The 136,790-nt window shown below is 39.4% G+C and overlaps 7 protein-coding genes across 17 annotated transcripts in view; 5 read left to right on the top strand and 2 right to left on the bottom strand.

Annotated features, from left to right (window-relative positions):
- nat10 (N-acetyltransferase 10) overlaps nt 1–5,277 on the top strand; it is a 17,478-nt gene extending 12,201 nt beyond the window's left edge. For both annotated transcript variants that reach the window (XM_027008826.3, XM_027008825.3), the window contains 16 exons: nt 1–86; nt 214–310; nt 390–506; nt 919–1,020; nt 1,110–1,184; nt 1,374–1,490; nt 1,682–1,815; nt 1,929–1,977; nt 2,119–2,215; nt 2,638–2,748; nt 2,829–3,001; nt 3,096–3,215; nt 3,904–4,002; nt 4,175–4,248; nt 4,611–4,691; nt 4,808–5,277. The exon at nt 1–86 is cut by the window's left edge and continues 65 nt beyond it. In XM_027008826.3, the coding sequence (XP_026864627.2) occupies nt 1–86; nt 214–310; nt 390–506; nt 919–1,020; nt 1,110–1,184; nt 1,374–1,490; nt 1,682–1,815; nt 1,929–1,977; nt 2,119–2,215; nt 2,638–2,748; nt 2,829–3,001; nt 3,096–3,215; nt 3,904–4,002; nt 4,175–4,248; nt 4,611–4,691; nt 4,808–4,913 (1,638 nt within the window). In that variant the 3' untranslated portion in view covers nt 4,914–5,277. The remainder of the gene's footprint in view (nt 87–213; nt 311–389; nt 507–918; nt 1,021–1,109; nt 1,185–1,373; nt 1,491–1,681; nt 1,816–1,928; nt 1,978–2,118; nt 2,216–2,637; nt 2,749–2,828; nt 3,002–3,095; nt 3,216–3,903; nt 4,003–4,174; nt 4,249–4,610; nt 4,692–4,807) is intronic.
- Nucleotides 5,278–5,401: 124 nt separating this feature from the next.
- si:dkey-10o6.2 (uncharacterized) lies at nt 5,402–10,863 on the top strand. The gene is made up of 7 exons (XM_035525626.2): nt 5,402–8,504; nt 8,667–8,791; nt 8,907–8,973; nt 9,058–9,211; nt 9,371–9,516; nt 10,066–10,176; nt 10,309–10,863. Exons 1-7 carry the CDS (start codon nt 8,349–8,351, stop codon nt 10,486–10,488), a joined length of 939 nt encoding a protein of 312 aa, XP_035381519.1. The 5' UTR covers nt 5,402–8,348; the 3' UTR covers nt 10,489–10,863.
- A 12,272-nt stretch (nt 10,864–23,135) lies between these two features.
- On the top strand, nt 23,136–26,208 carry LOC145658498 (uncharacterized). 5 transcript variants are annotated; one of them, XM_081715520.1, is made up of 4 exons: nt 23,136–23,337; nt 24,160–24,314; nt 24,472–24,617; nt 25,381–26,208. In XM_081715520.1, coding segments are annotated over exons 1-4 (471 nt in total). In that variant the 5' UTR covers nt 23,136–23,335; the 3' UTR covers nt 25,549–26,208. The 5 variants fall into 5 exon arrangements, 2 of the variants coding, with proteins under 2 accessions (XP_081571646.1, XP_081571647.1); XM_081715521.1 differs by having other exon boundaries at nt 23,138–23,254; XR_014124063.1 differs by lacking the exon at nt 24,160–24,314 and having other exon boundaries at nt 23,136–23,319.
- Nucleotides 26,209–26,578: 370 nt separating this feature from the next.
- On the bottom strand, nt 26,579–32,997 carry nucb2b (nucleobindin 2b). Of its 3 annotated transcripts, XM_081715517.1 has the most exons (14): nt 32,843–32,993; nt 32,341–32,372; nt 31,955–32,089; nt 31,397–31,504; nt 31,164–31,296; nt 30,273–30,376; nt 29,076–29,261; nt 28,637–28,727; nt 28,478–28,536; nt 28,288–28,380; nt 28,104–28,193; nt 27,629–27,799; nt 27,359–27,419; nt 26,579–27,166 (listed from the first exon to the last, which is right to left on the bottom strand). In XM_081715517.1, the coding sequence occupies exons 3-14, from the start codon at nt 32,087–32,089 to the stop codon at nt 27,060–27,062; spliced, it is 1,338 nt and encodes a 445-aa protein (XP_081571643.1). In that variant the 5' UTR covers nt 32,341–32,372; nt 32,843–32,993; the 3' UTR covers nt 26,579–27,059. The 3 variants fall into 3 exon arrangements, with proteins under 3 accessions (XP_081571643.1, XP_026864631.2, XP_081571644.1); XM_027008830.3 differs by lacking the exon at nt 32,341–32,372 and having other exon boundaries at nt 32,843–32,996; XM_081715518.1 differs by lacking the exons at nt 29,076–29,261; nt 32,341–32,372 and having other exon boundaries at nt 32,843–32,997.
- A 5,305-nt stretch (nt 32,998–38,302) lies between these two features.
- LOC113576627 (LHFPL tetraspan subfamily member 3 protein-like) lies at nt 38,303–58,557 on the bottom strand. 2 transcript variants are annotated; one of them, XM_027008832.2, is made up of 4 exons: nt 57,263–58,557; nt 42,476–42,712; nt 39,648–39,675; nt 38,303–39,488 (listed from the first exon to the last, which is right to left on the bottom strand). In XM_027008832.2, exons 1-3 carry the CDS (start codon nt 57,687–57,689, stop codon nt 39,659–39,661), a joined length of 681 nt encoding a protein of 226 aa, XP_026864633.1. In that variant the 5' UTR covers nt 57,690–58,557; the 3' UTR covers nt 38,303–39,488; nt 39,648–39,658. The 2 variants fall into 2 exon arrangements, with proteins under 2 accessions (XP_026864633.1, XP_081571645.1); XM_081715519.1 differs by lacking the exon at nt 39,648–39,675.
- Nucleotides 46,886–52,406, top strand: LOC145658499 (uncharacterized). Its single transcript, XM_081715522.1, has 4 exons — nt 46,886–48,671; nt 48,762–48,897; nt 49,175–49,222; nt 50,728–52,406. The coding sequence occupies exons 1-4, from the start codon at nt 48,625–48,627 to the stop codon at nt 50,848–50,850; spliced, it is 354 nt and encodes a 117-aa protein (XP_081571648.1). The 5' UTR covers nt 46,886–48,624; the 3' UTR covers nt 50,851–52,406.
- Nucleotides 58,558–101,679: 43,122 nt separating the features above from the next.
- The window catches only part of reln (reelin), a 95,764-nt gene continuing 60,653 nt past the window's right edge, over nt 101,680–136,790 (top strand). For all 3 annotated transcript variants that reach the window (XM_027008786.3, XM_081715516.1, XM_081715515.1), the window contains exons 1-2: nt 101,680–102,160; nt 121,419–121,526. In XM_027008786.3, the coding sequence (XP_026864587.2) occupies nt 101,917–102,160; nt 121,419–121,526 (352 nt within the window). In that variant the 5' untranslated portion in view covers nt 101,680–101,916. The remainder of the gene's footprint in view (nt 102,161–121,418; nt 121,527–136,790) is intronic.

Genomic DNA, 136,790 nt, shown 5'->3' with positions numbered 1-136,790 from the left:
AAGTGGCTCAATGAGATCCTGTGTCTGGACTGCCTGAGCGTGCCACGCATCATCTCGGGTTGCCCTCTGCCTGAAACCTGCGACCTGTATCCTGCAGACGCTTGCCGCACAAAGGCAGTGGCAGAGAGCCACATAGCTCATCTCTGTAGCAGCGCATGGTGGTCCTTTTTGTAGTGTAATTTAATTACATCTTTCCTTAGCCCCTCATTACAGGTACTATGTGAACAGAGACACTTTATTTTGCTACCACAAAGCTTCAGAGACCTTCCTTCAGCGCCTTATGTCCCTCTGTGTCGCTTCTCACTATAAGGTGAGTATACTCTGGAGTCTTTTTATGATTCCACCATGTTGTTAGGAAATGTCTGCTGACTGGTCATTTGTCTCTTTAGAACTCCCCCAATGACCTGCAGATGCTCTCTGATGCTCCAGCCTACCACCTCTTCTGTCTGCTGCCCCCTGTTCCTCCCACACACAACTCTCTGCCTGAGGTCTTAGCAGTTGTGCAGGTATAGCATTTGTAACTTTGCTTTGAGGGCAAATTAATTACTTCAGCTTCAATTCTCAATATGATCTCTTTGAACAAAACTGTCAATGTTACTTTAAAAATATTTTAATGTTTTTAAGTAATAAGTAATTTTTCCTGTGATACTAATTTGCATTATGAAAGACATTATACTGACACACAGTGGACTGGATGTTTCAGAGATTCTGTACTTAATCTATTTAAACATGCTCTATGGAGCATAAACTGATTTGTTTAAAGCAATCTGATTCTCATAAATATGGTTTGCTACTTTTTGATGGTTAAAATGACTTATTGCTCCTTTGAAGTTTTCTATAAATCAGGAATCTTGCTATTGTTAAAATCAAAAAGTGAACTTCATAGTGAAGTTATTTCACCTTGGCCTTCCCTTAAAGATGTGTCTGGAGGGGGAGATTTCCCGTCAGTCAATCCTTAATAGCTTGTCCAGAGGTAAAAAAGCCTCTGGAGACCTCATTCCCTGGACAGTGTCAGAGCAGGTAGAAAACCTCATATTCTACACTGAACATATATTCAAAGCATCATATTGTTTTGGGGGCAGTTTTTGCAGTTTTGTTTCTATTTTTAGTTTCAAGATTCAGAGTTTGGTGGTCTCTCAGGGGGAAGGGTGGTCCGGATAGCAGTGAACCCAGACTATCAGGGGGTAAGCCATGCCATCTTGATCTGCTTCTGCCATCTTGCTTTTTTTTAGTCAGTGCTGAATCGATATTAAGTAAAACCTTAACTAACCTTCTTTGATGTACTGCATAATTATTTTATTTGTCTACTTTCCTGGTAGTCAGTTGTTGGATGTGTGTTTGTGGATTAAGATTGAGGATTCTGTCTTTCTTAGATGGGTTATGGGACTCGTGCACTGCAGCTTTTGCAGCGTTACTATGAGGGACAGTTTCCTCTATTGGACGAGAGGCAGCAGGCAAACACCGGGGCAATTAACTCGGTCAGCAGCGAGGTAATTACTGCATGCACAGCCTCCTTTTACTATGCTAATGAGGACTTGGACCCCAGTGATACAGCAACAGATTAACCCTATTCTTAAACACTTAGGGGAGGAAAAAATGTGTTTTTTCAAAAAGACATTAGGGTTGTTTTGCACATTACTACACAAGGTCAGTTGTTTTTATATTAATTTTGCGAATGTAGGCCGTCAGTCTCTTGGAAGAGGTCGTGTCTCCCCGGACAGACCTGCCACCCCTCTTGTTGAAGCTGAATGAGAGGGCAGCCGAGAGGTTGGACTACCTGGGAGTGTCATATGGTCTCACACCACAATTGCTCAAGTTAGTACAAACCACTGCAAACACATGCACACTTGTGCCATAATGGTTGTGCAGCGCTGCCTTTCCCAAATGCTCCAGTAACCTTTCCTTTTTGTCCCTTCTCACCATAACAGGTTCTGGAAGAAGGCAGGCTTTGTTCCAGTTTATTTAAGACAAACTCCAGTAAGGATAAAGAACATTTATTTTGTTTACAAATTTTGCCTTACTCAGCATCTTCCAGGAAAGTGAAGTGTTAAAAGAATGCAGTGCACTCTCTGTGATGGTGCTCATGAGATTAATGTGAACTTGTGTTGTTACTGTCAGAATGACCTGACAGGGGAGCACTCCTGCATCATGCTAAAAGAGCTAAACACAGAGGACTCAGCTGGGCCAGGCCAATGGCTACCTGCCTTCTGGAAGGGTGAGTCTCCTCATAAATGTAACTACAAAGATGCTTTGTTCAACCAGTCTAATACAATTGTGTCGTATACAGCATTATCTTCTGCTTTCTTTTAAAATCTTCCTCCATAAATTTACTTTCTCTTACCCTTCTTTTATAAAATTATGTTGTTAGACTTGTCCAAAAGCAGATCCCGGTATAAATAAGTGCACCCAAATAGAAATGGGAGAAGTTCTAATAATGTATGGACAATTACAAGGCCATTTAGCATTATACAAAAGACTGTGCTAGGTAATCACAACTTATTTTTATCTGCATTGCATGTTTAAATGTATTTCCAGAGAACATTTGTGTGTTGTAGTCTAAGACTGGACTTTGTGTCCAGAAAAGACGCAGATTTTAAAAAAGTAAACAGCTGTGAGTGTTCCAATTCTTTTCTGCAGATTTTCGACGGAGGTTCCTCTCTCTGCTTTCCTACCAGTTCAGCAGCTTTAGCCCAACATTGGCCTTGAACATACTGCAGAACAGGAGTGTCGGAGATGACAGTCCTGCATGTATGGAACAATATACCTCACTTCAGTCATTTCAAGGTGCTTTGGCTCATGAGGATAACTCTGATTCATTCTCACCTCAGTGCTCTCCAGTGCAGCGTTAGCTGCCCAATTCATCCCATATGACCTGAAACGTTTGGAGATGTACTCTAGGAACATGGTTGATTACCACCTCATTATGGACATGGTCCCTGCTGTGGCCCGGATGTTCTTCCTCAAACAGCTGGGCGACATCTCACTTTCTGCTGCTCAGTCTGTGAGTGTGTGCCTGTGTGCCTGGTTTTGCAAAGTCAATGTCTAGTCTGCTTCTGGGCAGGTTTATGTGATTTGGCATGTCACTCCTGTTTTAGGCTTTGCTTTTGGGACTTGGGCTGCAGCACAAGTCTGTAGATGACCTGGAAAAGGAAATCGAGCTGCCCAGCTCCCAGCTCATGGGCCTGTTCAACCGGCTCATCCGCAAGGTGGTACAGGTGAGACAAAAACCTATCAACACAACAGGAGAATGGGATCCGATCAAGGGCCATAGCTTTCTGAATGTAAAGAAATTGCGTGTCCTCCAAAGAGTACAATGGTATGGAGCAAAACTGTAACAGACATGTTGACATTTTATTTTCAGCATAGCAGCTATGCTATACTAATACTATACTAATATTTTTTTATCTAACAGTAGTTTTTTTTTGTGTGTGTGTGTGTATGTATGTGTGTATCTTTATCTTTATTCATTTCTTTGTCATGTTTGCAGCATTCTGTGAATAGCTGCTGCAACACTAATTTCCCCTTGGGATAAATAAGCTTGGCTAGCTAGTCAAACTGTGGTTGCCAAAGAATAAGAAATGCTTTTACTTCAGGCTAGGGGAGGTGTATTTTGCCAGTGCTGTCCTCATAATTCCCTACAAGAACAGTTTTGTAAAAATGTGTATACTTTGGCAGATCTACTCCTGGCAAAGGCTTAAACAAAGAGACTGTAAGCATGAGACACAAGACTGATTTCTGAGTACACTTAGTTTTCCAGATATGGTGGATCTTATTCAGATAATTGGTGGTTTTTAAACTTTGTTGTGCTTTTGGAGGCTTGAGGTTGATTTAGTGAATTTTTATAGCTTGGTGTCCCACATTTTACAGGTGTAGTTTGGTTCTTTACTGTCCACTTCTCTGCAGTTCTTCAACAGTCTCCAGGAGAAGGCAATTGAGGCAGAGATGGCTGACATTAAAGACATTACCATGGAACCAACTGCTCGGTCACTGCGGGAAGATCTGGTATGGAGTTGTTATGGAGCTTCAGCAACAACTGTGACATTTTGGAAAAGAAATGACATCTACTTCTCTAGTGCTGAATTCACAAATCTGAAATAGTTATTGCTTTCAAGTCTGAATAACTGAGTTGGTACCAATATTATTTAGTTTATGAATTTTCTTTCTTTAACTTCAGAATGAGGCAGCCAGAGAATTCAGAGAGAAACACAAAGAGGACATGGAGAAGATTAAGGACATGGATCTTTCCCAGTATGTGCTGACATCAATAGATACATACTGTATTTAACTTATCATTACTAACCACCAGTGCAAATATAATGTATGCATCTTATGAGTTCATCACCTTCAGTAACCTGGGCCTTCTCAAAATTGCCATAGCTGAGCTCTGTTCAGTTTTTCAGGTCAAACAGCAGAGAGGAGAACAACATAAGCATGTTTAGAATTTATTTTAGGCTACCAGAGCTTTTCCCCAATATCATCGTCTGGTTATGCAACTGCCAGGTTGTACTGTAGTAGTGGTGCTAGTATGATCTAATGCCTCTCGCAGATCTGTGAGAACAGTACTGTGTCAACTACTGATTTGGTTTTGTAATAACGATTATTCTATACAGGTACATGATCCGAGGAGATGATGAGGAATGGGACCAAGTGCTGAAGAAAGCAGGTCACACGGCTATTGTGAGCATAAAGAGGTAAGAGAGAGAAAGAGGTAATATACATGCTTTGACACTCAGTTGTCATGAGAAGGCCATTGGTGATTGTATGTGTCATAAGACTGTTTACATAATTTTTGTATTGCACTTTTTAGTGACAAGAAAAGAAAATTGGAGGGTGTAAACAAGAGCGAGCAATGGCAAGGCAAAAAGCAGAAGAAAAATAAGGAGAAAAAGGCCAAATTTGGAAAGAAAGCATAAGTACTGAGAAATTCCTGATTTTTCTACCTGATTTACTTTTAATAATGGACACAAAATGGCTTTGAACTGAAGAATTTTTTATTGTACCATTCATATTAATGAAAATATTTAAACATGTTAAGCCACCTTTAGTCTAGCTATGTAGCTAGTAAGGATAAAATGGTAAGGTGATTTGTGGATGTATTGAGATTGCAGAGAATGAAGGTTGGCTTAAGAGTCCTAGAAATGGAACACCTTTTTTATGTTTTCAGCAGATTTGCTGAACATTGACTTTGTAAATCATTTTGACAATGTACAATATACCATACACTCTGCAGAGAGTGAATAAACCTTTTTTAAGGGCCTTAAATGTGGTGTCCATGTGGAGCTGTTTCTCAAGACCTTTTTCATGTTCTCAGTAAAATCAGTATTTTGGATAAATATCTGATTATTCAGTGTGTAATGGGTAGTAGTGCATGATCTGCAGTTGCATTATGGGTAAATAATGTACACCTGCAAGCAAGAGTGTAGTTCATATTTTTCAGTCACTATCACTATGAACTGCCAATTTCCATGACAACATTGTTTTCTTTAACATTTTAAAGTTACCTTGATGTCTCAGAACTTGGTGCTCTAACAAAAACTAATATTTCACATGGCAGTCAAACAAGCCAAACTCTAGTTTTGGAAATTATTTCACATTTGAGATCCACCTATGGGAGGGACTGTTCTGTTGTTCTTCTACTAATGAAATAGAAAATCCCATAACTGGGATGGCCATGTATGTGGAAACACCCACAGCTGCTGCTCCTCATTAAGCTCAAATGAGGAGGATCACTCTTGGTGAGGAAAAAACCCAAGGGGCAGAGAGGTAAAATCCACAGTCCATGGATGGCAATAGCCTACCATTCCTAGAAAGAGCAGAGAGGTTGGAGGTGCAGCGCTCTCATTCCCTGGACTTAATGGAAGCCTGAGGTCTCAAATGCAAAACTCCACATTAAGCCAGGTACAGCTTGGAGGGAACCAAGACCCCCAATGAACCCATGCATCATGCTCAACACCAGAGCTGCTGACCTGAGATTGAAGACTACCAAGTGAAGTACCTGAAAGGCTTCTGGAAGATGTGAATGCAGCGCTACAGACAATCACTACTGAGAAATCAGAACACTATCAGAAATGCAGAAAGGTATGAATATACCTCAGAAGTATAACAAGCTCTCCATACATCTGGCCTCGGAGACTGCCAAACAGAAAATAACATCTCTGGCTGCCTACCAGAAGAGGTACAAGGGAGAAGTAGAAGCCATGAGAATAAACAGAATAACAGCACAGAGAACAGACCTGCCAAGAAAGGAAGAAAGACGCATCACAAAACAACAATGCCCAGTGGTTTTTAAGCCTGAGAGCATCCAGTTACCAATAAAGTGTCCCAAGAAAAGGACTCAAGTATGAAGAGCTAACAGATGGAATCCACCCTGAATGGTAAACTGAAGGCCATACAGCCCTGATTCTGATGGACCCCCAGAAAGGGACAGTTCCCTCTAACTACCGGCCAATAACCTGTCTCTACACAACCTGGAAGGTCCTGTCAGGCATCATTGTGACTAACGTGAGTAGGCACATGGCTCAATACATGTGCAGGGCCCAGAAAGGCATGGAGAGTTTAATCCCAAATCCAGTACTCTGAGACTGTACACTAAGTATAAGGAGGGGGGCCGAGGACCAGTGAGCGTCACAGCCACTATCCATAATGAAACAACCAAGATCCATGAGTACACCAGGAAGATGAGCCCCAACTGATAAAGTGCTTGGTGATTACCTCAGACAGCAGAAACCATCAGTAGCAGGAACTATCATGAGAGGACAAACCCCTGCACAGTATATACCACCAGCAAAGTGGCTGTAATGGAAAAAGGAAAGGGTTGGATTAAAAGACAGCACAGAGGCACTAATAATGGTGACACAGGACCAAACTCGGAATACGAGATCATTAGAGGCTGAGATCTACAACACCAGGCAGGACCCCATATGCAGGCTGTGCAAAGACGCCCAAAAACAGTGGGCTGCAAGATGCCAGCAGGCAGAGTGTACATGAAATGCCATAATCGAGTGACTGGCATAGTATACATAACCATCTGTGCAGAGTAGGGGCTGGAAGTTCTGAGGTTAAAGTTATATACACCAAAGGTGGTGGAGAATGACCTAAAATCCAGATACAGAAAGACAAAATGGTAATGGATAACCAATCAGACATGATGTAATAGGTATACAGCAAAAGAGGGACATAGCGATAGCAATCCCAAGTGATGCTACACAGGTCCCTCGAGCTCCCAGGCCTCTGGTAGAAAACCTGATCTTGAAGGAAAAAGGTCACCTGGAAGAGGGCAAGTGGGGAATTTTCTTTCAGTTAAATCAAGACAAAAACAGAACTTATAACAGAGAGGAGCATCGCAAAATTAATGCACATCTTGAATGTAGGTAACTAAAAACCAAACACTTAGAAATCTCTGAATTCTGTATACACTCAGACCTCTCAGAACTTTACTAGCCACATCAAATCAATCAGTAGGATCATTGGAATAGTACAACCAAATAACCATCAACATCAGCCCCTACCCCATTATCATTATCATTACCACCATTGGCAGCAGTGGCAACATCTTCAGCTGACGATTTGTGGGGGCTTATAGACATCCATGTCAAAGAGACACACAAGGCCCACAAGTTTACAGCAGATGCTACTATGGAAATGAGATATAACATAGGCAGATATAAAGATCCACTAGAATACTGGTGGGAAAAATCAGCGGTTTATCCACATCTGTATACACTTGTAAAAAAAAAATGCATCTGTGCTAGCCAGTAACATCAGTTCCCTGTGAGCACATTTTTTTTCTAAGACTGTGGAGGTCATTAGAAATAGAAAAATCTCATCAGCCCCAGCACCTCAGAACAAGTAATTTTCTTAAAAATCATGAACAATAAAGTTGGAATTATTTGACTTTCTATGTCCTGAGCCCAACTTTTAAGTTGACCCTTACAATCGCGAGCCACCCAAATTATTTTATTCACTTATATTTTTAATAATGAGTAAGATGGAAAACCCCCAAAAGATGTACAGTACCTAGAACTAGGTAGAATGACCAGTAGGTGTTGAGAGAGAAGGGTTTCGAACAGTTTTTCAACAAAATTGATTAAAATACTTCGTATTTCACGAGGCTTCATTTCGCCCAGCATTACAAAGACGTGTCCTTGGGAGCTTTCCTACTTATTCGCACTGAAAGTGAATCTAAGATTCTGCCAATTCGGAATTGAGCAACCATTTTTCTCTCGTTGTGTAACTGACAGCATTTTTTCGGTCAATAGGAGTAACCTTTTAGTACGCCCACATCTCCGATCCGCAGTCATCCCAGCGACGTTTTCATAGTGGGACTGGGTTGGCCAAACTAATTCAGAATGGATTTTATACCTGTTATTGACTTTGATGTCTACAGACTTGGTGTAGATGATGTAACTGATGACAATCTGCAAACGTTAGGTGAAGAACTGAAAAGGGCTTTCTGCGAAGTGGGGTTTGTTTATCTAAAGAACACCGGAATTGACCAGATGGAGGTCTGCTTCTGTTAACGCGTACTTTGACCAGCTTTCGAACGTATTCCTCAGTAGAAAATGTGTCAAAATTAATGTTTTTATTATTAATTGTAATTTAAGTGATTGCAGTTTCTTACACTTTTGCTTCTGATCATGTTAGTACAAACGATATGCCTTTCATAGGTGAATCAGGTCATGGACATTTCTAAAAAGTTCTTCCTGCTCCCCGAAGAAAAGAAAAGCTCATTTAAACGGGGCGGTTACGTTAACAGTGTACATCATGGTTGGGTCTCAATGGAGACAGAAAGGTATTTGTTTAACGAACACCTGCTCAAAACTGTAGTTTGTTTGGAATCATAAGTTCTCATGTACATTGTTGTATATTTAATACAACCACTCTGCATTTATTTGTCTTTTCAACAGTTTGAATCCTCGCCGTCCAGGTGACTTGAAGGAGGCCTTTAACGTTACATCTTTGCGCACGGATATTGTAATCACCTCCCATTTTCAACAGTACTGCAAGGACTGCCTACTTTATCACATTTAAATAAAAAAACATTTTTGTTTAAACTAGGAATGGCCCTCAGACGGTGTTGATGGTTTTCGTGACATCCAAGTGTCTTTCTTCTTGCGCTGTAAGGAGCTCTCTCTCCGGGTGCTCAGGGTGATGGCACTCAGTCTTGGCCTGGAGTCCAGTGTGTTTCTTAAAGCACACAAATGCATTGGAAGTAAGCTGAGGGACACAATTGTGTATGCAGTTATTTATCTATTGATGTATTTAATTCTTGCTTATTTTATTGATTTAATTTCTGATTATATTTCTCTCAACCTCTCTCACATGCACAGTTTGAAAACAAGTTGCTAAAAATGTTTCTGTTGATGTTAAGGTGACACAAATGGCACTACACTGCGTTCCCTCCATTATCCTCCAGTGAAGAGTGAGCATGTCAAGGTAGGACAGATCCGATGTGGAGAGCACTCTGACTATGGAACCATCACTCTGGTCTTCCAAAGCCATGAAGGTGGCTTACAGGTGAGACACAGGAGAGTGACGGAACTAATCCTCAGTAGTAATGCAGGACAAATGAGTTACTGCATTATACAGCCTCTTCTATAATAGGGTCGTGGATATTAAAAATGTATCTTGGACTTGCAGCATATCAGTTTTTCAGCATGGTGGAGAGTAATACATTTTCTTATGTTAACGGAGCAATAAGTCATTTTTCACCACCAAAAAGTAGCAAATAATATTTGTGAAAGTGTTTATTATTAAATATTTGATAAAATCAGCTCTCATGAGTTAGTCAAATTGCTTCGTAGTCTTCAAATTAACTAGTTTACACTCCCCCAACATGGAGGTGGCTATGTTTAAAATGGATTTGGTACAGAATTTCTGATACAGCCAGGGCACAAGGTGTCAGTATAATGGCTATTATATAATGTGAAGAAGCATCATTGGAAAAATTACTTATTGCTCCTTTTAACTGGTGACATTTTAACAAATGGAATGCTGATTTACAGCTTGGTCTACACTTATATGACGTCCAGAGTAAAATATATTTTCATCATTGCGTCCCTTTAGGTCCTGAGTCGTAAAGGGGAATATTTCTCAGTCCCAAGCATTCCAGGAACATTTCTGGTCAACATTGCGGACTTGATGCAGAGATGGACCAGTGATGTGTTTGTGTCTACTGTAAAGATCCCAATTTCTCCAAAGCATGATATTACAATTTTTTTTTCCAAGAGGCTAATGTAAATTTAAATTAACATTAAAGCAAATTGTACATGACATTTAATTAATTTTTTGCCATGTAATTTCTCTCAGGTCCATAGGGTTTTGCTGCCCCCTTTAGGTGACTCAAGCACACGTCAGTCATTGGCTTTCTTTGTGCAGCCAGAAGACGACGCCATCATCACTTGTTGTGATGGTTCAGACAAGTACCCTGCACTGAGGACAGAAGATTACCTCCTAGCAAGATTCAAGGACACATATGGAATAAAATAGATCTGTTATGACTTATAGCTCATCCAGAAGTTTATAAATGCTGGAAATATTTTTCATATATTTTGTAACAACTAGTAGGCCCATTTTAACAAATAGACCCATATATATCCATAGGCATGTACTAGAAATCAGGATGATTCAAGAGGTTTGTACATTTTGCATTTGAATCACATTCATAAATTGAGCTTATGATTAGTGTTTTGATTAAGTGCTATTCCATTCCTTTGCTCACTCAGTCCTTAGTGTAAAAAAGTGTAAACTGTATTCTCTTGTAGTTCACAAGAATTGCTGAACATATATTGGAATAATGTATGGATGGCAGCATTTACGATTTAAATGATCTCTGTTGACAAATAAAAGCTTGGGTTACTATGACTTTGCTCAGGCTTTGAAATGGAGATTTTATGGAAAAATGGAAGCTGAAAGTTCAGTGAGATACTCAGGAACATTTCCAAAGCGACAGGCAGATAGTATCTCCATACATGAGGTCAATGGTCAAAGCCCAATCTGTACCTTCAAACCTCAAGTATGGCTTGGCTTGAAACATCATGCTTCAATTCTCATGGAAGCATCAAGACTATAATCTGTCCCAGCTCCCAGATGGTAGAACGAATTTCCTCTGGCTCTCCGGACAACAGAATCCCTTGCAGTCTTCAAACCCAGATGGAAGACCCATCTATTTGTGGAATAATTAAATGACCATTGATCCTGTAACTAGGATGGGTGACAAACCCTAGTACTTATTGTAGGGAATTGTTTGTTATTGCACTTATTTACATTTACGGCATTTAGCAGACGCTCTTATCCAGAGTGACTTACAAAAGTACTTTGTCATTTACTCATAGAATATATCCAAATACAGTATAGTAGGTTAGAATTAAACATACCAATGAACTAGAAAACTAGAATACAGTGCTGAATGCTGATACCTAGAAGTGCAAAATACACAAGGTCTATCTTAAACAATGATAAGTGCTATAAACAGTAAGTGCTAGAGTTTGTTAAAAAGCATAAATAATGCCCTACAATAAGTACTAAATTAGTCAGTCAATAAGGGAGCAATAAAGGAACTTATGGTTGTCGGAAATAGAGCTAATATGTGTTTTGCACTTCTAGGCATCGGCATTATCCCTATATTTCAACAGAATTCTAGTTAAATGGCATCTTGAACTCTAACTTACTGAATTCTAAAAAGCAGTGTTTCTTAGTTTAGCATGGTAACTTGAGCCTTAAGTCAAGCTGTCTAATAGGAAAAGAGCTGAGATCTATTCCTATTGTACAGTCTTAAACTTTGTGCTTAAATTATCTGGCTAAGTGAGATATCTTGCTTTTTGAAATACACCCCTGGTGAAGTTTATTCTAATTTTTCTTTGTGTTCGATTCTTTCAATAGGTAAGCCATCAGATGACAAGTTCTGATTACATACAATCAAAGCTTCCTCACAGACTTGACTCATCCAGAAAAAAATGAACAGATATCAAAGGTCCCTCAGCAAAGCATCTGCAGCCCATTCTATGGAGAGAGCAGTGGAGAACTTGGAATTGGATGCACAAGCACAAGATATGAACAACTGTGTTTTGGGACTGATCTCTCTATGAAGGATATTGCAGAGTTGCACAAAGAGAACACCAGTTTAAGAGAGCGATTGTAGAGCCCGGAGACAAAAATGCTCATACTCTCTGATTCAAATAAGATGCTGGAAACATCAGTTGATCTAACGAATGATCAGACACTCAGTTTTTACACTGGCCTCCGCTCATCAAAGGTATTCTTCACCCTGCTAATATACCTCATCACTGCTTGGATGCCATGCACAGTCTCACCTTCACCAGCTTTACAGTTACAATGGTATTGATAAAATTGTGCCTTGGTCTGACTAACCGGGATCTTGGAGACAGGTTTCACTGCAGTTGTGGAAGAGTATCTGAAATATTTCATTTCATATTAGCTAAATGTATTGATCCAGCACCTCAAGTGTTTAATTCACTGGACTTCAAAGGAAGACGTTAAAAGAAATCTAACTGACCTTATTCAGAAAGACACCTCAGTTCAGTCAATTGCATCATAGCCTGCAATAAGATTTTGACAGACCAACATCACTTAGTGCAAGAGCATTAACTTACTCCAACTACAAGATTATTCAACACAAGGGTTAAAACTGTATTAAGTGTCTTGTATTTATTAAATGACATGCAGTTATGTAATGAAACATTTTGTACTTAATACAAAGTAAGTAAAAGTAAGTAAGTAAATTTATCTTAAGGTCAGATTTGCACCAGCATGAGATTTTATCCATTAGCATTTTTTCCTTCAGCTTGTGCATGCAAATGTCTGAGAATGTGTCATCAGTGAAAGTAATCAAGTTTAGGTCTGATCTGAGCCCAGTACTCTAAAGAGAAGTCTATTCTCTGAATGGTACAGGTGGTAGTTTTCCATATTACAAAGTAATATGTTTTAGGTCTCTACATTGTCATTTGCCCTTGTATTTGTGTGTATTATGTGTGGTTCCTTTTAAGTTAATAATTTTGCTCTAGAGAAAAATGTGCATGTTTGGTAGCTTCACTTATGTCATTTGTGCATATTGTGCAGGGCATTTTATCTCAAGTACAGCTGGTGTACAGCACTTGCATTGCACTAATCCATCTGTGCTAGCCCCTAAATGAGGATATCTTGGATTAACCACAAACACAGTTTCCTCTACCTTAAGACTCTGATGCTGGCTTTCCTGGTTTGATATGAATGCCTCTCTAGCTAAATTTTTCTTCCCCATCCCAGACTAAAGCAGCTGTATTTTTGCTGGATGTATACCCCATGATTTTGTTGTCACACTAGCTTTAGCTGTTGCATTTTATCATTTAATCAAAGTGACTGCGAGTGCCTCTGTTCAAACCGCAAGTTACAGTGTGATTGGCATGTGTAACATCCCTGCTGATTAATGGATTGGCTCTCAACTGAGGGTCTGTGTCCTTTATTCTTTGGTTCACACAAACACAACATAAGAACTAAAAATAAATAAATAAATAAATAAAAAGAGAAAAAGTTAACAATCGACAAGCATAATTTCCTCAATTCACCCACCCCATACAACCATATTCAAAAAGATATAATCTTAATAATTTAAATATCCATTTAAATCTTCCCGTCACTTAACATTGACATATGCTTAGTCCATTAACAGTTCCTAAATATTAACATTAATAATTAAATTTCTAATAATTTAAGATCATTACTTCATTGCTTTACCAACAGGCTGAGATTACGTTTACACCACACAATTGTTTAATAACCTTTTATAAGCAATGACTGTTCTGTGCTACAACCACTATGACAGATTAAGTAAAATAGTGTACCCTGTTCACCTTCAGCAGAGTGCTAGTACTTCGTCTATTTTTCACAACCCCTTTGGTCCAGTTAACTGTGTTTGCTCAGTTTACTGTTCTTGTCCCACAATGGCTCCCAATTTAAGAAGCCACCTAGGTCACATCATGCTCACCGGTCTAGCCATTGGCATGTCAAAAAGACCCTTTAAACTAAAGGGTAACAAAGTAATCATAGGTCATATAACTCTACAAATAACTGTACCTTTAGTACAAATCATATCCACTGAATCATAAGGGTTATAACTGTAAACAACGATGATTTCATATCAGTAATTAAGTACCCATAATTGTATAAAAGGAAAAACAAAGGAATACATCCTCATACAACAAAGGGAAAAAAATTAAAAGAAACAAAAAGGAAGAAGTGGAGGATTAAATTATGCCCCACTAACAAAATTAATTTCTGAATTAATTAAACCACTTAAAGCTTATTATGATGCTCCCCTTCCACGACTGAACCTTGAATCACCAAGAGCTAGCTTGACTCTCCTAACAAGTCCATCCTGGTCAGAATTAGCCTCAACAGCTCTTGCCAACCTCCATTCATTCCTTGTTACTTAATTTTCTTTCTGATTCACCAATTTGCAAATTTCTTTTTGGAGCATGGCATCACTGTCTGACTGCAATATTGGTTAGATATTTCTTCCTCCAATGACTTCAGAACTGTTTGGCAAGATACTGCACTCTTCACCATCTCTTTCAAGCTTATATGTCCTTACTAACAAACTTGCCCAGAGGGGGTAAGGTTGAAGAAAATGTAATTGTAAGCAAATTATTTGGAGTAATAGGTGTTAAGCTGCCGGTATCACTGAGATGGTGCACAGTAAGGGGGCAGCTGTTAATTATATTCATAACCTCATAAAGGAACATTTACAGGGAAGTGTCTAATCTAAGACAAGGAAAGATAAGTCCTTATCTGTCATTCCAATTCTCCTCCAACATGACTTGAATAAGGTGCATTCATGCTGAAATCGCATTGTTTAGTTGCATGAAATGCAGACGGTTGTTCTTAAAAGAGTTCTGCCATTTTCTGTTGTTTCACCAGTCTTCTGAATCTTCTACATCTAATATACTGCTGAATGTTAGAAGCTACTACTGCATAGATGCCTGAGATCTAGAACCCATTTGAACAAATTTAATTCGTCATCCCTTTACCCTGATGCTGATCCTTTTTATGATAATGAGCAATTATCAGGTTGGTAACATTATGGCTCTTGGGAAGTGTTCTGGGATGCTTGATAAAATTAGGTAGGAATGAATGACACAAATTTGGCTAAATGCCAACATAAACAAAACCCACACTACAAAATAACCACCACAACTAGCTACACTTCACAGGACCAAAATAAAATACAATCCTACACTAACTCTCTGACAATAGACAATAACCCCAAACAAACAGGCACCACTCCCTACGATCAGTAACACACACATTTTATTTTATATATATATATATATATATATATATATATATATATATATATATATATATATATATATATATATATATATATATGACACACACACAGGAAAATAATGATTTGATCCCCTGCTGATTTTACAAAAACATGAACAGTCTATAATTTACATAATAGGTTTATTTTAACAGAGATCAGAATTTAACAGAATCAGTCTCTTCCAATCAAACCTCTCAAACACCATGGGCAAGACCAAGGAGCTGTCAAAGGACATCAGGGAAAAGACTGTAGACCTGTACAAGGCTGGAATGTGCTACAAGAACATCACCAACAAACTTGGTGAAAAAGAGACGACTAATGGTGCCATAATTCTAAAATGGAAGAAATACAAAATAACAGTCAATCGCCTTTGCTCTGGAAAGGTGAGGTGTCAGCCCAGAATTACACGGGAAGAGCTTGTTAATGATCTCAAGGCAGCTAGGAGCACAGTCACCAAGAAAACCATTAGTAACACACTTTGCCGTAATGGATTAAGATCCCGCAGTGCCCGCAAAGTCCATCTGCTCAAGAAAACTCATGTACAGGCCTGTCTAAAGTTTGCCAATGAACATCTGAATGATTCAGAGAAGGCTTGGGAGAATGTGATGTGGTCAGATAAGACCAAAATTGAGCTCTTTCAACTTGACTCACTGTGTTTGGAGGCAGAGAAATGCTGGATATGAACCCAAGAACTCTATCCCCACTGTCAAACATGGAGGTGGAAACATTCTGCTTTGGAAACATTCTGTTTCTCTGCTAAGGGTACAGGAAGACTTCACTGCATTGAGGGACTGATGAACGGGGCCATGTACCATAGAATCTTGAATAATAACCTCCTGGCCTCAGCCAGAACACTGAAGATGGGTTGTGGATGAGTCTTCCAGCGTGACAATGACCCAAAACATATGACCAAGGTAACAAAGGAGTGGCTTAAGAAGAAGCACATTAAGATCCTATAGTGGCCTGACCAGTCTCCAGACCTTAATCCCATAGGAAATCTGTGGAGGGATCTGAAACTTCTAGTTGCCAAGTGACAGCCTCGAAACCTTCAGGATTTGGTGTGTCTAAAGAGGAGTGGGCCAAAATCCCCCCCCCCGACATACACAAACCCGGTGACCAACTACAAGAAACGTCTGACCTGTGTGATTGCTAACAAATACTAAGTCACATTTTGCTTGAGGATCAAATACTTATTTCAATTAATCAAATACAAATTCATTTATAACCTTTATTTAATGTTTTTATTTTTGGATTTCTTTCTTGCTATCCTGTCTCTCTCTATTAAAATAAACCTACCTGAAAATTATAGACTGTTCATGTCTTTGCAAGGGGGTAAACTTACAAAATCAGCTGGGGATCAAATAATTAATTTTCCCCACTGTGTGTATACACAGCAGGTGAAATAAGTACTGAATGCGTCACCAATTTTCTAAGTAAATATATTTCTAAAGGTGCTATTGACATGAAATTCTTACCAGATGTCCATAACAACTCATCCAATCCACACATGCAAAGAAAGCAAACCTTAGATGTTCATAAATTGTGTGTAATAATGAAAAATGACACAGAGGAAAAAATATTGAACACATGAAGAAAGAAAGGTGCAAAAAGCCATGGAAAGTCATGACACAATCTGAAATCTATCGTTAATTAGAAAGCAATCCTGCCACTTAGTGCAAATTACCATCAGCTGCACTCAACCTCCATGTTCTGTATGCATGCTGAAAAAAAGCATGTTTAAGTGCGTTTAAAGTCAGCAACATTTAGACAAGCCTGTGAAATACTTGGGGAATATAGTCTGGTCAGATGAGACCAAAATTGAACTCTTTGGATGCCATAATGCACACCATGTTTGGAGGTCAAAAGGTACTGCATATTACCCCAAAAACACCATACCAACAGTGTAGTTTGGAGATGGGAACATCATGGTGTGGGGCTGTTTTTCAGCATATGGCACTGGTGTGCTTCATATAATTGAAGGATGAACGGACAAATGTACTGAGACATTCTTGATAAAAATCTGCTGCCATCTACCAGGATGATGAAGATGAAATGAGAGTGGACATTTCAGCAAGACCATGATCCCAAACACACAGCCATGGAAACTCACAACTGGTTCCAGAGAAAGAAAATAAAGCTGCTAGAATGGCCCAGCCAATCACCTGACTTGAATCCAATTGAAAATCTATGGAAGAAAATAAAGCTGCTAGAATGGCCCAGCCAATCACCTGACTTGAATCCAATTGAAAATCTATGGAAGGAACTAAAGCTCAGAGTTCATAGAAGGAGCCCACAGAACCTTCAGGATTTGAAGAGTGTTTTTGAGGAAGAATGGAACAAAATCACACCTGAGCAATGCATGCAACTAGTTTCTCCATACAGGAGGCGTCTTGAAGCTGCCATCACCAACAGGCTTTTAGACAAAGTATTAAATACATTTCAGTAAGCGTGTTCAATACTTTTTCCCTGTGTCATTTCTCATTATTACACATAATTTATGGACTTCTATGGTTTGATTTCTTTGCATGTGTGGATTGGATGGGTTGTTAGCAACATCTGGTGAGAATTTCATGTCAATAGCACCTTTACAAATATATTTACTTAGAAAATTGGTGACGTGTTCAATATTTATTTCACCCCCCCTGTGTGTGTGTTATTTTTATATATATAAAATATATTACACACACACACACACACAAGAACATTTACTCTATTACAGGGATCACAATTATGACAGAACACAGGGAATGCTCACATACAGATCCACACATACACAAAGACAAGCTGACTAGGGATATCACAAGACAAGGTAAGCACAGCCAAGATTACAAATTCACAAATCATACACTGTTAAGCCAATTCTAGTATGAGCTTGGGCAAGCTGCCATCCTCTCCCAGCAGGGTCCTTATATAGGCCACAGCAATAACTCAAGGTAGGGTGGAGTCAGCAACAAGGTACACAGATGGTCCAAAATCCCGAACTGGACCAGAAGCGCACTGCAGCAGTCCAGGAGTGTAACACTACACATTGCTTAGAGTACACCTTTCCAATTCATGAGAAAGAAGCTACAAGTCCTAATGGGTCATATAAGGAGGCCACCATGGAGAGGATATCACAATCAGGCTAATTCTTAAGTTGGATACTAAAGTTAAGACAATAAGACTTCAAGTGCAATGACTGCCATTCCTAGAGCTTTCTCTGCTGGAGCATCATCTAAAGCCAAATTGTAATCCTGTACCTTAGTTGCCTGTTCTGATTGGGGAATGCTTTCCAAAGCAATTTGGCATTTAGATGTAAATTTGTGTAACTGGAGACCTCCCAATTCACATTTTTTCTTTGCCTCATGCACAAGTTGAATGGCTTCTTCTGGCCTGTCCACACTGGTGATTCCATCATCTATGTAAAAAATCGCTCATGAGTTTTGACCCAAGACATATCTCCGTATATTCCTTGGCCAAATGCCTCAATCTATAACTGGCACATCTAGGAAATGATACAGCCCCAAACAGATGTACCTTCATACAATACTCCTGGGTTTCAGTAATAAAATCTCCCTCCTTCCACCAAAGGAATTGGAGATCTCTATCTTTTTAGGATAATTATAGCCTATCAAAAGGCCAACTTCACATTACAACAAGGGAGGAATCTTTGTCACTATTGCATGAAGTGGCTCTGCTGTTTTGCTGTTTCACAAGTAGGGATGTGTTCATGGTTTATAGGGATACAATTTTTGCTATAAGAATAAGAAAGAGCAATGTTAACTGTTGAACTATAACCTCATACTCTAAGGCCTGTAACTCTTTAACTATCCACAGTCATGCTTCTTCCAATCATTGTAATCAATTTTAGTTTATCCACAGTGTCTACACCCATGCTCAACTGTATATATGGAGTAAAACCTTTTATACATAGGATTTATAATTTGTAATTTGCAGTTCACATAGCCTTGAAATGTTTTTTTTTTTTTTTTTACAATATAATGTTCATTTGGTAGCACAAAGGTTTCATATGCAATGGACCATGGCATTCAATAGTCAGCTTTTACTGGTTCATGTTGTTGAGCATGCTTTAGCGCTATTGGCATTGCTTTTACTGTATTTTCTTTTCTTATTTTCGATATAGTTTCAGTCCCATTCATTCAGTGCATGAATGCATGGGTCAATAAAGAACAGAAGATTGGAGGCTACGTTCTGACGCTCATTCATTTGTTTGAAGGAAGTTTGGCTTACTGTTGAACTGTTTATGCTTATACACACAAGGAGACCAGTATACAAAGCATTAACAAGCCTTTCAACTGTAGGGTTACCTTTTGAGGACAACCATATATGAACAACCATGGATGTAATGGTACACAGCTTGTCCCCAGTTATACTGAGTGACACCACAGATGTAGATTCACATTAAAACAAGGCAAGAATCTTTGTCACTATTGTATGCAGTGGCTCTGCTGTTTTGCTGTTTCACAGGCAGGGATGTGTTCGTGGTTTACAGGGATACAATTTTTTTCTATAAGAACAAGGAAGATATGTTCTGACTCTCATGCATTTGTTTGAAGGGAGTTTGGCTTACTGTTGAATTGTTTATGCTTAGAGACTTCAGACTGCCCTCCAAGGTGCTGCAGAACTTCTACACCTGCACTACTGAGAGCATCCTCATGGGAAACATCACAGTCTGGTTAGAGAACAGCACCAAGCAGGACAGACAAGCTCTCCAGAGGGTGGTACGTTCAGCAGAGCGCATCACATATAGAACTTCCTGACCTATTACAAGCAGTGCCAGACCAAGGCTAGGATGATTGTGAAGGACCCCACCCATCCCAACAATAGGCTCTTCTCTCTGTTGAGGTCAGGGAAGTGCTTTCACTCCCTGAAGACTAACACAGAGAGACTGAAGAAGAGCTTGTTCTCACAGGATATTCGGGCTCTTTATCAGGGCAACTGATGGAACTGATGGGACTCTTGGGACTACTCTGTGAATGATGTTCACGATAACATCATAAAAAACTGTAAAAACGTACATTGTATATATTCATATTAATACATTCCCTTATCATTCATTATTTATCTGGACATATTTATTCATTAATCCACATCTGCTTCCCTGATCTGTATATTTTATGTATCTCTCCTTGGCTATGGGCAGAGCAGTCACCAAAACCATTTCACTGCCAGTTCTACTGTGTATGACTATGTATGTGACAAATAAACTTTGAACTTTGCTTATACACACAAGGAGACCAATATACAAGGAATAAACAAGCCTTTCAATTGTAGGGTTACTTTTTCAGGACAACCATACATGAACAACCATGGATGTAATGGTCACAACTTGAACACCACAGATGCTGCTTCATCACCTTGAACATCATATTTCTCCTTTACATCATCATCATGAAGGATAGTAGGTTGCTTCCTTATACAGATATCACAGAGGAGAAGAAGATGACGATCTCTCGTTTCATGTCCTGACTTCAAAGCAAATTCCCTTCCATTTAACATAGTTACGTCGAAACTCTAAGGGGCTTGCCTTAAATTCGGGGCATAAGTTGAGCTGATGATTAATGCTGACAAACCATATGTTTGCCTTGTGTCTTCTCTGGATGTCCCACTTTTTCTTCCACCCAAGGCAACATGTTTAAAACCTTAACTTCACTCCTAATTCCTTACTTAAAGCCCTTTTATTTACCAGATGCTGAATCTGATTATCTCAGAATATGAAGAGAGGTTATAGAGATACAAGCAATGTCTGCTTCAAAGGCTACAAAAGCTGCAAAATCCTTAAAACTGATTAACTCTTGTCTTAAGTTCAGGGCCTCTGTAACCTGATGATTCCAATGAGTAATAGCTCAGTCAGGGATTTTTGGACATGTTTCTGATTTTCCAAGCCCTTCACATGCAATGTAGCATTTAGACATGAATTCAGAAAATCTGAAAACTCTTAATCCAAATGCATCCTTATCTTGGATTTTAGGCCATTGGGCTTATCTCTCCCCAAAGGCCCTCTGTATAACAAAGGGATGGCCATATCTTTGATTTAAATGATTCCAAGCATCCAGATACGCATCAATTTAATTTCCATAAAGGTTGCCATTAAGGAGTTACATACATGCTTGACAACTAACTTACTACTTCAGATAATACAGCTTGTCTACTGAGGAAATGCCCTCACAGTCAATTAATGACAAATAAGGCTTTCCACTCAACAAATTACCATTTAGATTAGCATAATATATGAAGGGTTCTGAGACTGGCAACTTGTTAAGAGTCATGTTATCATGCAATGCTTGGGCAAGAGAAGGTATGTCCGTTTGAATGGGTGAGTCTCCATATTGATCAGAATCAAAATCATCAATGTCTGGGATGTGTTCAGTACCAGTACCAGCCTCACATGCATCTATCTGTCTCCTTGTCTCAGATGAAGGGGTATTAGATTTTATTAATTCTCCATACATGCTTGTAATTTCCTCTCTCTTTTTTCAAGTGCACCAACCCAACTCCCAAGATGAGTTTCATAAATATTAGACTCTAACTCCTCTCTTGCTTTCTGGATTAAAACTTTTCATTGCTCGAAAAAAGTATGTTCCAAAACATACTTCCATATTAAAAAAAAATAAATTAAAAAAATACAACCTTAATCATTTAATATCCTTTTAAATCTTTAGTCCAATAACAGTTCCTAAATATTGATGATGATAAATAAATTTTGAATTATTTAAAATCATTACATGTTCCTGGCTTTACCAAAAGCTGAGATTAAGTTTACACCAAACAATAGTTTAATAAACTGTTATAAACAATGACAGTTCTGTGCTACAACCACCATGACAGATTAAGTAAAATAATTTTCCTTGTTCACTTTCAGGAGACTGCTAGTACCTCATTTGTTTGCCACAACCCCTTTGGTCTGGTTAACTGTGTTTGGTGAGTTGATTATTCTTTCCCACAATGGCTCCCACCATAGGAATGTCAAATTAAAAGACCCCTTAAACCAAAATGTAACAAAATAATCATAGATCATATAACTCTACAAATAATTGTACCTTTAGCACAATTATTTACAGTATGTTCTATGTTCTGGGTTTTTGAAGTTCGGAATACTTCGGTGATGAAGGAATGCGTTGCATTAATTTATCAAGCTCCTGTTCAAGCTGTTTTGGAGAGTGCTGTATTTTTCATCAAACAGGTGAGTAAGGGGCTTTGGTATTTCTCTGATCTTCGTTTGTGTTGTGACATCTTAAGCTAACTTTCTTTGCTCATCTGTAGTGGTATCAGACCATATTGTGAGTGTCCTTCACATCAAAAACCTTCAGCTTCAGACACCAGAGTATTCTGTGCTCCCAGCCAGTCTGGTTGAACTTTTCTATTCATTTTCTGATGTAGTATCAGTATCACTGTTGTGCCTCATTGTTGTATAGAGTGCACACTCTGGAATGTCATCCTGTGGTGAAAAGATGTGAAGAAAACGAGTTTCAGACGATTCCACACTACCACTACATATTTAACTCCTCTTAATGTAAATTTATCTCACATTCAAATACTTAAAAATCTTATTTGGTGATACTGCTGTCACACAGAAGGAATGCTATTAAGGTTTATTGTTCAGAACTACTCTGAGTCTGACTGGCTTAAAGAAGTCAGTGACTAAGACTGTTTCGGATCAATCAGCAAAAATGATGCAGATTCCTCGGTTTTATATTTTATCTAATAAAATGTCCGCTGAGTAGCTCCTCCTCCTTAACTAAAAACCACGCGGAGTATGTTTGAGACACTGTTTGGTTTGCTCCACCTTCACAATAAACAATACTAATGCCCTCTGCTATAGGAACAAATATTTCCAGCATATTTGCATGCGTCCAAACTGCAGTACGCTTTCACTGCCTCTCAGGTGTAAACACACTCCGTTTCAACAAGATAGTGATACATATTTGGGTATGTCAGACAAACGTTTTAAATCAGCGAAAAATGCCTTCTTACATCCGTCTCAAAAGGATCTGGTAAAGATACTTAATAATGTATGACTAATTTCTGTCTATATCGTGTTTGCTCAGCGTTCGGGAGTCTCGGAAAATATGCGCGCTCATAATTTTGAAAGCTGGATAGTTTTAAATGGCGCTACCCAAACGTTAAAGGAAGCTTTGTTATTGTTTACCTCGTTTAAACGGCCTTGGTGCGGTTGAGAGTCATCACAGCGACGTTTTTATAATGAGACTATGTTGTCAACTAATTCATAATGGATTTAATACCTGTTATTGACTTTGATGTCTACAGACTCGGTGTAGATGATGTAGCTAACTGATGACAATCTGCAAAAGTTAGGTGAAGAATGGGGGGGGGGAGCTTTCTTCGAAGTGGGGTTTGTTTACCTAAAGAATAGCTTTGGTATGTTTTCCCCAGTAGAAAATGTAATTGCAATTTCTTTCACGTTTGCGTCTAAGCATTCTAGCATAAACTGTATGCCTTTCATAGGTGAATGAAGTCATTGACATTTCTAAGAAGCTATTCCTGCTCCCCGAACAAAAGAAAGCTCATTTAAACGGGGCGGTTACGCTAACAGCATAAATCATGGTTGGTTTCTCAACAGAGACAGAAAGGTTTGGTTATCGATCAGTTGCTAAAAACTGTAGTTTAGAGTCGTATGTTCGCAAGTACACTGTCGCATATTTGTCAGTCACCTTAGCATTTAATTCTCTTTTCAACAGTGAATCCTCTCCGTCCAGGTGACTTGAAGGAGGCCTTTAACGTTACATCTAGGCGCACGGATATTGTAATCACCTCCCATTTTCAACAGCCTACTTTATCCACATTTAAATAAAAAACATTTTTGTTTAAACTAGGAATGGCCCTCAGACGGTGTTGATGGTTTTTCGTGGCATCCAAATGTCTTTCTTCCTGCGCCGTAAGGAGCTAACTCTTAGGGTGCTCAGGGTGATGGCACTCAGTCTTGGCCTGGAGTCCAGTGTGTTTCTTAAAGCACACAAATGCATCGGAAGTGAGCTGAGGGACACAATTGTGTATGCAGTTATTTCTTTGATTGAGTTAGTTCTTATTTATTTTATTTATTGATTGATTTCTGATACATTTATTTTTCTTTCTCTAAAGTACAGTTTGAAAACAAGGTGCTAAAAAGTGTTTCTGTTGATGTTAAGGTGACACAAATGGCACTACACTGCGTTCCCTCCATTATCCTCCAGTGAAGAGTGAGCATGTCAAGGTAGGACAGATCCGATGTGGAGAGCACTCTGACTATGGAACCATCACTCTGGTCTTCCAAAGCCATGAAGATGGCTTACAGGTGAGACACAGGAGAGTGACAGAACTAATCCTCAGTAGTAATGCAGGACAAATGAGTTACTGCATTATACAGCCTCTTCTATAATAGGGTCGTGGATATTAAAAATGTATCTTGGACTTGCAGCATATCAGTTTTTCAGCATGGTGGAGAGTAATACATTTTCTTATGTTAACGGAGCAATAAGTCATTTTTCACCACCAAAAAGTAGTAAACAATATTTGTGAAAGTGTTTATTATTAAATATTTGATAAAATCAGCTCTCATGAGTTAGTCAAATTGCTTCGTAGTCTTCAAATGAACTAGTTTACGTTCCCCCAACATGGAGGTGGCCATGTTTAAAATGGATTTGGTACAGAATTTCTGATGCAGCCAGGGCACAAGGTGTCAGTATAATGGCTATTATATAATGTGAAGAAGCATCATTGGAAAAATTACTTATTGCTCCTTTTAACTGGTGACATTTTAACAAATGGAATGCTGATTTACAGCTTGGTCTACACTTATATAACGTCCAGAGTAAAATATATTTTCATCATTGCGTCCCTTTAGGTCCTAAGTCGTAAAGGGGAATATGTCTCAGTCCCAAGCATTCCAGGAGCAGTTCTGATCAACACTGCCGACTTGATGCAGAGATTAGATTCTCTAATGCACGATATTACAAAAGCAAAAAATGACTAATCTTAATTTAAATGAACATAAAGCAAATGATACAAGTTATATTTAACCTTTATTTTTTGCCACCGACTTACTCTCCGGTCCATAGGGTTTTGCTGCCCCCTTTGGTGATTCAAGCACACGCCTGTCATTGGCTTTCTTTGTGCCGCTGGATGACGAGGCCATCATCACTTGTGATGGAGCAGACAAGTACCCTGCAGCGAGGTCAGAAGATTACCTCCTGGAAAGATTCAAGGACATGTATGGCAGAAATTAGATCTGTTGGATGAATTTGGGCTGCAGTTGGATTTACTCAGAACTTACTGAATGCCCTTTTGTGATGCTGAAAATATTTTAATTGTTGTTAGTTAGGTGAAAATGTAGTTAGGTGAATCAAAACAAATAGTTGGCCCTGTAATAATTTATTGATTAATGTAGAACACAGCAGCATAAAAAAATTGCAACAGTTTTCAAAAGAAACTTTCATAAGTTTCATACACTGCTTGGCATTGAATCCATAGTGCCAATGGATAACAAATAGGCCCTTTTTAAAAATTATTATTCTTGAAGAATAAGAGTGGGGGTTATTAGAATTCCCTACAAAGAGGAGAAATAAATTTTCTGCACAAATCTGTCCTTTGAACACAATTTATTTCAACAAATATAAGATGCTCTGCAAGCAAACCAGTTAGAATTTTCCATTGACAAACAGGTTTTATGATGGAACACATTTCTGCATAAGAATTCCTTTTTTATGTTCTGCTGTAATCTTCCATTAAAAATGATCTTCTATTACTGTTTTATCTTTATATGGTCTACTAATACTACTTGGTCTCTGGATATGCTGTTTTGTTTCAATATGCAAATCTTTAAATAGTTCTGTCTTTTTACCTGTATACTCTGATGTGTGAAGAAAATAAACTGCACATGCTTCTCAGCATGACTGACTGTCACTTGTTCTGAGATGCGTGCCCCAGGGCCCTGAGGAAGAACAATCAGACCCAGGCGAGGTTTATGGTGGGATCAAGGGGAAGGTAGGTCAAGGAAAAATGGGAATTTTCCTAAAATATAACCATAGTGATGTACTACCAAAACATGATAATCCCAGAGGTGTGGAATCATTTTGCATTTGAATTACATTCATAAATTGAGGTTATAATCAGTGCTTTGATTTAGTGCTACTCCATTCCGTTGTTTACTCAGTCGGCGTTTAACCTAAGTTATGTAAAAATAAAGAAAATGTATACTCTTGTAGTTCACAAGAAGTGTTGAACATATGGGTAGATATATGGAATGATGTATGGATGGACAGCAGCATTTATAATTTAAATTATCTCTGTTGGCAATAAAAAAAAAATTGGGTTACTGTGAGTTCACTCAGGCTTTGAAATGTATATTTTAAGGAAAAATGGAAGCTGAAAGTTCAGCAAGATACTCAGGGCACATTTTCAAAGGAGCAGACAGATAATATGCGCACTCTGCCCTGTTTACTATGCTGAATACGAATAGAACGTCCCGATCTTGGGTGAAAGAAACAGGACAAATAGTCTTGCTATACACCTACCTTTCGTTGAGATATCATAACTGCTAATATTCTCTTAATTTGTGGAATGTTTTCAAATGCATTTTAAAGTCTGAATAGTTTATAACAACAGTGGTTTTAAATCATGTCCAAGAATTATTTTACATAAATAATCACCCTCTTGTGTTGGACTGAATATTTCAAAGCAATTACAGAGTCAAACAACACAGCACACGAACATTACAGAATGAAACTGAAGCAAGGTGTTAAGAGTGTGTGGGAAGGTCTTGTTTGTAAGCAGGAGGCAGGGGCTGGTTGTTTCCTGGTAGTTCTCCCACAGCTTCTTCTAGATGTGCTGCAGGAACTGAGCTTCCTGTGGCAAAACAGCAAAAAATATGCAGTAAATTGTCCTTGAAAACTCACAAATTGCCACTTCCATGACCTACTTAATTTGATAAATAAAGAAACTGACATGTAGGTCTGCTACAGTTTGAAAAGCAATTTTATGGCCATGTCCAAGAATCAGTTGTATACACATTTATTGAGCACCCACAGGCGCACTTACCTTTGGCCTCAGGTGAAAGTTCTATTCTCTGGGTTTTCAAGCGTTCCATGTGTTCCACTGCCTAAATAGAAGTTGTTAAGGGTTGTGGTTAATGAAGGTTCCTTCTACTTTAGTAAAACACTATATAGGAAGTGAATTAAATGCACACTATATACTAAATTAAGTACTCATTTGTGCTTTTTTTCCCCCCATCTGAGCTGCAGTATAAGCCCTCATAGTGTGTTCTTGAACTTGTCTTTTGATTACTCTGTTCTGTTTCGTCAGTCCTACCTGTTGCAGCTCTAGTTTCTGAGCATTGAGCTGCTGTTGTTGCCTCTCCAGATCTTCTCTCTGTTTCTGAAGGTCAGCAGTCTTCTGAATCAGGTTATTCTCTTCACGTGTTAGATGCTCCTCAAATTGTCTCATCTCCTCCTCAGTGTAGATAGGATTCTGCTCCAGAGTCTGGAGAAAAAAGATACAAAAATTGAATATAAACCACAGAGGAGCCATTTACTAAAAAAAAAAGAGAAACACTATGGTTGAACTTATTTAAAAATGAAAGTTATCATTTGCCTGAGGTGTTGACTAAGTGGATGAACAAAAGGTAACTGCTTAAGCCAAGGCTATCGTGATTGTTCTTTTAGTCACTACTGAAACAATATGAAAAATGATGTGCCTGAACTGATTATACTTTAACCACAATAGCTTTGATATTTAAGGTGGGTGGGGGGCGGCGGCGGAGGTGGGGGTGATGTGGAAGACTTACATCCCATGCATCTGGCTCTAGAAACTCTTTCCTCTTTGTGGCAATTATGAATTCATCTAATGAAACCAGCCTATCCTTGTTGGTGTCCACCTGAAGAGTAATAAAGAATACCATCACTTTAGTCTTATACACAAAACAACATTCATAAATAGCTAGCCCCACTGCTTTTGTTCTAAAAGTTCACCTCATTCATGACATGTTCTCTCATGCGTAGTCTTTCTTCCTCCATCTCTACCATGTCATCTTCTTCTTGTGTGGGGTCATAGATCTTCTCTAGCTGAAAACAGTGGGGGCAACCTTTGATTTACACCCTCTATTTTGTCATGTCATTCTCAAATTCCAATTTTTATAATAGAAAGGCTTTAAATGTGAACCTCTTTGGTGAATAGTGCCTCTAGCTCCTGTTCATCAAAATAGCCATCTCCATTAGTGTCTGTGAAAACAAACAAATTGCAGTGGTCATACAAGTTTGCTTATTTAGCAAAAAAAGAGGAGTAACAGCATCTGTAAACAGAACATTTCTCTGAACGTACCATGGAGGTTGAAGAAAGTTTTTGGGTCAAAATCGTCAGGGTCCAAACCATCTGCCTCCTCCCAGACCTCTTTTAATTGGTCTTGACTACCCTACAAATGCACATGATCATAATTTTCATGCTCTGAAATTCATTGAAGCTGAAGTTAATACACGCCATTTTGTGAACAAAACATCTTCCACAGACAACATAAAATACCCTACACTATGACGTTAATAAAAGGGCAGATTTTTTTGTTTGTTTTATTAGGCATGTCCCACTGAAGTCTTTTTAAAAGAGAGACTTACACAAGTCCTGAAAACACATACATGTGCAATAAATTTAACACATAATTTGATACTGGATATTAAATGCTGACACTGGATTTAGGTATAGAGACTATATTGTCTATACTGTCTATAGTCTATATTGTGGTTCCCTGAGAATGTTCTAGACCTACAGGGTGATTTATTTTGGGATGCTCTGCATGCTTCCTCCTCATCTGTTCATAGTGTTCTTCCTCTTTCTTACGCGCATCCTCATCCAGCGTCTTCAGCCGCTCTCGTCGATCATGTTCCTTCATCATCTCATACCTCTTAAACTCATCATGCCGCTCCTTATCGTAATTCTCCAGGTCATGAGTGGCCTTTGGTTACCCAGAGAGATTAAACAGGGTTATGTGTAGTGCTGGCACATGGACTTTAAGCACTACCTGAACTGCATCAACGTATCAGAGATACAAGAAATGAAAAATTAAACCTTGGTTTATCCTTAATGTCTTCATGCTCTTATTTGAACAAATGTGCCTTCACGGAAAAATATTTTACATTTAGCTGACAGTTTTATCCAAAGTAACTTACAATCATGGCTGAGAACAACTTTGAGCAATTGAGGGTTAAGGGCCTTGCTCAGGAGCCCCATAGTGGCAACTTGGTAGTGGTGGGGCTTGAACTGGTAACCTTCCAATTACAAGTTGAATACCTTAACCACTGAGCTACCACTTACGTATAAAGTTGGATATCAATGCTACATGCTTTATATAATGCATGCTATAAATATGTAATGATATTGAGTATTTTGGTTATTGACACTGTTGTTGGTCTCAGCTGATTAGGAATTGTCTGTCTACTGTGTTTCCATTTACTACCATCTGAACTGTCATACTTACCTACCCCCTTAACAACAAGATTAAACAAGTTTCCCTGACTAGGCAGGCAAATGCAGCTTTATCAAATAAAATTTAATCCAGTCACTGGATCTAGAACTGCTGTTAGACAGTTTGTCTAACTAGTCTTAATCATGCGAAATGTATCTTGTAAACAAGTGTCTGGTATATTATTTTGTATGATATGGTCCTGAATAAAACTTGATTTCTCAGAAGCATATCTGTTTTGAAACCACAGCAATAAACAGGAAGGGGACAGAGACAGAGGGTGCAGAACGAGTAGGACTGTTGCACCAGATCATTTCCCCCCAAATACTTAGTTATACCTCTTTACAAGGTTAAGCAAAGATATGCTTGCACAACAGGCTGCATTTCTCAAATCAAGTAGTGAGCTTAGGCATGTAACCTTTAATTATATTTTTATACTTTTAACTACTGTGGTTGAAAAACTATTATAATTTTATACTTCCAACTATTACAGTTCAAACCTACCGATTTAATGAGACGATCCAAATCATCCACCTCAAATGTATGTGGGTTCATGTGGTTCAGATGCTCAAACTGTTTCAGCAGGGCTTGATGGTCTATTTTTAAACCTAGATATGTATGAAGGAATGGCGGTGTTATTGATCCAATTGGTTATCTGGACAAGGCACAGCAGAATACATATAGGACAATATACTCTTACAGCTGATATTTGCAGACATTGTCTGTGTATTCATAGAGTTGCTGTGCATAGAGTTGCTGTGAAGGTTGATGAAACCAATGACAAACATTACAAAATCATAAAGGAAATTTCACATTAGCACTAGGGTTAGTGTTAACTGTAACTTTGATCTATTGCCTCAGTTCAAGCTAGCAAGCAATTTTAGGTGTAGTCACTTTCCAGTAGCCCCATTACACTTTGCAACTTCTCACTAGACTTAAAAAGAAACCCAGAGTTTATTCAATTCATTTATAAAGGAATCTGTAAATAGTTGGAATGCATCATAGCAATTGCAAGTACTTAAACATGTTATATTTTTGTTATATATTTTTTATTCAACCTGTTTTGAATTAACAAAGAACTATATACTATACTATACTAAAAAAAACTATACTAAATGTATAGTTGATCAGGGATCTGGGAGTTTGGATGCTTAAATGAGCACCACACAATAATGTGTTTAAAACCAGGCTGGAGATGCAGAGGTATGGTTTCTTAATAGTAATGTTAGTTTCTCAGTGCGAAAGCTAACAGGTATGTTGTTATGTATGAGTAAAACAATGGGAAAATGTCTTTAATGTGGGTTGAAAAATAGCAGACCTATCCTTGTGAATGCACAGTATGAACTTGGAAGCAAAAAAGGTTTATTCTGACTTGTAGTGATTTCATTTGGATACCTCTTCCTCCTTCGATGTCTTGCTTTGCTTTTATCAATGTGCGCAGTCGGTTCACCTCCTGTCTCTTCAACTCGTCCAGTTTGGTTCTCACATGATGGCTGACAAAGTCCAGCTCTTTAGCAAGCTTCCCTTGCTGTTTTAGAAAAACAGTGAACAAGAACTTAACAAAAGGGCTCTTGTGAGATCTTAATTGGCTTCACAGGAACAGAATCAGGAATCAGGTGTTGTACTACCTTGATGTCTTCCATGTCTGTGTTATGGAGTTTCTCTCTGAAATGTGGATCCTTCTCTAGGAAATCGACAACTTCTCTGAGATAGCGGTCATAGTGCAATCCTGTGTCCTAATTGAATGTGTATTAAACATACGAGAGTGCTTTTATACAGCAGAAGTGTCAATCTTGTTTTTGGTTAAGATGACTGCATATGAGTGGTTAGATAGGCAGGTTATTGCTAAATTGACTAATGAATGTGGTTTAAATAAAAACTGAAAAGATAAGGTTTTCTGTTGTGAAATTATTTTAAAATATCAGATACAAGAGTCAAACAGATTTGACAGCCTGTCTAAACAACTTATACCTCTAGCCAATAAGTTGATTTTATTTGGCACATTCATAAATATACCATCTAAAAAAAACACAAACAAAGAAAAACATGTAACCCACTGATTGTGTGTATTTGGTGATACTTATGTACTACTGTTAATCTATTTATTCATACTTTCTCACAGTCACTGTGTGCAACAGACTGCAGTCTAGACTTCATATCACAAGCTAATCTTCGACATTACTTACTACACTTTTGGGTGGCTCCAGATTCTCTGCGGGTCGACTGACTTTGGTCTGGTCCACAGCAATGGGAACTGCTTCCAAACATGTCCACATACATATTGCCAAATAGCTCACTGCGATACTTGTCCTTCTTAACATCTGCACATACAAATTTATAGACTGTTATCACTGTTACTATGTCCATAGACACAACAGCAATAATAATATTAGGGTTTTCAACAGTGTGACCTGCATTAATTCTTTTAAAATAAAAAATAAAATTTTTTTTTTTTTTGTATTTTTCTATTTATATAACAGACATGGTCATAGAGGTCTCAACAAGTCTTGCATCACTGTGGTAGGAAATCTCCCCAAGACCTCAAAAAGTCAAGACTCAAAGGGAACCCCACCTCCTCTGGGAGACACCGACTAACAAGGTTTGCTGAGGCAAAGCATAAAGATAAGCACAGTGTCAGACAGTTGCTGTAGACAACCTAAGGCACAGGAAACACTCTGTATTGTAATCACATTGCCCCAATTTTCCTATGCGTCTTAAATGTCAACTCTTAGCAATCCACCTGTACAACATATTGGCTCAAGACCGCTCCTGTGAGTTTACATTTGATATGTAGAGAAGTCTTCTCTAACAGCACTTTTTATACATGCTCAATAACGTTCCATTTTATCTATTGATGCTATAGATTTATTATGTACGTTTGTAGACAACTCAGTTTGAATCTCCTCGGACCACGCAGAGGCCAGCGTTCCAATCTCCATATGGTTAATATTTAACTAACCAGGAGCCTGGCTTTTAATAAACAGCATTGGAAATCACCTCCGTACTTAAAAACATTCTGTTAAAATGCATAGTCATTTGGCACGTTCGTTATAGAGCAGCAAGTGAACACCTACCCTGGGCAACGCTGTGCAACGTTTACGATTGTGGACTGTCCAATCGCTGTCTCCGCCTTCATCAGAGATTATGATATCGTTTGTAAATTTGTAACTTCCCAGAATGAAACTCCTTTCTTTCGTTTCCAATTCCGCCTACAAATCTGCACACATGACTAGGATGTGTTCCTAACTGTCTCAACTAGATACGGCTCCTTGCTTACTCGTTTGTGATCTGCACGTTTATATGTCATTGGACAGTTCGCCTGTCAGTCTTTCCGCAGTACCGTGTCAAGTTACGTTGCAACAAAAGGTACGTGGCGTTTACATCTCACGCCGCGTTCAAGTTATGACGCCCTGCTTGCTGAAAGGTAAGCAAGATTAAAAAAACTCTCTGAAGTGTAAACTAGAGCACGTACGAGTTGACAAGTGTCATGAGACTTTTTCAAACAGTACAATATTGAAGAGAAGATAAAAAAAGTAGACTGGTCTCAGTTTGAAGTTATCGGCAAAATACCCAACACTTATAAAACATCGCCTGTTGAATTCTGTAATAGGCTACATAATTTAGTTTGGGCAAGTGAGGAGCCTAGTTTTCGTGGAGCAGCGATTATAAATTAGAATCCTCTCTTGTTAAATAGTCGGTAATACAAATTCAGCAGCAGCAACTGTTGTTGTTATTATTATTATTATTATTATTATTATTATTATTATTATTATTATTATTATTATTATTATTGCAACTGATAGCCGAATAGAATAGAGAGTACTATATTTCTTAACATCAGATCTCGTTTCATTTTGCCAACAGGAGGTGTGGTTATATGGCACAGAATGCCTCAAGAGTTTAAGTGTAATCCGAAGCCCTCCAGACCCGTACGCCTATGGCAAATCGCGTATATGCCTTTAGTGTAGGCTATAAAAGTTACGTTTTAGGTCCAAGCTCATCTGGGGAATTAAACAGGATGGGATATTTTATGGTGAAGTTAGAGTGCGCACGTCTCCCTGGCGACAAATGCCCTAGACTAAGTCAACTAGCAAGACAACCTGAGAGCACACTCAACCTCTGCACACTGGCACCCTGTGTATAAATGTAACATTATAAACCTACCCAACATAATGCCCAATATTAGCTTGCTGTGCAGCAAATATGAAACTGAATGTCATTAAATATAAAGAAGTCATCATTAAAACTGCATTTAAACTAGGCTACATCATACAAAATAGCCCATCTTTTGTTTACAATTCATCACTGTGTAGACTGTGAGGGGGTAAAAGACATTTTACTGTAGGCTAAACTCAGCTGCTCAAAAGAGGCTGAGGGGAGTACAGGGCACCTTTAACATAACTTTTCATGCACTCCAACTAAACTGCTGCCCTGGACTCCTAATGGCCAGTGGTAACGTCTTGATCGTACAGCTGATAGTTTTATAATGGGCTACCTCACAAACAGGCAGCATTGCTAATAATGACTGGAAAGAGAAAATACATTAAGCACTCACACTTGCAAGCACATGACTGCATCACCCAATGCAGTAGCTATAAATGCTTCAATGGCACATGCTGGTTGGATGAATGGCAGAAGTCTAGGTAGCAAGTCTTTTGATGCACTCTCTCCAGCTGAAATTAACAAATGTTATGCAAATAATTTTATAGTTGTACATAACATTATTAAATTACATGGTAACTTTATAGAATGTAGGACCTAGTAACATGGAAGAAATCCCATGTCACTAGATACTCCTGGTCTAGGAAAACAGAGAACTCACATGTCACTAGCTCCTACATTCTACAGATTCCCCAGTTAACATGTGCTTTAATTTGCTGGTAAAGAAGAAAAGTAGTTTATTCCACTGTTGTGACACTACTTAGAGAATCTGAGGTTCTAAAGGTCTATTCAAAGACTGTAATGGTAAGCGGTTCCAAGATCATAGTCTCTGACTAACTAACCTATATCGGGGGTGTCAAGAATTTTGTACACTGATTCACAATTCAATCCTCAGGGAACCTGGATATTCATATTTTTTATCTACATACTAGCAAAATTGTACCAGGCACTCAGTGCTCTTTATTGTTTGGTTTAAATGTGTTTGGAGCTGGGACAGAAGAAATATGCGGACTGAAAACTGCATTGGATTTTTTTTCTTTCAATAGATTAAATGGTTTAAAGGCTGATGCTTCTGCAACAGATTCTTCCCCCCCTGATTCCTATGACATCTTTTTTTCCCCCTAGACTCCTATGACCTGGTTTTTGCAGAGACCTATATTTTATGAAAAAGATGAGGTACTTATGGGGTATCTTAATTTTCAGTGGTGGATGAGCAAGCAAATCCCGTACTTGAGTGAAAGTAGAAATGCCCCTTGTAAAATAGTACTCAGTTAAAAGTACTTACTTTAAAATGTACTCAAGTATCAAAAGTATTATGGTTCTCTTTTGCTATAGTATAATTGGTTTAGAGAAAAATACCAATGTATTCATATTTTAATAATCAATGGTGAATAATTTTAATGCATATTAAGCCCACCGTTAGACTAACTATCAAAAAGCATGTCTCCTTCTAGTTTGTCAGTGATAAAAAACAATTTCTGTCCAGGGATAATTTGCAAAAGTAATACGTCTGCAATGTATCATATTGCAATAACCTATTAGAATTTATTAAATACTCTACATTTTTTAATGACATTTTTTTATAGGGTGTTCTTTCTGCCTATTTTTTGGTAACAGTTATCAGCAGTAGTTTATATGCAACTGGGGAAATCTGAGCAATTTAATGTTTTATCAGAGTGCAAAATGACACTAATTTATGGCATTAAATGAAGGGAGCCAAACACATTTCCAGAAATGTTCTCATTTTAATACAATAAATACAAAAGCCCATAATTCATATGGTTAAACAACTAGTAATAGGTATTCACAGTTGCTGTTGTTAGTTTGTTAACAATAGGTTATGTTACATTCCTTAAAATGTTATCTAGCTAGCCACAGTTTTGGCTTATCCCAACATGTTTTGTCAAATTTGAAGACTGGAAAAATGAAATCAAGCATTACAAGGGCAAAGTATACATTTGTAATTCATTCTTCTGATACAGAAATGTAAAAAGAATCTGTCATGTAGGGCCATACATGCCAAGAGGAAAATGACAGATTACTTGTAATTTTTTATCTTTTTCAAAACGTTTTTCAAACTTAATTGGCTTGGGTTCCATAAATGTAGTGAAATAAAAAGTGCAAATTACAACTGTGAATTGGAGTGTACTGAAAGTAAAAAGCATCCCAAAATAGAAATACTCTAATAAAGTAAAAATATTTCAAGATTGTACTTGATTACAGTAACAAAATTTGTGCACTTCATTACAATCCACCACTACTAATTTTAGAGACTCTGTCAGTCTCTCAGACTGACAGTCTTGGCCAGCATGGAACATTCATGTACCCAGGTATATGAAAGCAAGTGTGTTTCATGCTAAAACTGGCAGGATCAGTGCTTGTATCTGACTGCTTTTCGCACACTCAAGAGTGACTTTCAATATGTAACCCCTCAGATAATTATATGGCAAGCAGTAAATTTCTTAGAAGGTTGCATATGACAGAATATGTCTTTGTGGTGGATAACCACCCACACAATTCTTAAGAAAGTTTACCTATTCTAGCTAAGATAAGATGAGGCAATGCTTTGTTTACAATTTGAAGCATTCACCTATCTTATAGCATTCACAGCATATTATAGAAGTACCTGTCAGACTCTTCAGATAGCATTATTAACTGAAATCTGGAATTACTGTATCTCTTACTCAAAAGCTACACTATACACAGTAGTACTGGAAAAAGCCTCTTAATCATTGAATTCAGGTGTTTCATTCACTCCCACTGCCACAGGCGTATAAAATCAAGCACCTAGCCATGGAGTGTGCCTTTACAAACATTTGTGAAAGAATTGGTTGTTCTAAAGCGCTCACTGAATTTGAGCATGGCAGTGTAATATGATGCTATTACAACATGCCAGTTTGTGAGCAACTCAGCAACAATGTGGCAGACCATGTAAAGTTACAGAGTGGGGTTGCTGAGTGCTGAGGTGCATAGTGAATAAAAGTCAGCAACTCTCTGCTGACTCGATAACTGCAGAGTTCCAAACCTCCTCTGGCATTATCATGGCATGGGTTTGCATGGTCAAGCAGATGCATGTAAGCCTTATATCTCCAACCACAATTCCAAGCACTGGATCGTGTAAAATGTGCTGACACTGGACTCAGGAGCAGTGGAAATGTGTTCTGTGGAGTGAGGAATCAAGCTTCTCTATCTGGCAGTCTGATGGAGTCTGGGTTTGGTGAATGCCAGGACATGCCTGATAATGCCTGACTGCATTATGCTAACTGTAAAGTTTGGTGGAGGAGGTATAATGATATGGGATTGTTTTTCATGCATTGACTTAGGCCCCTTAATTCCAGTAAATGGAAATCTTAATGCTTCAACATAGCAAGAAATCTTCTAGTATGACAGTGTTCAAGTGCACAAAGTAAGGTCCATAAAGGCATGGTTGGGTGAGTTTGGTGTGGAAGAAATTGACTACTCAGCACAGAATCCTTAACTCCATCGAACACCTTTGGGATAACCTTGAACAGTGATTGTTCAACATCATTGTCTCACCTCATAAATTTTCTTCTGAATGAATGTGCAAACATTCCCACAGACACTCCTAAATATTCTGCCTTTCCCAGAAGAGTGAAAGTTGTTATAGCTGCAAAGGGGGGAGGGAAATACACCAATTCCATATTAATGCCTATGGATTTAGAATGAGTCTTAAAAGCTCCTGTAGGTGTAATGTGTAGGTGTTCAAATGTTTTTCCATATATTGTATGACTGTACATGATTTGTTCATGGATAATTTTTTGTATCAGGTTTTTTTTTTTTTTTTTTTTTAAATAATTAATTCAATTAATGAATGCTTTATCCCCCAAACATCCAGTATACTGGAGGTTTTTTTAAATCTCTTAATAGGGTTATAGAAAATATTGAAAATGCCAGACTCTTGATGCTTTTAATTCCAGATTAAAAACACATTTAGTTGGGCTTCTATTGAGTTAATTGCTACAAACTTTATGGTGAGTTTTTCAGACAGTTTTACAGTCTAGACTTAAAACATGGACCAATTGTGATTCACCACTGGTACAGTGATTTGGCACAAGACTTGGAAACCAGACCTTGTTTTTTTTTTAATTGGGAAGAGCATAGAAATTTTTTTCATTTCTTTATTTTTTTCATTTCTTATTTTTTTTTCCATTACTGGACTAAAAAAAATTTAAAGTTATATATATATATATATATATATATATATATATATATATATATATATATATATATATATATATATATATATATGTTAAAGCTTATACATACATACATACATACATACATACATAATATAAAAAAAAATTGTGGACACCCACCCCCACACAGGCACACACAAAGACAATGGAGGCCAGTTTGAATGAGAATACAGAGTGAAAACCTTTATTGAGCTGCATGACCTTTACTTTCCTCTAATAAGAATAATACTGTTTAATATATCTATGATTTATGTACAGTGGTATGAAACTAACAGTAGATGCTTGAAAGGTTAGGGCTTGCCCAACATTAACATTTTCAGTCTTACTGTTAATCTTCCTTACGGAAAAGGAAAGACTCACCTGGTCATTTAGTCTAGGCTAGTATCTACAATCACAAAGCTGACAGTCTACATTCATGATTTTTCCCTTGAATTGAATGGCTAGTATTTACATTTAAAAAGCTCTCATTGATATGTAATGATGTGTGTCACAAAATAGTCTTCCTCAAATGCCATAACCTTCACCTTTTTAGAACTCTGTAATCACCATAAGCATCACCACACTTACCAAAATAAACATGGGGTAAACATCAGGATGATCTGAGAGCAACTACCCCCAGTAAAACAGATTCTCCTTTTTAGCAAGAAGTGATTCCTCTCTTTTATATGTGTAAAATGACAACATGGTCTTCAACAGAAATATAATGGGCCCCAATCACAAACCTGTCAGTACTTGCTAATATTGGCTTAGATGGGTCACTTTAATACATTTAAAATGCTCAGTGGATAAATATGGTAACTATCTATTAAATCAGGATTGTCAAAGGCCTGAATCTAGAAGTTTGCTCTTAGGTTCTTCTCCACAAAAATATTAAACAGAAAGAGAAACACTGAAAAAAGTTTGCATTGCCTTCAAGGTTTTTTTTTATATTTAACCTTATGAATTAACATGTCACAGTGTTCACATGAATATATAAGTACATGGTAATCAAGTAACTGCAAGAAGTATCAATGTCATACAAGTGCACATGTAATTTCCAACGTGGTCATTGGGTACCTAAATTGTTTGCACTCAGACATGGCATTGATCTTTATAGTTCAGAATGTAATCAGCTGTAGTGTACAAGTGTGCAAATTGGTCTGCATCTTAATATAATATCTTGTACTAAAGGAACTGATAAATAAGGGTCTGTAAAGGACTGAGACATACAGTATCTTCTAGATGCAATGGTCAGATGGTCAAGGTGATGAGATCAGCTCCTAGGTCTGCAGGCCTTCTATATTCTTTCTCCACAAACTTGGGTAAGATGGCATGAGAAGCAATGTGCAGTCCATAAACTATCCTACAGAGGAAAGAAGGCAAGCCAAGAGAGACAAGAAACATTTGCTCTCTGTTTCAACTATTAACAAAATTAGCTTAATACTTAATATCACTGCAAAAGCGGTAGTAAAACATAACTAATTATATTACATCAGTTTTATGAAATAATTTGACAGCTTACGTTTAATATTTTTAGGCATTTCCACCCTCTGTAAAAGAAAGAAAAAGAAAAAAGAAAGAAAGTGATTAAATATCCAGGATAAAATGAGACTTGGATTGTGCTGTCTTGCTTGCATCTGAGAGAGGCACTATCTAAATAAAAGTTATTATTATTAAAAATCTAAAATAGTATTACTATTATATAAACTATTAGTTCCCAGAGGTACATTGTTACTCCAAACTGGAGAGAGTAGTAACACTGTAAATGGGTAAAAAGAGAGACACTGAACAGGGATGCACTGGCCATCAGGAGGAATGGGACAGTGTCCAGCGGGCTGCTGAGACACCCAAAAGGAGAATCTGATTTAAGTATGCAAATACGTAAGTATGCATTGGCCTACTGTATCCTCAGTGCATTGCCACTGGCAAGTTATTGAAATGCCATCGCTCCCAGGAAAAAATGCAATAACTACCACTGGGACTGGTTAAAAAAATAACCCCTATCCCACCCCACAACAAAAAACCCAAAAACCCAAAGACTCCATTAAGGTTAGCAATGCAAACAATGTGGAGAAAACATCCAAAAAAGCACAATGGAAGGACTACAAAAGCAGGGGTTTGAAAAAGGTCCTTAAACAAGGTTTAGACAAATGCATGAAACTACACAACTTGATTGGATGTCAGAGTGAAGAATGGCAGGGTCAAAGTGCAGAAATGTTCAGAAATTTTCAGAGTTCAGAGCCTTTGCTTCGTTAGTTAAGTAAGGTATTTAGCTATGTTAGCCAGTTCATTCAATCTACTTGTAAACTAATGCTAAAATACAGATAGCTAACTTTAATATAATCATACACAGAATCTAGCTAATTCACACCAGGATTCCACTCCCAGTCCCCCGTTCATGTTCACTTGAAGCAATACTGTCAAATATTAAACAGTGCTTACTGCTGTTCATAATTATACATCCACTGTAACAGGCTTATTTATTTTTTAAGAGAGAAAAGGTATTACTTTCAGTCCATTCTTTAGCTAGTCATAGCCAGCAGTAAATAGAAGTTTACTGACAAGACAGGGAAAACACAATAGAACCAAAGATGCTGTTTGTTTGTTTTTTGTAATTAATACTGTGGAATTTTCAGTTGTGGTAAAAGTAAGCAAGACTTGTTTTTCCCTAAAAATCTTCAGAAATGCAGAAATGTATTAGACCACATCCAGATATAGCTCTTTTATTATACTCAATTTTTCCATTAGAAACTACTTCCTGACACAACCACAAATTAGGTCTTGCAAAAATACAGTTTTCTTTGGATTATGTACTTATGTACTTGGACCCCACATTTGAGAAGTGTGTTAAACTGCCTGGATATCATTCTTGCTAAATAGAAAAATAGCAAGACAAAAATGAACGATGCTGCCCTAGGTTATTTTGCTGAAAATAAAAAAGAAGGAAGAGAATGACAGAAGAATGCTTGGTTGCTATGTCTTCACTTATCAAGACTTGGTAAGTGTGAGCTACGAAAATGGTTGGTGGGTCTATCATCCTCCACTGCAGACAAATAAATAGATATTATTCATTATAATTATTTGCTTATGCATTTTTAATAATGTTCATTCATTCTTTTTATACTGGGGATTGAACACTAATTCTGATCGTCTGTTTCGTGGAGAACCTGTTTTAACCGTTTTAACTTTTTTCAGTTAAATGGTTACTGGCACCAAGAGCTCTCTCTCTTTTTTCTGGGTTTACTAACCCGCCAGCTGCGCAATGTGTGGGGTCGTCTTATTTATTCTCCAGCAATGTGACAACTATATAAATAAACAGCCATTAGCAGTTTAATACTTCAGCAAAGAGCCACAGGATATAATTAGAGCAAGCATGCAGTTGTTTTCACTGTTTTCATTCCTTTCTCTCTCTCCTGTTCCTTCTAACAGCCTTGCTGTCCCTACCAGATTCCGTTTATGGGGCAAATGCACATTAATCTCACTTTTAAAGTGCAAGCTTTTTCCTTTAGGTGTCAATGAACCAATAGTGTTAATCCATTTGGAGACAACAAGCCAAGTCAATCCAAGTCTGAATCTGATGAGTAGAGCATTCTGAGATAAAGTTCTTCACCCCTGTTGAATTAACGTGATTAATACTGTTTTCTGTCTGCTTGCATGATTTTGGCAGTTCCCCTTTGAGCCTTCTGCCACAAGGTGCCTTCATCTTTGGATCACAGATCAGTGGTCACTGTTTTCTGCTTTTCACTCCATTCTGTTTTCAACATGGTAGAACCTACACGTCAAACAATGACTCTCATGCTACGTTCAAAGTCACTAAAGGTGTTAGTTTTTCCCATTATGATGTTTAGGTGATCTGTACCACACATTGCTAGCAGAAAATGCATGACTTGTTGGAATGAATTTGTGTGGGGGCATACTAAACCTCCAACTCAGTTTATAGGAGTGATATGAAACATCATGAATAATACTGTGAGCAATGATCAGCTGAACCAGAATTTGTCAAATGCCAGCTGACAATGACTGACAATTTTAGAATGAGAGTGTAATTTGTAGTTCCTTTTCCCACATACGGTCACTTAACTGTATGAGACAATATATGAGAAATACATAGTGGTGCTAGTGCAGGAAAGGAAAGCATGTACTGTAGTGTTGTGTGAATACTTTATTTAGTCCTTGGTTATGAGGGTCAAGGCTAAACTGTGCTGTATTTTGTGTGTATCTAAACAAGAATGGAGTATCAGTACCAGGTAAGGACAGATTCATTTTTAGAATTCAGTGTATGTGGCATCTAAAGAGTTGAATTGTGAATTAATTCTGAATAAAGGTAGTCCAATGTTAGAAGATTCTTACCCTTGCTCTCAGCCAGAAGTTTCTCAGCCATTAAGCCATCCTGCCTGTTTCCCAGCACAAAAGCCAGGAAAGAGAGGATGAATGCATCCAGGATGCCCATGATAGCCAGGATGTAGGCCCAGCGCACAGAGCAGGCTCCTAGGGTGTATTTACTTGTTTGCTCCCCACACAGTCGCCTCACTTCCTCTGAGTCCCAGCCATCAGGGTAGATCATGCATCCCAGCACCAGACATACACCTGAATCACAAATCAGGTGAGAGAAGGAACAGAGAAATAGATGCAGAATGTAAGGAAAACAAGTAAATGATGTATAGTAGGAATACAGAGGAAGAAAGAAGACAGGAGAAAAGAAAAAGTGGGAGACATTAGCAGAGACCCAGGTGTATAAATGCCATCATTGTCCATCATGTCCATTTTGGTTTTTTCTCTCAAAATTGATTTTTCTTTCAAGTTGCTTGTCCTTAAAGCACTCATGAGAATTAGCCACAATAACCTCAACCACCAACCACAGCACACATTATCCCAGGGCTGGATATGAAGAACCAACTCACATAAATGTTCCTCCACACAAATGAATCAATTCATCAGTGATACTTTTGGACTGGTGGGACACCAAATCTTAGAAGGTTATGTTACTTCATAGTTCTCTGAAACATTTGCTCTGGTACAACATTGGAGGTGTTGATGTAAGTAATTTACAATTATTTTCTGAAACTACAAATGTTTGAGTAGTCTGACATAGTACTATAATTTGAAGTAACATTAAGAGAAAGTAAGAGGAATATCAGATAGCCCTATGAAAAATGTTTTTACATGAGGTCCAGTGAATTCAGTCATGACTTATCTTGAAACTTATGCTATCATTTTTCAAGCCAAGAGTACTTCCTTCACTGCCGCTGCCTGAGGGGATAATACACCTTTGTGTATACTTTTCTCTCAGAAAGGACATTTTATGCAGAGAGCAAAAAGAGAACTCACTGACCGAATTACCCAGAAAATATTTTACATTAACAATGAAACACACTTATCTTTTTCCCACCTCTCATAAACACTCTCCCTTATCAAATCATAACTCCTGGCATGTAGATTATCTTTCCATTTTAGGGTTCTTCTATCAACATTCCAAACAAATTCTGGCTTGCAATGCAATATTCTACCTCACACTCCTTCACTTTTTTTATGTTCCTACTCCTCCTTTCTTTTCACTCTTTGCTGGGGGTTTAAACAGATTTCAAATTCCCAATTTGACAGATGAGGCTAGCACCATTATAAATCTGCAATTTATTAGTTCATGGTTCTTGGTCATATACTTTGGAAAAGAATGGGGGGAAAGTATGTGGGAAAGAATCCCAATGCAACAAACTGCAAACAGAGATTACAACATTCGCCATTACTAGCCTTGCTATCACATCTAATAGTATATGGAGAAGCATAACATTTATATAATAGTTTGGTAGGATTTATCATACACATATTTTAATTTATATAATTATGTAGTATTCTGCTTTGTAAGTAAGTAATAAATAATTTTATATTTTCACATAATTGCAGATTATGACCACCTTGCCATAGAGAAAATGCAAAGACTAGGGTTAAACACTATCAAAAGTTATTTTTAATGTAATTCTATATTGATTTGAGGTAAATAGGAACTAGAAAATAAGTCACCTTAAATGGAGGAAATACAATGAATGGCCATTTTATTAGAGACACCCATCTAGTAGTGTGTTGGAACTCATTTGGCCTTCAGAGCCGCAGAAATTCACCATGGCCAAGATTCCACCAGGTGCTTAAATCATTCTGCAGGAATCTTGGCCTATGCAGACAGTATAGGTTATTGAAGTTGCCACAAATTAGATGGAGGTACTGACATGCTCTGAACCAGAGATGATCTGTAGGATTAAGATCTGGAGTCTTTTAAGGCCTGTGAGGCAAGGAAAACTCAACATCATATTCCTCGAACCAATCCATGACTATACGACCCTTTGTGCAGGCTGCATTGTCCTGCTGAAAGTGTTATTCTGCCATAAGTTACACAGCTGCCATGAAGTGATGAACTTGGTCAGCCACAATCCTTACGTAAGCCATAGTGTCCAAACATCCATCCACAGGTATAAGAGGACCCATCGTGTGCCAAAAAAACATTGTCCACACCATTACTCCAGCTCCAGCAGCCTGAACTGTTCATACCTGACAGGAAGAGCTCATCAATTCATGCTACTTGTGCCAAATTCTGACCCTGCAATCAGCATGGTGCATCAGAAATCTGGATTCATTTGACCAGACAATGTTTTTCCACTGATTAGTGATTTGTGCTCTTTTGCCTACTGGAGTCTTGTCTTTCTGATTCACTTTGACTACAATAACAACATCTAGGCAACATCTGTGCTAAGGAACAATGTGTTGTGTGTTTGGATATGTTAGATGGAGCATTCGGTTGTAATTTGCTTTATGCACCGCCTGTCTGTCAGAATGATTTTTGCCATCCTCTTCTAACCCCATTTATCAACGAGTTATTTACATCCATGAGATCCCCCTTTTATGTTTCCTCGATCATCCCATTCTTGGTATACTCTTGACACCATTGCAGGACACCATTGCCAAAGTTGGCAGTTTTTGAAATACTGGCCCCAGCTAATCTAGCACCGATAACCATGCCCCGTACGCAGACACATGGTGTTAATACTTTGTAGAAGAACTCCTGGCAGCAATTACAGCTATGACTCTTTAAACTGCTATCAGTGCTACACATCTCAACACTGTCAATTTTGGCAATTCTTGGCAAAACTGTTCAAGCTGTATTAGGGTGGATGGAAACATTTTGTGAAAAACCATTCTAAGTCATTCCACAAAGGATCAGTGGGACTGAGGTCTAATTTATCATTCAAAATATTACCCATCCATTTGCCTTCTGTCTTTATGAGTTTTACAGTACCTGCTTAAAGGAGGCACTACTAAAGCAGGATGGTGCCATGACCATCCTTGACTTCTGAGACTGTGCATGTTAGGTTTATGCCACCAAAACATACTTAGCACTGAGGTCTAAAAGTTCAACTTTGATCTCACTAGACCATAGAATCTTTTTCTCACATTCACATCCAATTTGGGCCCCATTTCTCAAAAGCATCGTAGGGTTAAGACCATCTTCAATGAGAGAGTGTTCAGTGTAATACTTGCTCTACCAATTAAAAATCATCTTTGTGTTATGATACTTTTCAGAAACCCACCCCTGTGTAGTGTATACTTAGATCTCTGTAGTCTCAATATATAAAATATAAAAATTTGAATCAAATCTTTACCTCAGAATCAAAATCACATCAAACCTGACACTGCATGTGTTGTTGCACACCTAATAAACTCTTATTACTAACACTACTATTAGTACTATTTTGGGAGTATAGAATGTTCCTTGATTGTTTAGAATAAAACTTCAAATTCAAAATCAGTACAACAGGTTGAAAATTTTGCTCAGCGGATATTAATTATTTTGCTACTACAGATGTGAATATCTTTGTGATGCACTCATCTTCTTGATGTAATGCAGTTCCAAAGACTGCTTTGGGCCTGTTATATGAGCCAGAAAACTCCAAAACATTCTGTGGCTATAAATATATTTTATCCAGCTGCATTCTCTCCTGCAGTCGTTGGCATATGACCTGGTTTACAAGCATTTCGTACCTGATTCTGCTCCTTTGTCAGACTGAAACACCATGTCTTAGTTATAAACTCATCGCTAGCCTTGTGTTCTGATCACCTTATTCTTGTCAGTTTTTAATATTTCAAATGTTTCAAACATGTATCAAAATGCAGTAATCTGAGAAAACATTAATAAAATCTGCCTGTCCCACCAAGGGAAACTGAGGCAAAATTCCAGTCTAACAATTGCTTAAAACGTGAAAACTGATTGCCACTGTTGAGGGTAATATGCTCCAAAAGTAACATGTTGCTGAAATTAACACTATACTGAAGTCTACTTTTCCATGTAACAAGGGTTAACACATTTCGGTTTATATTCTTGCCATCATAATACAGTTATGGTCATAGTTAAAAGTCTGCTATTGCATTTCTTATGCTTTAAGATAATATTGAGAACAAATGGTATCTACACAGATGGTGCCTTCCCCTTTATGTAATTTGTGTGCATGATACTACCTGCTAGGAATAGGAAATGCCACTTTTTTTTTTGGTCTGATATCAATCAATGCAAGGTAAGGCTAGTACTTTCCTACTTTCATCACTGATCTTTTCGAAATCTGTGATTTATACAATGCCAATTAGTAAATGTATACACACATCCCATCATTTACATTTCAGCATATTGTTATATTTTACAGTTTCACATTTTAATATATTTGAATTTCAATACATATTTCAATATATGTTTCTAATTACATATTTTATTACATTAGGCTTACTTCCTTGTCAAGTTATTCTTCTCTGAAATTAAATCAAATACCCTTATTGAACTTATAAGCCTGAAACAACTTTATATGTAACTTTATATGTTTAGTTTTATTAGTTAGATATTACTTAAAATCATACGAACAGGACAACTTTTGTCATCTTTGTATTTTTCATTTGGTATGATATGGTCTTTAGAAAGTAACTCATAAGTAGCCAAAGCTGACACATACAAGAAAAACTAAATATATTTAGACAACAGTAACTAGTACTATGCCATTTCAGTTACAAGAGTAATGAGACTAAATGAAAGTTGTCTGTTGTAGAAAGAATGCATCACATGGTTAAACAGTCCAGTTCAAAACAGCTTAGTGGCTTTGTAAATGTGGATGGTACAAATACACTGTAAAAGACTCTAAGGTCCCACTATTTTATTTGCCCTGTGGCTACAGTTTGGCTTTTCTTTTATGGAAACCTAAATGTCCATATTAAGCACATTAAGTCCATATTAAGTCCATATTAAGGTCAGCAGTGGCTAGTGTACTGGCAGGCAGTGTTTTTGCCTGGCACTAGGGTTAACAGCCAAATGGACAAAAAATAGTAGAAAACACTAGAGAAATGGACTCACAGTTGAGCAGTAAGCCCCAAGGCCATATAAACGTATACTGTACTTTTATCTTTCCCTGACTTTTACCAAATAAAAATATGATTTTTTAAATGAGTTAAGGGGTTAGGTAATATATCTAAGGGGCTATAGAAACTGCACAATCCATGTACGTAATGGATTACCATACCATTATATAATGGACTATTCAAAATGTCCAGACAGAATAAAATACAGTGTTTGTATATATTTAAAAAATAAGTTGACAGTGCATTGAGAGTTAGGACACAGCTGCCATACTGTCGCTGTATGTCATATTGTTTTTCCCTTTATTTAATTTGCACAGCAATTTAAAGAAACAACAATGGATTGCACACTAGAACAATAACCAGCTCATTTCGTCTCTCTTCCCCATACACTCTCACACACCTTTCCAATCACCTTCCCAATTCTCAAGTGTTTTTATTCAGTCATGGCCCCAGGCTAGCCTTATGTGAAGTAGCCTCAGTTCACCGTATGAATGAATATGATCTTTGAATTGGTAGCATACAAAAGATGCTAATAAGTGCCATGGACACGCTGTAGAATTATTCACTCTCTTGACCTATAAATGTTTTGACTCAGACATTTTCAGTCTTTGGTAAGTCTATCTTAAGCTTTACAGTGAATGTGACATTAAAAACAAATAGCATGTAACAATTATATCAAGTGGTCTACATGTAAGTGGTCGTTTGTCCTATCTGACCATTGGTACACATACAGGAGTTCTTGTACTTAGAAAAAGAAAAATATTTACCTGATGATGAATGGTATTACTGTAATCCTTATTAAACTTATAGTCTTGAAGTCTACATTAGCCTACATGAACTGATCTACGTAAAAATATTTGACAAAGTTCTGTTGGAGTAGAGTGGAAAGGTGTTACGGTTGGGCGGCCGGCTAGCAGGAAGGGACACACCCACCCCTGCTAAGGATCACACCCCTTGCTTGCTGCTCAGAAGGTGGCTATGGAGCTGCAGCAGCAGGAGATTGGGGAGATACGTTCGCTGGTTCTAAGTATAGGGCAGCATGTTAATCACTTGGCCATGGGACCAGAGCAGTGATTCAGCCCTCTCATTACCCCACCTATTTCGGAAGGGATGAAATGCCTCATCACTATCCCTGGGACGTATGGAGGAGACCCAAAGGAATGTGAGGACTTCATCATTCAGTGCAGTCTTTTTTTTTTGCATACCAACCCCAACTGCCTGACCACATCAGGGTGTCTTTTGTTATCTCCAGGCTCACAGGGAAAGCATTTGTCTGCGAGGGCAAATGCCTACCTCACCGGATGGTGTCCCTGCAGTCCAGGTCCATCGAGAGTCCCGAGGCCGAGAACGACCTCACTGTGCCCCAGGAATACAGTGACCTGGAGCAGGTATTCAGGCCTACGAGAGCAACTCAGCTGCCTCCGAATTAAGAAAGGCAAAGAATTGAAAACCGCCTTTAGCACTGGCTTCTGACACTACGAGTATTTAGTACTTTCTTATGGTTTAGCCACAGCCCTGCCTATCTTCCAGGCCTACATTAATGAGCTCCTAAGGGAGTACCTGGGTAGATCTGTCGTCACAAAAATCAATGACATCCTGATCTATTCCTCCTCTTGGGACCAACACATGCATGACACACGGGCTGTCCTCCGCACCCTCCTGCAGAACCACCTCTACTGCAGACTGGAGAAATGTGAATTCCATCGCAAAGAGGTGAGTTTCCTGGGGTATATCATTTGCGAGGGCAGCGTACGAATGCAGTCATGCAAGGTGGAGGCAGTAAGGGACTGGCCTAGACTGCAGACTCGCAGGGAGCTACAGCACTTCCTGGGATTGGCTAACTTTTATCATCATTTTATAAAATCCTTTAGCACGGTAGCAAGACCTCTCACAGACCTACACTGTGGAGGAGCTAAGAGGCTAAAATGGGGACTCGAGGCGGAGAAGTCCTTCTCTGAGCTGAAGTAGGCCTTCTCTACCACCCGGTGCTGCAGCAGCCGGACCCGGGAAAGCCTTTCACGGTAGAGGTAGACGCGTCGGACGTTGGGGTAGGCGCAATGCTATCCCAGCACCAGGGAAAAGCCAGGCAGCTGAAACCAGTTGCCTACTTCTCGAGGAAACTAAGCGCCACAGAGAGGAACTATAGCGTGGGAGACAGAGAACTCCTCAGCATGAAACTAGCGAGGAGAATGGAGGCATTGGTTAGAGAGAGCATGACACCCCTTTTTGGTTGTCACAGGCCACAAAAACCTGGAATACCTCCAAACCGCGAATAGGCTCAATTCCAGACAAGCCAGGTGGTCATTGTTCTTCACCAGGTTCAACCCTGGCCTATATTCCTATATTCCTATATGTAGAGGCCTATATTCCTCTACATATAGGCCTGGAGAGAGGAATGTAAGGGCAGACGCTCTCTCTCGGCAACACCTCGCAGAAGCCCAGTCTACCAGTATGGCGCCAATTCTGCCAATTCTGTTTCCTGGCAATGCTAAGATGGGACCTGGACCGACAGATATAGGTGGCAAATCCGCATCTGCAATGCCCGCCAAACCGCCCCTTTGTCCCTCTCTGCCTACGCCAAGCCCTTATTACATGGGCACACACCTCCGTGGTGACAGACAACCCAGGAGCAACCCACATGGCGCAGCTGCTGAGTGCTCTCTTTTGGTGGCTGGCCATGCACAGAAAGGTATGTGGCATCTTGCGCCAAGTGTGCTCGCAGCAAGGTTCCTCACACACTACCTGTAGGTAGGCTGCTGCCACTACCCATGCCAATGAGACCCTGGTCTCACCTAGCAATAGACTTCATCACAGACTTACCTGCATCACAGGACAACACGGTGATCCTGACCGGTTTTTGAAGATGAACCCCCTCAAGGGTCTACCTACTGCCTGGGAGATGGCAGACCAGCTCTTCTGGCATGTTTTCTGGCAATTTGGACTACCAGAGGACATTGTCTCAGACCGGGTCCCCCAATTCACCTCTAGAGCGCGACGGGAGTTATTGGGTAAAATGAACATCACCGTCAGCCTGTCTGGGAAACACCCCCAGGCCAACAGGCAGGTGGAAAGAGTTAATCAGGAGCTAGCCAAGTTCCTCAGGCTGTACTGCTAGAAGCACCCTGAGACTTGGAGCACCTACCTCCCCTGGGCGGAGTATGCCCAGAATTCACTGCAGCATGTGGTAACAGGCTTAACCCCCTTTGAATGTGTTTTAGGGTTCCAGCCCCCACTGTATCCACAGAATCCCCCCACATCTGACCAGCCAGCAGTGGAGAGGTGGTGTCAGCACAGCGAGCGGGTGTGGGAGGAGGCCCACCAGAAACTGCACAAAGCTATAGCCACCTATAAAAGGAAGGCAGGAGACGTGGGGATACTCCCTGCTATGAACCCAGACAACTGGTGTGGGTGTCCACGAGGGACGGCCACGCGGGTGCCGTGAGGTATGAGGGTCCCTACACCATCTCGGAGCGGATTAATGAGGTTACCTACCGTGTCGGCTTGCCCGGACACAGCCGGGCATCTAGGGCCTTCCATGTGTCGGCCCTAAAGCCAGTTGTGGAGGGTCCCCTCACGGAAGAGTAGAGCTCCTTGAGTGCTCCGCCTCCTCCCTTGGAGATAGAGGGAGGTCCTGCATACAAGGTGAGGGCCCTCCTCAATTCCAGATGGAGGGGCTCGCGGGTCCAGTACCTCGTGGATTGGGAGGGATATGGACCAGAGGAGCATTGCTGGATACCGGCCGCCCAAGTGTTGGACCCCAACCTCACCACCTCCATCCATCGGGAACATCCCCAAAAGCCTGTCCCTCGGCAGCCGGGCCAGCCACGAACCAGGAGGCTGGCGGAATCTTCGGGGGGGGGGGCTAGCAGGAGTGGGCATGTCCCTTACCTGACCCGATCACAATCACCAGAATATTAATTGTGTTCATCTTTGCATCACTCAGACTCAGCCTATTTAAACCCGCAGAGACCAAGAGATGTGGACCTAAGATGCCTGTCACCTCTGTGAATTACGTTGAGAGCCATTGTTTGTGTTTGTTTGGTGCTTCCACCGAAACAATGTGGAACAATGGAAAATAAAGAGCACTTTGCTGCAACCTTGCTTCTCGCTTCCTCCATGCTGCAAATGTCACAAAAGGGCATGTGTAAAAGACGTGTAAAGTGGAAAGGATATGTGTAAAATTAATGACCATTTATTAATTACCAATTTTCATTTCATTACACATTCTACAAAATTGAAAAAAGTTTTTAAAAAATGTATTACTTTATTTATGCATTCTCAATACTTTTCAATTGCATTATCTTAACTGTCAGTTTTCTAACTGAAGTTCAACTTTTTCACAAAGACATCAGAATCTTTGGAGCCTTGGTGTCTGCACTATAATTAATTTAATAAAATACCATTTATAAATTCCCCTTTCTTGATTTTAATCAATATTCCTGTCTAGCTTCTGTGTTTCAGAACCAGGTGGCATGGAGTCTAAAATGAGGATTAGGTTGATATTTGACATTTAGTTCAAATTTTAACACTAAACCAATGATCAGCATAAAAGGTCCATTAACGCAAATTTGTAAAGATAAAAAATGTAAATGTAAAGATAAGAAAAAACAGTGACTTTGTTTGATTTAAGTCTGGCATTCCCCAAACAGTAAACTGGTATTTTAGCTCGACCAGACTGTTCTAATGAGTTGTAGGGATGGAACAGTTAAGGATGACAACTGTGTACATAGACACCGAGCATAAAAGTTAAAGGAGGTACTGGGTATGATACTGCTTTACTTAATTTTTTTTTTTTTTGAAATTCAGACATACTTCTATAAGGAATAATGCATGTTATAACATTAATTGTATCTAAGTTCCTAAAAATGTATTATGGCAGTATGTACTGTATTGTGATTACCTGTCATAAAAGCTGCATTTGTCAACTTCCATGTTGAGTTAACCATGACAATCAACAAAGATTTTTTTGGTGACAACAAGACATGTCATGCCACTTTGTGGGTGAGATTACATAAGTATGTTATGACAACTGACTATGCACATCTTTTTCATTGGTATCACGCATTGCTTATGATCTGACACTGCTTTCAAGTGAGGGTGTTGCTACACTGAACAAAAGAAAGGACTTAAAAAAGCTCTGTAGTATCTCATGTACTACCATAACAATGACATGAAAAACTACTGTGTAACAGATTTTTAGTGAAGTTTTTGACATTGAAAGTTTTTTCCCTCACAGTTAAAAAGTTGTTTATATATAAACTGGGAATGAAGAAAGATATGCATGCACTACATAACATGAAAATTGGTAGGTATGGATTTTGGTAAGATTAGCTATCTTGCTATTATAAGCAAAACAAGTTAGGTTGCCTTTGTTCTCAGTCCATTTCTGATGTAGTTAGCTAGCTAGCTAGCAAACGAATTCATGACTCAAACTAAAAAAATTGCATTTAAACAGACTTTGTTCTAACATTGTGGTCATGCTCATGTTAACATTAGTTACTAAGATTCATGTCCTTATATAATCTTTGTAGCTTTGTAACCTATACTAGTCGGTAAATTTTGCCATTGAATGTTTAATATCTTTGGTTGTGGTTCTGGGAAGTAGGACACTAGCATTTCTGCTACTCCAGTGTCAGATCACCAACCAATCAGCACTCAGTAACAGCACTCAGCTAACTCCTACTGCCCAAATCCCTTTTCCTGTATAAAAAGGAAATATACTGGGTTTTTGTTTTTTGTGTTTTTTTTGCTATTTATTGTAAAACGTATGTCTACTTTCCAAAGTTAAGGAAGATCCTGGCCAGGTGGTGAGAAACTATTTTAATTTTCATTTTTTTGGCCATTTAGCTCTATTCATTTTGGTGTTTCTTATGGGCTCCTCTGGTATCTGACAAAATTGGCATTAAAGAGTGGCAAGTCTCCTCTCTCTAGAAATTCTCTGACTTCACTGGTGTAACATCGCATAGGTGGGCAGGAATCAACAGGAAATTGACCCTGCAACACATTAAGTGTGTTAGTTAGTTAGCTAGTTTTCATCATAAGGTTATAAAATTGTCATAGTTAATGTATGCTACAAACCTTTGATAGAAACATGAATACAACGTATTACTTCAACAAAATCAGTCAACAAATTGTAATATCTTGCTTCTACTTTTGGATTAGGTTGTTTTTAATTTGTTCCCTCAGTCATGACTTGGCATCAATGGTGAGGTACGGGCGAGAGTCAACGCTGCGGTGGAAGGAAGTTACCGGTGTCCTGTTTGATAAGAGAATTCCCAAGCGCCTGAAATCGAAAATCTACCGGACCGTGGTCAGGTCTGTTGCACTCTATGGATCAGAATGCTGACCAGTGACGAGAGCAGCTGAGCGGCGTCTCCATGCCATGGAGATAAGCATGGCTCGCTGGACACTGGGTGTATCCCTTCACAACCATATTACCAATTATATGATCCGACGACAATTTGGTATTGTGCCCATTGTGGCGAAAGAGAGAGGGATGCTTCTGCTGGTTTGGCCATGTTCAACGTGCCGCTCCGGACACTGTTGCCAGCATCATCTACTATCTTGAGATTAACGGCCAGCGGCCACGTGGCAAGACGCAATTAATGCGGATCTGAAGGCTGCACGCTTGCACCCTGATGACACTTTTGTTCAAGTGAAGTGACATTCAAAGATCCAAACCGCTGACCCTGCACTGGTGGGACAATGCTAGGAAGAAGACGACTCAATCATGGCTTGGGTGAACAGGGCAGCATGATTTTGGATGATTGGGACAGGTCTAAAAGTCTTTGCTTATGAAAAAAATTAGCTAGCAACCTGGTAATCAAGAAATATTGTGTGTTCTCTGTATGCTCTACATTAGTATGCTACTCTTCATATGTGTGGACCCCTAAACAATCTTTACTAGCTTTTTATTAGTTGTGTTGTTGTTGTTTTTTTACTAGATTTTACTAGCTGTTTTTCTTAGATGGACTAACCAGCTATCAAAAACCATCATGTTTGCCCTAATACACTATTGGATATAAAATGTGGACAGCAGTGGTATAATCACTTATTTATTTGCTGGTCACGCAGTACAAACAGCCTAATACACTAACTAAGCCAAACCTAACATTAAGTTTAGCCTTGATCTCTAAACCCGGCCTGACAAATCTTGATTAATCTTTTTCAGAGCAGCATGGCACCAGTGAGACAGAAAGAGAGATGCAGGCAGACAGAAGAAGGGAGAGCACAGGGAAACAACAAACAAACAGAAATGAGAAAAGGCAAAATGTGGATTGAGTACAGGATGAAGGGAGTCACTGAAAAGTACAGGCAGAGAACACATCCAAGTTAAGATTCTTGGCCAGGGCCTGGAATTTGCCAAAATCAAGTCTGCAGAGGCTTGTGAAGGGTGTTGTAAAGGGCTATAAGCACATTGCTGGGAGTAAGTACTACATTGTCATGAATTTCATTAACTCTACCAGCCCTGCCATGCCCACCTCCTCTTCTTACATTCGATCAAGTTCACCTGAATTCTAATTATGCAGACCTGATTCCCATTCCCTCTCCTACTTAGGGCTCCCTAATTTAAATCCATGCATGACCTCTTTGAGAAGTATTGCCACAGTCATGTTGCATACAGAGCCCTCCTTTTGTCAGCTAGTTTTCCTGGATACTGAACTCTGCCTACCTTTCAGACCCAGACTTTTGCCTGACTCCCAAATACTGCCTGGATTCTGCTGCATGTTGCCAACCCCTGACAGGATTTCAAATATGGATATGCCCACTCCAAATAATGCCTTATCATTCTTAACATTGAATACAATGACCAGTTTCTCCTCAACTTGTTCCAAAACCTCAATAAAACCTCCTGCATTTGGATCAACTCTCTCTAGTTTTCATTGTCTTTTCACACATTCCCCAAGACTCTACAGAAATCTTAGTTCTTAATGATGAACGTAAAAATGAAAATGTGCATGTAAAAGTATGAATTAAATTGTGCAGTAAATATGCTTACACTAGCCTAAATCAATAAGATGTGCTGTCCCAATCACCAAAATGTTACAAAAAATTAAGGTTTGGGTCAGTTTGCCATGCCACCTTGAAATACAATATAACCTCTTTCCCCCCTCAAATGGATAGCTAACATCTTCAGTATTACAGAAATGTATAATATATTAGGATATTTGTTATTTATAAGCTTACATAAAAAGTGGAAATTCAAAAACTGTCCCAATCAGTTTTAATTCAACCTATAGCTCAGTAATTGACTTTCAGTCACTCAGTAACTCAGTAAAATATAAATAATTATGTCATTACAGTGTCATGACATTGCTTAAGGATTCCTAAAAAATTGATAAAGAGCCAAATGGAGCTCACTTTATTTAAGGGCTAGACAAAATATACATATCTTACATTACATGTTAAGGCACTGCATAATATTTTCTTTCTAAAAATATAAACAGCCAAATGGAAATCACTTTACTTAAGGGCTGGAGAATTTATGTAACTCTTGACATGACCCTTGTCATTAAATTACACAAGTACTCATAAATAGCCAAATAATATACACTGAAATGTCATTACAAGTTAAAACTGTCAGTGTCAAAAACATCACTATAATCATTTTTTAGAACAGTACAGGAGATAATACAAATCATATTACTGAAGTCCTCACTTTTCTTACTTTTATGAATCCTTGTCCAACACCATGAAAATGCAATGCCAGAGTTATATATATATGTTCTCTAGCCCTTAAGTAAAGTGAGTTCCATTTGGCTGTTTATAAGATTTTTATAAATTCTACCAACCTCACTTGGCAAGCTGTGTCAGATCATCAGCATTATGTCACATAGTTATATCAACTTGACATCAACATTGACAAAAGCAGGTTTTAGAGATGTATATGTACATTTAAATCAACTGACACGAGGGCTTATGCAGGTGTCACACAGCCTTCTAAATCATGCTCTTCTGTAAAGTGTTACCCTCATATCTAATGTCAGACAAACTGACTCACACCTACCACCGGAATTCTGTACTCGTTGGAGGATCGAGATGGAATTTGAAATTCAGTGATAATGGCAGCGTTGGAGGTAGGAGTCAGAAGCTTGAACTATTATTTTATTGCTATCTTCAGTAAGTTGCATAAAATAGTTTAAACATGTCATTTGATAGTTTAGTTGGAAATAACAGGTGCAAAATGGTGCACCAGGTGAGTAGTCAGCCTTAGTGGTAGGTATGAAGAAATTAAAAAGCATACAGCAAGTTGTTTTAGAAATGTACTGGTACTGCAACTTTCATTTGGAAAGATTTCAGAAATTTGTCTTAAGTTGTCAGCTCTTTAAAATAAACTATAGTATACACCACAATCTCAATCATTCAGGAATGTCACTGTAATCACTTTCACTTTGTTCTATCAGGTTTGAGAAGATGTAGCAAAGCTATAGCAATTGTTGATTGTTTTCCTAAGTTAAATAAAGTGAAAAATGCTGATTATTAGGGTGCAAAACTGTTAGTAAATTGTGGGCAAGACTGGGTATTTCCATTAGCATGTCAGACAGCCCAAACTGTTGAAATGTACCTATACTGCCCATCTGTTCTCTCTTCAAAGAAACTAACAGTTCCACATGGGTGGGTTGCATTGGGAATTTCATTCATTAAAGCTCTGCTTTGTACAAACGACATTTTCAACACAATCTGTCTGACAAGTGATTACCAAGTATCCAGAAAGCTGTGTGTTAAATAAGCGGCAGGTGGTGTCTTATTTACCTGAGCCAAGTTGCATCCAGCCGCATATTTTGTAAACGGTGAGAGTGCTACAGAAGAAGAAGAGTGCAAAACAGCCGATAGAAGAGAGCACGAGGACCATGGACGTTCCGACAAAAAAGGACGCGGCCTTGAAAGCACCAGAGGGAATGGAGCCAAACTCAGTGAAGCTACCTTGACAAAGGAAATCCCGGGACAGTCCATTTCCAATGCAATAGTGGAAAAGACCAAAGTAGCCGGCTTGCGGAGTATCTACGCCGTCACCAATCCAGTAAGGCTGAATAAAGCACACAACGTTCACAATAGCAAACAAAATGGTGAAAATGGCCCACAAGACTCCAATAGCGCGAGAGTTTCTGATGTAGTTAGTCTGGTAGATCTTCGCGGCTTCAGAGGCAGGGAGCATTGCTGCTGGACCTCCAGGTGCCATACTCTATAAAAATAAACTTGCAGCGAGTGGATCTCGCTATCTCGAGCCTTGATTCAGACAGTAACCTATATTTATTTAAGAGATATTTATTATAATAGCTTATCGTTAGCAATGTTAGCAATTCAGAGAGACTCCACACAAAGCATCCTAATGGGAAATTTGGTCTGTGCCCACCTTTTCTCCCATCCTTACTTTGCAATTAACGAGGCAGAGTGGCCTGGCGTCTATAGACAGACAGGCTACAACTCGCCTGTTAAGAAAAAAACACAAATGCAATTAAACGCTCCTCGGAAAACTATTGCCTTTTGTCGCTTTAGCACGTGCCACTCCGCCGGTCTTTATTTATTCTCCAATGGAAGTCACGTCAACGCCAGTAAGCAGCAAAGTAGTTTTCTCAAAGCTAAACCGAATATATGACGCCGCGCGGTCTTCCGTTGTAATTTCGGTATATGAAGACGTGCTCACAACGAACTGTCCAAATGTCTACCTCAGGATTAAACGTAGCCGTGTGGTCACCGCGGAAATCATCTTCCTTCAGTTGTGCTGTCAACCTCCACAATGAAGACGTGATTCCGTGCAGACGAGCGAATAGAAACGAAGCAAGACAGATGGTGATGAAACTCCGCTTACGGTTCTGTCTCCGCCTATAACGACATCCTTTAATTCGACTGACGTATAAAATAAATACCTCTCCTTTTATGAAATGCAGGTGTCTGTCGCACAAATAGGCGCTGACGGTCTAACTGTATTTAACTCCTTTTTCCTGTTTGTATTTAAACTGTCAAGAGGGAGGTGCGACTATTTTACAGCTAAAAACCGACGCGTTTCGTGCCTGTGCACTCGCTGCGCTAGATTTTGGGCTGCAGCACAAGATGTACGGGAGCCCGTATGCTCACCCCAGTGTTATAAAATGCTACACAAAGTGACGAATGCTAACATTTTGTCATGAAGATTCCAGATACTGCACAATTGATACACTTGAATTGAAAGACTCATTCGATAACAGTAATTGCGCAATAGATTGTTTTTAATGAACCCACCATAGACACAAAACGAATTAAACAAATAAATCAATAAATAGATGTTGCGGTCCTTAATATTCCTATACATATAGCCTTTTGCAGCACAGAAGGGTGTTTTTGTTGTTTTTTTTTTGGGGGGGGGGGGGGGGGGGGGCAGCTGGATAAACCAGCATAAAATGATCTCTGAAGTATGTTTGAGAATGGAGACATTTGAAAAATTCTGCAATCATTTATTTCCTCTTTTCTTTGTTTAAAGAATGGATAAATTATAGGAGATATACTTAACACTGCCACTCTGTCACTCATGACCCACCGTGTGAGATTTACTATTGTTAGGAATTTTTGCATCAACATCCTTAATTAGTAGACTATAAGAATAATTAGATAGAACTGGTCAAGGATTGACAGACATTGCTATCTTTTATTTTCCTGTGTAAATCACATGAATGGTTTTGGGTACATATTAGAAGGATTACCGCTGAGAACCGCTACTTTGAGCTATTTGTCATGGTGCTTTCTGCCAAGGCAGTGTACATGTCCAGCGAGCAGCTGTTCTCCAGTGCAGCAGTTGTGAGCACAGTCTGTTCTGTCTCAGTAAATATCATTTGTATCTGTACCAGAATGCTGCTGCTTTCAAGCACCTGTCATTCTACTCATTTCCAGGAGCTGCTGTAGCTTCCTGAACAGAGTGTGAAAAACAAAGAATGTTACTGTCAGTCTGTCTTGAGTTTGTATTTGTCCAGCTCCAAAGTACCCTTCTCTAATAATTCAGCGTTCCATGCAAGGTACGAACCAATACTCAGAGACAATGAGGTATGGTTTTACTTGTATAAAAACTATTACTACTATTACTGAATTTAATGCAAAGTATACGTAATATTAGTAAGAAATAATAATAATAATATCACTTATATAAATATTATATTACATAGAATATTTTTTATATTATTTTTTTTTTCTGTAGGAACATAATAACATTTTGCTCCAAATTTTGAAACTGATACCCATTTTTGAAAATGGATATCTTGTAATGTTCAGTACAATGCTCACCCAAAAGAAAATCTTCTGATCATGCCAGAATTTTAAACCTATTAACTGAAACTTGTCGACGCAAACACAACAATTACCAATCAACATAGTTAATATGAAAACTGTTTTTGGACATTTGTGTTATGTAATCTGTAACTCATTCACTGCAGCATACAGTATAATGGAGACAGTTTAAATGTGCATGGTGTTGTAGTCCCTGAAATATTCACCAGGTGTCAGTGCAAGTTAACAGAATAGACTGTCAGGTTCCAGACTGAATAAAAATCATTTGTTTTGAGTAGCCACTGTGTATAAAAAGTGTTATATAAGTAAATATGCCTACACAGTAACCACTGAGAACATTATTACTTTAATGCAAAACTCTTTTGAATTTGTCTGCTGATTTCATTGGCTTTTGTGTAATGCTTGTTTGTCTGTTTATAGCAGGAAGAGGCTGATCATAAATACCACTTTGTAGAAAAAAAGAAGTCGCAAAGTGATGACTTTGTTTTTATGCATATTCAAATTTTTATTTTCCATGTGGATTTGTAATGGTCTGTAATGGTGAGCAGTAATGGTCCTGGCCTGTGGGGTATCCGTGGATGACGTGTTGTAAATTCTTCAGAATAACAGGTCTATTTCCTACCACAATGCATTCACATTGCATGGGGGTAGGGGGGGGGGGGGTGTCAAGGATGGACTGGAATTAGTAAAGAGAAAGAGTAGGAGGGAGCAAGGGAGGAGAGATGTAGATGGTGAAAGCAGAAAAATACAAAAGACTGGGGAGGCTTGTCCATGACCCATTTCTGTTTTAAGCTTCTCTAGTGTTGGTGGTAGTATCATCACATCTCACCTTCTCTTATTATTTTTGTATCTTTGGCACTGGAATGCACATTGGAGAGAATAAAGATGCTTATAAATTTGCATTGGCACTACATATACATTTTATTTTATTTTTATTTACAACTGTAATTTTATGTTTATTAAGAAAGGTCTTGGAAAGGCATAAGTAAATTCTGACTGACTAACACAGAGCAGACCTTAGGCATTAAAAGACCTTGAAAAGCTTTTAGATAGACTCTTAAAAAGAAAAAAAATACCCAGTGTCTTCATATGGTAAATCTTAACAGACTAACCCCTGCCTAACAGACTAACCCCTGCCTAACAGACTACTCCTAATGGACTAATGAACTAACCCTGGCCTAATGGACTACACCTTGCCTAATGGACTAACCCCTGTGTAAAGGACTACCCCCTGCCCAATGGATTACCCCCTGCTTAATGGACTACCCCTTGCCTAACGGACCGCTTAATGGACTACCTCCTTTGACTTCTGCTGACAGAGCTGACTAAAATTTCAGTTGCAAATGACAAGTAGTGAATACTTTTTCTATTGTATGAAGCTGCAGCCAATGTCTCGGCCAGTATCTATAGGCTCCTTTACCATGTGCATAGTGAAAGAGAGATGGAAACTGGAAGAGGGAGAGCGAGAGTGACATCCAAACTGGATGTGAGATATTTACGGGCTAAACCCTTTTATGGAGAAAAAAACCAACCACGCAACCACTGAACATCCAGATGCAGTCCTTGGCTGGTGAGCAGTGCAGCAGAGTGTGATGTGTTTGTGTATAAAAGCCAGAGCCAGAGTAAGAATGCCTGGGTTTGGGAAGATAACAGAAGGTCAGAGGGAAGTTGTGCGTTCTCTGTCAGCATGTGTCTGTCTCTTTGTTTGTTTTTGAGAGGGAGCTAGATGGTTTGTTGGTTGGTGGGTTGGGACTACTGGACTGTACTCCCAAACATGGCACTCCATGGCACCAGTCTCCATAAGCTTCTCTCCTCATAGATTAGTTTTTTCTGCTGTCATATTGGCACTTTTAGAGAAAAATTATTTTCAGTCCAAATGATAGCTTAGAATGTCTCTTATAATGACAGTATCAGCCAATCCACTGTCACCGAAAACATATTTCTTAGAATATGTAGTATAGTATATATAGGAAGAGAAATGCTACATGAGAAATGTTACATTTGAGCAAGTATGGATGGAATGTGGTATCACTGTAGCCAATGAATAACAGTTAAATGAGAAAGGAAAATGACAAAACCTAGATAATCTATTGTAGATGAGAATCCTTGATTAGTACACACACACACACACACACACACACACACACACACACACACACACACACACCCTGTAGACATAATTACTGCCATTACACCCTTTCAGGAAACAGATTTATAAATCTCCTTTGTGATTATGCTGCATGTGCTCTTTTCATCCAGCACCTCAGATCAAACAGAATGTCAGCTATTTTTGGAGGAATGTCACTCTTATCCCAATCAAAGGAAAATAAACCAGTATGAAAAAGGAAATTAGCTAAATCTGAGCAAGAGGGAATTAAAATTGACACAAAGGAAAGGCTGTTGTATGCTGGCAGAGCTCTGCATATTCTGTATGGCAATGTGTATTAGGTTTTTTTGGTTTTATATATATATATATTTTTGTGTGTGTGTGTGTGTGTGTGTGTGTGTGTGTGTGTGTGCGCGTGCGCACGTGCCAATTAATGAAAAAAAATATCTTTATCATTGTTAATATTACTGATGTTAATGACATGGTAGAAAATGGTAGAAAGGAAACTAAGAAATCAGAGTATTATCTTAATATCTTGAAGCTGATGCTGTCCTTTCTGCTATTCCCTTATCTTAATAACAAGCACTGAGAGAGCAAGGTCCTACTGGGTGTGTGTGTGTGTCTGTGTGCATGTGTGTGTGTTGGGGGGGGGGGTGGGGGGGTCTTATGGTGGTGGGGTCCCTTGCCTTGAGTAATTGTTCAGTTTTGTTGAAGCATTACCTATATATAATTAAGCAAAAGTTGCTATAATAAGAAGGAAGCAGGACTATTTGAGAGGAGTAGATGAATCCTATACTAGTTTGTTGAAAGGCTGATGATGGTTCATGTTCTTTTATCTTCTGTGTGCTCTATTTTTCTCCTGTGATTAACCATGGTGAAACCTATTCAGCATTAGGTGACAGCTCAACTCTGCCCTCTGCATGTTTCATAACCAAGATGATAAACTTGGCCTGCAGACCAGATTAGCCTGTGCATTTGCCCCTGTGTGGGGCTAAGGTAGAGAAGCTTTGTCACTATTTGAGCATCATAAGAAAATGGTGGAAATGGTGTTTGTTTTTACTGTGGTTACAGTAATGAATTCTAGACTGATCTGAAGTAAATAAGGCATCCTGCGACGAGCTTTTTTTTTGGGGGGGGGGGGGGGGGGGGGGGCTATTGTTTTATGATCTCTTTCATGCCTGAGGGACGCTGGGGTCAAATATATGTTGCATATTGGTCTCTAGATGGCAGTGTGATCTCTGTCTTAACTTAATGCTACAGTACTATTTGGCTATTTACTATTTGTTAATGCTGGTCTGCAGCAACATAGACATTGTTAAGTTGTCTATGGAGAGGAATGAGGGGGAGGTTTTGCCAAATCTTTTTTTAAAATAAGAAACTGTAATAATGACAAAAATAGCAAATTAAAGCTTTAGTGAATCGTGTCTGGCTGGTAAGATAAAAATTCAGACATTTAGGGACAGCAGTGATTGTGCAGATATTGTGCATTTCTGGATATAACAAATAGGTTATTAGTGGAAGATTTGAGTAGATATATGGAGGGAAAATTTTATTGAGAAATTTGCTGTCAGCTTAGAGATGGGAATCCAACAATGAATTAAACTATGGGTCTCCAAAGCTTTTTTTGTAAATAGGGATACACAAGGGAGTGTAGAAAAACTTTTCGCTGATTTGACTTGGGGGGACTCTGAAGAAAAATCAGTTAATTGTTAATGCTTCCAATAAAGATACATGCAAATTGAGAAATATTGCACAAGACCTTAAAGCCTGACCAGATCAACCATCGTAAATAAACCAAATGGCTATTACATTTGGTTATTAAAGATCATCAAATACGAGCTCTATATTTGTGGCTATTACTGCCATTTCCATTGATCTATTTGGGAATGCTTTATTTGTATTCCATAAAGTAAAGAAGACGCGTGTTTAATTAAATTACACTAAAGCGAATTCCTCCTTGACACGATTTTTTGTTTTTGTTTTTGTTTGTTTTTTTTTGCCCTAGTGTGAATAAACTAAGGTGTTAGCTCACACAACTAGATTTACTTAGCAATACAATTTGATAATAAGGAAAACGTCTCGAGATTTTCGGAATTAATATATACGATTAGTGCTTATACTGCATTTACGGTAACGAGGGAGATTAAAACGATAGTGGCGAATTCACCGTGCTCACATCACGGGTTAGCTCGTTGTCAGTTCATGTTTCGTATCGCCAGCACTTCGCGGTGCTGAAGGACATCAGAGCAACAGGTTGCGTGTCTAAGTTCCGACAGGAAAGAGCTACGTTGATAATGAAACGTGGGGTATTTGCTTAGACAGTGTATACTGACCATATATACTCTAACCCTAACTCTTTAAGAAGGAAGCTCAACACAGTAAAAATAAAATATTAATTTGTTCAACTGATAAGACTGGTTTGTTTTGTTTTTGCTACACTTCAAGCAGACTAATTGGCAGCCTGTACAAAACAGATCAGTAAAGAATTTTCAGGTCTTAGAAAAAACACTTGTATTATTTATAGTGCGTGGTAGAGAGTGTAAGAGTAAACAGTTCTAAGGAGTTAGTTATGTACACTCCAAAATAAAATCTGATGAAGTAACTTTCCCAGTGCCCAGGTTGTGTGATTTCTGAAACACACTAAGGCTCTCTCTTTCTTTTTCTTTTACCTTTTCTCTCCTCTTTTCTCTCTTTTGCCCCCCCCCCATCTATCTGTCTATCAGTCTCTCAGCTCAGTCACACCATGCTGACTCTTTTCTTAGCAAAACCTTTCTCTCATCCATTATTGAGGCTTGTTTTTTTTCCCCCCCTTGACTCTCAGAATAAAGAAAGGGAACAGATCCTTTGAATTTTTAATACTGTGCATGAAATATGAATCTTCAGTCATTCTTGACTGCGAACTGGTAAACTTTTTGCTGGACACAGCACTCACAGCAACAAGATGACTAGAGAGCCACAGTAGCTTCTGACCCCAAAGAAAGAAGGTAAGGGAGAGGGGAGCAGGGGAAAGGAAGAGGAAGTAGAATGCTACAGGTCATAGCACAAGCTGAATGGATGGAAGTAGAATGCTACAGGTCAAAGCACAAGCTGAATGGATGCCAGTTATGTCTGCGAGATCTATGATTATTTCACAGTGTAGATGTAATATCGTTGTTTGCACAGAGATCATTTGTCTCTCTGTTGAGGGGAAACACACCAATTCATATTCAGTGTACAACAGTCATGATTTGAATTCTAAGCGTGCAGGAGTGTTCATTGTTTCTATGCTGGAAGGAATTTGTTATGCGTGAGGTGCAATGCAGAGAGCCAAGATGCCCAGCAGGGGATCATGCTCTGCAGCTTGTCAAGGTGCAGACACTTGTCAGTCAGGTCAAGGTTGCTCTCTGTGAAATGATTCAGTACCTCTGAACAAGCGCACACAGGAATTCATTACCTGTATATTCTTTGCTGTCTCATTTCTACTGCACCCAGTGATATATCTGAGTTTTTAATTTTCTATGATATGATGATGGCCATCATAAATTGCTTTTATAAGCCAGGGAGAGGAATATCTGACCCTGGCCAGTTCAGCTTCTTATAAGGCACACTGGGGAGAAATGTGGGGTGGGAGTTATGGAGGGGGTTGGTCTGTATCCTATCTCCAAAGCCTGGAGCACATCATCTTTATTTATGGACCCATTTGTGTGTGAAGGTAGAGGCCTGTGGCCACCTGCCCATAAATATTTCCTCCAAATTGATTTCATGACAAGTGCCGTTCTGCTTCTACTTTAGTGAAGTCCATTCAGAGATTTAATGTCAACAATCACAGATATAGCATTTATATTAGTATGCAGTTAAATGCACTACAAGTCAGTTTCTATTGATTATTGGGGCTAAACTGTATGGACAAACCATCCTATAGATATGCTCAAATATTTAATGTAATAACGTACAGCTGCTAAACACCTTGGATTTCCAATTTATCCATAATATTTTAAATGATTACTTTATCTGAAATATCACTTAAATGCTTCACACCACATGAAGGAAAATGTACATAAGGAGAACTGTTGAGCATAATTCTTGTTACTTTGGGTGGGTGACAGATGATTACCAACTACAGAGTTTAACACACCTTTTACACTATTCACCATATTAGGGTTAGGAAGTCCAGTGAGCAACAGAATGTATATATTTAAAGATAGATACTGAGTTAGATAATATACTAATAAAGGTTTCCCAAGAAATTGCCAGTAGCAAAATGCCTGTTTTGGAGTCTTAAACTCCTTACAAACTCATTGACTACCAAAGAACAGGTGTGCATAACATTCTTTTGTATAGGTCTTGCAAAGGGAGCTACCTAAGTTTTAGATATCAAATCATTAAAAATAAAAAGAATCTGTAGTAAGTATGATTGTTCTTTACCAATTAAGAAAAAGCCTGAAGTCATCAGAATGCATGAAGCTGAGCTCCTCTATCCTTTATTCATGTCTTGCTCTGATTTTTTTGTTTCTTTATTTTTTCTCAGATAGATTATTCAGCCTTGATCTAAATTCCTTCAAAAGCCACTCATCAGTGAAAAAGTGGGTTAGACAAAGTCAGTACAGAGGATGGTACTGGCATGCATCTGATTTCTGGAAGACTAGCTGGGGACCTATTATTAAAATCTCATTCAAATCCTTCGTAGGCCTGTCAAGGACCTGTTAAACACTACAATAACTCAGTGTCTGAGACCCCAAGGTCGGTACATTGATTGGATCCCCTAATCTAACATGCCTGATTTGACTCAGCAGCTTTTTTATGAAGCCCTTCATGAGCTGGACTGGGTGTTAGAGCAGCAACACAAACATGACTTAAGACTCTGAGGAGGAACCACAGCATTACTTTAATATGTAGAAAAATACTTTACTCCTTAACTGGCTCGCCTCTTGTTCTGATCAGAGATATCTAGCCATTAAATTGATAGTTAGGGCCAAATAGGATAAAGTTCTGATTTATTGTCCATGGAAGATATTATATCAGGACTAAAACCTCTTCGTTTTTGCAGACACTTTGATGAGCTAATCAGTCAATTTAAAGAGCTTTAAAATCTGACTGATTGTTGGAACTAAGACTTTTTTATATATAGCCATGTATATTTGTTTTGCTGCCATCTCATTCGACCTATAGGAAAATGATGCAGTTGTTCATGAACTGAGTTATTTGTGCTGAGCAGTAAAAACAAATTGGTATTGATGTCCAGGCAGATGTTGACTTTTTCGCCAGTTATGTCAGTTTAGCAAAACAGAAGCTAATTAATTTATTTCAGATGACCGATTTCTTTATATGAGAAGACGTGAGAATGAACTAACTTAATTCACATAATCAGCATCTTTCTCATTCTCTCTCTCTCTTTCTGTTACTCTCTGTCTTTGGAATCTGTCCTAGGAATCTTAGAGAGCAATCTTAGGTCTGTCTATGATCTTTCATCCTCTCCCAAGGCCTCTCATGCCTCACTGACTTCCACTAGTCCCACACAGCACTTATTTCTCTATGACCTAGTGGCCATAATAATACAAGGCAAAGCTAAACTGCCTTGCATCCTCTATGACCTTGGTCAAGCATGAGATACATGACACGTGCTTTGCAGTGTTTTGACCATGTAAGCCCATTGCCAAGAGATCACATCAAACATGAACTTCTGACAGCTTTGCGGTCTTTGTGGAAATCAAAAGAGAAAATGGTTCATGCAATTTCCATAGAAGGAAGGGGTTTCATGTGTAAGGTACATGGGCTGGACAGCAATGTGCAAAATGTTTAGCCTAAATAAATGGGACTAACAGCCTGGATACGGTCTGGACATTTGAGATAAAATGTTCATCAGGAGAGGTGGCTATTAAGCTTACGTACATTTATAACCATATCTGATAAAGGTTACTCTTCTTCATCTTCATCGCAACACCATTTGGCCTCCACTGAGATAGAAATGAAGTCCTAATAAGGCATTGATTTTTTGTCTTTGCCTCCCTCGAAGGGGGTAGTAAGTGTCAAATCTTTGACCCTGCAGCTCATTGTGTGAAGCAAGTGGAGCCCATGCTCATGCAGTGATCGATCAGGGCCCAGGAAGGACCTCGGCAGCCTGGGACATTTGGCAGCCCCAAATGTGCCATGAATGTGTTAGCAGCCTTTTGGCAGGCCAGTATAGGACAGTCAGCAGCATTTCTGTGCATCTTTGAAACGGTGTGGAAAACAAGAAAAAGACATAGGCCTTGTGAGTTCATCTACCCTAGCAGCCCTGTTTGTGACCTTCAGCAAAAGTCTGAGGGGAGTTTGAGGGAGAAGGAAGCTGAGAGTGTCAGCTAGTCTATCCACACGCATGCACCCACAAACAGCCATCCGATACATAATTCAGCTTGTCTTTCACAGTGAAAAACTCTGTTATGTGGCTCTTGCTCCACCTGTCATGTGAATGTAATGAAATCCAGAAATACTGCACAGTGAGAGAAGAGGGGATTGGAAATCTGTGATTGAATTAGACTTTGCTCCAGTTGTTGAAATGTGATCTTATGATTTATTCAGTTCTAGAAGGTAGAGTTAGGGTTAAGGTGCAACATGGACCAGTGGGGTGGAACCTTTCTCCTCCCCTTTCTGTTCTCCACAGGGAATCATTGACCTGGTTGAGATTCCACAGCACCTAGAACAGGAACTACACTGCACAAGGTCCTGTCCATGCAGCACAGCCTGAAACTGAGCAATAATGTAATTTCTGTCTGTTTAGCTTTAGATTTAGGAATACTGAGATTGTATTGAAACCACAATAAAGTTAACAAATTAACATTTTTAAACATTTGAAAACATTTTTTACTTTTTGACTAGACAGTTAACCAAATATTTTCACAGTGATGTCATATAACACTTGTCAGCTCTGTGGCACACACATGGAAATTTATATCACAATTAATTTATAATGATCATATATTTTTACTACTTCTCTTCAGAGTAAACAGAAGTGTAAATTGAGATTTGTCCAGTCCCATTGACTGATTGCCCACAAGTCCAATAATTGTATGACATGTCAAACATGGGCTGTTGTTAGTGATATTACAGGCTGTGAGCAACCCGTGAGTTAAATTGTGTGAAGTAAATAGGGCTGGGTCAGATTTGGCTGGGCTCTAGGACAATTGCAGCCTCATCAACTGATCCATACGCCATCAGCTTCATCGCCAGCTCAGATGGTGATGAGTTTCACTCCTGGCCAACAATGAAAAAAAATTATATGGACTTAAATGGCATATCTAATTGCATGGAAAGTTTCCACAGCCAATCAGAATTAATACGCCATCCTTAGCCCTCTATCTCAGTTTTTCATGTATTCTTTAATTTACATCATTGCACTGAAACTCTCTCCTTTGTCCTTGCTCATTCTCTCTGTCTCTCTCTCCCCCTTGCACATGCACATCTTGTATAACAGATTAATTAATGGCAAGCTCGTTATTCATGTCTAATTACATTCACAGATTATTTGGCTGATAAGGACGACCAGACCCAGACAGCTCTCTCTTTCTTCACTTGTATTCTCATGAATCTTTGTTTTTCCTGCTCATGTTCTTGATAATCATGGTGCAGTATGTGATCTCAGTCTTGCATTGTCATGGCAACATTGTATGGCATCCATTAACAATACTTAATACATGGTTACATCCAGGACCATCTTGTATTCAAACCATACTATGACTGACCACTGCATTGTGGATCATTGCTGCCACTTGCTGCCACATAATTAGCAGTCAGAGTAATACTCCTGGCTCCACGTACATCTGCAGAAAGGTCCCTGTACCTCCAAAACTGTACACAGTCTCCATATGGCAAACCAATAAAAATGAAAGCAAACTGAGAACATATCTAACACAGATTGTTACTGTAAAATTATACCAAATCAAAGCACAAATCTGGTGAGAAAAGATTTACATTACATATCATGTTCATAAATAATCTGAGACACATTCACGCATGTAAATGTCTTATAACTGGTGGATACCTGTAGCTAAGTCTCTCTTCTCACTCACACCAAATCTCTCTCTCTCTCTCTCTCTCTCTCTCTCTCTCTCACACACACACACACACACACAGGATCATACATGTCACAAATAAATATTATATCTATAAGTAATCAGTTTTTTTTCAGACTAACCCTAACCCCAACCCCAACTGTAACCAAAAAGAAACATTTTTGCTCTTTCAGTTAAAAAAATAAACGTAGCTTTTGTAGAAACAACTTTACCTTGACAGAACTATCTTGCTGGTCTGATAGGGTAGGTTACACTTATTTATCTCAGATTTTCCTACCAAGTCAGAATATTTTTGTCCTGAAAATGTAAGACACACACACACACACACACACACACACAGACACAGACACAGACACACACACACACACACACACACACATAGGCAAGAGTTTCTCCACTACAGGCTGGTAAGCAGGCCACTTGAGACTGACAGTCATTAGCAGAGGGTCGTTAGCAACTTGCCTAATTAAACTCATTTAGAGATTGCTTTAATCTGCTGGGGTGACCTTGATTCTTGTGCCTGGGTAATGTTTATGCTTGTGCAGATGAGTGTGTCTCCTAATGGCCACACAAACAGATATTGGCCATGTTTAGATACTTAGCGTTTAGAACACAGTTACACTGTTAGTTTGTTATAATTAATGAATATGTATTCATGTACTGTCTCTGTATCATAAATATCTACACACATTAACCTCCACAGTGTGAAAGAATAAGAGTCCTGTCGTCATTAGGCATTCATTCAAGGGTTTTCATGATAAAAAGGTCTGGGTTTAGTTGTATATAAATACGGGAGTGTGGTGATTAATCAGTATCTCTTAGCTAAGTGTACTACTTACCTCATATTTTATAAACAGCTAACTAGTAATAATGTGTCACAGAAATCACACATCTCTGACTTATTGGCATACTTCTAAAAAACATTTTGAACATTGAAGTTTAGGTTTGCATGTTACACACTTCCCTTATTTATATTCTACATACTATCACTGAGGGGGCATGTTTCAGCATTAGAAATGACCAGATGCCAGAGAGAGCCATAAAAGTAAACCAATAACATTTTTGGCATGAACACTTACTGGCTCATTTACAGTCTGACTCTGGCAAAGGGTCATGGGGTAACTAATCATCTTTCAAATGCACCTGTTTATTTGTTCATATTAATTATGTAGTCCAGTGTATTCACTACATTAAAAACAATGCAATATTTACAATTTACAGTATTTACATGACCTCTGTCATAACTCCATTGTAGTTGAAAATGGAATCAGGTAGTCATGTCTATTTTAGGGGAGAAATGTCAAAAAACCTGTTAAAACTTCCATTTTGTGATGGATGAAGATAATCAGGATGTTTGTTCGTGGATTGAGATGTTGAATATCGATTTACTTTGGGAAAGACAGTAGCAAGATGTGCTCCCAAAACAGTCAGTAGTCAGAGGTGATACAGAGGCTGAACAAACAGCAAGCTTTTCCAAATAGAAGTCAGGTATAGACATGGGTCGAAACCAGACTAACAATAAACATGCAACGTGTAGACAGTGCAAAACCAAAGTACCGTAATCCAAAAAACAGTCCATGCAGAAAACATGAGAAAGGCAATCCAAAGATAACATTCAGTACGCATAATGAAATGGCAATACTTTGCACTGGGAAAGAGTAACATCTTTGCTTAAATACTCAATGGATAATTAGAGTCTGGTGTACTCAATATTCTGAAGATGCCGACCTCCAGCGTTCTCCCGAGGCATGATGGGAAAGGGTGTCCGGCTGGGTAAAGTAGGGTCGCGTGACACATTTCTTTTGCCCTCTTTTCTCCTTCAACTTGTGTGGGTCATAATTTAGAGTAATTTCCCTGTTAGAAGAGGGGCTCAGTGTAAATCATGGATCCTCATGTGGGACAAGTAGCCATATGAATGAGAGGGTGAGCTGCTCTAAGGGACAGATTTAAGATCCATGGCCTTGCATCTATGTGTGTGTGTGTGTGTGTGTGTGTGTGTGTGTGTGTGTGTGTGTGTGTGTGTGTGTGTGTGTGTGTGTGTGTGTGTGTGGAGTGAGAGAGTCTACTGTTGTAGTATTTGATGAGCTCCACTTATGAAATTCTTATGTGTTGAGAATGATATACTAGGGGTGCAGAGATATAATTTAGAAAACCACAGACGTCTTCAACAGTTTTATTTCTTAGAGCTGGGTGTGGCTATGGCAGCTGATTGCATGGTGTCTTCTTATTGCTGAAACTTATTTCACCATCCCTGCTTTAATCTTTTCCTTCAGGCCCACCTCAACAAGCTACTGGCTGAACTGGTTGGAATTCCTGGTATTTTTTGGAATCACTTAAGGGAGAATTAAGATGCATATAAGAATGTATTCTTATATGCATATATGAGATATGCATATAAGAAGTGGGAAACCTGAAGATGGCAATCTGTGTCTCTGGGATACAGAGTTAATGGGAAACATAAATACCTAGAAAATTAAAAATACAAATTGGTTTACTTTTGTAATAAATAACTCTCACACTTCAGTGTTCACCATCCCTGTTATATTAGGCACTAATATAGGGCTATATGTTTTTGTTTGTTTGTTTGTTTGTTTGTTTTTTTGTCCATGGCAAGTGAAAGAACTGACAGAACTTTAAACAATAGTCAGCCTAATCACCTTCATAAATTGATTTTACTACTAATATTGTAAAGCTCAATTGTTATTGAGCTGCTCTTAATAGACATCTGGCAAAGTTTCTACCTTAATCAATTAAAGAAGATACCCCAGCGTTATGCAGTTCTGCAGTACGTACATCACCACTCAAGCTTAAAAATTCTCAATGGCCTTCTTATCGTGGTTAATTATTTTAGGAGTACTGCCACAACCTCCAACCGTAATCACAAGCCTCTGCTCTTTTGAAATTGTGCAAACTTATCATCAAACAGAATTAGCTACGGCTTTGCTGTGACGGCGCTGGCCGCTGTAATGTCTTGCGCTAACTTTTTTTTTTTTTTTTTTTTGTAATGTTTTTGTTCATTGTAACATTGTAACTTGAAAATAAAATTGTGGATATTTTGGATTCCTTTTTATTGAACACTGTGATTGAGAATGAGATGCATTTTTTGGATGCATCCAGTTATCTATTCTGCGTCCACTCACGTATTTGTTATGATGCAAATACATTTGAAGGCCGATAATTGGTGTTGACGTCACTGGTTACTGCAACTTCTCCGGCGCTCAATTGTGATTGTTGACAATACTTCATTTAGCGTGAATTAGAATGTCTTGTGTGTTAAGAGGAAAAGCACATACTTGCGCAAAACAAAACAATTTAGCCTAGAAAGCGAACTAGTCTAAAGAGTGAAAACTGTTCCGAGATCAGCATGAGCACCGAGTCTGCTAATGGTAGTGACAGAATCTAGCATCCAGCTACATATCCAAGATCCTCGCGCAGTTTCAAAATAGCTAGAAATACTTTCATCTCATCCGACTTTTGAACTGTTTATTGTCGCAGCTTGCTTTGGTCTTGCGGTTGTATATTGTTACTATCTTGATGCCTAACTGTTCTTATGATGATGCTGCTCAGTGAGGGAGTCTGATAGGCCGACTTTTTCTGCACGTTTTTCTAGACTATATTTCATAATGAATACATTGTAGTGTTTTTTTCAGACCTCTTGACTGGTCTTTCAAATGCATAGGGTAATCAGTGTTTTACGGTGGTGCTGTATCGGCAACTCTTGTTGCTCACTCCTTCCTATGTACGAGTGTTGGCACCTAGACATTAAAGGTAGCCTATAAGCGTTTGGCTGATTCTTATGCGATATATATAATCTTGCTGGCGCCACTGCAGGAGTACTCTTTAAAACTATGTACTTTCATTCAATTAAATAACTATTTTAATTCTCTATAGAACAATAAATGTAACTAACCTACTTAGCCAGTGTATTAGTTTGTCAGATAATAGTAGCCTACTCTCAGTAATCCCAATCAAGTAGTGCCGAAACTACACAAGAACAGTGTAAATATACAAGGTAAATATACATATACAACAGGTAACTAAAACATTAGGATTGTCTTAAATTATATTTTATTGTAATTTTAAAATTGGCATGCATCTGCAACAACCCTTAGTAGGGGCTTTAAATGAAATATGATTTTAAAAATTTAATTCCTGTTAATGCTCCTTTCCTATGTCAATTAATTTGAATTAAGGCAGCATAATGTTAAGTGTTACAGTTATATTTGTTGAGATTCAAAAGACTGCAAAATGACAAATGCATTGAAAAGTCGATAAAATGAAAACAGACATTTGATAGGAGATTGACAGACCCAGTGTGTATGGAGAAAGCATGAACACAAAGAGAAGCTACTAGAAAAGAATTAGTCAGGTGATGTGATGGAGAGGGAAAGAGGGAGAGCATCTTAGAGAAGGAAAGAAAGCTGAAGAGGAGCACATGCATGGGGGATAAAATGGGAAGATAGAAGCAGGAGTTAAAGGTCAGTGAGTGGAGGTAAAGGTCAGGGGGTGGGTATTGTGCACTGTGCTGGCTGGGCTGTGACCCACAGACCTGTTATTAGGCAATTCATGATGCATTTGAAGCCCAGAGGCATAACTGAGAATCAGCTGCATGTTGGTGCTATGCTATAATTATAGTTATATAAAGTTTTCTCTTTGTTAAAAGGCTTACAGTGGACTGCACTTGTGTGTGTTTGTGTGTGTGTGTTTGTTAATGTGCACTGACAACAATGACATTGTCCTTGAGCTTTATTATTTGGACAGAATGTGGACAGATTGCTCATAACCATAATCATCAACATCATTTCCCACAGTAGAGATAGAAGCATCCACATATGGACAAACTCCTGCTCCTCTTTCATCTGCTTGAGTATGAAATCATGGAGAAAAGGCATGCTCAGGTCTCTCCAGTGTGTGTGTGTGTATGTGTAAGTGTGTGTGTCAGGCAGAGGAATACTTGAGGTTTCCTATGGGTCTAGCCACACCTTTTCATAACACCCACCATCTGCAGTTATGTCTGCAAGGTCAGAGGTTACCAGCTCTCTTCCATAGTAGCCTTCTTTTCCAAGGCGACCCATGGGCGATCTCAATGAAACATAGCCCAGACACCTAAGTGTACAATTAGTGTGTGTAGAACCCAAATAATTTCCCAATAATGTAGTAACACATAGAAATGTAATAACATTGTGCACTTAAGTTCATCAGAAAATGTAAAATAATAATAATGTAATAACTTGTGCAACAATTTAATAGAGGGTTTTGACAATTAATGTAATACCAATTTACCAATAATATAGTATTTTATTACATTACTGAGAATTTATTATATTTTCAGTTTGAGCACCTGTAATACCATATTACGTTTTTGTCAATGTACTGTTTTCATGATTTATTATATTCTTATATATTTCATATATATATATATATATATATATATATATATATATATATATATATATATATTCTTATATGTTATATATACAGTGGTGTGAAAATGTGTTTGCCCCCTTCCTGATATCTTATTTTTTTCATGTTTGTCACACTTAAATGTTTCAGATCATCAAACAAATGTAAATATTAGACAAAGATAACACAAGTAAATACAAAATGCCGTTTTTAAATGAAGGTTTTTATTGTTAAGGGAAAAAAAATCCAAACCTACATGGCCCTGTGTGAAAAAGTGATTACCCATTAAAACATAAATTAACTGTGGTTTATCACAGAGTTCAATTTCTCTAGCCACACCCAGGCCTGATTACTGCCACACCTGTTTTGAATCAGGAAATCACTTAAACAGGACCTGCCTAACAAAGTGAAGTAGACCAAAAGATCCTCAAAAGCTAGACACCATGCTGTGATCCAAAAGAATTCAGTAACGAATGACAAAGTAATTGAGATCTATTAGTCTGGAAAAGGTTATAAAACTATTTCTAAAGCTTTGGGACTCCAGCGAACCACAGTGAGAGCCATTATCCACAAATGGTGAAAACATGGAACAGTGGTGAACCTTCCCAGGAGTGGCCGGCCGACCAAAATTACCCCAAGAGCGCAGCGATGACTCATCCAAGAGGTCTCAAAAGACCCCACAACAACATCCAAAGAACTGCAGGCCTCACTTGCCTCAGTTAAGGTCAGTGCTCATGACTTCACCATAAGAAAGAGACTGGGCAAAAATGGCCTGCATGGCCGAGTTCCAAGACCAAAAGCACTGCTGAGCAAAAAGAACATAAAGGCTCATCTCAGTTTTGCCAGAAAACATCTTGATGATCCCCAAGACTTTTGGGAAAATACTCTGTGGACTGACGAGACAAAAGTTGAACTTTTTGGAAGGTGTATGTCCCATTACATCTGGCGTAAAAGTAACACAGCACTTCAGAAAAGGAACACCATACCAACAGTAAAATATGGTGGTGGTAGTGTGATGGTCTGGGGCCGTTTTGCTGCTTCAGGAACTGGAAGACTTGCTGTGGTAAATGAAACCATGAATTCTGCTGTCTTCCAAAAAATCCTGAAGGAGAATGTCTGTCCATCTGTTCGTGACCTCAAGCTGAAGCGCACTTGGGTTCTGCGGCAGGACACTGATCCAAAACATACCAGCAAGTCCACCTCTGAATGGCTTAAGAAAAACAAAATGAAGACTCTGGAGTGGCCTAGTCAAAGTCCTGACCTGAATCCGATTGAGATGCTGTGGCATGACCTTAAAAAGGCGGTTCATGCTTGAAAACCCTCCTATGTGGCCAAATTACAGCAATTCTGCAAAGATGAGTGGGGCAAAATTCCTTCACAGCGCTGTAAAAGACTCATTGCCAGTTAGTGCAAATGCTTGTTTGCAGTTGTTGCTGCTAAGGGTGGCCCAACCAGTTATTAGATTTAGAGGGTAATCACTTTTTCACACAGGGCTATGTAAGTTTGGATTTTTTTTCCCCTTAATAATAAAAACCTTTATTTAAAAACTACATTTTGTGTTTACATGTGTTATCTTTGTCTAATATTTAAATTACTTTGATGATCTGAAATAATTAAGTGTGACAAACATGCAAAAGATATAAGATATCAGGAAGGTGGCAAACACTTTTTCACACCATGTCACAGAACGTTCGCCTCCCGCAAGGCATGTAGTTTGGCCCGCCACGTGACTTGGGAGGATATGTTTGTGGCCACACCTGCACACACCTGCACCTTGTCTTGTCTGTGTATTTAAACCCGTGGCAAGGTGTGCGGTGCGTTGGTCATTGTTATTGTAGCGTTTGTAACTATATGTATCGAGTCTTGAATGTTTGTTTAAATATCGTGTTAAATGTTAAAAGTCGTTAGTGTTTAGTGTGCTCATGTTCATTGTTTGTTTGTGTTTTTACGTGAGTGCCACATTTGTCCTTTATGTTGTGTTTGAATAAATGTTCGTCCATGTCGAGGAAGTCTGTGCGTCCTGCTCCATGCCCTGAGGCACTCGGGCCACCACGCGTTACACACCACTGTATATTCTTATATATTTCAGCATTTATTTTGAGTGGTCTTTTGTAGATGATTAATAATGAGAATTAATCAATTCTCAACAATCTGTAACAATGTCATAAAGGAATCAGAGGAGAGTTTGGATGCAATCACATTCAAGTTTATTATGCCAAGTAGAACTCACAAGTAGAACAATTCAAGGGTCAAAATACCAGCAATCAGAGCAATAAAGTCAAAACATAAGTTATTGTGAGAAATGCAGAAACAAGGTCAGAAATACCAGGAATACATGGGATATGCAATTAGGGATACAATTCAGGTTATAAACACAAGTGAATCAGCACTGCATGTGAGGAGCCAGTGTCCTTTTAAGCATGACCTTGAGTTGCAGGTGAGGTGAATACGAACAGGCGAAGGTCATCATTAGTGAGGGCAAATCATAATCTCAGAGATGTAAACACAAAAACAAATAGACGTGTTGCCATGGAAAACAACGCTGACGGGACACAGTTGTGCTGTGCCTTTAAAAGGTAGCTTTTATGGTTACGTATTTTGTGTAACGAGAGAGAGAGAGAGAGAGAGAGAGAGAGAGAGCGCGAGAGTGCGAATCTGAGCGGAGAATTGTCATCCTTCCACTAGCTTTCTCAACACTCCTTTTTCTTTGGTAACGCTGTACAGAGCTGTCCTTAATGAATAAATGGAATAACGGTAGCCATGTGGCCTTTCAGAGTGCCCACACCAGCGTCTGTGTTACTCCATGCTAACTCCACGCATCGCGGTTACCCCGAAACACTTGTTCCTCACTCCGGAAAAGAACCGTAATAAGTGGCGCCCGAACATCTGTCTCACTATTTCCCGCTACTGATACACACAGCTACATTGTGGGCAGGCTGTGCAGTGTGCTTACAAACTCTACCGGTGGATCTTCGCACGAGGGACGATCTGCTGTTTTGTCTGTTTTCGTGAGAGGCGCAGAGTAAGTGTTTTAGTGAACTCTTGGCGAACTTGCAGCACCCAGCTCAGCTGCCACGAATGACTTTTCATCTGCTCGGAGCGACTAGGATTTGAAGGCGCGGGGGAAAGCAGGCAGGGTAGGGAGCGCAAGCTACGAGATTCCCTCCTCCCTTTCCCCCCTCTGGCTACGAAGAAATCTGAACTTTTTCTCCTTTTGGTTTTTCTTCTCTGTGCGCGTTCACGGAAGACCGCCAGAACCAAATGCTTTGATTTTCGGTAACATAGCTGGGCTCATGTTTATTCCGAGTTTTCACATGAGCTGACCTCCCACCTTAATTCTCCTGCTAAAACTGGAGTTATTCCACTTTAGATTATTATTGTATATTTTTTGTTTGTCCTGTATAGCAGATGATTTTTTCATGTTACTACTTTGCTTTATTTTTAAGGGATGTTTTATTCAGAGAGCTTTTCTGCTTACAGTTGAATTTGATATTTATTGGGCTTTAAACTGAAGCACAGGCCATCTGTTGATTTTGGATTATTTGAATATTTGGATTCCTGTATTTTGATTAGTTTGGGTATTTCACATACTTTTCATTATTTTGTATTACTTGTCTATGAAACATGTTCAGTTCCCATGACTTACAAACTGAGTTACCTGATATGGAACCTGCAACCAGACAGAGGTGGCTGCAGCGCTCTACCGGTGGTTTAGCAGACCAAGTGCAGTCTCTACAAGCAGAGGTGAGGCTTCTACCATAGTGTTTGAATGGCTCGCTAAAATTACAGAAAAGCATACTTGAACAATGGGGGCAATCAAGTGGCATGGCTGATGATGCTTTGGCTGCTCTCTGCGCTGGTACTGTTTGGGCCAACTCCTCAACACCTTACACTGTGACTATGCCCGCATGTGTTTCTATGGCCAGGGTGAGAGCCTCTGCCCATAGCGGTGGTGTATATCATTGGTAGCTCATTGGTTAAGGTACTTGACTTGTAATTAGAAAGTTTCTGGTTCAATCCCTGCCACTGTTGGGCCGCTGATCAAGGCCCTTAACCCTCAATTGCTCAAGTTGTACTCAATCATAATTGTAAGTCACTTTGGAAAAAATGTGACAGCTAAATGCTGTAAGATGTATGTTCTTGCATCTGTACTGCACCAGTCCCAGAAGATCTTTCTGCCACCTGACAACCAAGAGTAAGTCATTCTTGATTGGGTTCAGGCACCCGAGGAACCACGTCCTACGTTCGTGGTGCACATGCTCAGTGAATTTAATAAACTATGAAGTCCTCCTCCCTAACACGGTCAGATTGGTCTTATATGCAAAAACACACTGGATAGATACAGAGTGGCACTTTATGGCATAACTATTTTCTCAGTAATGGACCTTCTACTTCGGGCCCATGAGCTCCATTCTGCTCTTGGCCCTAGTGGCTGTCACGGCATGAGTGTTCAGAAAAGGAGCAGTCCTCACACTGAAACATTCTGTTTCAAATGTTCCTTGCCTGGCTTCACGTCTCGCAACTGCCCGCCTTGCAGTTCCCTTTCTCAGTTAGACGACAGTAGTTACTGTATCCCTGCTGGTCATGTGCCCCACCCTCCTGACTCTCACCCTGCTAGCCATATGGGGGATGACATGTCTGGTGCAGATCATTCTGATGGAAGGAGGTTTCCAGGCAGACAAAGGGAGAAACTTCAGGGGAGGGAGGACGTTTTACAGAGGCACCCCTCCCTCCAGAACATAGATTTGCCTCATGCACATTGTGTGGCCTTCCCAACACAACCTTACCTAGGACATGTGGAAGACATCACCTCAGAAGCTTTTTGGAATACGCCATTCAGAATCAAAGTGAGCTTTAAAGGAAGAGCACTTTCTGCCACACTGGACACCAGTGCTTCACTGTCGGCTGTGTGTGCTGACCTCATCCCACAGAACAGCTCATGTACATCCTCCTTCAATACGATTAGCCGATGGTGCATGCTGTGAGCCCTCATGAATAATATTGCTTTAAATAGGGTTCCAGGGCAAGTGTTTCTACTACCTTTGCAACTGATTTTTGGTATGAATTTTATGCAAGGTGCTTCAGTTTATATACATATTCCATCAAGGTCTGTGACACTTGATGGCAGGTCCCTGATTCCACATCTGATGCAGATGAACCGTGTGCTCTCACCATTGATGTCTGTTTCTATTGTTTGTACACACACACACACACACACACACACACACTCCTTCTAAGGAATGTTACATCCTTTTACCTTGCCACCAAAAGGGAGTATGTAGCAATGCTTAAGGAGGAAATCACTGAGCAGTCTTCAAGTCTATGGGCTGCCCCAGTTATAATTGTTGAGACGCCTTGTAGTGAACCAGGGGCCTGAATCAGCTCACTCTAAGAGACTCCCATCTCAAGAATTGATTAATTGCTAGACCTCTTGGCTTAGGGAAAATTTCTCTCTGCTATTGACCTAGCACGTGGCTACTGGCAGGTGGCCGTAGAAGAGGGTTCAAGGACCAAAACTGCTTTCATTTCACACTGTGGGCTATACAAGTTCAAGGTGCTTCCTTTTGCTTTAAGCAATGCCCCAGCAACTTTTCAGATGCTACGAATACAGTCCTCGCTGCCCTCACTTACAAGATTTGTGCAGTTTATCTTGACAACATTGTTGTTGTTTCAACAGCGTTCAAGCAGCATTTGAGAGACCTGAGCGAAGTCCTTACCTGGCTCTAATCTGCTGGCTTTTCTCTCAAATTGAGCAAATGTCAGTTTTGCCTCAGTGAGCTCCTCTTTCTGGGCTACTGTGTCACACCTGAAGGCATTTGGTCAGACCCGTTCATGATAAGTGCTCCAATGGAATTCAGAACCCTAAAGAATGTGAAAGAGGTTAGACAGTTTTTGGGATTGACAAGTTATTACTATCGATTTATCCCAGGTTATGCTCAGCTTGCTGATCCACTGTTTGCACTCATGAGGAATGATGTGCCCTTCTTCTGGGATTGCAACTGCCAGGTAGCCATGATTACACTAAAATCCTGCCTAACTTCCATGCCTGTTCTGAGATTTCCTGACTTCTCACATCCAATTTACATATACACGGATGCCTGTGACGCTGGTGTAGGCACTGTCTTGATGTAGATAGATCAAGAAGGTCAAGATGTTACCATAGCATATGCAAGACGTGCTTTCCATAAGACAGAAAAGCTATATTCAATGCCAGAAAAAAGTGCTTGGCACATTTGGGCGCTGGAGCATTTCAGACCTTACATAAAATGACTCCACATGACAGTCTTCACAGATCAAAGTAGCCTGTGATGGCTAATGCCTCACCCCAACCATCCTAACCAACTCACTAGATGGTCCCATAGATTGCAGGACTTTGGTTTTAGCATCGTCCATAAGCCAGGAGTTCAAAATAAAGTTTCTTACGTGCTCTCTCGCAACCCTTTGCCCAGTAATGATACACCTTTACACATCCTCCCAGACTACGCCATCATTGCAGGTTGAGCTTCATGCCCTGCCCCCAGTGCTGCTACATGACTGCTCCCACCTCAGGCAACTACAGCTGAATGACCGTGAGACTGGCACCATGTTACAAGATCTGGAGTGTGACAGGGATGAGGTGGATGGTCAATATATAGTACAAGAGGGACTGTTGTATTTCCGTGATCCCACATCATGCTGTAGCCTGCATCCTATGAAAGAGCTCAACGTATATGTGCCTACTGCCCTCAGGGGCACATTGCTCAGGTATTTCCATGACCACCCCACTGCTGGACATTTGGGTATCACCAAGACTTTAGCCCAACTGAGGCTCAGGTTCCTTTGACCTAAGATGGCCACTGATGTAAAGAGCTATGTGGTATTCTGCACTGTCTGCTCACAAAGCCCAGTGAGATGAAGCCTGCAGGCCTCATGGGTCCCATTAGCCCCCAGAAAACTTGGGAGTACATTGGAGCTGATTTTGTAGGACGACTGCCATGCACATCTTGTGGAAATGCCTACATAATAGTCTTTGTTGATTATTTTTCAAAGTGGGTGGAGATAAACGCTGTTAGGGAGGCCACAGCTCACGTTGCATCCAGTAAGTTTTTAAGTATCTCATCTACGACCAAGGCACACCTTTTGTTAGTGAGCTCTTTGAACATGCGCTGTCCACTCTTGGTTCTGAACACAGGCTTATGATGTCATATCATCCCCAGACAAATACAACTGAGTGGGTTAATTGCACACTGAACACAGGTATTTATGCTTATGTGGGGGAAAAACACTCTACATGGAACAAGTATAGTACTCAAATCTGCTTTCCCTTGTGGACCACTCCACATGAAAGTACAGGGCTCAGCCCATCAATGATGCTCTATGGTAGGGAGATGGAAACTCCGCTTGATCTTATTACACAGGCTATCTGTGAGAGAACAGAGGACCCAGAGGTTCCATACCCCCAAGAGCCTGAGGTCTTCACTTAAGAAAGCACATGATCATGCTAGGGCAGTGTAGGAAGCAAGACAGAAAATGTGTAAACACTATGACCTGAACTGATGACTAGTAGCATATCAGCTGGAAGACCTTGTCAGGGTCAAGGCTCAACCTAGATCTGAAGCGGTTGCAATTTCATAGCGAAGCTGGCCCTGGTGTATCGTGTACCATATCGCATAATCCAGAACCTCTTGGATTTGACATATAGGCATGAAAAAGTAGATACAGGTGAGGAAGTTGGCGTCTTCCACATTGTCAACTTGAAGCCTTTCCATACATAGGACACAGCTACTACTAGCAGGCATACTTGGCCTCAAATAGTGTGCCCAGATTTCAAGAGTACAGAGGACTGTTTTGTACCTGGCCACAGTAGTTCAGATCATGACTCTCTAAGCAGGAGAGAATGACCAGCAAACATGTGACAAGAAAGCAAAGCTTAAATAGTAACACTAACAAAAGCCAAACAAGGAACAGCTGGAGCTAAAGGGGAGGAGACAGGGAACCATGGAAACAGATGATAGCAGGAAAACAAGGAAGTGATTCATGTAGCCAGGGAAATGGGGGACAATCCGGTATGCAAGCATGAACCATTTTTCCTTGAGACATTCCATGAAGTAGACTTAAAGAGTGTATTTTGACTACCATGTTGGATTATTCTTTTTGAATTAAAACCACACCTCATTTTATCCATGAACATCTGGCTTTTTCTGAATCGTCACACTTGAATGTTGTTCCACATTTAATCATAGGAAAATCCATGGCCATATTTCCACACAATTGTAGGTAAAATTAGACCTGCCGTCTATTAGCAAAACCACTATAACACATTAAGATTAAGTTAGCTTCGTTAGCCGAGAAGCCTACTGCTCAGCACTGGGTCTGTGGCTTAACTACAGCCAACAACTATTCACTTAAACACTTATAGTAGCTATCGTGTTTGCTTTAAACATCATAAATCCACAAATAATAACACACACTTACAGGTTGTGAACCTGAATCTTCTAGTGGGCCTCAAAAATTTGGAACTGCCTCATCCTTTATAAGTAAGAGATGAGAAAATCACAATCAAACTGCATATTGGAATAATAATAAAATAATAATACAATTTATTGGAGGCAACAGTGGTAAAAAGTAATGGTTTTACCACAAAATTTCACCACAAATGTTAATTTTAGCTGCTGATTTTATGGTTCTGGCAGAGCATACAGGCGATTTCCCCTCACAACGCAGAACACAGTCTCTTCTCAACATAGCTACATAACTGAAAAAAAACACTTTCAGTACTTGTTATGCATTATGTGAGGGTGTGCCAAGCTTGCCGGTAGATATATGCAAAGTGATACGAGATTTAGTTTTTTCCTTGCGAAGTATTGCCACAATTATACTGTATACCAAGTGTTTCTTGTTCTTACTGCTGCTTATGGTAATGACCTTGTTTATGTTTTCCAACATTTGTCTAAGCCTTTTGCGCTTTTGGACTTGTTTGCCTAATCTGTTTGCTTTCTTGGTTTTGAGCTGGACTGTTTATTCACTTGTTTGAATGTTCACTTGATTTGTCTGATCTGGTTTTGACCCCCTCTTTCAATACGACAACAATTCCAGATGACCCAACATTTTATATCTGCAAGCGTCTGATTACTGAACCGTCACACTAACCCTAGCCCTAATCCTAAACTAAACCCTAATCATGTTCAGACTAATTTCAGGTATAGGTGAAATTAAAAAGATATTACACCCAGCATAAGAAAAATTTGGTCAGAAAATCAGATTTGGGCCATATATACCTGCTGTTTGAACATAGCCTTAGATGATGGTAGCTCCTTCTATCAGCTTGAAAGCCCTCTATCAGACTGGGCATAAAGATGTTACCCCTCTACATTGATAGAGCTCCCTCTCATAGATTGGGTGTAGAGCTGGTGCCCTCTTGCTTCAATGGGGTTCCTTTCACTGACTGGGTGATCGCCCCCATGCTAACAATTGTAGACACATTTACATTTACGGCATTTAGCAGACGCTGTTATCCAGAGGGGCTTACAAAAGTGCTTTGTCATTTACTCATAGAATATATCCAAGTACAGTACAGTAGGTTAGAATCAAACATACCAATGAACTAGAATACTGTAGAATACAGGAATTAATGCTGATACCTAAAGTACAAAATACATAAGGTCTATCTTAAACATAAGTGATAAGTGCTATAAACAATAAGTGCTAGAATTTGTTAAATAATATAAACAGTACCCTACGATAAGTACTAAATTAGTCAGTCAATATGGGAGCAGTGTCAGTTATCCTTTAAATATTCTACAAATAAATGGGTCTTCAGTCTGCGTTTGAAGACTGTAAGGGACTCTGCTGTCCGGACAGCAAGTGGGAGTTCATTCCACCATCTTGGAGCCAGGACAGAAAATAGTCTCGATGCTTGTCCTCCATGAAACCTGAAGCAAGGTATTTCTGAGCCGTACTTGAGGTTTGAAGTACTCGAGGTACAGATCGGGCTTTGACCATTGACCTCAAGTATGAAGGGACTGGTCCATTTTTCGATTTGTAGGCAAGCATCAAGGTTTTAAATCTGATGCGTGCAGCTACAGGGAGCCAATGAAGGGAGCGCAGCAGTGGAGTAACGTGTGAACTTCGGAAGATTGAAGACCAGTCGTGCTGCTGCATTCTGGACAAGTTGTAGAGGTTTGATGGCTCTTAGAGGAAGACCAGCAAGTAGCGAGTTGCAGTAGTCTAGCTTTGAAATCCCAAGAGACTGCACAAGCACCTGGGTAGCTTTCTGCGAAAGAAAGGGTTGAATCCTTCGTATGTTACAAAGGAGGAATCTGCAAGACTGGGTTAGATTAGAAACATGAGTTGAGAACGACAACTGGTTGTCCAAAGTTATGCCCAGGCTACAGGCAGCTTCGGATGGTGATACCAGGGAGTTCTCAAAGGAAACAGTGAGGTCATGGTAAGGTTTGGAAGTACGTGGGATGAACAGAAGCTCAGTTTTACTGGGGTTAAGCTTCAAGTGGTGGGCTATCATCCATGATGAAATGTCAGTCAAGCATGCCAAGATACGTCTGGAGACCTGCGTGTCAGAGGGTGGAAAAGAAAGAAATAATTGAGTGTCATCACCATAGCAGTGGTAGGAGAAACCATGAGAAGTTATTACATCACCAAGAGAACGAGTATACAAAGAGAAGAGAAGGGGGCCCAATACTGAGCCTTGTGGAACACCAGTGGAGAGTCTACACGGTTTGGATGTGGATCCTCTCCATGTCACCTGATAGGACCTTCCATCCAGATAGGACTGAAACCATCTCCAAGCAGAGCCAGTCACACCAAGCCTGTAAAGAACAGAGAAGAATGTTGTGGTTCACTGTGTCAAAGGCTGCTGAAAGGTCTAGAAGAATCAAAACAGATGACTGTTTGGCAGCTTTAGCGGCATGAAGTTTCTCAGACACCGCTATGAGGGCCATTTCTGTAGAATGTGCTGATTTGTAGCCAGATTGATTGGGATCATGCAGCTGGTTCTGGGTGAGAAAAAGAGACAATTGATTATAAACTGCTTGTTTAAGGGCTTTTGAGAGGAAAGAGAGAAGTGATACTGGTCTTTAGTTGGTAACGCTGGAGCTGTCAAGTGTAGCCTTCTTGAGGATTGGTACCACCCTGACGGTTTTGAATGCAGTAGGCACATATCCAGAAGATAAGGAGTTGTTGACGATGACAGAGATGAAAGGAAGCAGATCTCTTGCGATTGTCTGGAACAGAGCAGAAGGAATTGAATCCAGCGAACATGTAGTCGGATTGCTGAAAGTCAGGAGTTGAAGAATTTCATCTGTGGAGAGAGGAGAAAAAGAAGTCAGAGAGTTGGATGTTGGGGAATGCACATTAGTTGGAGGAGTGGGAACAGAGAAAAAGGACTGGCAGATTGCTGCAACCTTCTCCTCAAAGAAGGTGATAAAATCTTCTGGAGTAAGAGATGAGGAAGGGGGGGAGGGGGAGGATTAAGGAGAGAAATAAAAATAGTGAAGAGCTTGCGTGGATCAGATGATGATGATTCGAATTTCTCTGTGTAGTAGGATGACTTTGCAGATGTTACTTCCAGTGAGAACTTGGAAAGGAGAGACTTGTATGAGCTGAGGTCTGAATCTAGGTGAGTATTCCTCCACCGCCTCTCTGCAGTCCTTAGTTATCTCCTGTGGCAGCAAAGTGTTTCTGTTAGCCAGGGGGTAGGTGGGGAGGACTTAGCAGGTCTAGAGGAGAGAGGCCACAGAAGATTCATTGATGAGGAGAGTGTAGAAATTAAAGTATTTGTAACTGTATCCAAAGAGAGAGAGGATAGAGAGTCAGGGTGAGGAAAGGTGGACAAAATAGTAGAAGTAAGGGAAGAGGGAGTTATAGAGTGCAGATTGCAATGGAGGAAGGAGGAACATATTGGAGAGGACTGGATGGAAAGAGAATGAAGGGAGAGAGAGAAGGATAGAAAGTGATAGTCCAAGAGGTGGAGGGGGGTGACTGCAATGTCTGATGTTGTTATGGTACGGGTGAAGATCAGGTCCAGAACATTGCCCACTTTGTGAGTGGGAAGAGAGTGGTTGAGGGTGAGGTCAAATGCTGTCAACAGCGGAAGGATGCAGGAGGAATGCAGCTTGTCTGATGGAAGGTTGAAGTCACCAAGGAGAATGATTGGATTTCCTTCAATGGGGAAATGACTCAGAAGGATGGCAAGCTCATCAATGATGTGATCTAGGGAACCTGGAGGGCAGTAGATGACAATGATAAGACGTTTGTTGGGGAAAGACACTGTAATAGCATGAAATTCAAAAGAGGAGATGGAAAGAGTAGAGAAGGAAAGTGGAGTGGAACTCCATTCTTGAGACATTAGACATTAGACACACAAGGCACAACTGGTTACTGCACCCCTGGGTGGCCCTCCAGACCAACCGGTATGCCAAAAAAGCAGTCAGGCGTGGACCAGTTGACCCATGGAGGGCAGGGCCCAGGGGCCTACTAGCCCCCATAAAGAACTTCCATGGAGGAACCACCTCATGGGAACTTGAGACGTTTCCAGACACCAAGCACCCATGAGTCCCCAACGAGCCTTGGAGAACACTGCACATGCGTCCGCTAGGCTGGTGAGAACACTGGAAGAGAGAGAAAATCCGATGAAACATGCAGGACAAAAAGGAAAAAGAAAACAAAAATGGAAGGTCATTCTTTCATGGTGTAGAATATACAGGAAAAAGGAAGCAAATGCAGGTCTCCAACTCAAGTTTAATGAAAGTAACAAAAGCAAAATTGAACATAAAAGTCTGCTAACAAGGACTAAAGAAAACCAGAATAACACCAACAAAGTTACACAAGCACAAAATGGCTTAAATAAAGAATGACATATTAACATAATGGGACACAGGTTGGGCACAATAGGGCACAAAAACGATGAACAAAAACCATGTGTAATACCACCTCCATTCAACGGAGGCTGACGGCAGTGTGGGAGGCACAGTCACAATTAATAAATTACTGGTTATTACATTTTTGACTGAGTTAAGATCAAACTTTTATTACATTTCTAAGTTTATTACATTATTGGGAAATTATGATTTTAGGTTCTACAGTGTGTTTCAAATCATGATGATAAACGTAATTAAAATTATTGGCAGCTACTGTTGCTTTTTTAATTAGCCATACAACTCTTTTCTATTTATGCAATGAAACAACTGGCCAGAGTGACTCAAAACAATAGTACCATAAGCATGTGTGACTGTTCTCTATGCCTTTCTTAGGCTAGCAGTATGCCAGAAGAGGTGCCAGCCCTGTTTCCTGTTTCCCCTTGGCTTTGACAGAGTTGTATTTAAAGGCTGAGTTGACATGGAGATTTTTCTTTAATTCATATCTTTGTATGTGCTGAGAAGCCTCATGTAATAGACCATGAATATCAAACAGGGCCAAATGGAGGATTAGTTAGAGTATGTCAGGGCCCGATCCCATCTGAGTGAATGACAGGTGTCAGGGTTGCCATGGCGAGGTGACTGAGAGGGGTGGGCTTGATGTGCAAATGAGGGAAATGTAGGAAATGGTAGTGGTGCTCCAGCAGGTCAGGTGAAAGGGGGGAGGGTGCAAAGGAGCCAGGAGCTCAGCTCGCATTGATGCTTTCTCTCACTGAATCCAAGCTCATCACCATGAAGTACAAGGGAATGGAGAAAGGCCAACTGGGAGTGGTACGGTTTGGGTGTAAGATAAAAAAGCTTTCACTCTTGTGTGTTTATTTATTTATTTTGCTCAGTCACAGCTCAAGGCTATCCACTTGCCTTGTTTTCTAGAATCCTCTCTGTTCTATTTGCCCTACCACTGTTTAAATGAGGCTATGATTTTAGATCATGCACATGTCTGCATATGTGCAATGAACAATTAAATGGAGTCTGTCTTTACTAAGTACAGTGAAATTTGTGACTATTGTGATGAGCAGCCTTCATGCCAGTGATTTTGTCAGGTCATGTCCATACACAAAACTGAGAAGGACACTGACTAACATGCCTGTCACTGTGCACAGTGCCTTTGAAGGTCTGCTATTTGGAGTAATGACATTAGAGTAGAGCCAGTCAAAAGCTTTCTTACATTCTGCACTTCACCTTACAAGTATTTGTCCACACTGCTGTACCATGGAAATGAGAAAACTAATGCACTTCATTTGTAATACAGACACTAGTTTATGGTGTTTGTCTTCAGTATAGCAAGATTATCTAGAATGACTTCAGGTTTGATCGTGCTTAGGTGATTCTAAACCCTCATTTGTCCCTAACTATCTGCTTTTCTTTTTTATGCATTGAATTTTTTAGCTAATTTCACTAGATAAATTGAAAAGGATATACATGAAACAGAAACTGTAAGCACCATTCAGTATAGTAAAACTGACATTCATTATTTCAGGCAACTCAGCCTATATTGTGAGCATCACGTTTATGATATTCATCATGTTTATGGAGTTTTATGCTAATTTCACATAATTTTCATGTATTATTTTTTTCTAGTGTTTATTTGTTCCACCTGTAGATAACAGCTTGCAACAGGGATAGTGACAACATCAACCTTCCATCAGTAAGTCAAATAAATGGGAGGTATAAGTGGTAGGATTTAAAAGAAGCAGGGGTCAAGAAGCAAGCAGGTGTGTCTATCACAGGTAATTCCACACTCAAGAACAAAAAATCAAAAGGATCAAAACAATATAAAACTGAGTAAGACAAATATTAGGAAATAGAGATGCTCTTCAGTAATGCATGACACAATTGACAATAGATACAGTTGCTAAAGTACTGTTACCATGAGGCAGCATAGAATGCATTGCTCATAGTAGAATGCATCATTTTGCAGTCATGACATGTCCAAATAAGGGACTCCAAGGATAAACCATTTATGTATACGGTAATAATGATGCAATCCTCTAAAATTGCCCCATCTCACTGAACAATGAACCAGCAATGTGAAATGCCTGTTCATTTTGCCCTACTTAGATTTTTCTCCAATTGGCACTGAAATCTCTAAATTGAGTATATTAAGAATGCCAAATACAACAATTGATATCTTATATGCAAGCAACATTATATGCACCCCTGCAAGTATAACTGATGCCACTACATTACTAATATTACAGTAATTATAACAATACTGTAACTGCACATTACTTAAACAATATAACAGCACTAGTTGCTCATATTATACTATTGCCAAAGCCACTTTACTCGTACAGTCTTATCATCCTTGTTATGGCTCTGGTTCGGGTAACAGCAAGCAGTAGCACATCAAAGCCTGCTGAGGTGGGAGAAACTCAGGGACAAAAAAAGTATACCACACTGGGGAGCCTGAGCAGGCCACCACCCTGCTATTCTCCCTTCTTCTTTTGAGAGCCCATGTGATGGGCCCATCTGAGCAAGATGCAGAGGCCCTCTAAGTGTTTGTGGGCACCAGGTTGACCATGATCACCAGCAAGGCAGGCCCAGTGCCCAGTATCAACCACTAGATGCTGAAGGCCTGGAATATTAGCAAGCTTGTCTTCAGTGTGTGGAAAAGGCCACACTTTATCTCACCACAGGAGTCATCGACTTCAGGCATAAGGTCTAGTTTTCCAAAAATTCTAAATTTGGAAAATGGGCCTCCCCCACAGTATCATGGAGAGAGAGAGCTGTTAATAAGAGCCTACCACTCTGCTTATACCTCGGGAGAGAGGGATCTGACAATGGGCATTTGTTATTTTAGACTGGGACAAGGGGCTACATAGAGTGTAGTATAAAAAATACTATGTATGTAGTATGTATGTAGAGGTTGCTCGTATGAACAGTTGGACTTAAATTTACGTTTTTCCTAGCAGTCTTTTTTTGTTAAATGCAGGAGGTTTAGTTTTTTTGGGCTCGTTCCCTTCTATGGCCAGGCTGCTCTCAGCTGGTATAGCTCATTCTAATTGGTAATAGCTCTTTTATCAACTGAGATAGCTCTTTCTAAGCTGTGATGGCTCTTTTATCAACTGGGATACTCTTTCTAAGCGGTGATAGTTCTTTTCTCAGCTGAGATAGCTCTGGGATAGCTCTGGGATAGCTGGCATATCTGTGTTGTCAGCTGAGATAGCGCTGCTGAATTTCTGCAAGTTCTGTAGTCTTAGTCATATAAGTGCACAAACTGCATAAAAGGTATTAAGAATATGCCTAAGAAGTTTTGTATTTCTTTGCACATTGGCCATCACAATTTGATTTTCCCCCCCTTTCCTTTTCTTTCTATCTAAAATAACTGGCGACTGTACTACAGAGTCCAGTCCCCTCCATCTCATGGTGGAGAACCCCAGACTTAATTTCCACAGTAGTGGAATAACATTTGGAAAGTGCCTTAAAGCAATATATCCCATTGCACTTCTGTCAAGCGCAATATGAACACAGCCAATACTGAGACAAAGCTGCTAAAAAATGCATTACATTCAAATAGTTATGAGAAGGCCTCTGTCTAGCTCAGCTTGCCCTCTCTTTCTTGTTCTCTTCCCAGGCGCTCATAAGTGACTGGGGAATATAGCTGTGTTCATGCAGACCACCCACTGTTTCTCATAAAAAGTGCACAATTGTCTAGCACACATTTGCATATTTGCTCAGTAGGTTCTTGTGGACATAATGCTGTCAGAAGGAGAGAGGATGTGGAAAACACCTCAGAGCAGGCAATTTTCGGTAATCTTTGAAAATGGATTTGGCTGTCCATTCATGATGTAATTTCATAAGGTAAAAGACATACTGTCTTGAAATATACACGTATGCCTGTGGCCTTTTTCTCCAAAGGTTTGAGTGAAATTCACCCAAAAGGTCCAACAACCATGTGACAAGCTACAACAACCATGTGTCTCTACCTGATCCTCAACATGACATTAACACAGCACTCTTGGTCTTGGTCTCTTGGTTTCACATATACTGAAGCTTCTAGTTTGAGGCAGATTTTTTGCTGTGTTTTATTTAAACAGCCTCTAATAGAATTACTTCATAATTTATTACTTTATTATTTACAAAATGAAGTTAAATGTTTTCTATTTAAATAGAAAACTAAAGTTAATTTAAAGAAATAAAATGGAAAACAATGTTAAAAAAAAAAAAAACAGTACAGCAAGTAAAAGAGAATCCATAATCTAAAAACACCCTTCAAGGAAATAAAAGTGCAAGTAAAACAAAGTACATACTTAAGAAGTAAAAAAAAACCAAGATGTTAAAAAATGAGCAAAGAAAAGACCAAGTAAAGTCCAGGAAGAGCTGTTTAACTAAAGGCCTACTGAATAAAAAGGTCTTAACTTTCTCCTTGAAAGTATTTCAATTGTCAGGAGCCCTCAGGTCGACTGGAAGAGAATTCAAGAGTTTGGGGCCATGGCAGCAAAAGTAGACTCTTTAGTTGGTTGGTAGGCACCAACAGGATGTTTTTTACTTCTACTTACTTAATGCCACATTAGTGTATTTGATATGCATGACATTATAGTGAAATGTGCAGAATAAATGTTGAAAGCTGGAGCTGCTGTAAGTCTAAAAAAGGATGTCATAGACTCATGGCTTTGATAATTGCATTGCTGTGAAGGCATGTATGCTTAATTTACAAATAATTTGAAATGGACTTTTTTTATTACACTGACCAACAGCATCTTAGCACAGTCTTAAATGCTTACCTTGTGGCTAACCACATTGTAGGATAGCATTCTAATTCGATCATTATTTTTACTTATACTACATGCAAAGTTTTTTCTTACAGTACATACTAAGCCACATTAAAGCCTTTCAAAGAATCCCTTAGGAAAAGAGAATACTGTATAGTATAATTTGTTGATGCTACACCCTAAATTCTCAAGAAGAATACTTTTATTCCATCATTATCAACTACTAAGTAATAAAATAATAAATAAGTAAAATAACTAATAAAAAAGAATTTTTACTACTTTTAGTACTTATTAATTAGGATGTTATGCAAATCTGAAACATCCATTTTTCAGCTGTTTAGGTGATTCTCATAAAATAAAATATGCTACATACTAAAAATCAACTTTCTTCCATTTGCTCTCTTTTTAAAAAATGTAGTGACACCATATATTTAATGCAGAATATATTGCACGTACACTGAGAGTAATTGTCTAGATTATGGTATATAGCTAAAATTTAAAACTTTAAAACTTTAGAACATCTTAAAAAAAACCATACATTGTTACTGTAAAGTTTGTCTACAGTACTGTAATCACATTATTAAACAAGCTCATACTGTTGTGTGAGTATATACTTAGTCAACAATAAAATGACAGTTATCTGCCATATAATTTATTAATCTATTCAACATATTTCCTTTACAGAATATTGATGCTTCAGACATTGTTTTGGTTAATTCACAAACTTGTTTAATATTAGTGATCTCTTGCCAGATGAGTCAGATATCATTCTGAGCAATATGAAAAGCAATCTTGGAAAACGTACTGTTACTGTTAGCCAATTTCAGTTTTCATTGGGGATGTCCCGATCAGGTTTTTTGCGCCTGATACCAATCCGAGTGATTTAATATTGTCTTCCAATATGGAGTCTCAATCAGATACTTATATTTTCCTAGTTAATACTATTGCACAGTGCAGACTTCAAGTACATTTAGAGTTATTAAAATCAATTTAATGTCTATGCTTGGCAGTCATCCATTGTTTTTTTCATATTCCTTGCGTTGTACCGTGAAATGACATGGACCTGTTGATTGTCTATTTCCCAACTGTTCAACATCTCCTAGACTGCTTGTTTCACATGCTCTGCTGTATGAGACCCATGGAACTGCCGCGAGTGCAATAGCGCAGTTTAAATCAAAAGTTGAGTCAATCCAGTGTCCCGTGAGACTAAGTAATGACATCGTGGATACATCAGAACTCCAAATATCTGTTGTGAAGCCAATAGCAGTTACATCTGATGAAAGACCTCATATGTGGTCGCGAGCCTTTTTGTAACGCTTCAGTAGAGCTGTGTCTGAAATATAGTGTCGAGAGGGTAGGACGAAATGCTTGCAATGCAGACATTACACGTGGCTGTTGGACTTGTTTCATTCTCCAGTTCCACCTGTATAATTGCAAAGGATCGTGCTTAGGTTCGTGATCAATTAAGCCGATAGCAATCATTTAATAAATGCCTTGATCAGACCTGACACTGATCTTTGACATCCCTAGTTTTCAGTGGCTTCTATTTATTTTCTTCATTACACAAGTTTAATCTGCTCTGTTGACATTCCTACCATCACCTTTTAAGTAGTGTGCACCAGTTTTATTTGATTTGGAATGTGTCTGCCACAACTCTAGCTACTATACAACACATAGGTCTGTGATTTACAAATGTTCAGTCCTCTTGTCCTCTCACGTTAACATTATTCTGTGTTGAGGCAGGGATTTCTTTGTTGTAGCCTCAGTTTTGATACTATTATGATTCACTGAGGCTGCCATTTAAGCAGCATGATGTCTAGCCTGTTGGCATTGTATAGCCCTCCCAAGGTCCCCAATATGTGCCAATAGCTTCAAGAGAACCTTGGGCCTTAGCAGGCACACACATACACATACACACATTACATACTACACAATAAAAAAGAGAAACTGTTGCCAAAATATGGAATTATGTTGAGATTCCCATTGTTTCACATAATAAAAATGATAAAATACTAACATAATTCTTTTTTAAAAAGCAAAAACATTGGTATTCAGTGATTAATTGTAACAGCCCGAGTGCCGCAGGGCAAGGAGCAGGACGTTCAGACTCCCTCAACAGTGATAGACATTTATTGTAAAACAGAAGACAAGGGAACTCACACAAAAGGTGTAAAAGTAGTACATGCAACATCGAGAATCATAATACGCTAACGAGCTACGATACACGTACGTACACATTCAACGACTGACAACACAGTGCACACCAACGTCGGTTTAAATACACAGACAATATACACACTAAACCAACTGCAGGTGTGCGCAGACACCAGAGATGTGGCTACAAACAATTACGTTGCATTCCACTGCACGTGGTGGGGACGAAGCATGTGACCAGTGGATAGAGGAGCAGTCCTTGACAGAACCACCCCCCTTCCCCCCCTCACAGCTCCCAATGTGTCCTTCCCGGGACTGCTAACCCCAGGCTGCCATGTACACATATACACAAACACACAAACAAACGGCAATGCCTGGTGCCCACCCACCACAAGGTGGGCTAGGAACTGCCAACAGGAGTGACCTCTCAGTAGGCGAGAGAAAGGCAGAGTCCATGCCTCTCTCAGGGCAGTCCGGTTAGCTCCACATAACGTGACGATGCGCCTGTAGACACACAAAAGGCGCCGATACGCACAAACAGATGTGCCTATATACATACACACACATAAGATGCTGTAACACAACACCTGCTGGGAGTGCAGGCGCTGGAGGCGTGTCCTTTGCCCCACTGGACACGCAGAGGTGCACGTCCACCCTGGCTCCGAAAGTGCTGCTCTCTTCAACAGTTTTCCTTTTGCCAGCCACCTTAGGAGCGCCCTGGAGGCAGTCCACCTCCTGGGCCCATCCAGTACTCCTGGTGTGTCCATGGTAGAGGAAGAACTTGGGCTTTTTCCTCGCAAGCCAGGGATCTAGCTGACTCCACAGAACCGCCTTCACTGCGGTCCCCGTGGAGCCCTTTGACAATCCTTGATCCTGGCTTGGTGGCCCTAGGCCCCTCCAAGAAATTCCAGGGGGCGTTCCACTCCTCCTTCCGGTCATGGTCCTCTCCCCAATATCTAGGGATCCCGGCAGCAGCTTAGGATGTGCCTAAGCACTTCCCTCTAGGAAGTCCATTTGCTGTCGAGAGAGTAGGCGTCCTGTGGCAGTCAGTTGTTCTGTAACGGCCTGAGTGCTGCAGGACAAGGAGCAAGATGTTCAGACTCCCTCGATGGTGATAGATGTTTATTGTGAAACAAAAAAGACAAGGGCACTCACAGAAAAGGTGTAACATTATGAAACACAAAATGCTAATGAGCAATGATGCACGGACGTACACATCCAACGACTGACAATACAGCGCACACTAACATCGGTTTAAATACATAGATAATATACACACTTGACCATGTCACACTTCACAATTTGCTGTAATGTGTTTCTGTTATATTCCAGACTCTGAGTACCAATACACGCTCATTTAAAGACGTGCACCTGAGCAATTGTGTTCTGCCAGTCAAGCATCTCATTGGTTTACTGGGGGCAAATACCCACCTTGAAATCAGATAGTACAACACTTTTTGAATGTCATTGATTTATCAACTGTCCTTCTTTGCTTACACCAAAAAATCTTATATATGTATATGTGTATGTGTGTATATATATGGTATGGGAAGAGCTGTTTTAAATTTAAAACAAACAATTTCACCCTCTGCTTCATTTATACATAATCACAACTTACCTATAGCCCTAAAAGATCATGCTTTTAACATCTAAGCATAAAATGGCTTACTGTCTCTAGAAGATCTATTCCAAGATGGCACTTCTTATACTGATTTTTGTGATTCTTTTGAAATCCCCCCTTCTCAATTTTTCATGTACAGTGAAGGCATTCTATACAGATAGGTCAGAAGGATTCCCTACATAAACCTCAACAGGCCACTCTTGAACCTTTTCTCAGAAAGATGATACTTAGAAGTGTATCACAATCATCTCATTTCTTGCTGGACCACACTGTAGCAAATGCAACCATTTCTAAAGAAAAATGGGAAAAGGGACCTTGGGGCCCAGATATATGATAATAAATGGGTTAAAATTAGACAATTACAAGCAATTTTTATTAAATTCAGATATAAATTGTGCCAATCCAAAGTACCTCACAGAATATATTTTATCCCAGGAAAATTAAGTTTCTTCAAGAAAACGTCCTCTCTTCTTTCTCCACAGTGTAAAATAAGCGTTGGTAATGTTACATATGTTTTGGGAAAGCATTAAATTACAAATATGGTCCAAATTTTAAATCATTTTACAGGAAATATTTCAAAAAGACATCCTTCTTAATTCATCTTTAGTTATTCTAGGTGACACAAGCTATCTCCAGTTCCCATCTCCGAGACATTTTTTTCCATTTAACCATGATATCCGCAAAGAGATGTATAATCTATAACTGGATAAAGAGACCAGCCATTACTCAGTGGAAAAGTTCAGTTTTGATCTGAGAAATAAGTCTGAACTTTTCCCTAAAATTTGGGACCCTTGTCTCTTTTCAGTTTATTCAAAATTGAACCACATAGATTGGTATTTGTATTTGGTGTATATCAAAGTTATTTTATTATTATTATTATTAGTAGTAGTAGTAGTAGTAGTAGTAGTAGTATTACTATTAATAATAACCTATTTTCATTCTCATTTCCTCTCATTTGGTCATTTTATTACATTGTTATTCGTATTCCTTTATTACTATTGCATTATTAGTATTTCCATGTTTTATGTTTGTTTAATTTGATTGCACTGTTACTTATATATGTATTTACATATGTTGTTCTATTTTGAGGAAATTACAATTTAAAAAGAATTGAGAAAAAAACAAAAAGAAAAAACTGAAATATAAGAAAAAAGAGCATTTCTAAATTAGGTGTTTAATGTATGTATGCCTGTGTTGCTTTTCAGGTACTTACAATGAAAAAGAAACATTTGGTATTAACCAAATAAAAAAATTGGATGCAGATGTCAGTGTGTGAGTGTTTTCTTCCAGTGTACTTCTTCCAATCACTGTGTCACCATATATGCCTTCATCAAATCCCCAATATGACATCAGTCTCTGGTGTTTGTGTCTTAGGGCTGTAGATTGGTGTGTTAAAGGAATGCCTCAACTGTGTGTGAGTGGGTGATGGGGGAGTAGGCTTCTGGCTGACCCATGCTGGTTAAGAGTTTAAATGACACACATTTGTTACATTTGCCCACCACCCCCGGTCTTACCCCATGAAGGTGATGAGAGTCAGCCCTTTTCATGTTACTAATTGGAGTGTGCAAGCCATCACAGCTGAAGTATACCCTGAGGGCCCTGCCCCTGCCCCAACCCCCATTTTCTAACCTCCCCCAACCCAGTATTTTATTTTGATTTGCTGTGACAAATATACATTCTACATGTCCAAGTTACGGTCTTCTGGATGATGAGGCGAAAGCCACTGCCCCTCCTTCTACTTCTCTCTCACACACACTCCTTAACACACTCTCACACACTCTCTGTAACACATTCTCTCTCACTCCATCCCTTTAAGCTCTTTCCCCTTTTGTGTGTCAGTCTGTGTTCTGCCTGGTTTGGCACGTAGCCTTGTAAAGAAGACGGGTAGTGGTTGGAGTGATGGGGAGGGGGGTCAGTGGAGATGGAGGCAAACAAAGGCTTGAGGTGGAAATTAATAATGATAAAAATAATTACTGGCCTCCATCTATTCCTTGGCCATCCTTCCCCAATCTAGTTTCCATAATGGAGAGTGACTGCCCCCAGTTCCTGAATAAAAGTCTTGGGGGGGAGGTCTACTGGAGGGAAAGATTCACAAGAGAAAGAAACAAGGCTTCATTCCTGTCTTAGCTTTGGGTCATGAACAGCCTTCAGTTTTTCCTCTGTAGGATATTTACCCATCTGCTTAGAATAGAGTATTTTGAGCCCTATGCTGAAATGGTGTCATTTATATGATTGTTCTGCTTGCAATCTTAATTTGACCTCAAGAATGCTTTAGTCCTAAAACATCAGATGAAATTCAGAATGAATAAATGCAAGTCTTTGACATGTAATTCCACGTATATGACAAGTATATGACATGTAATTTCTTTTATTTCACATGATGACTACTTGCTATAGGACCTTTTTGTAAAAAAAAAAAAAAAAAAGCATCAGATTTATTGTAGGAGCTTGAATTTAATTTGACTTGCTTTTTTGTTTGCTCTTAGTAGATCCTCTCTTTAAAAATAAGTGGATAGTATATTTCCCTCATAGGATATTTGAATGTTTCCAACAAATTACCATTTGCTCCATGCTACAGATTGAAAATAAGTTGGAAATACCTTGCACAAGCATACTAATGTTTGAGAGCAATCTCCAGTGACTTAGGTTTGGTAGTTAATTAAAGAGAATTAATTAAGAATTTAACACTCTGTCCTGTTGGTACTGCATCAGAGGAGTGAGATAACCTATGAGACTCTTTCAGCAAACTCTTCCACCTTGAAAGAATCTTTAGAAATAAGTGTAAGACAGAAGAATATGAAAAAGAAAACTGCTTAGTCAGTAGCGCCTATATGTCACTTTGGGAATAATAAGTAAATTAACTCAATTATAACTAGAAAATTAATTTTCATGCATTCTCTTAAATATAAGCACATTCATTAGGTACTGTTACTAGGCTGATATTAAGCAAATTCTCTAGTCTTGCTTTGCCAGACAGTTTCCTGTTATGTCTTCTAGTGACACTCTATGTAACACAAATTGAAAGAGAGAGACAGTGGGAGGCTGTTATGTTTTCTTGTTATGTCAGTGATCTTCTGGTAGAGATGGGGAGAGAGAGAGCAGGGCTGATTATAAGGGGCATCAAATATATATTGCTATCACAAAGTTTATCTCATATAGGCCAATCGCATGTGATATCATGCGATGTCATGTGATGTCATGTTTTTGCAACCTTTATCTCAAGATTACAAGGTCATTGAACAGGTTTCTATTTTCCAAGTGGTAGGACAGGTTTGCTAAATTGAGATGTTTTCTGAAGAGAGATCATGGAGACATATAGGTAGTTGTTAAGTCCTGGCATCTTGTTCGACTAATTTGCAGTATTTTTAATCTATTGTCTCTAAACCTAAAGTCTGAATTTGCTTGAGGAGAACTTGAATGAGGAGAATTTGAATAGCAAATGGAAACTGTGGTTGAAGATTATTTGGGACCTTTGGCCTTCTGCCAGCTATTTCATGTAGCTCAGTACCGCAAGCAACACACTGTGAAGAGAAACCGAGAGTGGGTTATGATGATGATAGCTCTTTCTTCTTTCTTCTTCTTCTTCTTCTTCTTCTTCTTCTTCTTCTTCTTCTTCTTCTTCTTCTTTCTCATTATTGTGATCATCAATAACATTTACCTCAAAAACCGAGGAAGATATATTTTAGAATGAAAAATAAATGAGTCATAGCCATTTTGAAGACATGAACTGCTATCTTTTTTGCTTTAATGATTGTTTACTTTGCATATGTAGTTAAAATGCACATGTTATTTTAACTATTTATTGTCCATAGGGATGCAAGTTCAGGATTTTTTTTAAATTCCCACATCTCAAATGGACGAAGAGATGTAAGCAATGCTTCAGACCAGTGATAATGTACCTTGGCCGAGACTGTATTTGCACAGTTTGTATTTGACCCTCTGTCATGGTAAGGATTTTATCTGATTTTTGGGTATGCAGAGATTTGATTTATTTATTTTAAACCAGGTAAGACAGTAGTCATGTTGCATAAACATTGTTTGAATGGTTAATATTTGCAGTTTATTGCTGATAAGTTTATTAAAAGTGTATCGATTTTGGATTGCAAGATTTATTACAAAACATCACACCAATAATGCTCAGTGGAAAGAACTAAGTGGGGAGAAAGGAAGAGAGGGAAAGACAGATGGAGAAAATAGAGAAGGGAGGGAACTATCACATGCTGTTTCAGTTTATGCCCGAGAGACAATGAGAGAGGAAGAAGATAGCAAAGAAAGTAAAATAAAAAACAACTAGAAATTTAGGAAGTAGGATAGAGCAGAGACATGAGGATAAATCCATATTAGTGCCTCTTTTTTCTGACGTTAAAGTGGAGCAGAGAGTGTGGGTGCGTACGGTTGGAGAGATGGTAAGAGAGTTGGAGAATATGATGGAAAAGCAGATTCCAGTAGAGAAGGCCATAAAGGGAGAAGAAGAGAGAAGGAAAAACAAAATCACAGAACTGGGCACCCAGACGCAGGAGAGTGAGGGAGAATGAAGCCCAGACAGAGAGAAGGGAAAGAGTCCCATCAGACAGCTGGGAGGAGGGGGAGAGAGACAGAATGGAGGGAGGGAAGGAGGTGTGATTCTGGGTGGGAGTGGACGAAACCAGCTGGGGGATGCAGGAATAAGAAAGGGAGAAAAGGCAAAAAAAAAAAAAAAGAATTACAAGCCCTTTTAGGGTGGGAAGGGTAAGTAACAGAGAGGAATCTTGGGATAAAAAAGAGAAAAGAACACGAGTGTAAGTCTCTCTGAAGAGAAAGAGAAAGGAGTGAGAGGATGGAGGCCGTCTGTGAGGGTGTACTGCATGTGCTAGTACTGGAGAAAGAGGGAGGGAGAGAGAGAGAGCGAGAGTGGGAGGAGAAAGAAAGAGAGAGGGAGGGAGAGAGGGAGGGGTGGGTATTTAAGTGCTGGAGCAGGACAGCACAGGCACGCTCCGAACTCCCTGCGAGTGAAGGGAGGAGAAAAGGTTCAGAAGGCAGAGGGCACCGTAACCAGCTCTACACACACACATCCACGCACACACGCACATACACACACACAAACAACACTGCCAGACCTTGTGCTTGACTTCTGGACTCCAGCCCGCTGGTGGGACTCTATCTGTGAGCACAACTCTCCACACGACCCCTCTCCATATCTCTCTCTCTCACTAACTTCTCCAGTGCACAGTGGGGATGGGCCAGACCTCATTCAGGGGTGCCCTCGCCTGTGCTCTGCTGGCTCTGGCTTTGGGGGGCAGCATGGATTTGGGGGCGCCCCCGGTTGGCTTCTACCCCCGATTCAACCCCTTCTTCTTCCTGTGCACCCACCATGGGGAGCTGGAGGGGTCAGGCGTGGCAGAGGGTGGAGGAGAGGTGCTGCTCACCTTACAGATTGCTGGCAACCCCACCGCCTACACGCCAGGACAGGAGTATCAGGGTGAGTTCACACCGCTAGCAAGTGTGGCTGAGACAGAGAGAGAGAGAGAGAGAGAGAGAGAGAGAGAGAGAGAGAGAGAGAGAGATGTAGGGGGAGAGTGTGGGAGAAATGTGCGTGTTTATGTCCTTGCAACATTCACTTGAATATAAAGGTATGGAATAGATTTTTAAAAGAATATTTATGTTTTAGAGAGAGTATATTTAGTATATTTGTGTGCATGTACATTCACATGGAAAGGGTAACAGCAGTTGAACACTAATGAATTTACAAAATGCACTGGAAAAGATTTAATTAATTTGGTTAAAATCTATGCTCTTAAATAATAAGTATTCTTTATTTACAAGTACAGTGAAGCCAGCTGCATTTATGAACACACAAAAAAAATAAATTTAATCAACAAGCAGAGGCAATTTTGTACATTATTTAATATGAGCTTAGGAGAGAGTACTGTGTATGAGATAAAAAAACTTGTATAAAATGGCCTTGATGTAGGTTACAGATAATCTCTGTCTAACATTAGATTTGCATTAGTAAGATATTGCCATGCTGTTGTTTTGGAAATGGAGCACGTGTGTGTGTTTGTGTGTGTGTGTGTGTGTGTGTGTGTGTGTGTGAGAGAGAGAGAGAGAGAGAGGGAGAGAGAGAGAGAGAGAGAGAGAGAAGAGCATAAGTTTGTGAAAATGTTTTATTTGCTAAAAATAAAATAATTAATCTTTGTAAAATAGTTCTTGTTGACATTTGTATCTCACAACAGTTTATTACACTAATGACACACATACCTGCTGATCTGGAAATGCTTTGTGTGTGTGTATGTGTGTGTGTGTGTGTTTAGAAAATGAATTGTTTGTCTTCATGTTTGAGTATTTCTGTGTGCGTTTATGTAACATTTATGTATTGATGTAAAGTGGGAGTCCTGAGCTTTGCCGTGTGATCCCGTTGCTCTGTGTGTAGGTGGCTTATCCTCAGGACAAATTTCTCTTCTTCCTCTTTTGCACTATCTCTTTCTATCACTGTTAAACACAGACACACAAACACATGTACAGTCTCACCCAGCATATAAATAAATAAAAATAAATAAATAAAATAGATAGGTAGATAAAAGAAAGAAAAAAGTAAAAATAAAACATTGTGAGATTAGAGGGTTAGAGGGCCACAATGTAGAAAAGGTGAAGCAATCTTTCTCAAGCTTGTTTTCATACATAATGATCCTGGAAGCTATGCAATACTATTATGAATGAGCTCAGCAACAGAATAGAGCCCCACTGACATCGAGGGCACTCACCCAGACTGACGGGGTTGCTGGATAAATGAAATCAGAGAGTGATGTGTGTATGTAACATGGAGAGTCTTTCACACATGGTATTATCAGTATAACTACCCTTGCGAAAGCTTTGCAATGTTGTAATGTTTTGCTATTATATTTGTTACTTGGTTTGATAAATAAGTGTTAATAATGCATTTAGAATAATGCACTTTTTTCTTATTAATGCAGTGAACAATTCTGAGAATTCACAGTGCTCTGAAAATTCATAACACTCAGAAGTTAGCATATCCCTGAGCAAGCAAGAGTAAAATATAGGCATTAGACAGAGAGAGGAAGAAGAGAGATGCCCATATTTGTTTTAAAACAGAGAGAAACAGAAAGAAAACAAGATTTATGTAAAATGCCTCAAATTTTGACCTTCTCCATCTCCTCCGTTCTGCTCCTTGATGGAGATAATAATAGTAATAATAATTATTATTATTATCTTATTTTGTGAGAGTTGGGGGTGATGGAACCAGTTAATAGGAAAAGGAGTGTGAGAATAACTGGCCTTTTTTTGGTGCACTGTGAACGTGAGGACTGGAAGTTAGGAGCCCACTAGGCTAAGGGCGCTGCCACCAAGAGGCCAGTCTGGTGCTACTCTCTCAGTGCCAGCTGGCTCTACCTGCTCCATCATAGCCTGGAGGAAGTACTCCATCCATGCCTGCTGAGCTGCTGCTCTGCCCAGAGACATGGCTCTGACTTTCTGATCCTTCGTTTGTTTTTCCTCCTTCTTTGCCAATTTTTTTTGTTTGTTTTTTGCAGTACTTACACAATTCACTTTTTTTTGCTTTTATTGAAAATCTGAACTGCTGCTCTTTTCACTATATGTTTTTCTTGCCTTGAGGTACTACCATTCTTACTTGAAACTGAGTATGAAAATTGTGTTTATTTAGCTCTTAGGTTCTAGCTGGCATGGGCAGATGTGGGTGCACGCACACACACACACACACACACACACACACACACACACACACACACACACACACACATTTAATTTCCGAAATTACAGCCTCTGTTCAGTTTTAGATGCTTAAACAGAATTCTTTTTTAATGTATCACCCATATCTGTATCATCTCATTTCCTCCATCCTACAGGATGAGTACAATAGAAATGATCAGCACTAAATGGATGACACAAACCAAATCCCCACAATTATAAATGTGTAACTGCAGAGGTGAAAGCATTTTATTAAGGCACTAGTGACCTTTTCTCTTGCTCCATCACAAAGAAGGACTGTTGGTGCAAAGTATTAGCATTCATCGCCACCTTCACCAGAAGGTTAAAGGTCACTGTAAATCCAAAACTAGAAATTCAGGGCAGCTTTTCCTTTCATTTCTGACCATAAGATGATGATAAGATGTTGAAGAGAGGGAGAGAGAGAGAAAGAGAGAGAGAGAAATAAAGCAAGAGAGGGAGATGAAGAAAAGAAAAAAGAAAGAATGACCCAAGGGACTCTACACTCCCACGAAATTCAGAAAACAGCATGTAGTTTTAGTTTTTACTCCCCCTCTCGGCCTTCTTTGAGAGCCTGGTGTTTGTTGCTGTTGTGAAGCACAGCTTCTAGCTGATGTAGACAGCAGCTTCTTTGTGTGAGGGTTTGCATACTGAAGCCAGAGGTCTATCTGAAAGCAGAGGCACAAAGCACTGCTTTGAAAGCTGTATCTGCCTTATCATGACCTGTGCACTCTATGGCTGCATGGCCATATTCTTCTCCAAACATCAGTACCTTTTATAGAAGGTGATGAACCTGTGTGTGAGTATGGTTTGGTGAGTGTGTGTGGATGTGTGGGTGGAAGAGGGAAAGAGAGAAGGCAATACAGAGGCAATAGAGAAAGAGGGAGATAATGATAACTGATATTTTTGTGTTGATCTGGCAATTATAATTAGGAGAATTTTGAATACTAGGTTAAGAGGTGGTCGGTGAGAAGAGTGTAAGTTCAATATGTAAGCTCTAGATTTTCAATGAAATTTAAATTTTCATGCCAATATCAGAATCTTTTGTCTATGCCAACAACTAATGTACAGTTTTAGAATTTTCCTGTATCTTTTGATGTGTGGGTTTACTCCATGTTTAGAGAGTTTCTGAAAAAAGCAGAATTGTCTGTTTGTAAACGTGTGTGTGTGTGTGTGTGTGTGTGTGTGTGTGTGTGTGCACATATGTTCCTGCTTGTCTCTGACACTGTGTTGCTATTGTTGTCACTGTTGATGATGATGATGATGGTAGTGATGATGATGACTTTCTGTAGAGTGGTTGGAGTGGCACTCACACACTCCCATAAAGCCCCTCTTAGCCTGGCAGCCCATGTTTGCAGCACTCCCTTGGATTCACTCTTTGAATGGGTAACTGCAGCACATCAGAAGAGTACAATGAGAGTGCAAGATGATGAAAACAGACTAACAGAAACCACTACATAACAATTAGCATTATTACTGTGAGAATGCCCATTATGAATCACTTTATTCCAAGCTGTGAGCACTGCTTTAAAGCAATGAATTTAGAATACACTTACATTTCTAACTTATTTCAGTGTCAGTGAAACTGATCTTAAACATGGCACAATGTATTATTTGTATCAACACATCACTGAAACATATCATTTGTTTCCTGTGGCAATGCATTGGCATATCAACTGTTTGCCACTGCATTGCTGTGGGAAATATACATTACAACAAACTAAATAACAAGGACATGACATGACACATATTAACAAAAATGAAATATAATCCAATTCAGGATTTAAGTAATCCTATGAAGTAAATCTTGGAGTGAACATGTTCCAGAAATGCATTCTTTCCAATTTAAACCCCAGATGCATTATCCTGACCAGCTCATTGAAATCTTCACAACATAGCTGTTTCATAGGCTCATTTGATTGCAGTTAGACGTAGCTGTGGTTAGTCATGCTGTGCCACCATTATTTGTTCTAGCCAAGACTGTAAGAGTGAATTAACATTTTAACTGATGCTAGCTGAAGTAGCACTAGGATTCACACCAGCTGCCAGTAAGTGATGAGGCTGAGGCAGAGGGACACTCATCTAGTATCTGAGTGGGGTTCATGTGTGTCATCCTAATAGCACAGGGCATGGCTGAGGTTCCAACAGCCTGTCAAATTGCTCTTTAGTAAGACATTTATGCTGAAGCTGCTATAAGTTTGTTAAGCAATAAAAAGCTGCAAAACTGCCTCACCCATACCTTCCTTTCTCCACCCATTATTACTGCCCCTGAAAAGAGCAAAACTGACCATAGAAATATAAAGGCCAAAAGGGAGCTTAGTATGGTGCAGTGATTTCAGTTGAGCCAATAAAACACATTTTGTCCTAATCAGATAAAAATTTAAATGAATGAAAAATACTTTAAATGAAAGAGATGGCAATGTGAATATGAATATTTGTATCAGTTTTGAATGAGAAAGAGGGTTTTTTTGTTATTTTTTGTGTAGTGTAGTATGAATACTACATGAATACTACGTTTGTGTTGTAGATAAATTGTTTTCAGGGTGGATGATCGATGTGGACCTATTGTAAATGTTTCTGCTTGACCTGGTTTGTTTACGCCCTAACTTCCCATGGGAAACTGGATGAAAATTTCATTGAGAGTTCTTTTGTAAATTGATGTACCAATGTCTAATCCGTATTACCCCACCACACACACACACACACACACACACACACACACACACACACATACACAAACACTCAACAAACACAAACGCAGAGAGGCATAGAATTGCCTGTGAAATCAATCATGCTTGTGTCTGAGAGGTCAAATGCTCCACTGACTAAACACTAATGTCCTTATCATTAGAGTGGCAAGTAGACTTTTGTGTCATTGGTCGAGCTGTTGTGTTCTGGAGGAACTTGTGACAATGCTTGTTCAAGTCAGGATTATGGTATAATAGAGGTTCATCCATTCATGCTTATAAATAGACAGGAAAATGTGTTAGAATAGCCTGTTAAGTCATGTCACTCAAGGCTAGAACAAAATGTGAGGAACAGTTAAATTGGTGAAACCGAAAACAAAGATCTCATATTTTGTACTGTGATTTAATAGAGTACTTTTTACATAGTAATTTCCATATAGATAGGATGTAGCTAACTGCACACTTCATAAAAAGACTTCATATAGTCATACTTTCAGCAAACAACATGAATGCTCCAGAAGTAGACCTTTCAAAGCTTCTGTTGGATGACTCATGAGTTATTTGCCAAGCTATTGTGATGGCTCACTGCATAATGCGATTGCTGTTATGTGTCCAGGTCCTGCTCTGATAACTGCCTTCTTGGCACTTAGCTTGACAGTGGAACTCCTCTCCAAATGAATCCGTTGCATCTGGACATGGGCTTCACCCTGGATAGCAGTGATGGTGGGTCCACATGCCAGAGAGATAGAAGCACTGTGCCAGGCAGTCGCTATGTGAGATGCAGAGTGGCAAACAATAGCATCAGTGTGCCAAGCAACCTGCGAACCATCTGCATGTGCCAGGGCCAGCGTTGCCTGGGCATTCAGCATGCAACTCTTGCATTTTTCATTGTCAATTCCCCCTGACCATTCATTTTGCTACCAAACAGTTCCTGACAAGCTAATGTGTGCTATAGTTCTTGAGGTTGGTAAGCAGCACTTAATGGTTTTCTGTCTACCTGCTGGGGATGTTTATGGGGAGTGTGTCTCTGTGCTGATAATGTTAGTATAGTTGTTTGTAGATACGGGGGAGGGATAAAACAGATGCCCTCTTCTGTTACCATTTCGTTTCAGCCCCATGTGGTAAACAGGCAGGCTCCACAGGCATCAACAGAGAGCCAGGTCTTGGTGCTGCTGCAAGCATCAGCCCCTTTTAGATAACGGCTCACTCAATCTGGCACAAGGATGCTGCCAAGATTTGCAGCAAAGAGCATGTAGTAGTAGCTGCTGCTGAGCATACACTAGCCTCAAGTAGAAATTTACACACTGCATTTTCTAAAATTGCATATCCCCTGAATGTAGCCTGTAATAGACAAATATTTTTTTTTAAAGTGTTCTGTTTTCAGAAAAACGTTGGCAACCATAAGATTTATATGTCAATGATAGCTGTTAAATTGCATTTCTGAATGCTGAATCATTACTCAAAGAAAAGTACATGAGAACACCTGTTATATAAATGGCTACGTGGGCACATAGGGCTGCTGGAATATCCACATAAAATTTCCCCTTCCAGTATAAAATTAATGTCTTTTATTTTTACAGTTATGAACTTAAATGACAATATGGACAACACAATACAAGAAAAATACAAAATACCAGTGAAAGTTCTCTACACATTGCCCCTCCTCCCTTCTCATTGTCTGCACTTGTATTAGGTCTAAGTTATGCCCCATGACATCCCCCACAGTCTTTCCAGGCTGTGCACAGAATGCTCAGAGTAATGTTGTGCTGTGGAATGTTACGCTTAAACACGTTAGCTAGGTTAGCTGGCTCTAATTTCTTTCATATTTCTAACTAAATATTTTTGTTGCTTACCTTATAAACTTGTTTTATTAGCAGTTAGCCATTTGTACTATAATTTATATATCTAATCGCATAGATTTATTTTGAGCGTATTACATTTAATAAACCTTTATCAATGAAAAGACTTTTTCCTATTAAAAAAACAAACAAACAAACAAAAACCCTCGCCAACTCCATATATGCTAGCTCCTCCATATCATATCAGACCACATTTTCTGCTAGCTGTACTCTTTCCATCGTGCAAAGCAGCTAACGGTTTGAATGAAGCCTCATGGTTGCAGCCAGTTTTGAGGGTTTTTTCAAAATGCATGTTTGACCACATAACATGTTTAATTCTTAGGTATACACATTTGAAAATGCATATACATATTATATTTTTACCTCATATTTTCATTTAAACCAGTATCATTATCTCTACTGTTATCATCACCATCAGGGTTAGATGCAAGCCCTTTCTCTAAACCTGAACGTAGTGTAAATACACATATATAATGTAGCGTTAGCCACACTGCTAGCAGTAATATCTTGCTAAATTAGTTTAGCAGTTCTCGTCTTGATGAATATCTTTCACTGGTTTAATTGTTGTTAATGTTTTTCTTTTTGAGAAAGTCCACAGATGCTGTGTTTCTAGTATTAGGCATGACGCACTTAAACACTCCAGTGAGTCACAAATTAAAAAAAGGCATTCTCGATTCTATGGAACCACCTCGTCTGTACTGCCCTGATAGTTGTTTGAAATGAATTCCTGATATTCCCAATGAAACTTATTGTGTAATTACATATATGGTTAGACTGAAAATATTGATAAAAGACATCTTAAACATAACAGACATCTTTAATATCAGTTTGTAGCTATATAGCTACATAGCTATATAGCTAAATTGACTGCCATTAAATTACTAGCTTGGTAACTATTAAAGTGACTGTTGAACTTAAATTGGATAGATAGCCAGCTACCTACAAAAACTGAGATAGCTGAATATTGCATACCCTGCAAACATAAACTGCTATGTCAGATAGCTACCTACATAGCTAACAATTATTGAGAAGAATTCGTGCAAATTGAAAAATGTGACATACTACCTGAGTACCCATTTAGTTTGATAGTGTGCATAAGAAAAGAGCTAAAATGATCTGAGACCTAAATAGCTAAGTTTTACTAGTTAGCTGCGGGCAGGAGGGTCATAGCGAGATTACTGACCAAGATGGGCTGCATTGAGAGAGTAGTAGATTTATTTCAGGTATTGTACATGCCACAGTTACTAGCAGCACAGTGGCCTGGGTTCTCTCTGTTTTCTAGCTAACGGTCAATTTTAATTTTTTAATATTAATTTTATGGTGGTAGCTATTTGCGAAATATCTACGAAAGGGGACAGACGGAGGAACTCGTGTGAAATGTAAGTTAGCTAGCTACAATAAAAAGCAGAGGGAAAAAGATATTTAGTATCGTAATTAAAAAACAACAACAAAACCTATCCAATCAAGATCATGTATTATGTTTGGAATGTTTAATGGTCACAGTAATATGATATTTAATTATATAGCCTAATATAATGAATATTCTAAAATAGACTTTTTTATTGTTACATGGTGTTGGGTGCATCCAACACAAACATTCTGCAGACTGGTTGACACCCCTTTTTTAATTTAACCATCTACTCCTAAATAATTTTTTCAGTTTCTGTGCCTAGTAGACCACACTATTGTTGTAACTAAACTAAGATATATTAATTGGTGAGGAGTCCTTCTATATATTTTTTTCTTCTCAAGACACCTGGGAGCTTGAGGGTTCCTCTGGTACTGGTACTGTCAGCTCTGTTGAGGGTCCATGCCTGGGTCTAGATGTAGCGTTAGCCATGCTTGTTCATCCCTACCCCTTGGCTAGCTTTGCTTCCTCCTGCTGGCATGTCAATTCAGGCAGCTGTAATCCCTGCCCCTGGGCAATGTGTCGTCTGTGCTGATAGCATTCAGCCATTTGCCACTCCCAAATCCCTCACAGAACAGGAGGTTGCCTGCAGTGCATGTCATGGGTGGATTAACCATGGCCCACACCAATCCTAGCCCTCCAAACACACTGGCCCTGGCTAACTAAGTAAAAAACAGGAGCCTGGTGAGGAGAGATTACATGTCTAAAACACTGGTCTTTTCTAACAGGTAGGGGAATACCCTTCTGGGAAAAAAAAGTTAGTTTTCCTACCACTGGGACCCCTCCCGGCTGATCTATTCAGTCATCTTCCCTCCCCCTACTACCATCTCGGCCCCACTCACACCTCACATTCATATTGAATAGTAGAACCTGAGAAAGGCTGAGATACTGTAGCAGTGAAGTTGAGCAGATGAGCTTTTTCATTCTGCTGTCACTAGGCACCAATGCATTCAAACTAACCAAAAGGCCTAGCACTTTTTACGAAGAGAATTTCAAATGTGGCAAATAGCTGAGCTGGGATGAAATTGCAAAGCATATAAACATTCATTTCTCAAAGAGCTGTCAACCTGTGCCTCCAGAGACACTCCAAAAGGCTGTAATGCTGAGAGGGGATTAAAGTGGCTATGATGTGCTAGAAGTTGAAAGACAAAGATGCCATTGTTAAAAAGAATATACTAGCACTTATGGACAGTTGTGTCTGTTTCTTGCATAATTATTCTATTTTAGACACTGACACACGTGTGAATTTCTATTTAAAAAATTAAAGGTTACTTCTTGATTTTGGTTAGGAGTATTAATGATGAGGCCACTTGTCAGGATTATGTAGCTTCACCAAACTGCAATCTACATACTGCAGAACTATTTCCAAAAGGCATGTTTCCAAAAAACTAATCAGACGACATCTGCTACTAAATAGAAGAACTATGGAGGAGAGATATGAGAGCATTTACTGCTGTATCTTTTGCATTTGTATTTTGCTGCCAGTCAAATGTACTTTACTGAATATCATTGTGAAATTATACCAGTTGCCAATGTCCTTGTAGGGGACATGAAGACGAATGTAAAAGACAGGGTAGATAAAGACAGGGTAGAAAATCTAAAAACTTTCCCATGGGCAACAATGACAAAGGGAAAAAACACCTTTATCTGTCACATTGCTGGGATGGTATGGGTTATAATCCAGTGGTCTGTAGTGTGGTTTTACCTCCCTTGGCTTTTATGAGCTACAGATGGGGGGAATAAGGATATGTGCCACCTTGTCCCATTGCAATTACCACCTTCTCACTGTCCCATGAGACTATGTGATCACTAACACCAGCCAGATGTGCTGCAGTTATCCAGCACATTGCTGTCTATCCTGACCTCCCATATAACTGTTTTCTAGAGCACTGTACCCTTGGAAATAGGCACTGGCTGGTAATGATACCCTGAGAAAAAAATATCAAGGCTAGATGAATGTACACCATTGCACACACGTATGTGGTTGGGTGGGTGGCGGTGCTATTCTTGGTTAATTAAAGAAATTAGCACAGTGTCTGGCTTGTGTGATTAAAACTACACCTCATGGGAGTGATTCCCTATTGACCAGGTGCCAGTTGAGACTGTCATTACTGAAAGCAATTAGAAATCAGTAATTTTTTTTTAACTGTACTCCAGTCTAATGCTATTAGACATCTGTGAGAAACCAAACCACTGAACATAGATACTTTTGATTTACTGGTTATTTCTTCAACAGCTTATGCCTGTAAATGGTTTATACAAAGATAACTCTTCTAAGGCATAATCAATGTACTTGTGAAAACATTAACTCTGCTCCTCTTTCAGTAATTAGCTACTTTGTGGTGTGCTGATAAACTGAAATAGCCATGGTAATAGAAGATGTATCAAGCATTTCTGTAGGTCAGTTTATTTTTAGGAATGAATGGTGATTACAAAGTTTGAGGTCTGGTTTTCAGGATATTTCATTTCTGAGTCAATTCCCTATGGGTCTGGATACATTCAGCTATGGTAAAGACAGAAACTGAGAAGAGGGAGAAAGAGAGATTTGCCAGAAAGCAAACTGCAAACTCAGCTAAAGGCCTCTTCATGGAGACAACGTCATTATTCACTGGAAATTATATACATGCTTTATACATGTGAAACTTCAGTTAGAATATAACTAGAATATAGATTAAGCTAATAGCTGGAACCGATAGATCCTATGTAACGTGCAGCACCTGTTTGTCACTGGGCATCCCTTTGCACAAATTCCTCTATTCATCAATGTATAGAAAGTGCAATCTGGTGTAATCATAGTGTAAGTAAGGTTTTGGGCACTTTGAGGGTTAGCTGATTAAGGATGATGGTTTTCATCTTGAGCACAGCAAAGAATTTGATGGTAATGGGGGCTGTTGAGCTCATCAGAACTGTAGTTTGAAGTGTCAAGCCCAAGAGAAGGTGCAAGAGCAGGGCAGATGCACTAAACACTGATGTTATTCTCTTTCATCTTGGGTTTTTTAATTTTATATTGCTACTCTTTTTCTAAAGGGATTGATGTTGCTGATGTGAGGCATAGCAAACTAAACATCTCACAGATTTTACCTCTGAAAGCCTAGAGGCAGATTTAGATAAAGCTAATTACCCATGGGAGTTACTGTGATTAATAGTTTTGAACTTTCAGACATGTACTATGTGATGGAATTATAGTAGTGAGATTAGTAATTTCAAGACTTTGAATTTAAACAACATTCTACCTTCTGCATCTGTCAGGCAAATGTCTAATAGTCTATTACATCAGCTTGCCAGACATCACACACCTATTGCAGAGCAAATTTTACTGCAGTAGTTGGTCTTTGTGCCACACATATACTGCACATATGTGATGAATTTTGAAAAATTCTGAAAAATCCCATCTGGATATTTTCTTCTTCTTCATGTGTATGAGATTTAGTGACGCATTAAATTAAGTACAGCAGGATGGGAAAACACCCACACAAAGTGTATTTCATCATGCAATTCCCTGGGGCACTATTGTTGATTCCATCTCTGTTCCAACTAGTGCCGTTACTTGAGGACTGTCCACGGGAGGTGGAAGGGGTTCCAGAGGAGGAAATAGACCAGCTGTGTGTGTGTGTGTGTGTGTGTGTGTGTGTGTGTGTGTGTGTGTGTGTGTGTGTGTGTGTATGTGTATGTGTGTGTGTGTGGAGAACAGCAGAAAGGAGTGACCACGGGTTCTGCAAGGCCAGAAGGGGTGGAGGGCCCAGTATAGATTGTGACAGTTGGTTATTACCCGTTTCCTCTTTCCTGTGAGAACTAGCCTTTTTGGAGCAGGTGTATGGAGGAACAGAGAAAAAAATGCTCTAAAAAGAGTAGGATTTTTGATAAATCAATAATAATAATAATACACGATACTTATATAGCACCTTTCTAGATGCCAAAGATGCTTACTATTGATAATGCACACCAAAATAATACTACTATAATAATAAAAGTAAAACTTACAAGTATATGGGGTAGATGTAGAGAAATCAGAGGTGGATTAGGAAGGTTGTAGACTGGTGTAAAACATAAGTCTTAACAATCCTTCTAAGCTAATATTTCAATTTGTACCTCTAAAACTCTTTACAGTGTATTTGTGTTTACCACGTTTGAAGTTGTACCTCTGTTACTCTTTATATGGTATTTTACTTTTGTAAGTCACCCTAAATATGAGTGTCTGCTAAATGCAGAAAGTGTAAAGTGTAATTGTATTTGTGTCTTCCAGTTTTTGGTCACTCTGTGTAATTTTTTGGTATTAAGAAATCTTGGCTTGATATTTTACACTGTGTTTCTGGAACTTTTTTGTACAATTTTGTTTTGGTTTAGTTGGTAAGGGCCAAAACTCATGTTTGGGGACAGAGTATCATGGAAAGATTTTACACTACATTCAGCTGGAAAGGACAACTCTCTTCATTCTCCTCAGCAAAACCTTTCCATTCTGCTCTTTTCCTTCACTTGAGTAGTGCTACTTGTTTCATTTTACTATCTCTTACAATACTGCTGTTACATTTATCTGATCTTAGAATTAAAACAGTGATGACAGATGGAGTCACTAAATGGCACCTTTATTAATACTCTTAAATGTTGTTCAATTTGTCACTTTGAAACATAACAAGCTGGGGAAAAAAACATGGTACATAGTAACTCTCCTTGATTTGGCAATCTGCAAACCTCAGTAACAGTGGAGAGGGTTATTTGCATAGTTCATTTCAAACTCAGCAAGAGTTCAGCTCAGCACTATCCCACAAGCCACATCTCTCGGTCAGCTACTCCAGCTCCAAGCTGTGGGGGCATAACCATACAGCTAATCTCCCAGTCACTGAGCCTGAGTTACTGAAAACCAGCACTGTGACTAGCTGTACACAGTCCCAGTTTGCCTTCTTGTATAAACCTGAGTATTTATTAATTAATTTTCTTGTATTATTTTTATCATTTATTTTCTTTTATTGTATTTTATATTTAGATTTGTCAGGCTCATAAAAGCATTTGAGTGGTGCAGGTGGAAACATCCCATTGATTAGATTTAATATTCCTTTATTTTTGCTGAGAATTTCTTAAGGTGGATTGATTTCATCTTTATGGTTAATAGAGCAAGAGAGTTCAAAGTCCAACTGTATTATTCTGACTTTTTGGTGGCTTTAAAGCTCTATGTATAAATGGCATTCCTAATGTTAAACTGCTGGGCCTGGCACTATCAAAGCCCAGAGGCTCTAATTACTGTAATTTAGATATGACCTTTAAAATACAAATATAAAGGTTGATGAAAAGTAGTGTGTGGGGTGTGTATTTGTGTATGTGTGTATGTGTGGATGGGTGTGGGTGTGTTTGTGTGTGTATGGGTGTGTGTGTGTGTGTGTGTGTGTGTGTATTATATATATATATATATATATATATATATATATATATATATATATATATATATATATATATATGGGGGGAGAGGGTTGGGTGATGGAGCTGTTGACAGCAAAAGCCCCCACAACAGCAGATGGCAATGCCAGGAGGGCAGGCAGGTGCCAGGGGGTTACGCAATGGAATGATGGTGGTGTTATATCTGTAGTCTATCCAATATATGACATGCATATTCAATAATAATATGCAAAATACATGTGGCTTGCATGCTGACATCTCCCTTACACATGTATGAACTAATATGCATAAACAGATAATTGTGACCTTCTCCCACGTGTCTACATCATTTATTTGCTCACTGCTTGCATGTGAGTGGAAATGGTAGAGTCCCGTGTCACTCATTGTCGAGCACAGGTGACAGAGCACTGAACCTGGGCAGGAGCAGTGGGGAAGGGGCAGCATGCTGGCATAGGGCCGGCTGGGGGAACAGATGGACCAAGCTGTGCGCCATGGCATGGCTCCATTTCCGGCCGCTCATGGGCACGTGGTTTTACCAGCGGGAGGCTTGATGTGGGTCAGATGACCACCTATCTTTATCCAGCCTCTACCTACTGCTTTCAAAAAACTCAAACCACCATTGTCTGCTGCAGAAAACCCAGAAAATGAACAGTCTTTGACAAATGCATAGCTGTAGTCAGTGCTGTTTTTGTCTGATTAAAAAGGTATTATAGTTCTCCATTGATACATAATGGAGCTTTGCTTCTTGAATATTCTAGCTTGACTAAAATCTGACTGAAATTGTCTTAAAACTGAAAAGTTGAAGGCCAGGTATCCTTATATTATAAGGGACTTTGTTAAAACAGTAAATTCAAATAAAACAGATCTAGAACAGAATATTTCTGTCTTTGGACATTCCCTAATAGCATATAAATCATGCATACAATAACTTTACCTTTATGGAATATCAGACTCCTCAGAGCACAAAAGCTACTTTTTACTTTTTATGTTGGAAAAGCAAAAACAGCTCATTGCACATGTGTGCTGCTGAAATTGTGCAATAATTCTACACAGATGTGGTTGTGCAATCATTAGAGATGCACACATGTAGAAAACTCTGATAGTTTTTACATTTTTTGTCCAGTGTTTTTAATCCACATCTTACTATGAAAAAGACAGCAGGGCAGGCCTGGGGAAACCCTTCTTGGTGCTTGTTGAAGGATAGCACTTTTAGAGTACTTTCCTGAAAGTAAAGCTGTATAGACCTGAGCCAGGAGTAATTATGTGTGTTGTGTATGCTCTCTCTGTCCTCCTCTTTCTCAAATGCAGCCAGTGCCCAGTTATTCCAGTGATTATACTGTCCTTCTTTGGGCGTCTTTCTTATCCAGTGCCATGCTGTTACCTAAGAGTGAAGTAATGAGCTTTGGCTCTGCCAACAAGCTTGTCCTCCCTCTACTGAGACTTTACTCCTGGCTTTTATGGTGCCACTGGGTGTAGTTCAGATGATACCCGTCACATTGGCACCACAGTCTCTGGCTAGTGTACAGTAAGCCGTTCATGGCTAGACATGAAATGACTATTATGAGCTTTTGTACACTAAAACATTGCAGGCTATCTGTCTTTCTATGATTTACACACAAATGGACTAATATTATTGTCTTTTTAATTTAGCTTTAGCTTGGCATAAGTTGGCAAGGAAGCAACATAGTACATATCCTGTCTTTTCTCCTCAGAAATTTGCTACCCCTATGTAATATTGTTGCTGTTTTCTGAAGTAAACTGGCCTACATGATTATGGGAGATGTGTTCCACAGTGCTGGCTCTTTACATTTATGTTTATGGCATTTAGCCAAAACAACTTACAATTATGACTGAGAACAACTTGAGCAATTGAGCGTTAAGGGCCTTGCTCATGGACCCAACAGTGGCAACAGTGGCAACCTTCCGATTACAAGTCAAGTATCTTAACCACTGAGTTACCACTATCCTCTTTCTACAAATACCTAATGATGCCAGATAACAGAACTCTAGAGCGATCCATGAAAAAGTACCTCCACTGCAGTGCATGCTGATATTAGAGCTACACCTATCTTTATCTAGTATGGCTTTGGCACTCTAGTTTGTTTTGCTATTGTGCCTTCACTTTCTCATGTCATGTTTCATGCTTATGTCTTTTCCTTGGTGCTGTCCTGAAGAAGTGTTAAAAACACCTATTTGTTTATAAAACATAAAAGGGGGGGGGGGGGTAGGCAGAAGTTGCTGTGAGGCAACAGTAGAGCATATCTGTTTAACACACAAATAGATATTGATGTTCTTTTTTGTCGTGCTCTCTTTCTATCTGCTTTTTTTCTGGATGTTTGCTAAAGTTTATTTGCTTCATGGCTCCTTCTGCTGAAGAATCATATATTTGTGGCTGAACAAAAGTTAATTCAATGATTTCCAAAACTTCATGTCCACATTCTCTTTGTACTCTAGAATTTTTCAAATGTCTTTTTTCATTCTTGGGGGTTTGTACTTTCTGACTCATGTAATCATGGAAAGAATATCTCCACTCCCAACCAGCACTCACTCATTCTCTCTCAAACACTCACCCAATTCTGTCTGTTTCTCTCTCTCTCTCTCTCTCTCTCTCTCTCTCTCTCTCTCTCTCTCTCTCTCTTCCTCTTTCTGGGTCCATCCAGAGAGGCTGGTAAGGCCCGGGTTTATCAATAGCTGAGTAGGAGCGCAGCAGTGTGTGTTGGTAATGAGGCATACCACATCACAGCATCAAAATTGCATGGTGGAATAGGACCAGCAGAGTAGAGTGAAGAAAGGAGGGGAGGATAGCACATGATCACAATGATTACAATTACATAGTGTGCACTCATCACATTATAGTGGACAGGGTGGAGATTTGTGGTCAGAAACATGACTGGACGTATGCGTTCTTGCAGACATCACAGAATTCATGAAGGAAGAGGGAAAGAGAGGATGGGGATAAGTGTGGAAAGGCAGGTTCTCTCCAGTCTGTCTAAACCTGTGCCAAACTCAGCTCTAAAGCAGACGGAAAAGATGATAAATGGAAAAGAAAAAAAGAAAAGAGTATTATCTCTTGTTAACCAGAGCATTACACACAGATAACACAGCTAATTGTTGCTAGTTACACAATGGGAAGAGAGGGCTTTTTACAATATATGTTAAAGAGCAATACTCAAACTAAATGAGAAAACCTGTCTTGCTAGCAGTATTACTTTTTGGAGCAAACTTTGCTGTCACTGCATTCTAGCCATATGAAGTGTTCTTGTGGCTTATTTTCACTGTTATTCTGTTCATCTCGCTGGCTCACTTTGCCTCAGGCCTTTGATGAGACCTCTTATTCTTACTGCGCTTTACCCTTCAAGCACTCAAAACTACAGAATATGAGTATGTGTTGTGTGTGAGCATGAGTGTGGAGGGGAATTCTAAGAGGTCTCTTCAAAGCCATGGCATTGCGGAACTCTAAGCACGTGTGTGTAGCCTGTGAGTGTAGACCCTTCGCAACTGAGTAGATTTGGTTTTGAGAGTCTGCCAGCCACTCTGCCATATTAAAAGGATACGGTTCTGTTCTGTTCTGTTCTCTTCTTAAAAAATAGCACTTTTATGAATTATTTGCGCATCTCAATTTTAATGTTCATTACCTTTCCTCTACCCTTTCCTTCCACAGACCTCTCTATACATCGCCCTTCAGTAGATCCCTTCTTCTCAATTTTTCTCCTTGTAACCCTTTTCCCCTTTAGCTTTCTCCTGTGTTCCTTGCTCCTTTCCTCTCACAAACAACTTCAACTAGAGCTCACTAGGGATGTGTGGGTGGGTGTATATGTGTGAGTGTGTGTGAATATTATTTCAACCCAATGCCTACCGATGCTTGTTGTTTTGGCAAAGTAGCCTTTGACACGCCCATACTTTATTGTATTGTACCATATTGTGTTGTACCTAACTTACATATCTTTACAGGAGAAATGTAAATGTATTATATATACACTTCACCATTTAAACACTATTTCCTGAATTGATGAAATTGTGCACATTTAAAATTCAGGTTCAGGACTTTACTGACAACTGCCAAATAGAGCAAGGAATAAAGAGACTAGATGTTTTATTCAGTTCAGCTTCACAGGGTTTCACGGTGTGGTGTAATCCTATAGTTGTGTGTATGCTGTGTACTTAGGAGCTGAAGCCAGGACTTGGTTTGGGTAAAACAAACAGACAGCGTAGACTGAGAGATCTGAATGTAATACTGGGAGTGGTGGGATAAATTATTGAAGCTATGATGTGGGGGGGAGAGAGAGAGAAAGGGAAAGGAGGGGTAGTGGGGATACTGGGCTCTGCTCTTAATGCATGTGTGTGTGTGTGTGTGTGTGTGAGAGAGAGAGAGAGAGAGAGAGAGAGAGAGAGAGAGAGAGAGAGAGAGAGAGAGAGAGAGAGAGAGAGAGAGAGAGAGAGAGAGAGAGAGAGAGAGAGAGAGAGAGAGAGAGAGAGAGAGAGAGTATGAAATGAGGCATAAGATTGGCAAACGAGTCCATTGAGAAAGAAGTTAAAACCCAAAGAGTGGAGCCATCTAGACCCACACATGGCCACACACACTCACACAGACAAACACACTCTCACCTTGCTTGGTAAAGTTCTTGGTTTGATTTAGTGGTTGAATGAGCCTGGTGAAAGGTGTAGAAGCTCTTATTTCTTTCTTTGTCTTTTATGAAGTGGGTTTTGAGGATTCAGGAATTCAGAAACACATCCCTTTCTGCACAGTGTGTTTTTCTCACCCCTCTGCATCGTGATCTGTCTGCCTGGGACCAGTCCAAAGCGTCGTCCACATTAGTGCCAGGGCTTGATACAGGAGCCTCAGTCTCTTGGCTTGTTCTGCTTATAGCCTCTGGAGAGAAAAGCTTAACTTTATCTGATTTGTGACCCTTCATGAAAGAAAAAGAATAGAAAACATGGCTCCAAATCTGATCTCTTTTTTCCCTTCTGTGTTTTACTCATGCTTTGCTGTAGTATGTAATGGCACATTTGCCAAACATGTCACACATTTTTCCTGTGACATTTGCCGTCTGTGCAGGGAAGGTGTCATGGCCACCCCCTGGTCCAGCCTGCCTCCTGTTTACACATCTGCTCTCTCTTTCTTTCTCTCTTTTTCTCTTTCTCTCCCCTGCTCCTTGTTAGCACCTGTGTTTTCATTTTGCAGCTGTTGGTCTTGTGGACATGTACAAGTACCGCATTACTACATGATAATTAACAAGTGTTCACCTGTAAACTGCCTGTCAAAGGCCTTAGCCCCACGGTCCTAGAAATTGCTCCAAAGAGCTGTTATCCTCCCAGTAATCAATGATTCATATAACATCAGTCAGCCAAAAATAACAGCTCCCCTGTCTGTGCCTGAGCATTAGACAGTGATTGATGTTGTGATATGATTTTAATATGAGATTTCTTCTGTTTTTTTTTCTTCTGTTTTCTTCTGATTAAGGGGTGTATAAGGGTGACATACACAAAATAATGTTGGGTTGTAAGAAGGTCTGTATTTATTTGTTTGTCTGTGTGTGTGTGTGTGTGTGTGTGTGTGTGTGTGTGTGTGTGTGTGTGTGTGTGTGTGTGTGTGTGTGTGTATGGCCTTGAGTTATGGTTCTTTCTCACAAACTGTGTTTCTTTATCTCTTTGCAGTGACAATCTCCACTAGTACATACTTTGATGGTCTGCTGGTCACTGGTCTTTACACCTCTACAACTGTCCAGACTGCACCCATCCCTGCACCTGCTACCTTTGGATTTGGTAAGTGTTTAATGAGCTCTGTCCACTTTGGTATTAATAGTCAGTGACATTGTTGAGTTCAGCCAATATCTAAGACACTGAGCCATAGACGTTTCAGTTCATTTCATCATGCTTATTCATGAGTTTCTGTGACAATATAGAAAAGGAAGGTCACATTTAGTTCTGTCATTTAGTGAAATTTATGTTCAGTAAATGATAGAATGAAATTTGGCTATTTCACAAAATAACAGAACAACCGAAAAGGAATATAGCTCATTTAAAAGTCTGGTATTCACTTCCTTGGACAAATCCAAATATTCGACTATAATCAAGCTCACCTGAGACATCTTGTAATTGGGTAGTTGACTTAATGCACATTGTTATTATGAGCCATGTTTGCCTTTTTAGTCTCTTTGTTTGCTGGCTCATAGTGTTCATCAATGCAATCAAGTGCAGCAGAACTATCAAAATGAAACATGTCCAATAGGTTTGGCTATATCCTCTCTTCATGCTGTTGTTACAGCTAAACTGTGTGTACTTCTTAGTGACTTCAGGCAGTATAGGGCACGGCAACCGTAATCAGCAAGACAAACTGGTACACAAGCAAGCTAAGTTCCTACAACTTCAAACAAATGCTGACATTTTAGATAAGGAAATAGAAAAACACTATAAAGCACAAATACAGTGTGCCAAAACCTCAGGTGGTGAGGTATGTTTTCATATTTCTACCTTAGTTGCTAAAACACAATGATCAGGATAGTTATAAACAAAATTCAAACCCCATGCACTTAATGCGTTTGATGCCCATATTCCCCTATATGTTTTGGTTATTTTGGATAGCAGATACATTGGCTAATGAACAATTCCAACATTGCATGCCTCTCCAGAATGTCACATCTAAACTGTTGAAGAATGAAGAAATCACAAATTTGCTGGAGTTCCCATTTATAGGAAAAGGATTGAATGATAATGTTATTAGTGATAACCATTAATGCTCCTTCTAAATCTTACAATAACAATGTACATATGATTATCTCTGCTCAGTGAGGCCTGGCCTTTGGCATTCAGTTTAGGTTTATTCACAATTTTTACTCATTAAAAGAGATTAACTGGTTTCTTCTAGTTCAAACAATGTGTTTCCAGTGCCACATAACAGTACAAATCCAAAGAACCTTCGTCTGTGATGCCTCTGAGCAGTGACACATTCTGTCAAATCTGCAGGCCACAAAGTGTCCCTGGGAAAGGCTGAGAGTTATGCTTGACGGATGTTCAGAAAAGCAGCCTTGTCCTGTCTGAGTTGATGCTTCATAGTGGCAGTTATTTCAATGAATGACTTTGCTCCCTTGGTCTAAGATGGTCTCTGAGTAGATTATTTCTGCCCTTCTCCTGTTTGTACCAAACAAAGTTTATTGTTTCCTTATCATTCACTGCCACATGGTTTGGAGAAGGCTGCAGCCATGCCTATGTGTTGCTTCATCTGAGCTTCACTCAAACATTGGTAGTTCTAAGCTATGGATCTAAGCGCCTGATGCAAGCTGAGAAGAAACAAACAAACAAACAAAAAAAAACAGTGAAGCTCTTTGTGTGAATGTGTATGCAGGCACGGTTATAGAGTTGGTTTTGTCCCCTGCAAATGCTATTCAATCAGCTTCCAGCAACGCACATCTCTCCAGAACCACTCACACCCTCTGTCAGCTTTGTTAGAAACTAGAGGCTAGACAGAAGAGTTTGTCATAGCACATCTTTTGTTTCCAGCAAATTTGATCAAATAAATAATACAGAAAAATACTAACGAGAAACATCTCAGCAAGTTAAATCTCCCACAAGCTTATTTCCTTTCTAAATTTCAAATGCAATGTAATAGCTATGCTAAGTTAATCAATTTCACTGTGATCGAATGCTCAGGCAGTTTGTCTGGCCCCTGGTTCAGCCTGAAACTACAGTTTGTAGGGAGTTTTGGACCTGTCCTGAGACCTTTGGCAATGCCTTAGGAGGACTAGTAGGAGATTTCTGGAAAGCCCCTATGAAACAGTGCTGGGTAGGTGGGCGTAGCTGCAGTTTAGAAGTGGATGCCGAATGACACAACAGATTCCAAGTAAGTCTAAAAAGCAGAAAGGGGTGGTTGGGGGTAGGTGAGGTGGAGGTGGGGGAATAACCCATGTCTGCTTTCTTGACATGGTCTGAAAACCTCTTTGAAGCAACCCCCTCTGTTTGCTGATTATATATATATATATATATATATATATATATATATATATAATCAGAAAAAAGAGTGCTCCCTCAGAACAATCTATTACTGTTCAACTCACAGTTATTCCCATACTGCTCTAATGCATCTAGTGGTAACTTGTGACTAAGCTCTCAGAAACGGATCCCTAAACTGTCACTTGAGCCAGTGGAAGAACACTGGACAGCCAGCACATCTGCAGCTGCTCGGTTGATGCCACATGTAGAGAAACATGTGGCACACAGATGTATTCAGCACTGTTTCTGCAGTCGGGAATGTCTGGAATGAGCCCTGCATACAGCCATTTGAAGTGGAATTTAAAAATCAACACTGAAAATGATTTTCATGTTGACTTGAAGAATATGAGCTTAAAACATCAACAAACCAAGATCGTAGTTAAAGGATTTTAATCTGTTGTGCTAAAAAATTACTGCAAAACTTAAATGTGTATGAAAGTTAAAGTCTCTGAGAAGCCATCATGAGAAGATACCTCTGATGTAATGTCTGTAGGTGATCTTTCCCCTTATATTGCCCAAATATTATCAGGTTTTTTTGTATTGACATAATTTCTTAATGAAACAGAGGCTTACCATTCTTAAACTGCTTACTGGACTGCCACCCAACTAAGGAATAAGCAGTACTGTTTATACAGGGAGGAATCCTGACATCATTCCCAGCATGGCTGCGGCTAACTCTCTTTAACTCTCTAACTCTCAGGCTTCCAGCCACATGTTCTCCACATGGCTTGGGACTGCTTTTACCCGCTACAACATTAGAGATAGTTCTCTGCCTTTCCATAAAAAGAACAAGGTAGATTTTCATACTCTGTTGGAGACCTTTAAACATAAAATAGTATCATGAAACTATTGTAGACAGAGTTAATGTTTTCCATTGAATGTTTGTTGTATTCTTTATATTTATATCACTGTTACAGGTCCTTCTGACCAACTCTACTTCACAAAATGGTTTGGCAGTTTAAATTTTTTCAAGCAGTGCTCTATGCAAGAGTGACGTCTTATTGCTCAAAAAAACCTCTTGCAATCAACATAATTAAAACTTACAATATCTATGGAATCCCAACAAAACCTTCAACAAGGCTGAGGAAATCTAACCCGTCCAGAGACCTTTCCCTACATCTTAAATAGTATGTTTATTGAAACATACTGGACAAATGAATATTGCAGAAACCTTGTAAATGAACACGGGATTTGCATATAAAGCTGTAATGTATACAAAACGTTTGTCTACCCGATTATTTTAACCATTTTCTGAACTCATTTTGCTGATTATTGCAATCAAACCAGCAAGGCAACTATTACCATAGTTAAATGACCAACTATTATCATAGTTACCTTACAAACTATTATCATTAACTTACCAACTATAACCATTGTTAACTTACCAACTATTACCATAGCTAACTTATCAGTGTAACGCTGCTGGACGCACAGACCCCCTCGTTCATGTGAGACGTTTATTAACATGAAACACACACAATAGACACACTCACATGAGATGCTGACGGTGAACATAACTATACGTTTGAACATTAAACAAAGTACACACTAACATAAAGGTGATCACACAAACACAGACGTTACGGCTATCGAAATAGTTAGAACGACTGGTGTTGCTGTTAAACAACTTACGTAGCGACAATGACCAACAAAGGATGCGCACAGACAGGGGTTTAAATAGACACATCAACACTTGACGAGTGTGCAATCCCAGGGGGGCGTGGTTACAAGACGGATAAACAGTACATATGTGGATCCCCCGCACGTGGCGGGCTGTACCACGTGACTTATGGGTCCGGAGCAGTCTGTGACATTTAGTTATTACCATAGCTAACATCAGCTATTAACTATACCAAATACTACCATGGCTAACTTGCCAACTATTACCAACTAGCCAAGGCATTTAATAACAAGGCTAACTTGCCATCTAGTTATCTACTGGTTCAACAGAATCCACCCATCCCTCCTAGATCTGGTGTATTTATGGTGTATAGTGAAGTGATATTAGGCAGCTCTTGCCCTCAAAATCACAGTTAATTGTATGTAGACTTAGTACCAAATATTAATAGTCTTGTTACTTCTTACATCTGTTTCAGAGCTATAGCATATGCAAAGATTGGGCTGTCTGTGCATAAAGGAGCCAACCATAGATGAAACCAATCAGTCAGCAAATATCTGTGATTCCCAAAATTGTGCTTCCAATTTTTATATAGAGAAACGGTCTGTGTTACTGGTCATACCACAGGGTCCTCTTTCTGACATTAACAGAGAGCAGCTCTCATTCCACTACAGTCTTACAGTGTTACTGACGATAATCTGTTAGCAGTGAAAAGTCTTGCCTCAGCAGAGTTCTTTGATGGTTGATGTGGTCAGGGCTTGGCTAGCTGCAGACAAACTGACTGGATTCTGGCTGATAGGGGAAAACACCCTCCAGCCTTCTAGAGGAATGCCCTTCTCTTTCTCTCCTAGGAAAACAAAACAAACAAAAAAAACCTCCTAAAAAAAAAACCAAACCCAGAGACAGACAGAGAGGCAGACAGCTCAGTTAGGCTTTTATTGACATTCAGCCATCCAAAAAAGGAAATAAAAAGAAAAACAAACAATCAAAAAAAGGGCTACAGTACAGCACTGAGTAACAAAACAGTGCACAAAATGCTCAAATGCAAACTCTTAACACTGCTGAGAGTCGTGTAGGAATTTAGTTACATTACAGATGAGTGACAGGCAAGTATGTATGCAATAACTCAAAGGAGGGGGGGGGATGTTTATGACAGTGTGATTACAGAGCTTCAGAGAACTCTATGGTGGGAAATAGAATTATAACAATGTAAAGTGTCAGTGGCAGATACATTCTGATCCTGAAGAGGTTGGGTGTAAATGGCCAGTGGCTGCTATAAAGCTCGAGTACCACATTCAGTACAATCAGCTGGCATGTTTCAGCATAATTTACATTTGTTGGCTAGTCTGCCATCAGAGGATTGGCAAAACATCCTCAATGTGTGGTTTCTGTAGTCCCTTTGCCATTTTAGGTATTCCCATTAGCTTGACAGTATCTGTGGTTGCTAGTGTGAAGTGCAAAGAATCAAAAGTGTGACACACACACACACAAAGTGTGATAGAATCAAAAGTGTGATGCACACACACTTTGCAAAAAACAGTACTGAAGATTTTGCCAACATTTTGTGAAATTTCAGACTTGCTGAGAAAAAACAAATGCCTGACAATATGGAGACAATTTGCATTATTAAGACAAAAGCAGAGCTATGGGGTCATTACAAAAACATCTACGATCAGTCGTCATGTGTGCAGCATGACACAAGCTGCTGCTCCTAATGTTGTGAGATATTATATATATATATATATATATATATATATATATATATATATATATATATATATATATATATATATATATATATATATATATATATATATATATATATATATATATATATATATGCTTGCACAGCTGATGAAAGATCTCTGTCTGAAACCTTTATGATGATGCCTGATGGCTTTAAAATGAATCAAATTGTAATCTGAAATAATTAGTATGTATATGTAAAGGTATACTTATAAATGCGTTGCTCATTTATGTAAAAAGGAAGTGTAACTATTTCATTTCTGCACAGTAAACAGTAAAGTGTATGCATGTTTTGTTTTTTTTGTTTTGTGTGTGTGTGTGTGTGTGTGTGTGTAAACTGTGTAGCTGAGGGGCTGTCAGCAGAGAGTTAGAGAGCAGGATGATCACAGAGCTGCTGGGTGTTTGAAGTCTCTCAGGTACTGACAGTTCCTATAGCCTTGGGAACACTTTGCCATGCTCTATCTCTCTCTCTCTCTCTTTCTCTCTCTCTCTCTCTCTCTCTCTCTCTCTCTCTCTCTCTCTCTCTCTCTCTCCCATTCTCTCACACTTCATAATCTGAGCTTTTCCTGCCTCCATTCTAGGAGAAACTCACTGAGGAGGATGTGAATAAGAGAAGCAGAGTGAGAAGGAAAAAGAGAGAGACACACAGAGAAGCAGAAAATCCATGCTCTCCTGAGACTGTTAGTGCTGGAGACATTGAACCCACAGAGGCTCAAACCAGCACTGCTCTCTCTATGAATGTGTGTGCAAATAATAAGACACGTTCTCATTCGTCACAAGCTGACAGCTACCTGTTACCGGGGTGCTGACATTTTGCAACACCCTGACATCCCACAGCCACTGCTGTTGTTGAAGATAATTAGTGTGTGTGTGTGTGTGTGTGTGTGTGTGTGTGTGTGTGTGTGTGTGTGTGTGTGTGTGTGCGTATGTGTGTGGGTGTGTGTAAAATATAATTCCATGGCTTACATATAATTTCACTGTGGTCAAGGTGCATTGGTAAAATTGACTTAAAGAGTAAAGGAAGAAAGAAAACATTATTCCATGAATGATCCCAGTTTCTTAGCAGTCACTGTCCTCTCCAAACAATTTAAGTATGAGCTTTCAATTTACTGTGCCATGTAAAACAATAGGGATATACTCGGCAAGGCTACCTTAAATAGACAGTGTAGGCTATTTGTCCTTTTGTAGTGTAGGCTAATGTTGGCATACATACATTATAATATATTTTGGGAGGTCACAGACATTTCTCTTCTTAGCTGTTTTACTTAAATGGAGTGAAGACAGACAACAAGATGAATAATCATCTTTTCCAGTCATTTAACAAACTTGGAAACTATTATAATGACATAATTTAACGAAAGCTTCAAATGGAATACATTTAAATATCGAGTAGCCTGTTGTTCTGCATTTATCACTCCTCTAACCACCAGTGCCCTAGCCATGCCATTTAATCTTGTGGAAAACAATCCTCAGACATGAACAGTACTGACACTGTATTGGTAGCAAAATGAAGGTCACCATCACCATCGCAAATACAAACGGTCTAAACTTAGACTGCAAATCAGTGCTGTTGCTAACACTTAAATTGTGCATAGCACTCTATTGTGGGTGTGCAAAGACGTGCTAGCTGCTTTACAGCATATTTGATTCTATCTTTTGTTGGAATAGGCATTTTTGGTCTTTTTTTGTCGTTTTCATGGCTTACACAACTCGCACTATGCAAGGTATAGAGGGTTGGCACCATGAAATGGGAGTTTCATGTAAACAAAGTCGCATACATCGACGTGTTCATGTTCATGTGGAAAAAATAAAAAGAAGAACCCAGAGGACCATAACTAAAGTCAATGTATAATAATGAATTTGGTGGTTCCATCAGCCATTAAAAAATTGCACTTGCAACAATTGCAAAAAATAATGTTCTTGATCATAGTTGTGATACATACATGGCAATAAATGGGTAGGATTACTAACAGTGATTATATGATTACAATCTGTTTCATTCTAAGCCAGACCTACTTCCACCTTTACATGAAGTATATAAAAGGAGAAGGCAAAGGAGCTTTAAACTTCAGATTACTCAACACTTGTGTCATAGTCTTTTTGGATATGTACAAAATAACATACTAAACAATTTCAGAGATAATAGTAATAGTGAAACAGTAACCCAGTGCTAGTGCTGATCCTGAATGGTCCTGTAGTATTGTTTGTTGCGAGTAGTAGGCCTGTTGCTACACTTGTTCCACTTTAGGCTGCTGAAAAACAATGACAGTAAAGAAACTTTACTGTTTTCATGACTACATTTTTTATTTCATACTATTGCTCATGTAACCTTATGATCATTTCTTAAAGCTTCAAGAAATGGATGTTAGTGAAGGATATAGTGTATCTCATCCCCTTGCAGCTCTTCCACGTTCACTCTCTCACTCTTTCCTCTCTCTGAATTTCACACTGGGCTTGGCATTCTGCTCAATGCCCAGATTGAGCTTCTGTCTCAATCCCACAATGCCTTGGGAAGCTAACAGGTGGCTTAGCATTTGTATGTTCTCTGAATCCACTGATATGAGTGGTGCAACATGCCATCTCTCTCTCTCTCTCTCTCTCTCTCTCTCTCTCACACACACACACACACACACACACACACACACACAGAAACACCCATAAACTCATACAAATAATACACACACACTCACACACATGCATATATAAACCTATGAATTGCCATACTAATAAGCACACAAATATGTAGGCATCAGTACACACAGGCACACTCTCATGCACTGACACATGCATGCATAATGAATGATATCACTGTGTTATCACTATCTCTACCCTTCTTCTCCATCTGTCCTCCAGTCCCTCCTCCGTTTTGCCACTGTTGAGTTATTCTTGTTTTTCCTTCTGACATCTTTCCCTTTTCTTTCTCTTGCTCAGTGCTCTCTCTCTGCACTAGGCTTTCTCTAGGTCCTGCAGTATGCTTAGTAGTGGACATGTAGGTATGATTTTACTGGACTGAACCACAGAATTCTGGAAGATTTTATGTATTAGGTCAGTCCTACAATATATGCTTTTTATGGATTTGCTCCTTCCGTGAACTTGCAGTGTATGTGTGTATGTACAGTATATCAGAGGAGGAATGGGTTCTCCTGTGTTCAGATATGAGTAGTGATTTGTGTGTGTTTGTGTGTGTGTGTGTGTGTGTGTGTGTGTGTGTGTGTGTGTGTGTGTGTGTGTGTGTGTGTGTGTGTGTGTGTGTGAGTGCGTACGTGCGTGCATGCATGCAGGCACACATGCATGTGTGTGTCAGTGTGTCTGTGTGTCTGTGTGAATGTAAAAGAGAGAGAAAGACAGACAAAGACAGGACTGCTCTGCTGGTGAAGCGTAGGCTGTGTGTGACCCAAGTGCTGTGTGTGCATGAAGAAGCATGTGTAAGTAAATAACTAATATAAAAGCTGCAGCATATACTGTCAGAAAACTGTGTGGGCTGCAAACATCAACCCCCACTGCATCCAAGTGAACTCCTCATACTACAACTATAAGCACTAGATTATACTTTATGAGAGAACTCAAGGCCTAACTGTTTCTATGTGTTTGTGCCTCTCTCCCCCTTCTGTTTCCCACTGTATGTTCAGTTCAGATCAGTTATTGCCAGTGATATATCAGGTACAATATTGATAATATTACCAATGCATATTAAAATAAACAGAAAGAGATTAACAAGAACAAACAGTTTTTTTAAAAAGGAATGTGTAAAACTGGGAACACATGCTTGCTGGCCTTGGGTCAAGTCTTATAAGTCTTTTGTCATAGTGTCCCCAGTGCACTCTCATTTTTTTGATATTTTTTTAAAGAAAACAAAAGATTATAAAATTAGAGAAAATTAAAAGGGTTTTCTGGTCTTCCTTGGAGGCAAAGTCTACCCTACACTTTCCATGCTGAGATGCACTCTGTACAGCACTGAGTGGAGCATTTGGTGGTTTGCTTTCCTAATTTTGCCTGCCTGTTCTAAAAGGCCTGTCCATCTGAACCAGATATTTGCATATGTCTGTTCATGTATGACATGGGAGAGTGACATTACTAACCTAAATCTGGTGGAGAAGAGGTAAAAAAACACACTCTACATCCTAACATGCAGTGTTCTTTGATAGAAATCCTTCAGCTGCTTTGGCTATGAGGATTTGCCTTTTGGCATAATACTGTCATAACCACGTCAGACAATCCCAAAGGATATGCACCCGTGTGTGAGGCATGGCGCTACATTCACTGTCCCTTTGGCCTGTGTCTTTCTTCCCTGTCTCAGCTGATCCACATCCACTATGACATGCGTATCACTGGGACACCTCCACCAGCGATGCCTTCCCTGTTTGTTCACCTGACTCCACTGGGAGTGCTGGTCTGTGGGCATTAGAAATTAGTACAAGTCAAATCAGATTAATTAATCATGGGTTCCTGCAATTAGCCAAGGAGTCATGTCAAATTAAAAATCAAATTAGTACTGATGGCTCCCAGGAGGGCCCTGCTGAAGGCACCTGGAATTCCAGTTCAACTAGCATAGAAACTGGAGCACAGGAGCACTGTGCGACTTTGGTTGCTTTCATTACTCTAGTTCTGCCTACTGTTATTCATACAGGTTGCATAGTATTGATAACAGTAGGAGGAGTCAGCTCTTGTGGAGTAGAAACAGTATCCAGTTTGAAGATAGAATGTTCTTTTGCTGGTTGCGAACTATTTCTGTTTTGGAGGGGTATGTGTAAGAGAACCTATCTACTGGGAAAAACTTCAAAAGGGATATGATTTATGGAATTTGAAAGTATTCTTTCATTATTATTGTCAAAGCAATTGAATTTTACTTATGTCATTTGTACTCCATGGCTGAAACCCTAGTATGATTTATTGGCAAGTTGGCGTGAATTCTGCACAGTTTGTTGATTACAGTTAACTGTAAATTACATTAAAGGCCTAGACTGAAGTTAGAATAACAGACCTTCTTGAATTGGGCATGGAGATCACGTAAATAAATCTTGGTCTACAATGTGACAATACAAGCAAATCACAGCTGAATCGTGAGTCCAAGTCCAGCAAGTTCTTTACTTAAAGAGCAAAATAACAACAAAGAACAAAAACAACTAAAAGAAGAGTATCCCTGGAACAACTGTTCTAAAAAGACAGGATGATGGAAACTCATGTCGATAAGAGAGTGACGTAGTGGAAAGGGCTAACATGAAACATTGAGTTAGTGGAATGATGAAGTTCCGGTTACAGTGGTTACAGGTAAAGTGTGTTAACACTGAGGAGAAGGCTCATAGTGTGGTTGGGAAGTGCATCCATTACAGTTACAGAGGTATGCCTGCGACATATTAGCAGTCAGGGTACATGAGGGCTCTTGGGAATTGGAGTTGTGAATGTACTTAGGACCAACACGGGAGTGTTGTCTATATGTGAATCTATCCCTGTGGTGGCATGGTGTGACACAAAAACTTGTTTATCAACCTGTCATACTCTGGCTATTGTTCCTTGATACACTTTCATAGAGCTGCCATAAAATGACTATACGTTTTCATAGACGTGCAAATGTTGAGATGAAATGTTATGTTGGCATTGTTTAAGTATTAATTATATGTGGGTTCTTTGATAATTTGGTTATTTTAAGAGACAATCATTATATTTTTATCCTAGGGGTAGAACTACTTCTTAGATACAGTACCTTGGAGAGCTCTTCACCCCTCTTAAAAGTAATCAGATTTGAAAGTCTTCACACTTTCATATTTTGTGCTGTCATATTCTGGCCCTCAAAATAATTAAACTGATATTGATGCGTTTATGTCATTGTAATATTCTATGACAAAAATTCCAAACTGAAAAAAGTTGTTTTGATCAGAAGGTGGAGATTCTGTTATGTTCCTGGGGATGACCACCAGTAAGACACTTAAGAGGACAATGGTGTATTGCTGGATAAAGCTCATAAAAATATTTTTCTTTGGAAGACAGCACAGAAAATTTGATGTGTGTAGAAATTACATGCTACATTTTTACAAAACAGTTGTAGAAAGTTTGTTGACCTTTTCAATGTGTCTGGTACAGGAATACAATGGCATATGAGAGAGAACGCGGTAGAGAAGGTGGTGCATACTGCTTCTGAAATCACTGGTTGTGAACTCCCATCTGTTGCCTTTATATACATCAGTAGCTTGGAAAAGGTGGCACTAAAAATTTATGAAGATAGTTCACATCCTGCATGGTACCTTTTTAAGGTACAGAGAATTTTATGTAGAACATCTCAGTTCTGTGACAGCACCTACCTTTCTGCTATCAGACTGTTAAACTCCACCCTACAATTTTAACAATGATCTCCCTCCCCCAATGTTTTGAATGGGTTTTTAGCAAAGTGGTATGTGTGTGTGTGTGTGTGTGTGTGTGTGTGTGTGTGTGTGTGTGTGTGTGTGTGTGTGTGTGTGTGTGTGTGTGTGTGTTTTAAGAGACAATGTGTATGATGCTTGGATGTTTTTTTTGTTTCTGCTTGAGCGGTAACAAATAAATTCCTCCAAGTCATCCAAGCACTGACTGATATGGTGATAAAGTATTGAAATCTGAAATAAAAATTAAAATTGGCCTCTACCTGTGAATAAAGTTATCCAATTTCTGGATAAAAGACCTCTTTAATTTCGAATGGACCATTTGTGAAAAATGAAAATTGTGAAAAATGAAAACCAAAGAGCAGTAAAAATGTTATTATAGACATGCACAGATAGGAAAAGGCTACAAAGTCCAAGTGTTGTCATATCTCAGTGGGCACTGCTCAATTGTGAGAATATGGAAATTGCATCATGCCACCCATGCACTGCCTAAACAATGCTATCCCTCAAAACTAGCAGTAGAACAAAAAAGTGACTTGTGAAGGAAGCCACAGAGAAGCCAACGATCAAGTTGAAGTAGCTACAGAGTTCAGTGACTTGAACTGCAGTGAATGTCAATAATATCAAGTGTTCTGCATACATACATGGAAAGAAGCTATTATGAAGAACAATTGGAGCACATATGGAATCTGGCAGAAAGCATCAGAGTGACCCAGCTAAATTGTGGGTTAAGGATTTGTGGTCAGAAAAGACAAAATTGAGGTTTTTGGCCCAAAAAATATTTAAAGCAATATGCATAAGCCTGACACTGCCCATTCTTCAACACACACCATCCCAACAGTGAAGCATAGTGGTGGCAGCATCATGTTGTGGGCATGCTTTTCCTCAGAGGGGCTAGGCATCTTGTTAAAACTGAATGACAGAAGGATGGTGCAAAATACAGTGAGATTCTGCAAGACAACCTACTTGTCTACTAAACAAAAAAATAAATAAATAATAAAGCTTGGGAGAAGTTTTGCCTCTCAGTTGGACAATGATCTCAACCACAGGACCAAAGCAACACAGGAGTGATTGAATAACAAAATGGCCAATGTCCTAAAATAGCCAAGGGAGTTGATTATGTTTAGGTAGAATAGCTAGAACATTCTACCACAATTTCAATGAGTGCAGCAGGAGTTCTGTCTAGTCACCATCAATATTGGAATGCTCGCTGACACAGCTGAGAACTGATTGATGCCCGGAAACATTAACACGTAGACATCACATATGTTCAGGAGACAAGATGGACAGGAGGGAAGGTGAGGAATGTCAGAGAAGGATACATTTCTTCAACATAGACAGAAATCAGTCTGAAATGGTTATGGGAATAGTTATATGTGAAACCCTGTGCAACAATGTTGCCAAGGTATATCGGATATCAAATTGCCTCATGTCCATCAAGAAATGGCCCCACAGCCCTGGGAGTTCCTGAGAGTCCTCTAGCTATGCTCCTCAATCTGGGAGCCTGAATGACAAGAAAGATCACTTCTGGGACAAAGTGGATACACAAATTCAAACATGTGAAACAGACATGTCAGAGAAAAGAGGGATGGCTACATGTAATATCATGGGATTTGGTACTTGAAATGAAGATGGTGATCACATTCTAGACTGTGCAGAGACCAGTGACCTTGTCATAGCCAACAAATTCTTCAATAAGAGATCCTCATACCTTGCCACATATACCAACAGAGGATGCTCAATACAGATAGACTATTGGCTACTATGGTGACAACACCTGAGACTGGATCTAGACATGGATTATTTGACAACATTGGTCTGTGATCTCATGTCCCTATCTTGGATGTCCAGGATCAATCTTTGGTGACAGATGAATGTAGCTGAGCAACAGGGATTGAGTGAATCAAGTAAGAGAGTGAGTAAATCACAAGGATTGTTTCCAATGGCAGATCCCTTTGCCCCAGACCCTAATGACTTTCCAGTTGAGGTCTGGAAATTGCTTAAACGTCACAGCATTGCAATCCTGGTGGCATTGTTCAATCAGACTGTTGAAGAAGGAACTGTCCTTCAGATGAATGACCAGCATCACAGTGCCGATTTGGAAATGCAAGGGAGATGTCATCAATGACACAATCTACCACCCCGTTTATCTGATATGCCACATGATGAACTCTGTGACACTGTTACAGTCTCCTCGAATCAATGCTTCATCCAGGGATTCTGTACTACTGATGCCATACATGCTACCTGCTTCCTTATAAAGAAGCACAAAGAGAAGAACAAGTCAGAGTCAGTGCTGTGTGACTGAAGTGGCATCAGGTCACTGGAGTCCTTTGAAATCAGAAAATGCACAACTACCTCAAAGCAAAGATATACAAAACTGTGGTGTGCCCAGTTGCCCTATACAGAATATAGTGCTGGCCAATGGACATGCATGTAGTAGCTTATCTGAATATCTTCATGTGTTTTGATTGAAGACATGAACAAGCACTGCATGATGTGGAGATTTAGATTGCCCTGACCCAGCTTAAACATGTCATAAACAAAAACGTGCGGAAGATCATGGGATTGATGCCAATCACAGACAAAATACGCGAAGCCCAGTTGTGATGGTATAGACACATTGTCTGCAGAAAAAAACAAAAGGTGGCCAAGACATCTCTGAAACTTCACGTCAATGACAAATAGCTGTGTAGTAGGCCAAAAATGCTCTGGCTGGATTAGCTCAGTGAGGAAAAGAAATGTGCCAGTGTCACTGCTGGGTATGCTAAAAATTGGAAAAAGTGGAAATGGGTATGCCAAAAAGTGGACCCCACAGTATCATGGGCCTGCAGGGAAGACAGGAAGAAGAAGAAGAAGAATGGCTAGAACATTAGAAGTGTCTAATAACTGAGGGTTTCACCATGCTTCCCACAATGACCTATCCTTGTCTTTCTTTTTGATTGGGTAAGTATGGAATGAGAAATAATAGAATGACAATACAGGTTTAAAGGAAACATTCAATGTCTTGAAAATAATTTTCTTTATATAGTGTTCATATTTTTCTTACAAAAGTAAATTGGTACACAGCAACACACACACATAAACACACAAATATAGATACCTTTTAGAGTAATCTGAACTACCGTCCGTTAATTGCAGCAAGCACCCATGTTCCCACAGTGTCAGGCTGTCCCTCTTCCCTTGTTGGCATCCTCCACCACTAGTGCTGCCCACAGCTTCCTCCTGGCAACACCAAAGAGAACCCCTGCCATTTCTCCGGCAATGCCAGGACCAAGTGATTGGCAGCTTGCAACATGGACCAATGGTGTTGCAAAACAGTGTTGC

Source organism: Electrophorus electricus, chromosome 6 (assembly GCF_041902795.1).
Source record: "Electrophorus electricus isolate QZ-2024a chromosome 6, ASM4190279v1, whole genome shotgun sequence".
NCBI classification, from domain to species: domain Eukaryota; kingdom Metazoa; phylum Chordata; class Actinopteri; order Gymnotiformes; family Gymnotidae; genus Electrophorus; species Electrophorus electricus.
The sequence above is the reverse complement of the archived record's forward strand: the minus strand, read 5'-3'. Positions and strand labels throughout refer to the sequence as shown.

Excerpts from the sequence above, each read along its gene's own strand:
- LOC145658498 (XM_081715520.1), top strand. Across the intron at positions 24,315-24,471 it reads AGCACACAAATGCATCGGAA|GTGACACAAATGGCACTACA; the intron begins GTGAGCTGAGGG and ends GTTGATGTTAAG. Across the intron at positions 24,618-25,380 it reads GCCATGAAGATGGCTTACAG|GGTTTTGCTGCCCCCTTTGG; the intron begins GTGAGACACAGG and ends TCCGGTCCATAG.
- LOC145658499 (XM_081715522.1), top strand. The coding sequence starts at position 48,625 with ATGCCTCATCACTATCCCTGGGACGTATGGAGGAGACCCAAAGGAAT. Across the intron at positions 48,898-49,174 it reads AATACAGTGACCTGGAGCAG|AACCACCTCTACTGCAGACT; the intron begins GTATTCAGGCCT and ends ACCCTCCTGCAG. Across the intron at positions 49,223-50,727 it reads GTGAATTCCATCGCAAAGAG|GGTTCCAGCCCCCACTGTAT; the intron begins GTGAGTTTCCTG and ends AATGTGTTTTAG.
- nucb2b (XM_027008830.3), bottom strand. The coding sequence starts at position 32,089 with ATGTTAAGAAGGACAAGTATCGCAGTGAGCTATTTGGCAATATGTATG. Across the intron at positions 27,800-28,103 it reads TAGAGCCAGATGCATGGGAT|ACTCTGGAGCAGAATCCTAT; the intron begins GTAAGTCTTCCA and ends TTTTTTCTCCAG. Across the intron at positions 27,167-27,358 it reads ACTTTCACCTGAGGCCAAAG|GAAGCTCAGTTCCTGCAGCA; the intron begins GTAAGTGCGCCT and ends GTTTTGCCACAG.
- si:dkey-10o6.2 (XM_035525626.2), top strand. The coding sequence starts at position 8,349 with ATGGATTTTATACCTGTTATTGACTTTGATGTCTACAGACTTGGTGTA. Across the intron at positions 9,212-9,370 it reads AGCACACAAATGCATTGGAA|GTGACACAAATGGCACTACA; the intron begins GTAAGCTGAGGG and ends GTTGATGTTAAG. Across the intron at positions 9,517-10,065 it reads GCCATGAAGGTGGCTTACAG|GTCCTGAGTCGTAAAGGGGA; the intron begins GTGAGACACAGG and ends GCGTCCCTTTAG.
- LOC113576627 (XM_027008832.2), bottom strand. The coding sequence starts at position 57,689 with ATGGCACCTGGAGGTCCAGCAGCAATGCTCCCTGCCTCTGAAGCCGCG. Across the intron at positions 42,713-57,262 it reads CTGGATGCAACTTGGCTCAG|GTGTATGTCTGGTGCTGGGA; the intron begins GTAAATAAGACA and ends TTTGTGATTCAG.